General features: G+C 38.9%; 3 protein-coding genes across 7 annotated transcripts; 1 reads left to right on the forward strand and 2 right to left on the reverse strand.

Annotated features, from left to right (window-relative positions):
- Positions 1 to 27,042: 27,042 nt before the first annotated feature.
- Positions 27,043 to 32,366, reverse strand: suds3 (SDS3 homolog, SIN3A corepressor complex component). Of its 2 annotated transcripts, none has more exons than XM_033973121.2 (12): positions 32,171 to 32,366; positions 30,710 to 30,779; positions 30,571 to 30,626; positions 30,243 to 30,314; positions 30,137 to 30,156; positions 29,897 to 30,053; positions 29,612 to 29,707; positions 28,802 to 28,863; positions 28,696 to 28,717; positions 28,514 to 28,619; positions 27,755 to 27,839; positions 27,043 to 27,642 (listed from the first exon to the last, which is right to left on the reverse strand). In XM_033973121.2, the coding sequence occupies exons 1-12, from the start codon at positions 32,280 to 32,282 to the stop codon at positions 27,544 to 27,546; spliced, it is 957 nt and encodes a 318-aa protein (XP_033829012.1). In that variant the 5' UTR covers positions 32,283 to 32,366; the 3' UTR covers positions 27,043 to 27,543. The 2 variants fall into 2 exon arrangements, with proteins under 2 accessions (XP_033829012.1, XP_033829013.1); XM_033973122.2 differs by lacking the exon at positions 32,171 to 32,366 and adding an exon at positions 31,424 to 31,569.
- taok3a (TAO kinase 3a) lies at positions 27,728 to 117,028 on the forward strand. Of its 4 annotated transcripts, XM_033972040.2 has the most exons (21): positions 33,071 to 33,258; positions 61,157 to 61,250; positions 73,425 to 73,655; positions 77,782 to 77,853; positions 78,477 to 78,578; positions 79,489 to 79,534; positions 79,706 to 79,802; positions 80,257 to 80,370; positions 81,437 to 81,528; positions 81,614 to 81,707; positions 86,229 to 86,310; positions 91,007 to 91,174; positions 93,162 to 93,353; positions 96,681 to 96,815; positions 104,478 to 104,714; positions 106,864 to 106,992; positions 109,144 to 109,347; positions 110,472 to 110,711; positions 112,231 to 112,443; positions 114,163 to 114,345; positions 115,932 to 117,028. In XM_033972040.2, the coding sequence occupies exons 3-21, from the start codon at positions 73,524 to 73,526 to the stop codon at positions 116,091 to 116,093; spliced, it is 2,694 nt and encodes an 897-aa protein (XP_033827931.1). In that variant the 5' UTR covers positions 33,071 to 33,258; positions 61,157 to 61,250; positions 73,425 to 73,523; the 3' UTR covers positions 116,094 to 117,028. The 4 variants fall into 4 exon arrangements, with proteins under 4 accessions (XP_055079940.1, XP_033827931.1, XP_033827932.1 ...); XM_033972041.2 differs by lacking the exon at positions 61,157 to 61,250 and having other exon boundaries at positions 33,093 to 33,258; XM_055223963.1 differs by lacking the exons at positions 33,071 to 33,258; positions 61,157 to 61,250 and adding an exon at positions 62,618 to 62,628 and having other exon boundaries at positions 73,422 to 73,655.
- Positions 117,029 to 117,651: 623 nt separating this feature from the next.
- pebp1 (phosphatidylethanolamine binding protein 1) lies at positions 117,652 to 119,387 on the reverse strand. Its single transcript, XM_033972407.2, has 4 exons — positions 119,170 to 119,387; positions 118,761 to 118,870; positions 118,572 to 118,672; positions 117,652 to 118,131 (listed from the first exon to the last, which is right to left on the reverse strand). Exons 1-4 carry the CDS (start codon positions 119,302 to 119,304, stop codon positions 117,914 to 117,916), a joined length of 564 nt encoding a protein of 187 aa, XP_033828298.1. The 5' UTR covers positions 119,305 to 119,387; the 3' UTR covers positions 117,652 to 117,913.
- Between the last annotated feature and the right edge of the window lie 1,024 nt (positions 119,388 to 120,411).

Consider the following 120,411-nt stretch of genomic DNA (forward strand, 5'->3'; position numbering starts at 1 on the left):
AAACAAGTGGCGCATTTGTCCATAAATCTGAAGGTTGGTGGTTCAAATCCCACTCTCTACATAAACATCATTGAGCAGTCAGAACCACTGACCCACAGGTTGATGGTGTGATTCCAGCTCCCACAGATAAATGCTAATGTGTCCTTGGGCAAGACACTTAACCCACCTGTATGAATGAGTAAGTGGTTTCTTCATGTATAGTGCTTTGAGTGTCTTGAAGATGGAAAAGCGCTATATAAAAAGTTATTTTCAGTTTTGTCTGTAGTTACTAGTTTTAATTTTAGGTCTTGTTTCATACAGCAGTAAGTAGTGGTTAGTACTCAGTTAAATCTACTTGAGTAACTTTGTGGTACTTTTTATTCCCGCTTAACTTGAGCAATTGTCGTAACAACTGACAGAGGGATCAAAGATTCAGAACTCAGGTGAAAAGTTTATTTACAGAGAATATAATGAAAATAAGGTAGATGGATCAGACAGTTGAGAGCGGGGTCGTTTTCAGTAGTCTTTGAGCGGGTCGCGGGCAGCAGGGTCAGAAATGAGGTAGCCTGTATCTGTCGAGGTGAACAGGGTCGGAAGGTGTGAGGTTTGTTCCGGTCGTGTAGAGCTGGGTCGGAGGCGGAGGAGCTGAGCGGGTCCAGGCAGTGGGATTTGGCGAGAAACAAAAAACATCTAACTGAGCGTAGAGTAAAAAATTCAAAACGTGAGACCAAGCCAAGCAGAGTTGTACCACTGTGGATGCGTGGACGATCTGGCGCTGAGTCTCAGGTCCACGGTTCCTTTGTCCTCCACAGGTGCAGCTTGATTATGAAATGAGTTGCAGGTGCGTGTGGGAGGAGCCAGGATCTCCGCCCAGCTCCAGGCTCTGACACAGAAGGGAGGGGGAAAACAGCACAACAAAGACAGAACAGACCAGGATCTTGACAGTAATATATATATTAACAGTATTCTTACTTGCATTTCCCTAAATACTTTTACCCCTATTTACTCGTAATTTCTTGAATCACTACTCGTTCTTCTACTTGAGTAACATTATTTTAACTTGAGCTACTCTACTAACCCCACATAGCAGTGACCACATTATGTCCATGATGTTTTGTTCTGATCTGGCGCCCCAACATAAGTGACACAGACCGAAGAACAGATTTTTATTCATGCATAAATCAGCGAAATGGAATTCATCTCAGTCCCAATTTACACCGGCGTGCTCTGTCATCTCACTGTTTAAGGTGATTTGATTGGGCTGTTGCACCTCTCCCTGCTTCGTCGCTGAAGTAGCTAGCGGCATAATGCGATCTTCTTGTATTGGCCACACATCCCCTAGACAAGGTCCTTCCTCATTTGTTCCTCCATTCGAATTTCAAATGCGGCATCTATATTTGCTTTGATCCTCGTCTTATCTCCTCACAGAATGTGCAAAGGCTTCTGGTTGTGATTATAAACCTGCTCTTATACAGACAATGCATGAAGTGTGAAGTATCTAAGTGTACACAGGCAGACTGCAGGATACCAACGTGTGTCTGACTACATTTTTATATAGAGCTTTTCCACTTTCAAGGCACTCAAAGAGGACCCACTCACCCATTCACACACACATTCACACACATTCACACAAATATTCATACTGCTGCCGTCGCCCCAACATAAAGTGCATATGACAGGTTTTCATGTGTTATTTGGTCTGGTGGGATAGTGCCTTTTGTGTATCATAGCTGTGTTTTTTGGCAGTTTAAGTGGCAGTTTGTAGGGGAAAAAAAGTTGTAAAGTAAAAAACTAAAACACAGGAAGTAGCAGTGAGCTCTAAAGCAGAATAACTCTACCCATGCCACGCCAAAATTCCATGCAGGGTCAATTTGGAAGACATTTTTCAAGGAAGACATTTTTCAAGACTCTTGTTAACAACATATGAATACAAGAGCCAAAACATGTCACATTATCCAACTGAAAATCTGCAAAAATGTCTAGCACGGCTGCCTGTCCTTTGTTGGTTTACTCTTCTTGCGGCTACTGGTCTTCTTGGCCCCAACAGTTTCATCTCAGTATTTATTATTTATGTAAGAAGTGAATTGTCTATATTGAAGCCCAAGGGACATTGAAGTGGCCAACGCCCCCTGAAGGCCCCCTGAAGGTCTGGACCGACACTGAGAATGCTCACAACTCTATAGCTTTCCCGAGCACAGATCCAACAATTTGGCAACTCAATCAGAGTCTTTTATCCGCTGTACCATTCACGTGGAGCGTATATATTACTCTGAAACTCAGCATAGATAGATAGATAGATAGATAGATAGATAGATAGATAGATAGATAGATAGATAGATAGATAGATAGATAGATAGATAGATAGATAGATAGATAGATAGATAGATAGATAGATAGATATTGGACTTTTGGACTTTACGTTTGTTGCTGCTATTGCCTTATTGTCTTATTACCAGTGGAAATAATTAAGTACATGTACAAAAAAGACTTATTTGACTTTTTCATTTGGTGATATTCAGAACACAGTTACTTTACTAAATTAAAAGGAATATTTGACAGTGCTTTATCATGTTATTTCTTTTGTATTTGAACTGTGCAGTATAAGTGAGAAAAATAGAAAACACAGCTCTTGCAATGTGTGTGTGCAGTTTTTCTTCTTCTCTTATTAGATATAAATGAATGCGCAACAAACACTGCAATAAAAATACAGCATTGTGTCATACTATGTAGTGTTTTTCTCACTAAAATATAATATAATATGTAAAAGTATTCCAAGTATTCAGAATCTAGTACTCTGATCGGTCCATGTAACAGAATACCTTACAAAAGACCTCAAAATGGAGACGCGACAGAGGGCTTTCAGCTGTTTTCCTTCACAAAAATGAAATACACTCTAAGTAAAAGCAAAACTGGATACTTTGGTGACACAACTGCAATTTAATAAACTGGTAACGAACTTGTATTCTCAATCCTGCTCCTGTTTTTAATGTTTTATAAGGACTTGTATATCTATTTTGTATGTTTTTCTGCTTGCATTGTATTTTAAAATAATAAAAGAGACTCCAAGTGCTCTCATTAGGTTCTCCTGTATAAATAAAGAGAAAGAAAGAAGTATTCAGTATTGTGTAACTTAATACATTTTCAAAGTATTCTTCCCATCACTGCTTATTACTGATGACTTGGAGAGCTCTAGATGTAATATTTCATTAGTATAACAGCATGCAGCACTTTGGAAATGGTTTTGTTTATAAAATGTTCAATGCAAATAAAAATAGATTGGATAAAAACGTATTGGATTGTCAGTCAAGTCACAAAGCACGACGGCGTTAAAAAATCACAATATTGATAGTTTCTAAGGAAAGAAGAAACCTTTCCCTGTCCACACGATCACAGAACAGACACCGGCTTTCAAAATGGCGGCACTTAAACGATTCCCAAATATAATAACAGCTTTTAACTTGTCAAATGGAAAAACACGCATGGATTCATATAGGCTAAGAGGTCGACAGAGTGCAATCGCTGGCAATGGCTTTGCCGCAAAACAGTGACACAGAAAGTGAGTTATTTTCCCACATTAGAGCCCTATTTGCACCTACTCTGCTGTCGACCTCTTCACACCTGTTTTGACATGATGCAACGATTAGACGGCAGAGTCAAAGGAAAACACATTCAGAGGTGTTGTCAATGTCCACTGTAGGGAATGTGGTTAAAGTGCACGTACATGATATACAAACCAGAGATGAATAAAATAGCATGTTATTGTCAAGGTCTGGACCAACAAAGTACTGTACTATTCTGTATATGGGAAGATAAAATAATAGGTGACCTAATAGACTGTATAAAGAAGTGGATTAAGGGAGTGTGATGTCGCCCATTGCGGCTCCAGTCAATTGAATCTCATCGAGGCTAGCAGTTATGGGCGAATTTGGAGAAAAGTGCCAAATTTGGAATTCCGACAGCGAGTATCATAGCAACCAAAGAGCCAATCCAGAGTGAGGTTGTTGAAGGTAACGCCCCTTCCTGCCTACGTAGCTGATTTAGCTGGGAACAGCGCTTTAGCAACACTGTCAATCAAACCTGTCGCTAACGTTAGCAGGAGCGACCTCAGGGAAAGAAGATTCCTGATTTGTCTGTTATTAATGTTCATATCTTTTTTACTTTATAATAGCAAAATAAAAACACTAGCATCATGTAGTGTGGGTTAATACAAACATTTTAAGACCAAAATAACGAGCCTGACAGCAGCACTTACAGAGAGTGGGGTGACAATTTTTCAATAGAATGTAAATTAGAGCCAGAATTGCGGGTCCATGCTCACTTCCTGTTTGAAACACAGCGTCTAGCAGGTTACCTATGTCCGTTTATATATACAGTCTATGGGTGACCCACAACATTTGGGAACGCAACATTGGAAACTGTTGAGAATAAATATATAAGCACTGACATACAATGTAAAAATAATAATAAAAAGGCATGTGCGTCTACACAAATCTACACATTCTAGATCACTTGGTGTAATTTGGTCATTCACCTTTTAAAGGTGGGTCAACTGATTTGCTCAAGGACACAAGAATAACTTGTACAGTCTTCAGTAAAACCCCAACAATGTACGTTAATGAAGAGATTGAATTAATATTTTTAAAAAGCCAAATTTCTGTCCAGTTTGCTTTTGGTCTGTACTTGTAACTTGCCATTGCACAACCTTTGCTCTTAAAATGTCCTTCGTTTATGATGTAGGCTTATTTAAAGTTGAAATAAAGTCATTTATCGTTTATATAAAATGTGAAATGATGTCAGATTATGATTCTAACCATCTCCTAGAAACAACAACGATAAACAAGATCACAGTTAATTCTAAAAAGCCTTGAAAATGCGAGCGTGGCTAAGCACAGATGTATAGCCACTGATAGCTTCAGTAAACAACAGCTTTAGGCCATTGTTTTAAGCTTAAAGGTAAACTACATTGTTTCATTGTGTCTGTGACTTTTGTCTCTCAATAACATTTAGCAGACAAACAACAACACGTAATCCCTGCTCAATTTTTCCACTTATTTTAACAGCTTAGAGTTATAAGAGTTGAAGCCAGGGCACACAAGACACTGTCAAGGTATATATGAGCAAGACTAGTACTTATTTATATATATAAGTAAATCAACTTTCTTTACAATTGCAAAAACATAGACATTGTCGGTACAACTTCATAATAACTCCACTTAGCAGCTATAATAAGACTTAATTCCTGCCTCAAGTGAAGGAGTTCAAGTATCTCGGGGTCTTGTACATGAGTGAGGGGAGGATGGAGCGTGAGATTGACAGGTGGATCAGTGCAGCGTCTGAAGTAATGGCCGCTGAATCAGACTGTTGTGATAAAGAAGGAGCTGAGTCAAAAGGTAAACCCAGTAGGAGCAGACGCCAGGGAAGAAGTGTCTGGGGTGAGGGAAGTCTAGGAGACTCTACTTCAACTGCTGCACCCACAACACAGGCTGGATAAGCAGAAGAAAATGGATGGAGACTTAATTCATAATGTACAGGTCATTAAAGGCTCCGTACGTGATTTTTACCTTTTTAAAAACGTGAACAACAGAAGTAGTCTATTTTTAAATGTTTTGCAGTGTCCAAAGTTATTCCTTACTTACCTTATGCATTCTGAACATCCTAATTATTCCACAATGAATTTTATAGCTCTGTTCACAGCTTTGAGAGACCAGTGTGGAGTTTTGCTGTGGCAGTAAAGCTAACAACAACTATCATGCTAATGCACACTATTTTTGGACAATAAAATGTTGTATTATTACATGCAGACACCAGATCACAGCAGATTTATTCTGATCTTGAGAGCTGCTTATACAATATACAGTATCTGTACTGGGGCAAGATAAAATTGGCTCAAATACATGGGACTTGGCCTTTAATAATGATTCAGGCTTGGTGACTGCTTCATTAATGTCCTAACTCTTAACCTCAACCCCTTAATAAAACTAAGAGACATTACTGAGCGAAGAGACATTCTTAATAAACAATTTGTTCTTTATGCATTGTGTTATTGTTCATCTTTATTAAGACTAATTATCCAGGCATTGTTATTGTAAAGATGTACTCTATTCTCCCATACCCTTGTGCAAAGACAGTCTATTGTGTTTGCATATAAAGGATGAAAGCCCCCGGTGCAGTGCCAGCATAAGCAGATGAGAAGTGATGAGTCCTGCTGATCCCAGGTCAGCATCGGCCTGCTGCGTGGGCAAATCGATGCTCCGTGTGGTCTAAGGGAACTTCACATAAGCCGTGTAAGTGCAGGCTACAAATCTGGCCTGGTCTGTCTTACGCTGCATTTGGGGAATCTGTCACTTTACACTGATGTTAAGTTGATGCAATAATGAATCAGACTTACAAATACCTCACTGGGCAGTCAGCACATTCAAACAGGTAAAGTGGGAGTCCAAGGACACAGCAACAGCAGTTTCATTAATGCTACACTGTTGTTTTTGCTGACTTAAAAATTATAATATACTTTTTAATATCAAACTTTTTTTTCCACTCTAAACTTGGCTGATTTGAGTATAGGGAACACTGAATGGGCACTATGTAACTGTTCTGGTGTAGTTCGAGTCTGCGAGTCTCCATGGAAATGTTATTGCTTTACCAGGCTAGAATGTTCAGACAGTACAGCATTTAACTTAACTATGTTTACAGAGGCAGCAGGTGACAGAACCAGGCTAAGTTACAGGTTGGATCTGTGGACTGGCAATCCCACTCCATAGACTGTATAAAAAAACTGGACTAAGTGAGTGTGACATAACCCATGGCGTTCGGCTCCAGTCAAATGAAGTTCATCGAGACGAGCAGTACTCAGCTCGTTATTTCTCATTCTTGGCCAGATCCCGCTCCTTGGAACCACTCTGCACCTCCGCCTCCGACCCAGCTGTCCACGACCGGTACGAACACCCCAGTCTCTGACCCTGCAACCCACGACCTCCTCCAAGATACGACACCGCTCTCAACTGTCTGCTCTGTCTACCTTCATTCACATTTACGTGCCTGTAAATAAACTTTGTTCAAACTTACCCTAGTCTGAATCTTTGGTCCCCCCGTCAGTCGTCACAACAGGTTAGCTATGTCCATTTATATATAAAGTGTATGCCCCACTCACAGTAAGAATGTATGTTTGTGAGGTATTTCTTTAGCAATGAAACACGTAATTAAATAATTCCAGATAGATGCATTTGGAGTTCCAGACATTTCAGACAAGATGATTTAACACCTACCAAAAAAGTTACATTGTGCACCTTTAACACCTTTTACACTGCGAGTAGACAAAGTGCGATGTTGCATATTTATGTCCTCAGATGTTTTATGTGACTACAGAAACAACGATTACATTTACAGCAGCAAACGTGTTAACTAGAATATATATATGAGCGTTTTAAAAGAGCTGTTCGTGCTCCCATTACAGTGGTGCATGCAGTAATAATAAGTACATGTGTTAATTTACTGTGAACATGCTCAGAATACAAATGAATGACCCCAGGCTAATGAAGAGAACAGCTTGGGAAATAAGTAAACGCCAAGGCTGCCCATGGGGTTATGTGAGATATAGTGACACCAGCAGGGTACTGGAACAAACCGTGCCAGTATATGGGAATTAGGATTTAAATTAATTGTAATGTATTTTTGAGTGGACCATTTTCAATCAGACATAATACATGTCTAACATCAGAAAAGATTTAGGAAACAGCATAACAGCAAAACACGAAAAACAAGCCCTAATTTAAGGATCAGATCTATGGTTCTATGACAACAGTAGCAGAGGGTTTGATCACCATTGTACTATATTTACGTTCTTGGACAATGCTTTCCATGTACTATACAAAGGTGTTGGGCCCCGGTCTGATCTCCCAGAGTTCAATTGGGTATGGTTGACAAATGGATTAGCCAATCAGAGAAAGGTATTGTCCGTTCATAGCAAGTAAAAATATAAAAAATAATAATACCATGGAGGATTAAGAAACTCCAGCAGAATCAAAAAGCAAAGCAAAAACAGTTCATTTAAAGTAAGAGAAGGTCTTTGTTTTGACTCAACTAGGAAGGAGGGAACAATACACCAGATCTTCAGGTTAACTAAAACTTGTAATTCATTAATTGACAAAAATATAGTTAATAAAGATAATAACACAAACAAAAATGCCCCAAATATGGTCAAAGATTTTGACGTCACACTCATTTATGTAAACAATGGTGTGTTAGTTTCAGTGTAGTTATCTCCTCCCTTCAGACAGATATAAGGAAGTGTCCAGCAGTAATCTGACCAGAACTGAAGAAGCAGCTTGCTTCAGTTGACAGATTTGAATTTTTTTTTACTATGGATCATACCTGGACAACTGAGGAAATTTGGTAAACATTTTAAGCTTAACTAAAATCGACTTTAAACTATACAAAGTGTGTAATAATAACATTAATCAAGTGTCTCAATGAGAAATATTACACAAGTCACTGCAGCAAGCAACATAACAATTAAAGAGTAAAAAGGGAGACAATCAAAGGGTGGCAGGCTGGCAACAGAATGCTCCAGCTGCCCCGAGCCAGTGGCAGGCAGGCTGTTTTAATAGACGTGCCACATCACATGGAACTCCCAGGACTGGTGGAGCGGTAAGGTGCCTGTCCAACCCAGAACAGGGGATAGCTACAATCACAGATTGTATATATAAATGGACATAGCTAACTTGCTAGTCGCCACATTCGGAATAGGAAGTGATCATGGGCACACTTCCCGCTTTCTGTAACTGCTGCTTGTCATTAAACTGTTCATATTAACCTGCTCTACATGATCCTGGTATTTTTATTTTACTATTGTGTCTGTAACTCAAGATGTGAACATTAATAAAAGACAAATCAGGCGCCTTCTTTCACCAAGGTCGCACCCGCTAGAGTTAGCAACAGGTTTGATTGACAGCGTTGCTAAGGACCCGCTCCCTGCTAAACCAGGGGTGCAGGCAGGAATGGGCATTGCCTTCAACACCCTCGCTCCAGATTGGCTGTTTTGATTGGCTGGGATGCACCAACAGAATTTTGCATGCACTGAGACAAAGACAAAGAGAACACGGGAGCGGCAGGTTTACGTCGCAAAAGGTTCGTGGTCCGTAACATTCTAAACGGTACATGACCAATGAGCTTGTTTGCTACTCATGTGTCACTGAAATGATTACAATACGCTCAGATAATGAAGAGAATGAACAGGTAAGACATAACATTTTTCTGACTGGTCTGTTCACGCTTGTTAATCTCACCGTGAAATTACAAATAAAACCAACTGACCAACAAACAGAGATAACAAAACATTTGGCATCTGGTTTGGAGGTTTAGGAAATGAGCAGATTATTAGAAATAGTGATGGGACTTTCGGCTCTTTTATGGGATCTGAATCTTTTGGATTTGTTCACTTCAAAGAGCGTTCAAAAGACTGACTCTTTTACAATTTATATGACGGAAGGCAACGTGAGAACTCATTTTATCAATAAACTAATCACAGAGAGAAGTGACTTAGGCTCAGATCTGTTTAAAATGGTTCAAACTGAGAGTGGGAATGAGTTTACTCTTTCAAATGATGCCAAATCTATCTAAAACCTTGCACTACTCCTTTTCTGATTCTTGTGTTGGTTCAGCATTAATCAGGATAAAAAGGCATACAGATTAGAAAGAAAAAGTCCGGTTCCAATCGTTCACATTACGAAACCGTTCAAAAGAGCTGACTTGTCACATCACTAATTAGGAAAAGACCTGTCTAATTTCAAAGTGGGTGGCAGCGTTATTCACAATCGATTTTATGTTCCTCGACCGCTGAATACATTACAGGCTACACTTGTTTAACACGGTTTCATAATCGTACACGTTTAGTCTGTTATGTGATGAAACTATAAACGCAAATTACAATGCAATTAAAATGTAATGCCTTGTTATTTTACAAGCTATTTTCACTCAAAAGCTCAAGTCAGTTGAAATGAGATTTGCCGTTATCTCACTACTATCTGATTTGGCGCAGCAGCTGTCTCTCTAATTACTGTCTAGTTACCAGCAGAAGTGAGAGCCTTTGGAAACCTGTGTTCAACTCCCTTGTAACAGTTTTGGGAAGTAAGTGAATACAGTACATGTGCTGAAAATACATTCAGAACACACGTTTTGAGTAACTATTCCTGTACAGTTGCGTTTTCATTTGGCGGTATCAGAATACAGTTATACTTTTTCAAATCAAAGGATACATGTTGGTACATTTTGGCTTCAAATTGCACATAATCGGTCAGAAAAATATAAAACACTGCTCGTGTGGTGAGTGCATGTGCGAGTTTTACTTCTCCAATTAGTGATAGGAAATACATGAACAAACAGTGAAACAATAAAGCAGTTTTTAATCCTATGTCACGTTTTTTACTCTATATCTTAAGTGCGACTCAATGTAAAAATATTCTAAGTATTCAGAAGACAACATTCTGATTGGACTACGTATCGGAATATGTTACAAAATACATTTCAATTCAGGTATTCAGTATCTGTACGTACTGTAGATTGTACATAGTGAGCATCGACTGAAAAACTGTGGACACTCTCTGTGTAATTGCTGTGGTCAGGCTCATCATTTTGGTGTTAAAATGTTCATATTAACCCAATCTACATGATCCTGGTGTTTTTATTTTGCTATTGTGTCCATAAATCAAGATATGAACATTAATAGCAGACTAATGAGGTGCCAGATTGGCTCTTTAGTTGCTATGATACTTGCAGCAAGAATTCCTAATGTGGAACTCGGCACCAAATCCGCCCCTATAACTGCTCTAGCCTCGATGAGCTTCATTTGACTGGAGCCGAACGCTACGGGAGACGTCACACTCCCTTCATCCACTTCTTTATACAGTCTATGGTAACTACATACATTTTCAGCGTATTCTTCCCATCAGCCATCCTATGTGTATGTACTGGCTCCATGTGAAGTACTTTAAGAGGAAATGTTCAGTATGTTTGAATAAAAGCAGGCCATGACCCCTTCGACCCACATCATTAACCTGACGCACCAGCCTGTTACTTGAACATCTCTGGAGAGGACGTCTCAAGGCAGTTTCTATATCTTATTCAAAAATGCTGGTATATTGACTGTCCTTTCAGTGTTTGTTACATTAAGTGCTCTATTTAAACGTGGCTTAATTAAAGCGCAATTTCTGACGGATGTGGTGTCCTCATATACGCTCGTTTTATCTTGATGTTATGTCTATAATTATATAAATCCAAGTAAGTCCTGTCTAATTTTGCCTGTATTCCAACTCCATTGTTTACCGTTAGATAATCTTTTTATTGAGGATGGACTGGTGTATTTCAGTTTTCAAATAGACCCAAAGGGACAGTGGTTGGCCGAATAACATACTTGGCTGAGGGAGTAGCAGTGGGTGCAGGTTTTCCAGTTTTTCAAAACCTGCTCAGTAGGCCAATTCTCGTAAGTAATCCTGATTCCTAACCCAATCCTGGCTCAAAATCTGGAGATGGTCCATACGGTAGTCGACTGCTCCAGACAGTTTGGCTCAAGGCTGATTGGATGGGCTAAAGACAGAGGACTGGGTGGTAAAGCCCTTGTAAACTCAACCTAGAAACTATACAGTTGCATTGAAGTACATGGATAAAGATTGATATTTATGAATATGATGTTTTGCTGTATTCACTTATCTATCAGAAACAAGTAGAAGTTCTTGCTAATAAGCTGAAGCAGAAAAATGCTCTTGTTTTCACTGCAGTCAGTTATAAAATACAGCTATTTGATATAGGAAGGACAAAATGTCATAAAAACTGTAGTTTATGTGTTGTTTTTCTGTTGTTTATGTGTAGTTTGTGTTGTTTATGCATAGTTTATGTGTTGTTTTTGTGTAATTTATGTGTTGTTTATGTGATGTTTATGTGTTTATGTTTATAAGATGTTTATATGTAGGGTATGTATTGTTTAAATGTTGTTTATGTGTTGTTTACATGTAGTTTATGTGTAGTTTATATGTTGTTTATATGCTGTTTATGTGTTGTTTATATGCTGTTTATGTGTTGTTTATATGTTTTTTATGTGTTGTTTATATGTTGTTTATGTGTTGTTTATATGTTTTTATATGCTGTTTATGTGTTGTTTATATGTTTTTTATATGCTGTTTATGTGTTGTTTATATGTTTTTTATGTGTTGTTTATGTGTTGTTTATATGTTGTTTATGTGTTTTTTATGTGTTGTTTATATGTTGTTTATATGCTGTTTATGTGCTGTTTGTGTGTAGTGTATGTGTTGTTTATTTTCTGGTTGCTGCATATTGGAGCACACAGTCCCCCTCAGTGCAGCATTGTAAATGTGGTGATTAGTTACTAGGCAGTAGGAGTGGAGGCAGCTCAGCAGGTGAATGTCAACGAGAATCACAAGTCCTCACTGTGGTACACAAACACTCAAACAGGTCGAAATGAATCCAAAAAATACACAAAATGTGACTGTGTTGTACTTTGCCCATCCCAAAACTCAAATACAGTAGTGGAAGGGTGTTTAACCTGTGTTATCCATCCCCAGCAATTGTTAAGTTTCATGGGGGCATTACAACAATTTATATACTTGGCTTTTTAAAGGGCCCATTTTACACTGTTTCTTGATCTATGTTATAATATTGTTTTCTCACTACAAACATACCAGGAGTTTTTGTTTCATTCACACATGTTTAACACACAAACCCTGCATCTTTAGGCTGATTTCTTCTCTCAAGCAGAAAATACTTTGTTCCACCTTGTGATGTCATTTTTTAATACAAGAAATACTCCACTGTGTTTTGAAACTTCATACACCTTCACTAGAATCATTTGGATAATTTCAGCTCGGGAACGGCCCATCTCTACTGAACAAAAGGTAAAAAGTAGCTGTTAACTTGAATATTACCCCTTCATGACATCACAAGGTGGAACAGAGCATTTTGAGCTTTGGAGATGTAGACAGACTAATAATTAAGGGTTAATCAAACATGCCTGAATGACACAAAACACAACTCCAGGTATGTTTTCGAAGAGGTAGCAGCATTATAACATGGCTTAAACCTCACAAGAGTCAGTTTTGTGTAATATAGGACCTTTAAATTGATACTGTACACAATATTATATACACATATGTCCTGTATATTAACAATGGAACCGTTGAGCTCATGGAGATCTTTTATAGGATTTTGGTTAGCGGTACTTTACTGGCGAATTAGCTGAAGCCAAAGGACTTGGCAAAGGCTGAACCACAAAGTATATAATGATCCATGATTTGAAATACTTTTGGGACCGCTGCTATGGCATCCAGCTGAACTCAAATGTCGTCCTATCACGCAGTCGATATTTTAGGTCTACACATCCAATATAGCTCCTGTCCTCAGCAGATGAGATTTCCCATCCACACGCACACACACACACAGACACACAAGGTAAGTGCCTCACTGCATATAAACAGCATCATTTCTTTCCATCACATTAAACAGCAGTATCATTAAACGCGGCCCAGACACATCCCAGAGCTAGGACTCCCATGATGCACTGGGCTATTCTGCTGGGCTATGGCTGACCTTGAGTGGCTGGGATTTGAATCGTCCCCATTGACGGCCTACATACAAAGGCCTAGTTTAAACTTGCATTTTTACAGGAAAAAACATGGCCCATCTCATCAGACTTAGGTTAATAGAATGTGCATCTTTTTTGTGTTTATGTGTTAAGTTTTCCTTCTTTCTAAGTTGCTCTAGGTGGATTGTAATTTCGACTATAAATAAAAACAGTATCATTTCGTATACTTTTAAAACTATATCTTCATTCTGTATTAGAGTTTTTTGGACATGCATTTGGAGTCAAGAATGGGGACATATATATTGTCTGGCGTACGCTAAAGCCTATCCAGGGGTTTAGCATTTATAACTTTCAATGCGCAAAAGTCGTAATTATATCATATAGTAGACTGAAGTACTTTCAACTTTCCAACTTTTCAACTTTCAACTTTTATTATTGTCCAAAAGGGAAAGTGATTTGCAGCAGCGTCAGACATACAGTAACCATACAATACGATGCAGTAATAGACTTAAGCTCAAGTTCAACGCTGAGAAGTACATTCCCTTTAAAACTGGTTAAAAAAAAAAGACACCAGAAAATGTAACTGCATTTCACCACCACTGACTCTATATAAGGCTATAAGAGAGCGTTCATCCTGGTTATGGCTTCAGAGATAAACGGTGTCCTACTTCGCTGTCCTGATGCGGGGCAAGAGTTAGATCCACTCTTTCACTCAGCCCTTCGTTTCATAACAGGTGATGAATATAAAACCCATCACTGTTCACTCTATGAAAAAGTAGGTTGGCCGTCGCTATCTGTCAGAAGAGAACAACACTGTATGAAATTAATTTATAAAGGACTACTTGACAGACTACCGGAGTATCTCAGTTGCTTGTTGAACATTGATATGAGAGGTTTTAGTACGAGATCTCATGATTGTATAAGTGAGAGAGCTTTGGGCTGTTTTGCTTGCCAAAAGTGGAATAGATTTCAAAAACATGCAAAATTGGATACATTGGTGCTACAAATGAACTTTTATAATCACACCTGCACCTGTTTTTAATGTTTTAAATGGACGTACATACCGTATCTTTCTCTTTTTTGTATAGTTTCTGCATTTTGAACAGGGTGGCCTTTGGGTCTCCTCAAAGAGTGGGTGGTCAGGGCCTTGCAAGTCACCCTTCTGCTGTAGGTGTCACGCAGCTGGGACTAATGTAAGTCTATAAGTTAAACTGCCATTTTCACCATTTGAGCCAGATGACTTCTACTGTACGCAGAGAATGCACCAAACCAATAGACAATACAAAATGCACGACCTGATTCTGTAACACTCTGATAAAATAGGGTCATAAGAACATTACTAACATCAGAAGAATTAATTTTCCTTCGTCTTTTCTACACTTCTTCTCATTCTTGCAGATGGCATCAGTGTTCGGTTCAAAACGTAGCGCATTGCCAATAACTGTCCCCAAGTAAGTAAGAAGCAGGCCCAAAACTAAAACTGTCTTCACATTTGGCATGGTATTGGTCCAGATTTGAGCCCGATATAGTCTATGAATTCTACAAAGACTTGGTTGGTCCCAGTCTGGTTTAGTCCTGGTCTAGCTCCAGTTTAGTCCTATTTTTTATCTGTTGTGTGCATAGACTGTATATATAAATGGACATAGCGAACCTGCTAGCCACCACGTTCCAAATAGGAAGTGATAATGTGGGCTCTTCTGGCTCCAATTCACTTTGCATTAGAAAATTGTTGCCCATCTCTCTGTAACTGCTGCTGTCAGGCTCGTCTTAAAATGTTCGTATTAACCCACTCTACATGATCCTGGGGTCTGCCTTTCGTTATTGTATCCGTAAATCATATAAACATTAATAACAGACAAATCAGCTGCCTTCTTTCCCCGAGGTCGATCCCGCTAGTGTTAGCAACTGGTTTGATTGTTATCGCTAAGCCAAACCAGCAGGAAGCGCCATTAACTTCAACAGCTTCACCCCAGATTGGCTCTTTGGTTGCTATGATACTCGCAGTCGGAATTCCAAATATGGAGCTATAACTGCTAGCCTCGATGAGCTTCATTTGACTGCAGCTGAACGCTATGGGTGACATTACACTCATTTATTCTACTTCTTTATACAGTCTATGGTTGTGTGAACAGTAGCTGCCACATAATATCAGCTCATTATATTAATTTAAGCGCTCATTACTTTCCCACAGCCCTAATGTTGAAGCCTTGAAATGAAACCGTAAGTGTCACTGAACTTAAACAGAAACAAAGTTGAAAATGATAGAGAAATGGGCTATTGCAATGTTTGGAGGCGCTGCATTCTGGTGTGCTCCCCTGTATGGCTTTATGAGATTGGATTTCACTCTTGGATGACTTGGACGTTTTCTCTTTGCCATTACTCAAGCCGGGGCGGCAGATGGGAAGTGAAGTCATCAGCCTGCGACGCCTCTCACAGCTGAACTCTTCTGATGTATTCTGGGGGGGGGCTGCAGCTCATCAGCCCAGAGAGGACCAGATGCCGTAATGGGGGGGGGGGGGGACATGGCGTGTCTTCCTCAGCATGACTTCCTCTGGCACTTAGCTACGAAAGATCTCCTCCTGCTTCTTCTAAACATAGCCTCGTGTTCTCCCAAGTTAATTTATAAATGATGAGAGGAGCCTTTTTGTTTTGGGTGTTGGGTGCACTTTACAGAACAGCGATAGCACGGTATTAGGGTTGAAATTGTATGCTAAGACAAAGTGTATCGCGGTTAGCAGTATGATTCTGTCAATGCTCAGGCCACAAACCAACAGTATGTCAATTATGCATCTCATATGGCAATTTTTCATAAAGATACAGTAGGATATAAAACAATGTACTACAACTTCACAAACCTGACATGATGTGCAGTAGTTTCATTAGCAGAATGCATGTAGATTGTGTTGTGATGTAGCACTCTGAAGAGGGGGTGACTTAGCACTGAGAGTAAAGGAAGTGGGGACTCAGAGCACCAAAAATGTTAATACGTTGTTTTCGGCGAATATATAATTTTCAAAACAATAAAAGGTAACATGGTGATCTAAATACAATACCTGGCCAAAAAAAAAGTCGCCAGCAAAAAAAAAAAAGGTCACACACTCTAATATTTTACTGGACCGCCTTTAGCTTTGATTACGTCACACATTCGCTGTTTCCTTATTTCGATTTCGCTTCTGCAATGTCAAAAGATTTATTTCCATCCAGTGTTGCATTATTTTTTCACCAAGATGTTGCATTGATGATGGTCGAGTCTGACGCTGCACAAAGCTTCTCCAGCTCATCCCAAAGATTCTCAATGGGGTTAAGGTCTGGACTCTGTGGTGGACAATCCATGTGTGAAAATGATGTCTCATGCTCCTGAACCACTCTGTCACAATTTAAGCCTGATGAATCCTGGCATTGTCATCTTGGAATATGCCCGTGCCATCAGGGAAGAAAAAAATCCATTGATGGAATAACCTGGTCATTCAGTATATTCAGGTGTCAGCTGACCTCATTCATTGAGCGCAGACTGTTACTGAACTTAGACCGGACCAACTGCAGCAGCCCCAACATATTTGCTTAGTTAAATCCAAGTGGCGACTTTTTTTTTTGGCCTGGCACTGTATGTTATGTATTAGGAATTAAAAGCCCATAAAAGTGTAGTACCTCATCTTTAAACAAAGTATAAAAAGAAATCAAAAATCTAAGAAAGGCTATGAACAGTACCTCAAGTGTTTGTCCAATGATCTGAAGATTGCCGGTTCAAATCCTGCTTTCAGCGTAAACAGCATCGGTTAAGTGGTCAGATTTACTGACCCACAGGTTGGCGATTCTAGCTGCCACAGATGAATGCTGTCGTTGTGTCCTAGGGCAGGACACTTAACCCACCTTGCCCCCAGTGTCTGCGTACACTGGTGTCTGAGTGACTGGTTCCTTTCAGTGCCTTGGAGGTGGAAAAGCACTATATAAAAATAAGACCATTTAGGATTTACTAAATAGTACTTTGTGAAACAGGAATAGCATTAAATCAAACGTTTTACAATATGTCTTAATGTCATGAAGTGATATTACTAATAGTCCAGGATCTCAAAAGTAAAGTGTTCATGATAATACAATACCATTACAATAATATGTTTCAACTCCTTCTGTTTTCCACATTTTTTTGCTAAAACATATCCATTGATTTTACTATTCTCTCGCTTAAGCCTATACACAATGGAAAACAAACAAACCACACTTCTCATTAGTCCAAACATAAAATTACCTCTGAAAGGCCGAGGGAGAAGCAAAACAATTTTCTGACAAGCGCAGAAATAGTGTGCAAGTGTAGAGTCGGGGTTGTGGGAATACTGTTATGCATAGACGGCATGTTGTCTAGGAAACTCTAATTGTAAGTAATTTCACACTCTCTTCTAATAATGTCAGTTGGAGCAGAGGTATTGTATGGAGGTGTGGAGTAATTCTGGTTTATTCTTGGCTTGGTGCGTTGAAGCTTTTTTGCTATGAGTGAATGTGTATTACAGTGAAAGGGCCGGGGCAGCTGCAGCCTTGAACCGATGACTCTGAAGACCATAAAGACATAAGAGGAACAGCCAGATGACATCCATTATCCCTCCTCTCTACTCTAAATGAGCCACTGGCAAGCACTCGGAGCGCTCCTCAATGCTTTGTGAAGACATCTTACAATCAATGGGCTTTAATCATAGCTATTTCCCTGCTTTATTCCTCCTTCAAGAAGACACGAAAATGTCTTCAGATCAATCTGGGTATAAAACCATCATAAACAAGAGCAGGGTTCATGTCAGGGCAGTGTTTAGAAGCACGGCAAAATAAAACACTCAAAAAAGTAGAGAGTTTACCACATGGACCTTATAAGTGCAGTATGTAACTTTTCCAGGGGCCCTCTCTGCCGCCATTAAGATGTTAATCCTGTAGACTGTATAAAGAAGTGGACCAAGTGAGTGTGACGTTGCCCATAGCGCTCGGCTCCAGTCAAATGAAGCTCATCGAGGCTGGAGTTATGGGGAGAATTTGGAGCCAAGTTTCACATTTGGAATTCCGACCATGAGTATCATAGCAACCAAAGAGCCAATCAGGAGCGAGGCTGTTGAAAGTGAATGTTCTTTCCCGCCCACACCGCTGGTTTAGCAGGGAACGGGCACTTAGCAACGCTGTCAATCAAACCTGCTGCTAGTGTTAGCGGGAGAGACCTCGAAGAAAGAAGGCATCTGATTTGTCTGTTATTAATGTTCATATATTGATTTACGGACACAAGAGTGAAATAAAAATACCAGGATCATGTACGAACATTTTAAGACCAAAATGACGAGCCTGACAACAGCAGTTATGGAAATAGGGCTGATGGAGCCGAAAGCGCGCCAATGTTCGCTTCCTATTTGGAACGTGGTGGCTATCAGGTTTACTATGGGCTGTCCTTTACACAAATGTTCCACAGTATGACAGTATTGCATTTATTAAATTACAGGTGTTCTTATCACTCAAAAAATACCCTAAAAAACATGTATTCCTACTTTTAGCGAGCTTGCCTCTCCACAGATTTGACCCGTAACTTGACCTTTTGGTGTCACTTGCTCAACGAGATGGAAGCGTTTATTGACATACTGTGGAACATTCCAGGCAAAGGCATAAAGGTATAATATCCATAAGGACTAGCAGGTGGTGAGCCCTACCAGAAAAATTACATGGTGAAGCTTTAAAGGAGAATACGAAAAAGACAACGCGATTCAAATGTATTATATCATAGAACAAAGAAATATTTCAAGCCAGTTTTAAATTTCTCATGATTGTGATGTTTTCCCTTTCTTTCGACTTTTCCCACAGGGGCGCCAATGAAAATTAGCAGCAGTAATTTGCACATTAATTTGTTTAATCAACAACAAATCAGATGACAGAGCTCAAAGCAGAAGTTCAAACTGAGCCGTACCATGGAGAAGTTCAGTGATTCAGATGTTTTTCACATTCCTCCCTGTAATAGCCCGGATAGCAACCTCAGCGACGAGGAACAGAGCTGAGACGATTTGTTCAGTGCAGGCCCAAGTGTGTTTATTAGCAACAAAAAGGAATAATATTTACAAAAAAAAATAACAGGGGCAAATTTAAAACCAGCACGACAGTAACAGCCTATTCACACAGCACGTCCTCTGAGTAGACTGAGGTTGGCTCCTTTTATCCAGCACCTTCCTTAATTGGCTGCCCCCACACTCCAGCGCAGGTAAGTGCCGGCAAGTATAACTATATTTTTTAAAAGTTCGCCTTGGCAAAAACAGTGTTAACATTTATTCAATCAATCAGTTACAAAAGTAGAGCTCTATATACACTTTGAGGACTTCAGGGACCGGCCTCCTGCTGGTGCCCCGAGTCAGGACTAAACCAGGAGTAAACATGGAGAATCAGTGGTTCTGTTTAGTTGCGCATACGACTGAAAAGTTTTATTCTGCACTTTTCTCTTTTAATGTAAATTTTATGATTATTATTTATGTTTTTGATTTGTTTGTACTGTGATTTTAATTACTTTGTGCTAAAATATTTGGACACCCCTCCTCCTCAGAACAAAGTTGCCTGTCCCGGACCCTTCGTAAGGTGCTCCGGCTCCCTGGGGACTCTTTTGGCAGGAACACCTAAGATGGCAGACAAAACAGGTAAGTATCAGTTCAAAAACAAGTTGTTAGCCAATGCATTTATACTCATTTCTTTTACAGGTCACCTACTTCTTATGAGTTTGTCACACTCTGTAATGGACTCGCTACATTACTCTCCCTCCCTCAGTCTCAAGTTTTGCTAGACTTTTAATGGGATTGTCTGGTGTAGGGCCCATTATCCATTATCTTATTTCCATTGAGATGTTAGAGCTTTGGCTTAAATAAAACAAAAAAACAGTTAAGCACCGTAGCTTGTTCATTTACAGGTCTTAAAAAAAAATTCCTACTGTGAGCACGGCCTCCTCTCCACAGATCTGACCTTGCTTGTCTCAATGAAGACAGCTACGTTTAATAAAATACTGTAGAACATTCCAGAAAAGCAAAGAAATCTGGAATAAAATCTCCATGGGGACAAGCACGTGGTGAAAAGTTACACCCACTAAAACTTCATAAAACATTCATCTATCGTATTATGTATCATTTTCATCCATATTTCAATATTAAATCAGTATTAACTATTTTAGAACAGATTTACGCTGCATATTTGAAAATGTAAATGATAATTCCTCCTATTCATTTTTAATCACTGGTGTCATTGACTGCGTTTCACTCCTGAATGTAAAAATAAGGATGTGTCTGCCTGCGAGATAGCTGGCGGTTTGCATTGCACACATTCAAATTGGATTTTTTAACCTTAGGGCAGCGGAGCCTCTGCAGTTTCATCGTACTCTGCTCTTACATATTATACAGAGGAGGCTAACGCGTGCCGGTTCTCTCCTCGGGCAGAATGTGCTGGTGTAATGGAAGAACAACTAAGATCGCTTTATGAGAAGAAGCATAAATGCCATCTGAAATGTCGACTCTGATGTGAGAGCTGAGGAAACTTAGCTGTCCTCCATGAAAACACACTTTATCCTGTTGTTAAGAGCTGTTTTTTTTAGTTAATCGGAGGTCATCTTACAATATATCCAGAAATCACACAATGTTGCTTGTTGCTATGAATGTGAGAGTTGTTTTTTTCCAGACAAGGTCACATAGAGGAGTTTGTGTAATCGCTCAGTCGTCCAGGAATGATCCATAGTAAAAGAAAATTCAAATCTGTCAACTGGACGAAAAGTTGTTGGAGTGAAGACGTTTCGCCGCTCATCGGTTTTGGTCAGATCACCGGTGGACACTGCCTTACATCTATCTGAAGGAAGGGGCTAACAACACTGGAACTAACACATATTGTTTACATTTTCTGTTTGTAGGTTAGGTCATACTTAGCATAATCATTCAGGCTCCTAATGAGTGCTCTCGTGCCTATTAGCATACAACCTAGCCCTATTATTTTCCTTGAGGGAATAGTAAAAGAAAGAAGAAGGGCAATTGTTTTGGAACCAATGTGACAACTACCTAAGTGCATCTATAAACTGTCAGTAATATCATAGTGTGAGCCTCGCGTGGTTCGTTATAACTGACTTTATACGTAATGGTCTAGGTATAGATAGAGGAAGAAGATATATGAAGGTCTGCACGTCTCAAGCACACGTGTCGTTTAACCTCAATACCACTTTTAAGGTTAAGTCTTTATTGTCCCTGTAGGGAAAAATGTCATCTGCACTTGACCCATCCTTCAGGACCACAGACTGTATAAAGAAGTGGACTAAGTGAGTGTGACGTCACCCATAATGTTCGGCTCCTGTCAAATGAAGCTCATCGAGGCTAACGGTTACAACGGCGAATCTGGAGCCAAGTTGCGTATTAGGAATTCCAACCACGAGTATCATAGCAAACAAATAGTCAATCTGGAGCGAGGCTCTTGAAGGTTCCCGCCCCTCCTGCTGGTTTAGCTGTCAGCCAAACCTGTTGCTAATGCAAGTGGGAGCAACCTCAGGGAAAGAGACGCCTGATTTGTCTATTATTAAGTTTTATATCTTTATTTACTGACACAATAGCAAAATCAAAACACCAGGATCATGTGGAGCGGGTTAAACATTTGAAGACCAAAATGAAGATGCCCACTGCAGCAGTTATGGACAGAGGGGTGACAGTCTTTTAATGTAAACTGAATTGGGGCCGGAGTCAGTGGAGCCGGAAGCGCATCCGTGCTCGCTTCGTATTTGGAACGTGGTAGCTAGTAGGTTAGCTATGTCCATTTATATATACGGTCTATGTTCACAACTCATCTCCAGACATTCAGCTAGTCTTAGTCAGGAGTACCGTAGCTTGGGGATTTTTACGGATTGTGCATTTTTTGGGGTTGATGGTGGAAACGGAATGCCAGGAGGAAACCCATACAGACACAAGGAGAAATATATAGATAGGCTAAGGTGAACCGGGAGACGAACCTAGAACCTTTTTGCTATGAAATGAGTCTTAGCCACTCTGCCACCATGCAGTTTATGGGTTTGTTTTTGTCATGCTACATAGGACCATTGTGGAAAAAATGAACCCAAATCTAAATTGGTGGAAGCTCAAAGCCCAAGTATAGAGTCTAAACAAACTGACGCAAAAATCATTAAAGATTCATTTGAGGATGGTTTCATTTTCCATATGGCTGTTTGCGTCCCACCAGGTGAGACATCATCCATCTTTTCAAGGTGCGCCCAGAGATGATGGAGGAGTTTGGGGAGCACACTGGTTTTTGCTAATGCATCGAAACTTACAGTGAACAGCTTTTTATGTGTGACAGGTCCATCTTTCAATCTCTACCTCTTTACTCATAATATACTCCAAAAGTGACTAAACTGGGGAATAAACAAGATCAATGGCTTGGATTCCTCATTTCCTAGAATGACGTGTAAGATACCATATCATAGCCTCCAATCTTATCGCAGAGAGTGGGATTTACAATGAGGTCCCAAGGTTACGGTGAAGGACAATGGTTAGGTCCCGATGAAGAGAACATGAGCAACAATAGAATTCAAGTATCAAGATGTCTACATGGCTGTCTCTGAATAATTAAGCTTTACAACACAGTGATGGGAAGAATACTTTGAAAATGCATTTAGTTACAGAATTCTGAATACCTGTAGTAAAGGTGCTATATTGCTCAAAATTGGCTCTTGTGGGCTTTTAGTTACATTAGAATGATGTTATCTCCGCTAAAACATGCCCGGAGCTGTGTTTTGTTTCATTCACACATGTTTGAGTAACACTTTATTATTAGTCTGTCTACATCTATAAAGCTCAAAATGCTCTGTTCCACTTTGTGATGCTATGAAGCTGTAGTTTTCAAGATAACAGCTAAATTTTACATTTTGTTCAGTAGAGATTGGCAATTCCATGGCTGAAATCATCCAAATGATTCTAGTGAAGGTGTGTGGAGTCGAAAAACACAGTGGAGCACTTCCTGTATTACCACATGACATCACAAGGTGGAGGAGAGTGTTTTCAGTTTGAGAGAAGAACTCAGCCTAAATATGCATATGTTTGTGATGAGGAAACAACATAATAACAGATCAGAAAATAGCATAATATGGTCACTCGAAAAATATATTCTGTGTTGTATTCCGTTACATGGACCAATCAGCGTACTGTATTCTGAATATTTAGCATACTTTTATACAGAGTGGCATTACATTTTAGTGAGAAAAATACTATTACAATATGCTTTATTATTAATTTTACAAAAAAACAAAAACAAAACATGATAAAGTATTGTATTCCTTTTAATGTAGAAAAGTAACAAATGTAATGAAAGTAGGAATAAGAATTTTCGCTACAGGTTTTTAGTTACTTCCCAACATTGTTTACAACACAGTGCCAGGCAAATGATAGAAGTTCTGCCAATGTGCTATATCAGTCTTTCTTTTGTAGTCATTGTTAATTTATTCATTACGGTGAGTCCATAATAACAATTTCTTTCCACTTCTGAAGGTATGTATTGAAAACAAGAATCATTTGGGACATGAGGTAGACTGTTGTAACGCAGATGAAAGGATCGAGAAAGTGCTTTAAAATGAAGGTTTATTATGTTTGCTTTATAGAGTCAAAATGAATCAGGAACTGTGGCCCTTCATATGTGGGGATAGACTGCTGCCCTGGTCTGGGGTGAACAAGGGTAAGATGGAAAGTAATTATGCAGTTTTGTTTCATTTTAAGCGATTTGGACTCCCTATGAAAAACAAAGTAGTAGTATTTCTGCTCCCGGACTCCAGGGTTTTAAGGGCCCAGAATCCTGTTAATTTATATTAGAGGGGGGCCCAGGTCAGGACTTCTTGCCCTGAGCATGAAATTTCTGTCTTTTTAGGCTATATTCAATTTCTGTTACTTCAATCATGATTTAATCCTCCTTGGTCTACTTGCTTTACACTAGGCATATTGTTCTTGAGTCTTGGATAAACTGTGCCATTCATTTTCCATTGAGACCGCGCTCCAGCCCAGCCATATTTGATAAAGTGGGATCAAATATCAGAAGCCAAATGAGGAGCTGCTTCTTTAAATTAATTCCTCTCACAGCGCGGACCTGTCGGAGTGCGATAACGCGCAGAGAGAGACGCACATTACGCACACACATTACGCACACACGCCCGCACCCACACAGAGATGCAAAGGTCCACCGGACTGTCAAGGACCACGCTCGCATCTTCCTCCCTCCAGACCACCACAATCTAACCCCCCACTCCGCACGGGCTGGATGGGGCCGAGTGGAAGAGTGCGCAGCGCGGTGCCATGGGCCATGTACCGAGCACAAAACGCGCACCGAAGCCAATTTAGACGCACAAGATGAAAGTGGGGATCCAGCGGCTGTAACTGTAACTGTGACTGGTTTATTGATGCTCTGGGTGACGTTTTATGCACGCAAGCAATAACCAGCAGAAAGTATAAAAGCTTTGGGGAGAGATATGCTACGAAAAAGCAGAGTGACAGAGCGCGGGAGGACATGAGTGCGCGCGAAAGGCTGTGTGTCGTTGGAAATGTGTCTGCTTGATGATAGATTTATTCATGAGGAATAAGTGCTCTTTCTCATGTAGCTGCTAAGTCAGCGAGATCTTGATTTAACGCTGTATGACAATGACAGTGCTGCTGGTTCACCCTCCGAAAGGCAATTAGTGTGAGAGTCAAATTCAAGGACAATTTGGGAACTGCAATATTTATGCGTAATAAAGGAGACACTGTTTCAGCACATGGACTCTAAAGTCTATGAGGACTGCTCACGAAACAAGAAATGTAGCTTTTAATTTAAAGGTGCACTGTGCAGCTTGTCTCCATGACCACGCGCTTGTCTCCTTGACCACAAAGATGTTATTGCTTTGCCTGGAATGTTCCACAGTGGCAGAACTAAAGAAGCTTTAAGTGGCAAAACATATTCACTCTTAAAAACCTATGTCCACTTGACTGGATGTCATTTTCTTTAGATATAGTATGTGATTTTCTTTAGGCTATATCCATGGAGACAAGCAAGTTACAGGTCAGATCTACGGAGAGGCTGAAGCGACCCCAATCACAGTAAGAATGTTTGGCTTTCAAAGTATTCTGGAGCCACAAAAACACCTGTATGAACAAATTCAAGCAAGATAAGTTTAATGCTATATTTTGTAACATTAGGAGCAAAGTAATAACATCTCCATGGAGACATGCAGGTGGCCCATTCCCCACTGGAAAAGTCACATAGCACACCTTCCTAGTTCTGTCATGGCTTTTGACATGGGCCTGTACAGACCACATGCAAGTTTCAGTCCTTCTCATATTGATAGTCTATAAGAAACAGGCTGCAAATCCTGTTTAAAAAAGCAAAACAAAACATTACACATTAAACAAGGTGAACTGCTTTATCCTTCCTACTTCATACAAAGCAGAAGATGGATAAGACTAACCATTGCATAACAATCTGTTTGTGTCATAATATGCTTCATATTATTACCATATTCATGTGTTCATGTTGGGCAGATCGGACACTAAATGATCCCAATGACTGAACTCAAACTGAGAGGTTAAATGGACATTAACACACACAAGTGACCTCTAACTCAGCAGCTACTGGCTATGGCAAAATAAGTCTTTGGATAAACTGGTGGAAACTGCTTTGTCAGAAAGCTATTAGCACGTCTGAGATCTAAATCACTTTTTGTGGAGATACAAAATAGCTTAAAATGACTAAATTGCTGCAGTAGACTAATGGGGCATAAGCATAATGCATTTTGATATTACCAGACATGATGGGACTTTGGGGGAGTCAGAACAGAGGCACACTATGATTTACAGCATCTCCAAGACTGCAGCTAACTCTCTCCTATCCACAAGTAATTGTATTTTAGCTGTAAGGTAGCTGTATAATGAACACCACCAGCAGTCAAAATGTAGCTTACCATTGTTATATTCAGTCTTAGTTTATAGTGGTTGTTGTTACATTCTTAATATTTAAAACCCGCTGAGGTGAATGCACAGGTGAATTGTGCTGTTTATGTATTTTAGGTTAAAATAATGCATTCTGAACACCTTACTGTACTGAAGGTCTAAAAGCCCTATTTAATTGTGATATATAGTAGGAAATGCCTTATAATGAGCTATTGATCACAAATCAATTAAAGCCGCCAGCAAGACGCAGTGGGCAAGTTGAGCTAAAAACACAAAATCAGCTACAGAGAGTAATATACTGGCTCAATTCCCATGTCAAATCTGTGAAGACCACTATTTTTTTTAGTATTTGGCCTCATTAGATCAAGCAAAGGAAAATGCAGTTAAAACAGACACACAGGGGGTGTAACTGAGGACTGAAGAGGATTGCACTGAATTCTAAACAATAGCATTTACAAAACAGAAGCCGAGTGAACTGTGCTACGGCCTGTTCTAGTCCCCGACACATCACTGTCATGTAAAAATACTGACAACAGAAAACAAACAGGACCAGGATCATTTTAGATTCTGTTCTTTTTGGTGCACAGGATAAAAAACAAAACAATGTACATGGTCAGACTCATAAAAACAGTATTCTTGTTTATCAAAGACAGAAGTATTTTAATATATGCAACACTATACAAACCAGGGTCCATTTATCCTCCTCACCGTTTCAGTTAAGCTACTTTGTCCTGCACAAATCATATAAAAAGCAACTTAAAATACTTTTCTTCCAAAAAGTCAAATGTACAAATGGACAGAATAGTATGGACTATTTGGGAGAAATGAAACTGTAACAGTGGACCACTGCAAGATTTTTGAAAAATAAGCACGAAAAATACAGTCAACTGAGTCAATGAGCTCCAGTGAACTCACTTCTGCCACACAGTGACAAATACTTTAGATTGTTGTAAGTGCGCTGTAAGAATATAGAGACCGCAGCTGAAACTGCATGATAAGTTTAACAAAGTGACAGGAGGTGGAGCTGATGGACAGAGGAGCAGACGGGATGGTGTTTCACGCAGCAGACCGCCGGCGGATGACAAATGCCCCTCTCTGCAGCTGTCCCAGGTAGATCCTCATCTTTGTGCTGTCACTCGTCTTCCTCACCCAGATCTACAGAGTGAAGACAGAGAGTCACTCATAATAATGATTCAAAAGTAAAGATAGGAATCTGCTGCTGATCACTGCTCCTGGACCATCAGTACAAACTGTCAGACACACTCACCTCATTGGTCCCCACGGAGCTGATGACACAGCTGATCTTTGTGTTGTCCTTCGACTCCAGGTAGATGGCCTGGCTCTTGTGGTACCTAAAAAGGGCAGAAAACATTAAAATGCAACAACTTAAGGTTCTCTTCAACGTTATAACAGATGTTCCAGACAGTGTAGACTTGCATTAAAAAAAATCTCAAAGTTATTTTAAAAAAGGAACCCTCTGTAAGAGTTAGGTCAAGTTTATGAAATTTAAAATCTATCTGTGTCTCCAAATATAGAGGTATAGACATGTTCAAATCAAATATAGAGGTATAGACATGTTCAAATCAAATATAGCCTTTATTGATAACAGTTCTAATGCTGATTAATTCTTAATTACAAAAACATTGGACATGATGTCCCAAATATTTATGTTATAATTAAATGTTTTGGTTCTCAAGGCGATTATCCAGTCAATAAGCAGAATAAGCCTCACATGAGTCTCTCATTTGGGTTGCCAGTTTCAATGTTGAAATCCAGTTGGTTTAAACTAACTAAAATTGCTCTCTGATCTGAATCTTCACTACCTAAGCCCCAGCACCCACAGCCAATCAATAACCAGTGCTAATGCAGCCTCTGCAGTTCAGTAACTTATTGTTGTAGTGACTGCTATAAATATTTGAGACTAGAAAATTATTACACAGCCAAAGAAGCAACATGTCTTTTGAATAACGTGGCAATGCTGTCCTCTAGTGATAGATCATTGCACTACACATGTCTTTGAACTCACCATCTTTTGTCGTAGTAGAGTTTGCCTTCTTCAATACGGGCTTCATACCGCTGGGAAGGATTGTCCATGGGGGCTGAGGGGATGTGCTCTGGAGATGATGGGGAAACTGAAAACAGGAAAGCCAAACGTTAAACACAGAATAGACTTTATGCATGAAAGTTTAAATAGGAGAGAAGACATACTTGGACGCTTTGGTGACTTTAACTGTTAAGAGAAGAAAAGAAAAAAATATGAAAAAAAATCTGGTAAAGTATATAAACGTTATTATGACATTGCATTGAAATCTACCTTATTCAGTGTTCTTAGATCCTCCATTATCTGGTCATCTGTTAATAAATAATTTAACTGCGGTAAGAAGAATTAAGGAAAACATGCTTATAACCAATACATAGGCAAGACACAGAATAGGCAGATTAGCCATCATAGAACCTATGTGTATAGTTAAGGGTTGGCTTTGATTCAACTGCGAGACTCTAGAAAGAGATGACATCATACTCAGATGAGGGGAATAATAAATATACAAAAAGTAAATTTACAAATATTGAACCTGACCATTTTTATTAGGAAGTTGATCCTAGAATTTGCTATATTTCAACCAAAAATTTGGATTGTAACAATATTCAAATCCCTCTGTCGACATAAACATCATTGATAGCATACTCAGATTGACAGGTTTGTGGTGCGATTTCAGCTCCCACAGATGAATGCTGTCATTGTGTCCTTGAGCAAAACACTTCGCTCACCTTGCACCCAGTGTCTGAGCACACTGGTGCATCAACGTGTGTGTGAATTGGTGAGTGGTTCCTTGATGTAAAGCGCTTTGATTCCATGGAGGTGGGAGAGCTAACATTTACCATTGCCTTGCCTAGAATATGCCACAGTATGGCATTAAATGTATTCATCTCCATGGAGGGTAGCTGGTGACACCATAAGGCAAAGTTACAGATCAGGTCTGTGGAGAGGAATACCCTGTATTTGAATAAATGATTGACAAGTGTTGGCCTACAGAATGTTGTGATGTCGTCTGAAACCCAGCAGCTCCACTTGATGTTAGGTTCATAGGAGTAAGGTTAGTTGAAGCATTTATGATAAGGATATCAGGTGCTGGTTTCCTCCGTTTGTCTGGTATTGGTACCGGATCATTGGGTCGTCTCCGCAATTTACGTGTCATGATCGGCTTTACCTCCATGGAGTCTGCTCATGGAAAAAACAAGGATTAAGTTGTAACATTAAAACATTCAAAATATTTTGATCTTAAATAGGTCTTAATCTAAATCCCAAGTATCAGTGCCATTCATAGTCCCATCAAACAGAGCAGTAATCCCCCCCCTTTAGTGAACTAGCCCTTGAAAGTGGCTCATTATTATTAATGCCAGTTCTTACCGCCTGTCAGCTCCATTGTTAATTTCTCATTCTCGATCATTTTTTTCTTCTCCTCCAGCTCAGCGATTAAATTTTCCTTCAGTTCAACCTTTTTATCATCAAACTCCTTCACAGCCGCCTTTTTTTCCTTTATGTAATTCCTCTCCACCTGCTCTGTCTACAAAAGCCAAAAACATTGATTGAACTGAAGGCACTGTGCACAAAAAACAGCAATATTTGTGAACAGATCAAAGAATATACCTCAAGTTGAAGAAATAGGTCTGAAAAGAAGTTAGGGGAATGTTCAAATTTAATTAAAATGAAATGAATACAGAATAATAGTGGGATAGTAGTACAAATCACTTGCCTGCATTTCTGAGTCGTTCCTTGTACTGCTGATCTAACTTCTTCATTCTCTTCTGATATTCCTGAAGTGTACCTGTCAAGTGTTGTCCTTTATTTCAGTATTCAACATTTCAGTACATCATGCACTTATATCTGGATAGAAATGCAATTCTAATATCCTAATATTTCAGAAATGTTAATTGATTTGGAAAATTATATACATACCTATACACACACACACACACACACACACACACACCCCTACATATATCCATACATACTACTCGCTATCCATCACAAAAACATGCTGCCTGCCAATGATACTGTCTGGCAGGTAAATTAAACTTTACCTTCTTGTAATTGTTGCAACTGTCTTTTCAGGGAGGTTAGTTTGTCCTGGTACATTCTACAAAAAGAAACCAAAGAAAACATTACATAAATGTTTTCAAGGCGCCCAACAATAAAAGACAATTTTGAGTCAGCACGTACTGCTCTTTAATTTCGACAAAGTCATCCTCATCGTGCTTCGCGAGGTCTGTTTCACTGGCATCTTCTGTGTCTACAAAACCAGATACAATGCCATATGTTAGTGCCATATGTTGACTTGACACCTACCTCCGTTACATTACCTAGGATTATGTAAAGTGATTACACATGAAACAAAAGTATTCCCCCCAGCATTAAAATGCCCTCACCAGCACACGCCCAAACTGATCCAGGACGTGCGTGGCACCGGACAAACAATGGTGCACAAAGCGTTTATCAGGGGTTTAAACAGACGAAGGAGAGTTTATCATGGCACTTTTTAAGGTAATACGACACAAGCAGCAGCACTGACATTGTGACCAAACGAGTAAAAAGCACCGGTACCAGCGGTATCCTGTGGCTAACTTGAGCTGTGCGGGGGGAGGACAGGTCTGCGCACAGATACAGAGGTGTTAAACATTACGGATCACTTCTAAACAAGCTCCAGTCCAATGCAATGTAACCTTAAATGCCCGGCACCAGAGAATGGGCCCAGCAAGTTGAGCTGACACAGCAGCTTTCATTTTCAGTTAGCATTGGTGAGCTAGCCTTATTTAGCTCAGCCACAGTTTACAAAGTAACTCCGAATTATCTCGCATGATTAGCCAAAACACGCCAAAATACAACGAAAACCGAGCCATTCGCCGAGAGGAAAGCGTCGTCACGGATAAAGCTAACCTTGAATAGCTGTCATGCTTTAGCTGTCCTCTTATCTGTGTGTCTCCTCCGTCCTCCTGTAACCCGTCCCGTCTCACCCACAGTGTGAAAAGGGCAGTGCAGTGGACAGAGCTCCTGCTATCGCTCACACAGAGCTGTCAGGGCTCGCATTGAGCTGATAGCCGCGTTAGCTTGACGGCTAAATAAAGGCTCACTAGCATAGCACTCACAAAGTAATTCTCGTTCACTTAAATTGCGCTATATCGTGTTAGATTAAACGTGAATTCATTCGCGAAATACGTGAACGGTCACTGTTAACATAAACTACAACGTGTTTACTTTGATTGTGTGCTATTTAACACATGGGTCAGTCAACTACACAGGTTAACGAAAAAAACGCACATTTCTAAAAACAGCGCGGTCTTCACGTGAGTTTTGTGCTATATTTACACGTCTGCACGCGCGTAAACTGCAAATACGGGCAATTATTTAGTGTTATTTCGCAATCCGCTAGCTAGCTTCCAATGTGGTGATTGTTGACGACGGTGTGCGCTTTAACAGCACGAAAACAACAGAGAAACATTCAGTTTGTGATCACAATGAAAACTGGCACATGTTTTTTATTAAAGCACGAGATAAATGTTACAAATTATAAGCGTTACTTTGCTAATTGAGACATTGGTGATGCATTGTTTTTTTCGACGCAAATTAAAGAAAAAAAAAACATGTAACGCGCGGGCTGGACGCTTTTGGACACTTCGTACGCACCTTCTTCTGAATCGCGTCCTCTGAAACTGCGATCGTCGTCTTCGTCCACACTGTCCAGGTCCTCTTCGTCGTTGTAATAGTCAACCATTGGTGATAATAAAGTTGAAGCCATTTCCACTTTGAAAACGTAAACACACACAAAATAAACAATCGATTTGTGTTTTGCTCCTTGGAACAGCGCCTACAACTGCGAGGACCCCGCGCAGGACTTAGTCGGTCGTCAATATGCCTGTATAACAAATGACACTCAAAATAATAATAACAATAATAATACTTTTAAAAATCCAGGTCGTATTATGCACTTTATATTATGCATTAAATAATAAGTATAGTTGCGTAAGAATTATATGATTAAAACGTTCTCTTTGGTGTGTTTCTCAGTTGGGATTGAAAATAACAGACCTTACAGCCAGTTGTTGTCAGTGTAACAGTATTTATTCTTTAGATTTTTGCATTAAATGAACCTAAAGGGCTTGGAATATTTTTATTTAATTGATAAATGAGGGTAGTTAAACAAAAACAATACCGCATGATAGTTGAATCTCTTAAATGTCCGGCAGGTGGCAGCAAACGCCAACTGCGGCTCTGCGCGTCCTGTGTGTCCTGAGAGAGTGCGCGCCTTTACCGAAGTTGGTTAAAAAAAAAAAAAAAAAAGAAACATAAAAAAGGCATACGTACGCATGCACTTAATAAACTAAAAAAAAGGCAAAAAAAAAAAAAAAATTACAACTGACACAGAATTGTCATAGTATGGAAATAGGCTTATAGTTGTGTAATCCTAGACAATGTGCTGATAAGGCTTAAGCATCTTGTAGATACAATAGCTTGTTCGTTGTAATTTGAGCGTGCATAGTAGTTCTGCTACTGTAAACCTCTGCGGGGGCCATATTAAGTCAATCCAGAGCAGTTGTAAACTTTATTTCCGCTGTGTGCTGCGCGCCCGGGGAGCTGTCAAACACGGGCTACTCTGTCATTCAGGAAGTCCACACACCGTCTGACAGCACTTACCAAAGTCACACCGGCCTCGCACTACGGCTAAATGATCACCAAGTGCGCGTGGTTTACAACAAGGAGTTTTTATCCACAAGGTAAGCGTCTCCTCTGCGCTCTTCTCCTGCTCTGGGTTTATATTAGCGCGTAGCTCAGTGTTAGCTCTGCAATGATGACACTTCCTCATGGATTCAAGACTGTGATACGAGCGAAACGTAGAGAATAACTAAAATGCTCCAGTTAAAGTAGGCAAAGCGTACTGCCGCATGTTTTTGACATTGTTTGCGGCTCCTGCTCGGACTCGGAGGTAGTGAGCACAGAGCGCGGCGTCTGCTCCAGGTTTATGTGCGTAGGTCTGTTTGCACCGTTCTGACCCGAGTGTACGCTTCTTGATTGATGTCTTGTGCACCTGCTTTAATTTCACGCTTTAATTGGGATATTCTGACACTGAATCGACGCAACCATCGCTTTGCCGTAGTGCTCAATGGGTGAGTATGACAATGAAAGGGTGACAGGTAGTTTAAAAGGGCGATTAGTGGTTTAACGCGCCAAAGTAAACACTTGTATTGTGATGTTTCAGCCGTGTCACTCGTTATGGGTCTCTGTGCGTAACTGCCTGTCGCTGTATTCACTATGGTTTCTCCCATCGTTGTCGTACATTGTTTTGATAGGATTTTACTATCATTCAGCCCCAGCAGCTCTGACGATGCAACATCCTTTACGCACGGAGCAGCCTGTACTACACACTATTTACTACGTCCTCTAGCACCTATAGACAGGTATAACACTGCCTCTACCTTGGATACTTGTGTTCCGTGGCTCATTCTGAATACTACTGCTTGGAAAATACACGTTGCGCAGTTATTGTTGAAGAAAACCATGCATTTGGGGTTTGGACAAAGTGGAAATAATTCGCGCAAGCTGCTCTGTGACCCGTTTAACAACCAGCGTTCAAAGTAAATGTGGGCTAACGTGACGCACACGACATGGCAGATGTAGATAGCAAGCTGAGCACTAAAACCCAAGCTGACCTAACATGATGTCATCTCTTGTGACTAGAGCGCATGAGTGAGAGGCTGCACGCTGTTGTCCCCTTCACAGACTCAGAAGTGGACTAGTAAAAACAGATTTAGAACATATATAACCTGTTTTAAAGAAGATTGCATTTGCCAGAACAAACTAGTAGCCTCTCTGTATGAGCTTATTCCATTAAAGGTTCTTAGTGTTAATGCTGGATGAGTGAGGGCTAGGTAAACCAAGTCACTGAGAACATAGTCTTACCTCTAACTGATGCATTACAGAAGTTGCAGGATCTTGTTGAAGTAAAACACTTGTCTCTGTCCTTCTCATTTTCTTGATGCCACGTGTACCTGCATATTTAAAGGCGCACTATCACTTTTCTGGTGTAATGGGCTGCCACTGCCACCTTTGTCACCATGGAAATGCTGTTTATTTACCTACAATGTTCCCCAGTGTGCCACAGGCGTATCCGTGGAGACGAGAAGGTGACGTCATTACAGGTTACAGGTCAGATCTCTGGAGAGGCCACCCACTCATGCTAATGCCTGGTTTTAGTTATTTTTCAACAGTAAAACACCTTAAATTGAATAAATGCAAGTTAGATAAGTAAGCCTGTCATGATAACACATTTTGAAGCATGACATATTGCTAAAATGAAGTATCATAATAAACAATAATAGTGAAACTGCTTTATGTCATTGACACCATAACAACAAAGCAGGGTAATCCCAGTAAACCATATTTTTTAATAGACAGTATGAGCTGCAGTGAATACAGAGCAGAACGGAGGCATAAAAGTGACTCATTCATCCCTCTACAGCTCAAGTCTTATCATCTTACAACTAAAATAACACAAATTTCCTCATTATTGCAAAGAAATTGTACACATGATAAATATTTAGCCCCAAAATATATCATTCCAGCTTTCAGTTCAGATACTTTTCAATGATAAGTGGATATGGTAATTACAATGACAGGTCTATAGATAAGTGTAACACCATAATGTGAAACTGTCCAGGCAAAGCTCCTCAGGGTAAGCAGAAAAGTTCGTACTGCACCTTTAATTGTTGTGTATAAAGATATTTCCCCATCTTAATGACAGGAGCTTTGTAGTTGCATAACATTGTCTAACAGAGCGTGTAATCAATAATGTAATCTCATATTGCACTACTGACCCATTGTGTTCTGCACAGAGCTGCTGCAGTGCTGTGCTCAACCCATTGACTATAGTCTGACTGACTCAGACATCCCATTGTCCCTGTACAGACAGCACTGACAGTGAAAACCCGCCGCGTAGTTCAAAGTGTTTAGCTGTAACGTTGTAAACACTCTTTTGAAACGCACTGGCATTATGGTTGACTTTTGAATGTTTTGCCTTGAATTTTCTGAACACGATTGAAAAGAAATTTATCACAGTTGAAGCAGCTAGACCTGTTATGATGATAAACTGTATCAGCTTATGAGACATGTTTTGGGTTAGTGTTTTTTGTGGAGACATTTTCTTTGTAATAGTGGAAAAAATGTGTTTATTTTTCTCTTCTACAATTTGAACTGACCAAGGTTGAATTATGAACTTCTTTGTAGGAATGAATCCAAGCAATTAAAAATGTACAGGTTTTTTTTTTGTTTTTGTTTTTTTTAAGTACAGAAATACCAGAATGAAACCCTGTAGTAGTTTGTATCTAGAATGAGTCATAGATGTTAATTATTCAACCTTCTACAGCTCAAATTACACCTTAGTACAGCAAAATAGCAAAAAGTTCCCTGTTGGTACAAAGAAAAAGTACTCATGATAAATATTGGCCTCCAAAATTAATTGTTCCATTTGTCGTATATTAAACTATAAGTCAATATAGTAATTGTCGTGACAGGCCTACTTCTGTCGCTCACTATAGACACCAACTAACAACAGAATGGAACACTTAAGTAATGTATTTATTGCAGCTCATATTTTTAACAATCTTGTACATTTAGAATAACTTTTGGTGGATAACTCCTCTTTATGTTTTGGTTTCAGTATTAATGTTTATCATCGATATTTACTCGTATATCGCTCTTGAAAATGTGTTAACGTGACAGGCAGAGAACCAGCCTTTCTGCGATTACACTGCAAACAGCCTACACCACGAGCCCCTACGGACCCGTCTGTTTGGCATTTAGTGAGGTTTTTTAAGGTTTCATGACTTTGCACTAATGCCTTTTGAACCCTGCAATTTGGGCTGTGCTGATAAGTGCACACTAACTGAACACATCAGCTGGTCCTGACAATGCTGCGATGTGACTGCGACAGCTCGACGGGGGGGGATATGTGCATTTGGGCCCAGACACACTGACTCCACTGAGGGACTGGTGCTGTCCGCCTCAGGGATAGGACAATATCAGCCATATTGAGTTATTGCAATATTAAAGGTCTCACAATACCATTATGGTTGTGGATGGTGTACAGTTGATCTAATGGCGTAGCTCAAGGGTCTAAAGCACGTTGTGTTTCTGTGGCATGGAACAGCAGAGGAAACTAGATCACGATTCTTTGATTTGCTTTGTTGCGGCTAACATGGCCTGGCTAACCTGGTTTAACTTTAAAAAGACTTATTAAAGATGCACTGTCTAACATTTCTGGTGGAGGGTCTGGCACCTGTTGGTCTCAGAGATGTTTTTCTTTATGTATTCCATTTTAGGCCTGTCACGATAACGCGTTTTGAAGTTCAGTTGTCTTTTAAATGTTCCGCCTTTTGCCTCTTTTTTCTTTAGTTTTCTTTCTTCTGTTTTATTACTTGCATGCACGCACACACACGCGCACACACACACTCCCATATACAAAGATAAGAAGAACAGATGCCCTTCTTATTGTCTTATCATCCCCGTCAAACCTGGACGTATGCATCCTCTCTTCCCTCACGTCAAAAGGTTTTATTGTTTGCATTGTCTTTATTAACACAATAAAAAAAATGACGTGTGATATAGTCCTTAAGTAAATATAGTTATACTTTGCATCTGTAATGAGTCATAGAAGTTATTAATTCAACTTTTTACGGCTTAAATCTTGTCAAATAGCTAGAAAATAACCACAAATTTCCCTGTAGTGCAAAAAAAAAAAATACACATGATAAATATTGACCCCAAAAAATATGATTCCAGCTTTCATATACTGAACGATAAGTCAATATAGTAATTATCGTGACAGGTCTATTCCATACGAAACTATTAAGTGATGATGTGATAACTGTACTTTGTCCACTTCCGGGTCCAAAGTGAAATTCAGGTCCCATTCATCATAATAGCATTTTAGCAGATCTTAACCAAAGCTTTGCAAAAAAAACAACAACAAACAAACTGTATGAAACCAGTTAGTGCACTCTGGATATTCTCGTTGGATAATATCAGACATTAATTATCAAATTATTTTTAACCATTTTACTGCCAAGAGATGAGCGTGATGAGGCCCTGTAACATTTGATAACGTTACGTCCTTATTACTCATTCCATTATCTGTTTAACCGTCACATGGCCTATGGCGTTTGTCCCAGCTCAAAGGGTCAGTTTCATGGTGGTGCGTCCACTTGTAATGAGGTACTTTTGACCTGTTCTGAACTGATAAGGGTCCCTTGTGGTTTATAGCTTCTCTCACACTGGAAGCGACTGCAAGTTACACCCAGGAAGAAACTGCGCTCCTTGTTTGCACAGACGGCATAGTAAAAAAAAAAAAAAAAAAACACCTCCCACATCTGCTCACTGTATGTAATCAATCAGTTCCGTGACTTTATAGCTTCATATCTTCCTCATGTTAAATTTCCTTCTTTAATCTCACTTTTATAGATGCTCCCTCGTCTATCAGCAGCACACGCCCCATTAACCGCAGGATGTAAAAGTTGTGGTAGTTGCAGAGAAGTTGTTTTTCGTTTTTTTTTTCTGCAGAGGTAATGGAGCTGTCGGCTTACCACAGATTGTCACACCTTCTGTTGATTCACGAGTTTACTTTCATAGATGCTTGTTATGTTGCTGTAAAGGGCCATGCTGTAAATACACTTAGATTTATTGCTTATATCGTATTGATGGAGCACATTTAGAAGCATGTTGTGCTTTGCCATGAAATATCCGAAAAATAAATTTACAAATGTTGAACCTGGTCATTCCTGTTGGTGACTAGAATCAAGAACTCACTATCACTATGCAACAAAAAACCTACTTTTTAATATTTATTTTAGTTGCCTCCATCTGTATTAAAGTCTGACTATTCACCATTTTACCATAAAAAAAAAATATATATATATATTGCGTCAATATAAATACTTTTTTTTTTTTTTTTTGCTTTGAGCTTCTACATAACTCCATTTCACAAAGAACCCACACATTTAATGATTTTGCCAGGTAAGGTTTGCAGTATTGTATTATTTGAACATTGATTTTGTATGAGCCACACATATATGATCCCAGCTGTCAGTCCGTCACCTTGCAAAACCTTACCGTTGAGTTCCACCGGCCCATGCCCTCCTCCTGAGAACGTGGCATCATCGTGTGAATGCTCAGTACCTAAATCCTTAATCCACCTGTTGAAATGTCCTTAAATTGTTGAGTGTTCTGCTGACTAACCCCCGTGAGCAGGAGTCACACTTCACCGCACGTACTCTCCTCCACTCGCACGTGATGGAGAGAGACTTTTGAAAAATACATTACAGATTCGTGGGTTTAGCCGGCGCTGCGCGGTGTGGTGGTTTAGGCCACAGTAGCAAAGCACATCAAATATTAAAGCACTTCTGTCAGGCTCAATGTTCTGCAGTGATCTGGTTTAGCATGTCTAATATAGGAATGCTGTCTCAGATGACAAGGAGAATCATGGCTCCCCTGCTCCCCCTCTTCTCTTTTGCACGAGCAGATGTGTTCATGCGTACTGTTTTTAATGATGATTTCAAAGGACAGCTAAATTCTGCACCGATAAGAGATCTTGCCCACAGCTAGCACTGTAGCCACACAGTACAGATACTTGCTTATGTTGCTAATGGGATTAATTTGTATTAATCAGTTGCAACAGCACTTTATTTAATGACTTTGTGGGAGGACTTTCTGTTTGGCCTAGTGTTCACAGTGGGTGCCTCCCCAAAGCTTTCGTGTGGGCATAATTAAACCCCATTCAATTTATACAGTTCAATTCAATCCATTTCAAGGTTGAGTGTAATATCAGCTCACATGCCACATACATCATGGTGTCTGTGTTAGGCCTGTCACGATAACAAAGTTTGAAGCTCGATATGTTGCTGAAGTAAATATAGATGATAAATGATAATATTGAAACTAATCAATGCCAGTGACATAAAAACACAAGAGCAGATTTAAACCAAAAAACTATTCTAAATCTACCACATCATCAAAAAATCATGACCTGCTATAAATAAACAGCAGAATGAAAGACTTTAGTACTTTGCATCTCTAATCAGTCATAGAAGTGATTCAACCTTCTATGGCTTAAATCTTATCATATTGCCAAAAAATAACAAAACATTTCCCAGTAGTGCAAAGAAAATGCAAACACGATAAATACGGACCCCAGAAAATATTGTATAAAATATTGTTCCAACTTTCATATTCTGAACGATGGGCGACAGTAGCTCAGTTTGTCCACTGAGCTGAAGGTTGACGGTTTGAATTCCGCTCTCGACATAAACCTCATTGGTTGAGTGGTCAGATCCACTGACACAACGGTTGGCGGTGCAATTTCAGCTCCCACAAATGAATGCAGTTGTTGTGTCCTTGGGCAAGACACTTAATCCACCTCACCCCCAGCGTCTGCGTACACTGATATGTGAATGTGTGTGTGAATGGGTGAGTGGTTCCTTAATGTGAAGCGCTATATAAAAATGTGACCATTTACCATTTGGCCAAGTCGATATAGTAATTATCGTGACAGGCCTAGTTTGTGTTTTGCAAAAGAATTTGGGGGAAGTCTAATCTAGTGCTTAGTGCTTACTCTGCATCTGCATGTTGTAATCCTTTGACACATTTGCATTAGTATTTTACGTTTTTTGACTTAAAATCAGACCAATCTGACTTAACTTTTTGCACAAGGTTCTAAACCATCATTGCAATGCCAACATGAAGGAAAAAAGAAAGATACCTCTCTGCAATTTACAAAACAAGGCATTTTAAACCGACATTATCAGAAGGAATCTATGGAAGTTCCCTGGACTTTCAAAAGACAGAGGAGCAGCCATATGATGTCAGTGTTTGAGCCCTACATAAAGAGACGCTGTAACTGAAGGAAAATGATAAAACAACATGAAAAATATTTAAGGTAGACCTGTGAAATAACAAATTTTGAGACACATGGAGATATACCACAATAAACTATAACATTGAAACTTATTATACCACTGACACAATTAAAACAAAACAAGATAATCCCAATAAAAACATTTTTAAATAAACAGGATCCTTAAGACATGAGCTGCAATGAATTACAACATTACAACAAAAATAACAAAAATCTCTCCAAAAAGATTAATATTGCACTCCAAAATATTATGTTCCAGGTTTGTTTAGTGTGCCAGGTCTAGTTTAAGGTTCAACAATGGCTCAATAGCTGAGAAAATGTTGAAATAGTTTTTGCCTGAAGTTGGGCCACTCCATCTTTTTATCAAACTGTACATGACATCACTGGTTCATTTGATACTTCCACTATGACTTAAGTCATTTCCTGTACAACATCGAGACATTACAAAATATAAAACAGACTCCGTTGCGTGCACCATTCCTCGTGCATTACATACAGTTTCCCCACTTCCATTGTTTTCCTTTGCCCTTTGTCATAAGAGAAGCATTTTGGCCTGTCAGAGCCACTGGGTGTGGGAGGCAGTGGCTTGTACAAGTTGATTACAGCCCTTCATTAGACGCCTTCAATCCTCTGGCCTTGGTTCAGCTGTGGTCATGAGTTGGCTCTGGTCTCCATCCCCCACTATGTTGTCCGTATGCATCTGTCTGCAGTTCTGCTTTAGTTGGTTGTAGTCGTGGGCGATCACCAAAAAAATGGCAACTTTTATATTAGTTTTTTAAGCCGACAGTGATAATAATATTCAGACGATATTTTAACAATGGATCAGGAGTGTGCAGCTGACCTAATTGTGATTTTATTTATTTATTTATTTTCAAGTACTGGGGTTAGATTTGCATTTTTGAAGATTCTGTTCAAGTCAGTTTTTTGCAGAATAAACCAGGATATTTTGTTTGAAGGGAGAATTATGATACTTCAATCATTGCACTCTTTGCAGTTTGCTAATTTTGTCCATTTAAATTGTGATTTTGATTCAATTGCAATTTATCTTGCAGCTCAAATGTCTTGGTTGAGGTCATAGACTGATCTAAATGGACATAGCTAACATGCTAGCAGCCCCATTCCAAATAGGAAGTGAGCTTGGGTGCACTTCCAGCTCTATTGACTCTGGCTCCAATTCACTTTCTATTGTAAAACCGTTGCTCCTCTCGCCGTACCTGCTGCTGTCAGGCTCGTCATTTCGATCTTATAATGTGCGCTTTATTCCGCGCTACATGATCTTGGTGTTTTTATTTCACTTTTTTTTCCCATAAAATCAATATATGACCATTAATAACAGACAAATCAACCTTTTTAAGCCTGAAAGTACCCCTGTTATACCCCTGTTTGAGAGATGACTAGATGTTGTGCCATTTTTTTAGTTTTAATTATAGACAGTGTACAATCGCCTATACAAATTTTGCATATCCTAAACATCAGTTGCAATATAATCAATTTTTCGACATCCCTCCCACCTCAAGTCAGCCACGTCTCCTCCACTGACGGGGTTAAAGGAGAAGAGTGAAGAAGAGTCATCATCATCACCACATGAGCAGGCTTGATGGGTAACTTGTCATATCTCATCCCACCACTACTCCAAGGCCCTGGGCTTAATTTAGCTCCGCAGGAAGCAGGAAAAGGCTTAGACGGGGTTATTTTTAGAACACCATGTAGGGCTGTAATAGAATTGTTTAAAAATTTAACAGGTCGTGCCATACGGCTTTGGTGCGTTTGGGGCACGTGGGGAAACTCCGGCTCTCGTCTCAGCTGTGTGGATTATGGGGACGGTGATGACGGTGCTGGATGTGGGGTGAGGTAATGCTCGAAATGTACTGGTTACACAAGCTTTTCAAATTACACCATTTTTTCCCATTTAAAATCGGTCTATATTAAACCAATGACTCCTCTTTTGTTTCCTGGCAGTGTGTGCGGAGAAGTATGTCACAATAATACAGTTTGAAGTGTGATTATTGCTACAGAAAATATGATGAATATAGCCCCTCAAACTATTGTGTTAATATTATGTTGAGAGTTAACCTAAAGGGCCCATATTATGCTATTTTCTCATCTGTGTTATAATGTTGTTTCCTCATCAAAAACAACCTGGAGCTTTGTTTTGTTTAATTCACACATGCTTAACATGCTTAGGTTGAGCTCTTTTCTCAGACAGAAAACACTCTGCTCCACCTTGTGATGTCATGTAGTAATACAGGAAGTGCTCCACTGTGTTTTTAAACTCCATACACCTTCACTAGAATCATTTGGATCATTTCAGCCCTGGAATTGCCGGTCTATACTGAACAAAAGGTAAAATGTAGTTGTTAACTTGAAAACTACCACTTCATGACATCACAAAGTGGAACAGAGCATTTTGACCTTTCTAGATATAGACAGGCTAACAATAAAGGATTACTCAAACATGTGTGAATGAAACAAAACACAACTCCAGGTCTGTTTCTGATATGGTAACAGTATAATAACATATCTTAAAGCTCACAAGAGTCGATTTTCTGTAATATATGACCTTTAATGTAGTTTTTCTACAAATATTTTGGATGATCAAAATGCACAGTTTGTGAAGAGTTAGCACCAGATCCTGTCCCATCCCCCCGTCCCAAGAGCAGTCGGCCTGTTCCCAAGCGTCTGAGCCCTAATGCTGTGACTGGATGTGCTCCATGGGGTCAAGTGCAGATTTTCCTCTCGTGAATCTGGGGAGAGGTTTTCTGTCCAAAAGTCGAGCTTGACCTGACCTTTTGTACGAGTAGACATATCACAATACAACATTTAATTGTGATTATTGTGTTTTTGATAATTCATGATTATTGACAACATGACCAAAAACAATTCTATCTAATCATATTATATCCGCTAATCACAATAAGCGATTTCCCGATTTAATGTTGACGTCCCTACCCAGGAGGACAGTCCAAAGAGTTGGGTTGTAGCATAGACTGTGTATATATAAATGGATATGGCTAACCTGCTAGGCGCTCATGGGCACACTTCTGGCTCCATCGGCTCTGGCTCCAATTCACTTTACATTGAAAAATTGTAACCCCACTCTCTGTAAATGTTGCTCTGAGCCTCATCCAAAATACCATAATCATGTAGAGCAGGTTAATACATTTTATTTTGCTATTGTGTCAATAAATCAAGATGTGAACATTAATAACAGACAAATCGGGTACCTTTCTTTTCCTGAGCTTACGTTAGCAACAGTTTTGATTGGTACGGTGGAAAAAGCGGTGTTACCTTCCACAGCCTCGCTCCAGATTGGCTTTTTCGTTGCTATGATACTTGCAGTCGGAATCCCAAATATGGAAGTTGGCTCCAAATTCGCGCTAATAACCGATATCCTGGATGAGCTTCATTTGACTGAAGCCAAACACAGTGGTGTTGACGCTCACTTAGTCTGTTTATTTATACTTAAGAAATTCTCGGTCAACGAAAGACATTTTTTTCTGATTGATCAGTTGACTAAAAAGGGGGCGTGGAAAAAGCTCTCAAAACTATTCTGTATCTCTATGTATCTGACCAAAACTACACCTGCAGAGGAAGTTCAACCAAAACCACCTTTAATACAGAAAAAAGTACATGGAAACAATATATTTTTATAAAGACACGTTAAACTTGTGAATCATGAGTTTAATCTGCCTGTTTACATAAAAATACCAAATTTTCCACCTACTCACTCACCAACTTCTCCTTTTTTCTGTTGTCCCATATAAATCCTTCTACATCAAGACTCCATCAACCGATTAACCGACTACAGCCCTACCAACGAGGGGCATTGTGTGCTTTTGTGAATCTTCGTTTTTATTGTCCATTACACTGTGGCTTGGATATCAACTTGGGAGACAACACCCCACTACCTCATTACATACTTTCACATAAACTTTCACACGCACGCCGGAGAACATATGTACCACAATCTACAGATATCTGAGGGATGACTGTGTCCCAAAAGATTAAGGAGGAAACGCGATTCAAAGCCGAGCGCGGCCTGCATGACCCGTGTTCAGTGATTGTTTCCTGGTTTGACACGGCGCCGCAGCAGATATGGACTTCCATTGTAGTGCTGTCCAAGTCCCATTTGAGAAGCTGGAACAGGGCCAGGTCTGAAGCTTCATGTGCACTGCCCTAATGCTCTCAGACACACGGGCCTTTGTGATGGTCGTAATCATGAACTATGAACTATAGAACAATCACACGTTATTATGCACTCTCGCTCCAGATGGGCGACACACGCTCGGTCCAATCGCTCTATCCCTCTGAATCTAAAGCAGACCGTATTATTTGGCATTTAAAGAGCCCATATTACACTATTTTCTGATCTGTTATAATGTTTTTTCCTCATCACAAACATACCCGGAGGTGTGTTTTGTTTCATTCATGCATGTTTAACGCCCTGTTTATTTGAGTTCTTCTCTCAAACAAAAAATCACTCTGCTCCACCTCCACAGGATTACTCAAAACTGTGTGAATGAAACACAACACCACTGTGGGTATGTTTTTGACGATGTAACAACTTTATAATATGACTTAAAGCTCACAAGAGTCGGTTTTGTGTAATGTAGGACCTTTAAGAGTGACTACAAGATCAAGTTAAAGCTGCGTTGGCTGACTCAAACCATGAAGGAGGTTGGTATTTTTAACAAGTTCCAAGAGTTCACAAACCTTTGGCACATTCTTCATTTACAAGAATAAAGTTGACCTGCCCGTCTTTTAAAACTCGCAACATAATGCAACAAGTTGGATTGGAGATAAACAACACAACAATAGGGGTTAAATTCTATACTAGTCTCACGATGAACTGTGTAATGTAAGTCTGTTATACATTATTCAGACATCTTGCTTCTCTTTGGATATAAATATTTGCAATATAAAGAATCTTCCTAGTTAATTATTTATTGACATCACATATGGCTGCATGTGTGTACCATATTCTTCTGGCCAGGGACTTCTCACATGAGGAGAGATGTACGAGATTATCAATATTCAATTGTGAACAAATAGCATCTCTTCGGACTTCTGTTCCTGCCTGGAAATGCTTTATGTACAAGCCCCGCCTGACCAACGCCGCGCACTTTTAACCAACACTAGCAGCAGCGGATTAGTTGATTTAGTTTGCACATAGCTAAATGTTTTGCTCACTCTTGTGTAAAGAGGCTTGTATGAAACAATTTAGATATTAAAAAGTAAGATGGACTTCTGACCCTGGGTTAATTCCCAAACTAATTGCAGGCAGATTTTAGAGAGGATAAAAGCTGAAATCCTCTGGCTTGTCCCACTAGAGTCGACCTGCTGCTGTCAGGTCTGCAAGAGGACGGACCAGGAGTGAACCTGTCACGATGGCACATTTGAAGCAGGATGTATATCGCTACTGGGAAATACTGCGATAAACGAGAATTTTGAAATTACGTTATCTCACTGATAAAGATTTAAATAATGCAAGATAATCCCAGAGTGGGTTAATGTGAACATTTTAACAGTCAGGACTAAACATGGGGAATCAGCGTTTAAATTTTATGCAGCTAAAACTTGGAACAGTCTTCCTGAAAATGTGAGACAGGCCTCTACTTTGACAATGTTTAAATCCAGACTCAAAACAGTTCTGTTTAGCTGTGCATATGACTGACAGGTTTTTATTCTGCACTCTTCTCTTTTAATGTAAATTTTATGATGATTATTTGTGATTATTTATGTTTGATTTGTGTGATTTTAATGTCTTTCTTATTCTGTAAAGCACTTTGAATTACCTTGTGTACGAATTGTGCTATACAAATAAACTTGCCTTGCCTTGCCTTAACAACTGATGGTGCCGGAAGCGCGCCCATGATGGCTTCCTATTTGGAACGTGGCAGCTACCGCGTTCCAAATAAGAAGTGATAACACAAGCGCATTAGCTATGTCCATTTATATATACAGTCTATGGCTGCAACAAATAGCAGAATGTACCAATAATTTGGCATAAAAGCAACTTATTCACCCCTCCACAGCTCAAACCTTATGGTATTACAACAAAAATCCCAACTCTCCCAACTTTTACAAAGAAAAAGTACCCACGATAAATATTGAGCCCCAAAATATATTGTTCCACCTTTCATATATTAAATGATAAGTCGATCTAGTGATTATCTTGACAGGTCTAGCTGCCAGGTCTGTATGTATGTAACGAATGTGGAGGGACCAGGAGGCAGGGGAAGTGTTGCAGATATGTTTCCTTTTTGGGGTTTCCTTTACCGACATCCTCTGCCTTTTTCTGTTTCACTTTGCTGTTAAGTTGTTAAGAAACAAAAAGGAAACCAACTGTCAGTTTACTGGCTGTGTCAGCTCCAGTTTGACTGTGGCAGTAGTCTTTAAAGGTCCTATATTAAGCAGAATAGACTCTTGTGAACTTTTAAGCAATGTTAGAATGTAGTTATCTCATCAAAAACATACTCAGACTTGTGTTTTGTTTCATTCACACATTGAGTGGGTTACTGGGCTGTCTACATCCCCAAAGCTCAAAATGCTCTGTTCTGCCTGTGATGTGATTTTGTGGTAGTTTTCAACTTAACAGCTACCTTCTACCTTTCGTTCAGTAGAGATTGGCTACTCCAGAGCTGAAAACATCAAAATGATTCTAATGAAGGTGTATGGAGTTGAAAAACACAGTGGAGCACTTCCTGTATCACCACATGACATCACAAGGTGGAACCACAAGGTGGAGTGTTTTCTGTTAGAGAGAGGAACTCAGCCTAAATATGTAGGTTTAAGTATTAAACATCTGTGAATGAAACAAAACACAACTCCAGGTATGTTTTTTTTGTTTTTTTTTGAGATGAGGGAACTATTATCACACAAATCAGAAATGGTGCAACAGAGGCCCTTTTAAAAGTTGCCCTATGAGTCCAAACACGTTACCGTCCCTTTACGTACATATGACAGGTTACACATTTTACTCAACGTTAACATAATTATATTTAAGATACAGTATTTCTAAAAAAAAAAAAAAGTTGCCTAGTTTGATTATTTTACTTCCTGGTTGGACAGCACAGGCAGCAGATTTGACATACATAGAGGTAACCTAGCAACCACACTGTAAACAAGGGCTTATTGATCTCATCTAATTTACACAATTGTTATTACATGACAAATAAGTAAATATTTTAACTGTGAGAAAGTGTTCCTTGTGCATATTGTCCCTGCCTTTTGGATAAAATCTTGTGTATTGAGAGAGTTTGCTTTAAAACTCCGCATTATTCCTATAGTCTAAACATTTGAAACATGAAAACTTACATGTACTTTAGGACCTTGGGAAAACACTGTGACATGCTGGAGATTCTTATGCCGGACTAACCCAACGCATCAGATTTGTGACAATAACGTACCCTTTATAGTATTATTTTTGCTCTGTTCCGCTCGGGCCTATATCAGTCGGCTCATCTTGTTCGAGTTAATGTATGGATGACTCTCTTTTCACTTCAGCTCAAACTTCATATGTGTTACATGTTAGAGCCTATGGCAGTTCCTCTGTCGGGCAGATGGGAATGTGGATATGGTGTAACCGCAGAATGACTCCCTCCGCCACAGCGCTCTCAGCAGGGGTCCTGTACATGCAGAGAGAAGCCCCTATGTGAAGTTTAAACCATCTATTTAACTTCTGTGGAATCTTAAACAGTGAATTCCCGTGCTTCCGGAAAACTGCTGTCTCTGGTGGACTGTCATATTCTGCCAGATATATATTTCTTTTGACTTGTAAATTGAGTTGACATGTATTTTTGTTTTAATTTACCGTCGCTTTATCAGTTCTTCTGGTCAAAATATTACATAGTTTTCTCTTTAATCTATAGAACTGCTGTTATTACTGTATAACCTAGGGATGGACTGATCTGATACTGATACTGATGCTGATACTGAAAGATTTGCTGGATCGGTTCAGCTGATATTCTGGTACATTTAAATTGATGTAATAAGAAAATATACTAGCTGTGGTTAGCCCCAAAAGTCTCAGAATGTTTGAACTTTTATTTACACAAAGCTGCTTAGTGCATAAATAACAAGACAAAACGGATCTAAACGTCATATGTATTTTATTTTTGCATCAAGAAAATAAATGCTGTCGTCAGTTTCTGCACTGGTATCGGCACATTTAAAGCTATAGTATCAAAATCGGTATCGCAACTGGAAAAGATGGATCGGTGCGTCCCCAATCTGAGCCGAGGACCATTTCAGTTCCGATCTGTTTTGGCTGCACTTTCAGAGCCGTCGTGCGTGCGCCTGTGTAACTGAAACCAGCAGAAATCAATGCAGTTGGGGATTGATAGTGTCATAAACGAGGGGGTTATTGTCTCGTCGATGCGGTCTACCCCGCTCCTAAACCCCAGCTGGGTTGTCTGCATACAGCCAGTGGCAATGGCCTTTACACTGATAGAAACAGCTTTTATTGATCCCTCCGTCTGCTCTCACACGCAGCAAGAGCCACGTGTCAGGAGGTCAACTGCAGCCTATTGGCCAGAGGTCGTGACCTTTGTGACTGGATCTGATTGACTTTTGCCTTTTAATGGTTTTCTGCCTTCTGACCGATTTAAGTTGTTAATGTGTATTTGATTGTCATTTTTAATCTGCTATTCTTGGGTGTCTCAGGATCAGTGTTGGGCATCTTACTTCAAAAATGTAATTAGTTATAGTTACAAGTTACTAATCCCAAAAAGTAACTGAGTTAGTAACTCAGTTACTTTTTGGGAGAAGTAACTAGTTACTAGGCTACTCCGCGTTACTTTACTCCACGTTACTTATTATGTTAAAACAATAAAAACACAACAGATGTGAACCTTTAACATTTATTTTACTTTAACAGATTGCAATTATTTTGCATTTGTTTCCAAGTAAATTATAGAATTTATCAAAAATTAAAAAAAAAAATAAAACATTTCATTTGAAGTGCAAATAAATCAACATGTCACACAATTTCAGTCAACTGTACTTCAAGTATTTTGTTCATTAAAATAAACAGTAACAATAAAGTGCTTTCAGTATAATACTGAAAAGATTCATTACCATGTTTTGCAAAACTAAGGCATTCAAATGTAAACCTGTAATAAAATAATACAAAACCTTTAAGCTTCTCTGGCCACACACTGTAATTCTCTGTCCAGTATTCAAATATTAATCACCTCTGATCTGAGCCTGTTCCTCTTTGGAGAGAACACATAGTAATACTACTATGAACTCGGACCCAATCCGCTGTGAACGCACCTGTGGACAGGACATCATTTCCCATCATGCATTACGCGTTTGTAGTCCATGCAGGCGGCCGCAGTCAGTGGAGAGCTGCTGCGCTCAAAAAATGTCCCGTTACCGGCGCACAAGTTACGTCAGAGCAAGTCGGTGACATCTTGGACACAAAACTAACCAGCATACACCGCGCACCAATCGACGGCGTCGTATCTGCGCCCGCCTCATCTCAAACAAACCTTTTATCTCTGAGACTCTGACGAAGAGCAGAGTGAACTCAATTAAAAGTAACGCACCACTTTTTATTGTCAGTAACGGTAACAGCGTTACGACGCTGGGAAAAGTAATTAGTTAGATTACTCCATTACTGAAAAAGTAACGCAGTTAGTAACGCCGTTATAGTTTAACGCCGTTACTCCCAACACTGCTCAGGATCGGGTTGTTATGTGATTTTGTAAATTCACTGGTGACTAAATAGGTTGGGTTTAAACTACATCACAATATCTAGAAATGTATTATTATTATTATTTATTATATTGTAATGTGTAAGCTACTGTGTCCAAGTCATTAAAGTTAGTCTAGAATGCATAGTATACACAGTGATGGGAAGAGTACTTTTAAAATGTATTTAGTTACAGAATACTAAATACCTGCATTAAAAAGTATTTTGTAGCTTATTCTGTTACACAGTTCAATCAGAGTACTGCATTCTGAATACTTAGAACTGAATACTTCACACAGAGTTGTATTTAAATTATAGGCAAGGCAAGTTTATTTGTATAGCACAATTTGTACACAAAGTAATTCAGTGTAGTACTTTACAGAATAAGAAAACATTCAAATCACAATACAAATAAATCAAAACATAAATAATCATAAAATAAACATTAAAAGAGAAGAGTGCAGAATAAATCCTTTCAGTCATCTGCACAGCTAAACAGAACCGTTTTGAGCCTGAATTTAAACATTGTCAAAGTAGAGGCCTGTCTCACATCTTCAGGAAGACTGTTGTAGGTTTCAGTACAAAAAGCGTGACATAGGATTAAAAAACATCTTTATATTTGTTCGACTCTTACTTATTGCTGATCAGACAAGGAAAAATCACACCTGCACTCACCACGAGAGCTGAGTTTTATATTTTCTCATTAATTCTGTGCAGTTCAAAGCCTAAATTGTGCGCTCAAGTACCACCACGTTTACCTTTGATTTTAGGAAAGTAACTGTCTTCTGAATACCACCAAACAAAAAAGTAACTCCACCTGAACATAGTTACTCAAAATGAGTATTCTGAATATGTGTACTCGATGCATGTATTCAGTTACTTCCCCAACACTGAGTATACATTAGATTTCACTGAGTATACATTAGATTTCACTGAGTATACATTAGATTTCACTGAGTATACATTAGATTTCACTGAGCATACATCAGATTTCACTGAGTATACATCAGATTTCACTGAGTATACATTAGATTTCTAACAGTCAGACTGTCAGCATAAATGAACACAAGTTATATTGTGTTTTTCAAATAGCTTCAGAAAGTGGTGTCATTATTCAATGCCAAAGATGTGATTGTTGTGAGTTTAAAAGACTCAAAGTCACAAGATTTATGAGACAAGTTTGTGGAGTCAATCCCAAACAAATGATGATGAATTTAAACATTTGCAGATCTTACGTTTGACTTTTTTGAAAGAAATGTCCAATCTCCCATAGAGATATAGGTCCATCTGAATTGATTCAAATAATTTTATGGGTGAATCATAGACTGTATATATAAATGGACATAGCTAACCTGCTAGCCACCACGTTCCAAATAGGAAGTGATCATGGGCGCGCTTCTGGCTCAATCAACTCTGGCTTCAGTTCACTTTACATTGAAACTGTTGCACTTTTGTCCCTATCTATGTAACTGCTGTTGTCACACTTGTCATTCTGGTCTTAAAATGTTTGTATTCATCTGCTCTACATGATCCTAGTATTTTTATTTTGCAATTGTGTCCGTAACTGAAGATATGAACATTAATAACAGTCAAATCAGGCACCTTCTTTCCCTGAGATTGCTCCTGCTAGTGTTAGCAACAGCTTTGATTGACAGCATTGCTAAGTGCCTGCCCCGTGCTAGACCAGGAAGGGACATTACTTTCAACACCCTTGCTCCGGATTGACTCTTTGGTTTCGATGATACTCGCAGTCAGAATTTCAAATGTGGAACTTGATTCGAATGTGCCGCTGTAACTGCTAACGTCAGTGAGCTTCATTTGATTGGAGCCGAACTTGAACATTGACTTGTTCCACTTCTTTATACAGTCTATGATGTGAACACAACCTATTGTACATCCAGCTAGTAGACCTCTAAACAAATACATTCTTTGACTTCTGCACTAGCATCTAATTTATCTGCTCTTCCTCAAAAATAATAATGAAAAGGCCATTCATTTTTACACAGTGATGTGCCTAAAACAACCCAATACCACTAAAGTTTCGAAGTTGGAAAGATCTGGTGTTAGCCCGAGACCAGAGACTGCCTCGTTGTTTTTACACTTTCAAACGTGCCTCAAAGGAACGCCATGTCCGTGGTCACACTGCTCCGTCTGAATGAGGGATCAAGGGAAGGGCCTCGTGCTTTATTTCCACAGTGTCCGGCTCGCGCACAGGTCGTGAGTCAGCTCGGAGGAGGTGCAGACGAGCTTTTAAAATAATGAAACGCCCCATCAGCCCACAGGGTTATTTTAAAAACCAAACCTCAACCGAGACAGTTCAAATTGGAATGGTAAACAACTACATGTCAGATGATAAACTGATAAAAGAATCCCATGATGTAGACTGGTACAGCAGGATTTTTTGTTCTTTGCAGAGGACATTCTGTTATAATTGCAGCCTGTTTGACTTGATACACAGATAGTGCCTCTTAAACTTTGCTTTTGCCGCTGCTCATGTTTCATTGTGCGGCTTTATCTGGAGTTTTAACATTTGTGTCTCTGTCTGGACCATAGACTGTATTTATAAATGAACATGGCCAACCTGCGACTCCAATCAGCTCCAGTTTACATTAGACAACTGTCACCCCTCTGATATTTGATTGTTTTTTCTTAATATGATCCCTCTTTCCAGGGTGCTTTCTGTACATCTGGTAAAGGACTACAGATGATACTAGCCTCTTGCACTGACATAAATACATAAAAATGAATTGTGCCAACTCAAATTGTGATCTCGATTAAGTTGCGACACTGCAGCCCTGGGATAATCTTGCAGTTTTAGTTAATCGTGACTTTTTTTAATCCTCTGTGGCTCAAGATCTAGAGATGGGTCCAATGGGTGACCCTCTGAAAATAGGTTAAATGCCACCAAAGACAAATTTCTCCCTTGGGACTATGAAGAAATTTGCGTACACATCAATGGTTAAATAGTAAATGGTCACACACATTCACGCAGACACAGGTGGGTTAAGTGACTTGCCCAAGGACAGGACAACAGTATTCATCTGTGGGAGCTGGAATCACACCGCCAACCTTTGGATCAGAAAACTTACACTCCATACCAACTGAGCTACTGTCACCTACTTTTCTTCCTTGTGGTGAGAAACATAGTCTAAAATGATATGATGATATTATACAGGGATACAGTCGACTATAGAAAATCTTGTAAAATCGACTAAGGACTTGCCATGTGCATAGATTATTAATTGACTAACGGGGGTCAGTGGTGCAACGCTGGCAAAAACTTCTCTGCATAATTGTTTTTGTGCAAAATTCGAATCATTTTGAGAAGTATGAGCAAGTGGAAAAGCAGATTAAACTGTCCAGTTACCCCCAAAACTCCACCAAACTGGCTCTACGCTTTCACCTTTCTGTGGTTGTGCATATTATCTTACCTATTCACCTTATTCCGGAAGTTGCCGTGGGCGCCGCCATCATCATTCAGGTTCATAGCAAAAGCCGTTAAGTTAAATCTGTGAACTCGACAAAACGTTGTAGGAGTGAAGACGTTTAACTTCGGCTTTTGCTATGGATCAGACCTAGACGACTGAGGGATTACACAGACACAGATGTCATTCAGGTTGTATTATTTTGCACGGGGCTGCCAATCTTGACAGCAAATAAGTTCTATACGGACTATAGAGCCGTTTTAAAGCCTCTTGGAGAAACGGTGCAGTGTCGAGTTGTTGGTCTCATGAACATAGAACTATTTAAGACAAACCAACCAACTTTCTATCAGATTTTAGCGGCAAAACTTTCTCAAATTCTCCATTGAAATGAACGGGATTCTTGCTTAACCAGAAGTGCCACCACAAAGAAAGTGTGGTGTAGTCGCATTTAGAGACAAAAGTGGGCGGGGCTGAATAACATCAATAAAATAACCATAACCGGATAAACCCAATAGACTATAGCCTTAATATGAAAAGAATGAACGTCTCCTCATATTACATTTCTTAACTACTTTGTGAATGCTACTATCATACGTGTTAGAAGTAGTAGTATTGATTTGCTTTGCACCTCTCTGAAACGAGAGACTGTTGTGGCTTTAGGAAACCCTAGACCATAGACCACACACTATTGACCGGACTAAAAACTGCTCTGAGCTCAAAAGGCCCCTGGTGCTGAGAGCTGCCAACCACGATGAAAGGCTTTAAGAGAAGAAACTGTGGGATACTGAGACACAGGCAGGGCCCAGGCAACAGTAAATAAGGCCCTGGTTTGTATGGGAGTCTTAATGCATGCATTTGTGCGTATAGAAGCACTGAATGTCTCTTTAAAGCCTTGTTAAAGCAGGACAAATGGAGCCAATGCAGACAGCAAACTGCTAATACTCTTGAGTGATGACTGCTGCAGATACGCTAGCCTTGAGTGTATCGGGCTATTTTTGGGAAGGTTTAAGTCTGCGGAAAACTTCGGACTTCACCTCCAAATTGGGAAATTCGAATCTGCGCACGCTCATGGTTTTATAGGTTGTTCCACTTGGGTCCATTTACAGGAAAACGGGTTGAATTGGTATTACGGAGAAGCAGGTTTAGCAGATTATAAACAATAAACAGGTTAGCATTAGACTTCAGAAATCAAACGTTAGCAATAGGGATAGTACCACATGGATTTTTATTTTATTTTATTTGACCAATTTCTATTTTGCTTGAGTTGTGGCTGATCTCGATTTTAATAGCGAAGTGCCACAAAATGAAGTAAAGTTTATTTTGATTGATATTTCAGCCTAATGGTTTTTAAAATGTGCTCTGTTTTTCCTACATGAGCATAGGGCGTAGCCAAAGCTAACGATTAAAAAATGTTTTTTTAAGACAACAGACTGGTTTTGAGCTGAGAAAAAGCTTATGGTCTGAAAAGAGGTAAAAATCACCACAAAATTCAACCTTTGTGAAAGCTGTAGGTGCCCTGTCAGTCCCTGTCAGCCGAAAAGAGAAAAATCCTTTCCGGGCTGGAGGGATTTTTTCATTGTTGTGGCCACTAAGCCAACTCGAGGCAGCGCTAAGATACCAATACCCTATCCAGTTAGTTTAATAGATCCATGTTTTTTCCTATGTTACCAATGGCTTTTCCAACACCTCCTAGTCTCTACCCTGAAGGGCCTTAATGTTACATGGGGCTACTTCCCATATGGCGCCCCCTACTCGCATGCGTGTTATTGCTGCCATTTGTCCTGGCTGTGCGTGCCACTTTTCTCAGTATGGAGATTAGCTTGGTCCTGCTTCAAGGCAAAGTAATAGATCTGAAAGAAGCTGAAATTGGCAGTGATTGTATAGATAGTATTGGATCGCTTGGTAGTCCTCGTCAGTTCAGATTCTGCGTTTATTGTTTAATTAGCCTATGCAATAATATGACTTTTACCAGGGTCTTCTAATCAACATTTTTGTGATGCTCTGTGTAAAAAAATATGTGGTAATGTAATACTTCTCCATAGGTTTGCAGATTCTTTGTAGAATCTACAAACATAGAATGTAAACTGAAATAAAGCCTGTTGTTTTGTGATGTAAACTGTGAAAGTGAGACTCGTACATACACGCACACACACACACACACACAAAAAAAAACTTCCAAGGAAATGTGTCATATTTGTAGACATTTGTGCTGCCATTCTACTATTATATTGTTGTGAATATGAATACTACTACTTTCTCAATGCTTCTTGGTTAAAGGGCCCATATTACGCTGTTTTCTGATCTATGTTTTTATGCTGTTTCCTCATCAAAAACATACCCGGAGTTTAGTTTCATTCACACATTTAACACACAAACCCTGCATCTTTAGTCTGAGTTCTTCTCTCAAACAACAAAAACAAACTCTGTTCCACCTTGTGATGTCATGTGGTAAAACAGGAAATGCTCCACTGTGTTTTTAAACTCCATACACCTTCACTATAATCGTTTGGAGGATTCATGCCTGGAATTGCCAATCTCTACTGAACTAAAGGTAAAACGTAGCTGTTAACTTGAAAACTACCACTACATGACATCACAAGGTGGAACAGAGCATGTTGAGCTTTGAGTGATCCTTTATTATTAGTCCGTCTACATCTCCAAACATGTGTGAATGAAACAAAACACAACTACGGGTATGTTTTTGAGGAGGTAACAATATTCTGACATGGCATAAAGCTCACAAGAGTCAATTTTGTGTAATATAAGACCTTTTAAAAGTAGTATATCAAACAGTCAGTACTTGTTTAATATTCCTACTTGCTTGGGAGATCTTGTAGCTTTTTAACAAGTTGAGCAAAGTGTATTGATGAGCTATGCCAAATGTGGAAACGCACAAAAATCACTCAAACAACATACGTTTTTGGCATAGGTTTGGACAAACCTTTTAAGATACTCAACTCCTCCGTCTGTCACCCTTCTGTAAGTAACCAGGAAGTGCTTTACTGACTCCAGTCCTGCGTCCCGGACAGACACTAGCCAGACCTGTAAGTGTATTTATTTTCCCACGAATCCTCCAGTAACCACATTTACGCTAACATTAGTTTCAGCGCTGATCTGAAAAGCTAACAGTCTTGAGTGTGTATGTATATTTACGCATGTCTCAACAGTGTCACTGTATAAGCTGCATAGATGAGAGCTGCCCCCAAGTTTCCAAATCCCCCTTAGTGTAAAGTGTGTTTATCGCAGTGGAAATGAGTCAGAGCTATAAAAATCCACACATTGGCTCTGGCTGGATAATCGGGACACACTGCAGAGTTCCTGTTCTATCTTCGCGGATTAGGGTATTTTCATCCATGTGTTTTGTGGAAATACTGTCTTCAATGAGGTGTTTTTTTCCATAATGGGATTTTTTAAAGAGCGTGATTGATACTGGGATGACTCATGAAAACTAAAGTAAGAAAATAGCTCTTAAAAATGTAAGTTTAAGCTGAGTTAAGGAGTACTTTTTGTTGAGGTAGAAGTATTTCATTGTAGTAGGCCTGATAATTACTATATTGACTTATCGTTCAATATATGAAAGCTGGAACAATATTTTTTTGCGGTCAGTATTTATCGTGTGTACTTTTTCTTTACACTACTGGGAGATTTTTGGTAAATTTTTGGCTAAATAACAAGATTTAAGTCATAAAAGTTTGAATGAATAACTTCTATGACTCATTACAGACGCAAACTAAGTACTTAAGAGGTTCATTCTGCTGTTTATTTATTGCAGCTCATGATTTTTAACAATAGTGTAGATTTAAAATAGTTTTTATGGTTTAAATCTGCTCTTGGGTTAATGTGTCAGTGGCAATTTGTTTCAATATTATCGTTTATCGTTTATTTACTTCAGCAATAAATGGAACTTCAAAATTTGTTATCGTCACAGGCCTAAATTGTAACACAATATAATGAAATCCAGAGGTCTACAGCCAACCCCCTTTCAGTAAAAGCATGTGGTCTAGAGCAGACTTCAGACCATAGACTATATATGCCGCCACATTCCAAATACGAAGTGATCATGGGCGCACTTCTGGCTCCATTAACTCTGGCTCCGATTCACTTTACATTGAAACGTCGTCACCCCTCTGTCTGTAACCGCTGCAGTGAGCATCATCCTTTTGGTCTTAAAATCTTTGTATTAACCAGCTCTACATGATCCTGGCTTTTATTTCGCTATTTTGTCTGTAAATCAAGATATGAACATTAATAACAAACAAATCAGGTGCCTGACGTTAGCAACAGGTTTGATCGACAGTGTTGCTAAGCGCCCGCTCCCTGTTAAACCAGCGGTGCGGGCAGGAAGGGGCTTTACCTTCAACAGCCTGGCTCCAGATTGGCTCTTTGGTTGCTATGATACTCACAGTGGAAACGCTGCTCTAAATTCGCCCCTTTAACCGTTAGCCTCAATGAGCTTCATGTCACTGGAGCGAACGCTATGGGTGATGTCACACTCACTTAGTCCACTTCTTTATGCAGTCTATGCTTCAGACTTTAGAGGGAGAATTGTTGATGTTAAATGGCATTGGTTTAATAGTATATATGGATTTATATTCAAGAAGTTGAAATAAATGTAATTGAAAATCGTGATCAATCAATAAGAGTCGACAAACCCTAATCTCAAGTCTTTTGGGGGTTTTTTTTGCACTCATTCAACTAAGCCAATCTGAAAAAACCCTAAATAAAACCATTTATTTCGTTTGGCAATTGCCTTTTTCTGGTAAGCCAATTGTTTCTTCAGTATTCGAGTGAAATAATAGTCATATTGTTGGCACAGGTCCCAGATTCTGTCCAGTATGTGGGCTCCGGTTCATTGTTTGAAGGATCCAAGGTTAAATCTGACTTGTCCAAATCTTACTTTGGGTTGGACAGCTCGTGAGTCAGGATTTATGACTCACCGTGTGTCGTGTCCCACACAGAACATGGAACACCAACTGGAGATCTCCATTCTGATCTGGAGCCAACCTACCAACTGCGTTCAGTGACGTACATAGTTTATTTTTAAAACTTAGCAATCTCGCCATTTTGCCAACATAATGTGCCCCAAGATAGTGAACTCGGCAGCCATTAGCACTGGTTAATATTACAGTGATTATTATGAGGGATCTGCGCTGAAGTGTAGACCTTCTCCGTGCTCATATAGTCCCCTAGAGCTGCACACAATTACTGCAGAAGCTTCAACAATGGACTGTCTCAACTGAAGGAGTAAGTGAAAAAATATGTGACTCTTTCTGTCAGGGGCACATTATTGTTTTATGCCATTATACTGTGGAATATTGTAGCCAAAGGAACAACATTTGAATGGAAACAAGAAGGTGTTGGCCAAGTAAGATCAGAGTTGTGGAGATGCAAGTCCGCTCACAGTAAGGATGCATGTTTTTGCTAATTTGCTATGTTATTCTGTCTATTTTTTTGTATATTTAGTATTTATAAGTTGCGCTGTGAGGTTTTAATGTAAAGTACAGAGCTGGAGGGCATGTGGTGAGAGCATAGACTGTATATATAAATGGAAAATGTATATCTAAATAGAAGTAAGTGAGCATGGGCACGCTTCCGGCGCCATCGATTCTGGCTCCAATTCACTTTCTATTGAAAAACTGTCGCCCCTCTCTCTGTAACTGCTGCTCACAGGCTCATCATCTTTGGTCTTAAAATGTTCGTATTAACCCGCTCTACATGATCCTGGTATTTTTATTACGCTATTGTGTCCGTAAATCAAGATATGAACATTAATAACAGAGAAATCAGCCGCCTTCTTTCCCCGAGGTTGCTCGTAATAGCGTTACTGGCAGTTAGAAATCCAAATATGGATCTTGTGTCCAAATACACTCTGACTGGAGCCGGACACTATGCTTAACGTCACACTCCCTTAGTCCACTTCTTTATACAGTCTATGTGTTAGAGCTCTACATACATAAACATTCTGAAGGTCAACTCGTTCTCATCACTGACATTTTAAATTTCTGTTTGCCTGCGTATGATTTGATTCCAGATTGGTTCAATTGCTGATCACACAAAACATTATTTCCACTTTCCAAATAGAAAAGTAGTTTATTTCCTTCACGCTAACATGTTGTTCAAATGTTGTTCTGTCTTGTCACAAAGACCAGTCAGTTCAACAGCAGCCAGCGGGAGGAGCCGTGCAGCCTGCTCTTTCCCACATGCTCTGCAGACGTCACTTTGGGTTATAAATCATTCAGAGACGACCAGAAGGGACACAATACACTTTTATACATCCTTTTATTCTCCCTCTGTTCACTTTTATTATTAGAACAGTTTTTTTTTTAGTTTTTTTTAAAGAAACCGCTGTAGCTTACAAACACTGGAACAAAGGAGCACAGAAATATAGATATGTCCAGTGAAATGATTGCATGAAGTGAGCATGTACTTCCTTGTAGAATCAAAGGTCACTGTCTGAGCGTGTACTTTATTTGGAGATGCTGATAATGGCTTTTACTGTGAAAGTCATAATGCGTTGTGTTAAAGGTTATACTGTGATGCACGAGCGGCTGTGACTGTGTTCATGTTAGAGAAGTATGTTGATCTACCAGGGGTTTATATAGTGATGAACAAAATGATCCACAGTTGGATGTTTTTGCATTTGAAAATTTTTGATCAAAATAAAAAAACATCTAATTGTGATTATCTGATAAGTATTGTGATAAGATTTATATCAAAAGCAGGATTCTGTTCAGACTGCACATTGTAAAAAAACTAAGATATATGAACCGATAAACTAGACAAGACTAAACAAGAATCCCATGCATTTCAGAACATGTTTGTAGAGATCTAAACTACAGGTACAAAAGGATTTTTCTATAAAACAGACTTGATATTTTGTTTTTTCTTCGTGTGTTCTTCAGATCATGAAATGTACTCTTTAGCTAATTATGTCACCGTATTGAGTGTTGTAGATTAAGGAAGCAGTTTTTCTCGCTCTCAGTGAGACTGGGGTGGGTTTAAATGACTTTTACTTCCTCCCGCTCTATTTTGGGCACTACTCGGGGTATGTTTGATTTATGCGGCTTATGTGGACTTTTTCTTCTTGATAAAGTCACATTTACAGTACAGCTCAAACATTCCATTAGCTTGAATATAACAATATAATCCATTACAATCTGTGTCCAAAAGCTGACTAATAGTACTATTCTGATGATGTTGTTGTTGACATTAAAGGAAGGATTTTTTTTTTTTTCTCTTGAGTCATTTCACCATCTGGCCTCATGAGGACACAGACTTTACAGGTTGTGGGGTGTAATGTGTTTGTATTTTGAATGTGAACTAGGGCTGGGTAATGCGGTGATAAGATCTAATCACATTCCTACGTGGATATGTTTTTGCTTCTTCTGATCACACGTCATTGCAGATATTAGTTACTTCTTGAAAACAATATAAATATATGAGGCTTACGTGAATTGGGATGAAATCAAAATCATGAGAATTGTCCAAGAATATTGTGATATTGTTTTTGGCCTATCCGTAACCACTGATTGGAATTTATTTATTTTGGTGAGCACTTTGACAATTTCCCGTTTTCTTCTCGTCCACAGGAACAGTGCTATTCAAGTCAGGATGAGAGTATTCAGGAGAGCGGTCCTGGACTAGACTGGGGCTCAAGAGTCACTCAGCCGACGTTACCAACAGGTTTGTACACGACACCTGCACAAATGCACGACATAATAGCATCAGTGAAAGTGAAATGATTTTCATGTGTCCACTTCCTGTTAACAAGTTGCATCATGGTTACAATTAAATACATAAAATAACAGTTCTTTGCCCATGTTAATCCTGCACAGAACATTGTCTTGTGTACTTTGCTCTGTCTGTTATTCACGGGTTTCATCTTCCTCTTTTTAGGCGATATTTTGAGGATTTGCCCGTTCAAAAGAAATATTTTGTTTTGCTAATTGCTATGACAACCCTACAACCAATGAAAAGCCTCTGTTGAAGGTGAAATATAACAATACCGGATGCATTGGAAATACAGTTGAGCCAGATGTCTTTATTTCATCATCAAATCCTCCTACTTATACAGAGATTTCAGATTATTGCCGTCAAAAATGAATGCAATTTTATAAACATTTGATTAATTGGCTTAGTTGCTGTTGTGCGTGTTTGAAAATGTCCTTCACCTAGAAGTCGGTCAGAGAGGAGACATCAGGTGTGTGTAAACTAGCTCTTGTTTTCCTCATAATTAAAGCCTGCTGTCTCCCAAGCTCCTGATGCAACTAACAACTCACCAAGCCTCTGTCACACCACATCAAGACCAGAATGCTCTTCATTAGCTGAAAAATACCATAGCGATTTCAAACTGAAAAAAGAATGGCATTTTTGTTCCTCAGATTGATTGATTGATCTCGATTTTCAATTTTATTCAATTTTTTTTTTTTTCTTTTCAAAAACAAAATCAAAATGGCTTTAACGCTACCGTCTCTAACTCTATTCTCACATATCACCACTAGATGCTTCTGTCAGTGTGCCAGCTTTGGTCTGACATAAGAAGGCGGAGAGCACAGGTGAGCGTGAACAAACGCCAGGTGAGGAGGGAAGGTGGAAAAGGTTTCACATCTGTCATCTACTGGTGGAAAAAAAAAATCAAATAAAGCTACCACCTGCAAGTTTAAGTATCGATTTTATCAACATAAACACGTTTTTTTATATTCATTGCCAAAAATACAACATTTACTCTTCCAAACCACATGCTTTTACTGACAGAGGACTGGCTGTAGACCCTCATATCATTGATGATTAGACATGACTGAATCTCAGTTAAAGTCCTATGGTAGTACAGGAAGTGCTTCACTATGTTTTTAAACTCCATACACCTTCACTAGAATCATTTGGATCATTTTAGCCCTGGAATTCCCAATCTCTACTGCACTAAAGGTAAAAGGAGCTGTTAACTTGAAAACAACCACTACATGACATCACAAAGTGGAACCGAACATTTCGAGCTCAAACATGTCTGAATGAAACAAAACACAACTATGAGGATGTTTTTGCGGAGGTAACGACATTACAAGATGACTTAAAACTCATAACTGTCACGTTTACTTAATATAGGACCTTTAAATTTGATGAATTGCCCAGTCCTATAGCAACACATTCAAATGAAATGCTTGGTCTGGTTGTAGCACGCAGTAATTGTGAAATCCCACTGCTCTTGCTGTCAGCTCTTGTGGGCAAATCTGCAGCTGACTCATGCCCTAAATGGGAACAACACAAAAGTAGACTTACCCTAAAGGCCGGGATGAATGGTGGACTTCCTGTCACTGCCCTCCATGCTGCGCTCATGGAGAATTTATAACGTGAAATTGCTATTATCATTTTATGGCACTATTATGCAGTCAAGGGTACGACTGGCTCTCCTTGACTGGGGGCGGTGGAGGCAGGTGGAGAGCGGTGACCGAGGTGTGAGTAAAGATCCCAGTGTTTACCACATGTTCATTCACATTACACATCTGGTGGAGCATCTCGTCATCACTGCCAAGTTTGAGATTTACGACGTTGTTTGAACTACACAGACCAGACGTTCTTGTACTGGGGTCCACAATTGAATTAACTACAAATAGAAGTCAGGACACACTAAGTAAAATGAAATGTTGACTTTAAAAACATTTATTAGATTTTATTTAAGCTTTTAAGCAACCAGACCAAGTTACTGGTTAGATCTGTGGAGTGGTGACCAGCGCTCAATGAATATATGCAAGATGGGTGCGTTTAATGCCAGACTGTGGGACATGAAGTCAAGGCAGTCAGACCCAACCCCCATCAGAAAGTGTACTTTTTAAATATTTGAGTAAAAAATAATGTCCATCCAAAGCATTATGTTGGATTTTTGGTTCATATACTCAAAATATACTTCTAATGAACATAATTTAGGTGAGAAAGATGACGTTATCCTGTACGTTTCGAGTCACCGTTTCATTTTTGCAGTGCAGACGCTCTTGGATGCATGTGTTACTGGAGTGGAGTGGATTACATGGATCAGGGTCATATGTATGGCATTGAGAAGTGCATTAAATTCTCCTGATGTCTGTACATGGCATTAAGAGGAAACGGCACAGGGACACAGCCTGCATCGTTAAGTGTGTTGGGTGTGGTCCTAAACATGGCCGACTATTGGGTTTCTTGTCATGTTTCCATTTGATTTGGGGTCATTGTGATGAGTCCTGGTTCTCCTTCAAAGCAAAATGGTATTTTTTAAATTGTTCAGGCGTGGCTAAAGAATTATGTTTCAAGTTTAAAGGATGATGGCCATGCTTGTTGCTACTGTCTTCTACCTTTACTGAAATAGTTAGTTCAGAGCAGAGACTGTATAATAGAAGTGGGCCATATTTGGAAATTGGAAACTCGGAACCAAACGGTCAATCAGGAGCAAAGCTGCTGAAGACCCTTCCCGCCCATACTCTCAGTCAAATCTGTTGCTAATTCTACCGAGAGCATCGTCGAGAAAAGCAAGCACCGGATTGGTCTGTTATTGGTCTGCTCATATCTATCTAAGAACAAAATAGTGAAATAAAAACAGCAGGATCATGAAGAGTAGATTAAAACAAACATTTTAAGGCCACGGAAAGTTAATACCTGATCAGTTCTAAATCTAAATGATCAAAACTGGATTTGAACAAGTATCGATACTGAAAAAACAAGTGAAACATAAATAGAATATTGACTACTTCCTGAGTGAATATAAATGAATATATTTGAGTATCATAATATAAGACCACTGTATAATATTAACGCAAGTGCTATTATTTTGTGTTGAAAATGACATTCTGTTGTCTAAGTTGTTTGTGTTTTTACCATCATTATCTTATCTTTGCTTAGTATTGAAATAGTTTTTGTATCGTGACTACACTAGTTCAGGTGTGTGTGTGTATGTGTGTGTATGGATGGATGGCAATACTGAAGATAAAATGTTCTTTGCGTATACAGAAATAGTTTATTGGCACCAGCTCACAGTCAGTAACGATTCTCTCCCAAATGTCTGATGATAAAACAACATTTTCATTTTAATTGGTTCACGATCGGCGGCCAGACCAGATTTGTGCATCTAAATTGGCCTTGTATTATTCATAATGAGGCTGACCCATATAATGCCGAGCAGCCTGTCACGTCACACAGGGGGGTCCCGGGGGTCTTGGCGCAGTGGGAGACATGGCTGTTCACTGCCTTTAACTTTTCATTACACTGGGTTATCCGGGCCCACTGACTCAGATATACTACTACAGACACACATTGGTACAAGCACATGGTAAAAATGTATTAGCTTTATTTAAAACTATATAAATGGCGTTGTGGACTAAATGGTATTTCTGTCAGCTGTATTTTTCAGTACATTTCTGTGTCTAGATAAACAAAAAAAATTATCTAATTTCTCTAAGCAAAGTCATAAATGGTGCAATGTCTTGTAAAATGCATTTTTGTACCTGCCTCCAATAGTAAAATAGAAGATATTCAAAGAGTTTCAACTTTAGATGGTCAATATTGTGCTAATATATTCGTGATATCAGATTTTTTAAATATTAGTTTTGGAAACATTCCCTAATATACAAGAGTCTTATTTTTTGTTTATTCAACGCAGATTTTTTAAATTTATTATTATTTTTTTAATGTGCCTGAAATGTTGCGTGGAATGATTTAAAACCCCAGCTATCACTAGAGACACAAGTAACCAGGTGTTATGGACTACATATTTCAGCTTTCGGTGTATTTTTCAGTACATTTTTGTTTCAAGATAAAAGCACTTAGATAGATTAGATAAGGTTTTTTATTGTCAATAAATGGTACAATTGTCCAGTACCTGCCTCCAATAGTAAAGTACACTGCCTGGCCAAAAAGGTCTCACACTCTAATATTTTGCTGGACCACCTTTAGCTTTGATTACAGCACACATTTGCTGGTTTATTGTTTTGATTTCACTTCTGCAATGTCAAAAGATTTATTTCCATCCAGTGTTGCATTGATTTTTCACCAAGATGTTGCATTGATGATGGTTAAGTCTGACGCTGCACAAAGTCTTCTCCAGCTCATCCCAAAGATTCTCAATGGGGTTAAGGTCTGGACTCTGTGGTGGACAATCCATGTGTGAAAATGATGTCTCATGCTCCTGAACCACTCTTTCACAATTTGAGCCCGATGTATCAAGAGCATTGTCATCTTGGAATATGCCCGTGGTATCAGGGAAGAAAAAAATCCACTGATGGAATAACCTGGTCATTCAGTATATTCAGGTGTCAGCTGACCTCATTCTCTGAGCACAGACTGTTGCTGAACCTAGACCTGACCAACTGCAGCAGCCCCAACATATTTACTTAGTTAAATCTAGGTGGCAACTTTTTTTTTTTTGGCTGGGCAGTGTATTTGTGATATCAGGATTTAAAAACAAAATATTAGTTGTGGAAACATTCTCTAATATACAGGGGTACTTTTCATGCATCAAAAAGTACAACAAAACTGTATTGCATCAGAGAAAGATGAACTTTGTAATAACTTAAATGTTGAACTTCACTACAACTTTGCTTCAAGTAATTGTCAGAGCTACTCAAATCAAGGTAAATATTTGGAAGTCAAGTCTTGTTAGCGTGCGTAGTAGATACTCCTTTGTGCAGCGCTGTATTAGCTCGCGCGCTAAGCCTGCTCACTGTAATGTCAGAGAGAGTTAAGAACCTCATCATTACGTAATTCTGATTTAGGCCGCACTCACGCACATGCCGCTGCACTGTGTCTCAACTCACATTTTGGCGGATTTACATTTTTTTTTTTTTTTTTTTTCATTGGTGATTAGAGCTGGTGATTTGGATCCAAGTTAAAATTCCCACAGTCAGCCTAATTCCTGCTGCCTAAAGCCGAGAGGGGGGTAGTAAGCCGCTCAAGCCTGAACACACTCACTGACACACATACGCAGCTACTATATGAACCACGGTACATGCAGATTGAATGAGAACACTGTACTTTGTCTTTAGTGCACACCACCTCAGAGGACATGAACTTCTCTGGTGCTTAAAAAGAGCGGCTTTAGGAAAAACGGTTAAGGAAAATACCTAAAACATTGGGAATGATTTTTAGTTTGACAAATCGCAATTATCATAATATGCTTAAAGTCAGGAAAAAAGACCAACTAGAATGTGTTTAGGTGTGAACAATAGACTGTATAAAGAAGTGGACTAAGTGAGTGTGACGTCACCCATAGCGTTCGGCTACAGTCAAATGAAGCTCATCGATGCTAACGGTTATAGCGGCGAATTTGGAGTGGTTTTGAATTCCAACCGCAAGTATCATAGCAACCAGAGAGTCAATCTGGAGCAAAGCTGTTGAAGGTAACGCCCTGTCCCACCCGCACCACTGGTTTAGCACAGAGCGAACGCGTACCAACGCTGTCAATCAAACCTGTTGCTAACGCTACCTCGCTGAAAGAAGGCACCTGATTTGTCTGTTATTAATGTGCATATCTTGAATCACGGACAAAATAGTGAAGTAGAAGCACCAGGATCATGTAGAGCAGGTTAATACGAACATATGAGTCAGTGGTCATCCCATTTCGGAACGCGGCGGCTAGCAGGTTAGCTATGTCCATTTATATATACAGTCTATGGTGTGAACATAGCATAATAATGAATGAAACAAAACACAACTCCAGATATATTTTTGAGGAGGTAACAACATTTTAATACGCCTAAACGCTCACAAGAGTCAATTTTTTAAAATGTAAACTCCATATGGATTCATTTGGATCTCTGCAGTGAAGTTTAGTCCAGTTTTTGGTGTCACATATCCGATGAGCCAAGAGTGGGCTGGCCTGTTTCCTCTCACAACACATGGCATCTCCACAGCTTCATGGACTTGGGCCGGCAACATGTTTGTGCATCAATTAGTCATAGTGGCACCAGCGGGGGGCTCGGGGGCGGGAGGGGGACTCGGGGGTGGGATGGACGCGTTTGTTTGCCGGTTTCATTTCGCGTGACACTTGTATGCATATTAAACTGTGACCCACTATGGGGTATAGAATTGAGTGCATTTTTTATAACTGTGCATCGTGCTAGTGTCAGGACAGAAGAGGGCTGTGTGGGGTTGGCTGCAAGTTTCATGGTGTAAAAGTAGACGAAATACTTTTAATTACGCTTCTGTTAAAGGGCCCATATTGCGTTGTTCTCTGATTAATGTGATAAAGTTGTTTCTTCATCAAAAACATAGCTGGAGTTGTGTTTTGTTTCATTTTGAGCTTTGGAGATGTAGACAGACTAATAATAAAGAAACAAAACACAACTCCAGGTATTTTTTTCAGGAGGTAACACTGCTTAAAGCTCAAAAGATTGTGTAATATAAGACATTTAATTATTTTGTTCCTAAGGGCAAAATGAAGTTAAAACCCGACTTGTGTTCTGATCCCTGTCCCTCCTTTTTCGGTGCTATGGTCATGATGATTCACTGCTTCACTTCTGTTTAATGCAGCAGCTTAAATACATTTCCCTATTCAATCCTCCTATTGGTCAGCTTTTGTCTTTTTATTTTATTTTATTTTATTTATTTATTTATTTATTTTAAGTAGGACAGTGCTTTTGTCATGCTCTGATGAACTCTCTCGCCTCCTGTAACTAATGGGACATGGACTTTTTCACTGTTTGCTATAATTTAAAATATATTCTAATAAGTCAGGTACTAATTATCGTCACAGGCCCAAAAATGCCTGTTTAATTCTCAAATATGGAGGTTTCATAGATTTAGGGATCTATTCTCTGGTCTATTCTCTCTATGGTTAGGGGTCAAATGTTAGCCAAACCAAAGGGCTTAAGTGGATTAGACCTATAGGCCAGGATCAGGGTGAAAGTGAGATCTGCTTCTGAATGACCACACCCATCAGTCACCAGGGCCAGACTCTAACGGCTGAAAGTGTAAAACATGAAATGACTGAGCTAAAATATATAATAAAAGAAGCATTCAAACAGTTGGAGTTAAAGTTGCTGTTTCAGGTGGGGATTTGTCTTCATAAAGTTATTATTACTTTGCCTGGAATTGCCTGCAGTTTTAAACTGGCATTAAACTTATCATGCATTTATTCAGTTTCACGTGTTTTTTTTTTTACCGTAAAACATTTTTTTCCGTGAGCTAGTTAGCCTCTCCATAGATCTGACCTTCAGCTTTGCCTGGTTATGCCACTTGCTTGTATCCTTGGAGATGGTTGTTTAAAGTAGACCTGTTATGCAAAATTTTCTTTTCAGAGCTTTTTACCATGTTATAGTTGTTCTATTTTCGAGCAGTCTTTAATCGTTTATTTTCAAGACACTGTGCTGCCAATCAATGCCCGTTTTCACCACCACCGGCATACGCCCACTGCCCTGTACTTACTTTATTCTTCGATGTAATTTTCTTAATCGATGATATGCGTAATATTCTACAGCGCCATGTAGTAATTTTGTTACCAATGAAAAAAAATCTGCTAGCGTGATCGAATCCATCGGAGAAGTTAACAGCTACACGACTCTTTGTTGTGATTATGTTTACGCCGACATCCCATTGGGCACCACAGTTTCCTAATGCAGAAGTCACCAGAATTGTTTCTTTTATTAAATTATTTTAGATGAATATTGCAATTTAAAATGTACAAATTATGGCATAATGATCCATGGGTGTCAAAGATTATAACTATAGAGCAGACACAAATACAGTCTTCTTGAATGCCACGTTATGAAACATTCAAAGCAGTGGGAAGGTCTTCACTAAAAAAGTTACACAATGCACCTTTAAGGAACAGCAACTGCGATATAGATGTAAAGTTCAAAAGCAGCAACAACAACATCTGGTCAGACAGTCTTTACCTGGGGTGTTTGTGCTAAGACAGCTGACCCGGATTCCCCGATGAAAGGTAGATTAAGTTCATCTTATTCCTAACAAAAAATATATACATTTTTAATCAGCAACACAAGCTAGAAATAATTTATTGACCATACAGTAATGATGATTGGTGTCTAAGGTCATGTAATGTGTGAAATGTGCAGCGTGAATATGAAATCACTCCCTCACTGCTCCTAATCGGTCTGATCCATTTGCCTAAGCAGCTCTCCCTCTCGGCTCAGCCCCATTCACAGATCCCCAGGAGCATGCATGTATTCTAGTGTCCTCGATCACATTTGTGTCACTAGTAACAGCTTCCTTGTGCCCTTTAAAAGCTCGATGTTGCCACGTCCCATCATTTCACACGTCTTAGAAGAGCAGTGAGAAAGAGCAGGGTGAAAAGTGTGAGAATCTGCTGTGAAGCCTCCCACTTCAACTTCTCCTTCTTCCTTTTTTCTAAATATTTTATGATAAGTGATCTTCACGCAAGCTGCAAGATGAATCAAAATTTATATCACAGTTGTGACTTAGCGATTGCAGTAACTTTAATGATTAAATATAAAGACGTGGACTAAGTGAGTGTGACGTCACCCACAGCGTTCAACTCCAGTCAAATGAAGCTTCTCGAGGCTAGCGGTTATAGGGACAAATTTGGAGCAGAGTTACATATTTGGTTGCTATGATACGCCTGGTCAGAATGCCAAAGAGCCAATCCGGAGCGAGGCTGTTGAAGGTGATGCCTCATTCCGCCCAGACTGCTGGTTTAGCATGGAGCGGGCGCTTAGCAACAGGTTTGATTGACAGAGTTGCTAACGCTAGCGGGATAGACCTCTGGGACAAAAGACGCCTGATTTGTCTGTTATTAATGTTCATATCTTGTTTTCCGGACAAAATCGCGAAGTACAAACCCCAGGATCATATAGAGTTGGTTAATGCGAACATTTTAAGACCAAAGTGACGACCCTAACAGCATTCAACAGTTCTCACTTCCTATTTATAACATAGCGTCTGGCAGGTTAGTTTCCATTTATACATACACCCTATGTGCATAAGCTCTATAAGAATCACATTTAAGAACCCTTAGCGTCTTCGTCTTCCAAACTTTGTCATTATAAAAACCAGAAAACAGATTTGTCTTAATATCTGTAGAGAACCAATACTGTGTCTCTATTAAGCTCAAACTGCAGCATATCTATGACCGTGTTGAGAGCCGGCAGCATGCGGCTTGTTTTTGTAGGCAATTTACTCCACGCTCTTCTCTCCATTCATCATTTGTCACAGCTCAGTCACAGTCTGGAGGTCTAAGCCCGACGCCGCATGCTTTTCTGACACAGCTCGAGTAACTGCCATATCCAGACGAGCAGCGCCCCACAAATGTGATTATGTTAACATGTGTAAACAGGTAAACAAGGCATTGGCGTCAGGCTGGCAAGACATGCTTGTTAGCAAGAGTGTTGTTTAGGCTTTTTTAAACCAATATCAAATCTACATAAGATGGAGGTGTGCAACAGTGTGAATGTAACAACGATATTAAAATAACATCCATCTATCCATCTATTTTCTTCTGCTTATCCAAGGCCGGTTCACAGGGCGACAGTCTTAAGCTTCCTCCACTTCCTTGTTTCAATAACAGCAAAGTACAAATTTACCTTTATGTATGTGTAAAAGGATGTTACTCGAGTACTGACTGCTACACACGGTCATTATGAAATACAGTATTTCAATTGGGAAAGGTCATTTAGAAGCTCAGACCAGTATACGATCATTGTGTCAGTGGGCAAGACACTTTACCCTCCTTATATGTCTACAGTATGAGTGTGTCAGAGTGGTAGTAGTCGGAGGGCCCAATGGCACAAAATGGCTGCCTCACCACTGTCAGTGTACCCCTGGGCAGCTATGACTACAAAAGTAAATCAGTAATTCATTCTAGGTACTTTTGGATCATGTTGCAGGGTTTGGAATCAGAACTAGTTAGTACAGTATCTTTTGTTAAAGGACCCATATTACTCTATTTTCTGATCTATGTTGCGTTTTGGAGATGTAGACCGGCTAATAATAAAGGATTAGTCGAACATAATCATTTATGGGTAGATGATATGTTCAGAAATGTCAAGATTAACAGTTTTTTCCATTAATAGAGGGGACTAAGTGGCGTCTGTAGCCCAAAATTCTCAACTGTAGCCTATAATCTGGACTTTGTGTTGCACATTGTGTTGTATTGTAAATAGGTATTTTCCTTTTTACAAAACTGTCATTAAAGGATTCTATAAAAGTAACTAATCTAATATGACTGCTTAAAAAAACATGGAATTAAAAGCAATATATGGCATGTATACTGCACAAGATATAATTATTCAAATTCTGACTCTGTTGTGCTTTAACGGTACATGGAATCTAAGAGAAATTGATTCTGTTGTCACTTCATACTGTTTAGCTAAAAGAAAAGTTCCATATGTTTTGAGCTACACGCACAGGATACATCTGGCTTCAGTCGTGGGCACAGTAGTGAGGGTCTGTATGTGTGTCAGTGCAGTGTGCAGTGGAGCTAACTGGAGCAGAGACATGGGGATGATGCTGCACGCTCCACCTCCCTGCTCCTCTGCTCCTCTGCTCCCCTGCTCCCCTGCTCCCCTGCTCCCCTCTCCGAGCCCGTGGAAGTGAGGCATCAGTGACTCAGCTTCATCTGTCTACTGGATACATGTGTTTACGTGCACAATGTGACTGTGACTGAGGCGAGCAGCAGGACGAGACAGCCTCTTCATTGTGTGAGCGCTGACCATTTCACCAGAGTTCAGTGACCAATCGTGAGACACAAGACAAAGACCAAATATAGAGTCAGTGCGATGGAATGATTTCAGGCAGAAATTAGACTGCAATAGTAAGCCTAAGTAAATATAGACAATAAACGATAATATTGAAACCAAACTCTAAAGCAGAATTATCCCCAAAAACTATAACTATAAAAATAATATTGTTAGAATGCACCACTGTAGTAAATTCTTTGTTTTATAATGAGTCATAGAAGTTAATGTGTGACAGTAGCTCCCTTAGTGGAGTGTTTGACCAATGATCTGAAGGTTGGTGGTTTGAATCCCACTCTTGACGTAAACATCATTGGTTGAGTCACTTAACCGATTGAATGTGTGTGTGAATGGGTGAGTGGTTCCTTGATGTAAAGCGCTTTGAGTGCCTTGACGGTGGAAAAGCACTGTATAAAAATGTATCCAAATGTGACCATAATTCAACTTTCTACAGCTCAAATCTTACCATAGTACAGAAAAGTAACCAAAACTTTCCCTTTAGTGCAAAGAAAAGTCTTCATGATAAATACTGACCTCCCAAAATGATTGTTCCATCTGTCATGTATTGAACAATGAGTAGATATCGTAATTATTGTAACAGGCCCACGCACTACAGTAGAATAGACTTTATAGTTTTTCACATTTGACCCATTTAGGAATGCGAGAGGGTAACTTGTCTGATGGGTGATTGTAGTGCAGCACCAAAGGGCCCTTCTCCAGGTCTCTGGCTCTTGATTAGGAGATTGAGCTAGAATTCAAACCTAAACATTCTTGCTGTGGCGTGAGAGTGCTTCATCACCTTGCTGCTAAAGAACATCAAGAAATTTCCATCTCCATCCAAGCTGCAAAACATCTTCACTCTAAAACTTTTGTCACTAGACAGAATTGAAGTTTTCCTTTAGCTTTGGATCATATCTGGACGACAGACACATTGAACATCTCCATTTTTTACATTTTGTTCATTCATTGTAAACACAGTGACTTAATAATAGAAACGGGCCAATGGCATTCTTGTTCAAAACTGCAGAACGGTTCTCTGATAACTATTTTTGAAGGAAATTTGAATGTTTCTTCCTATGTCCCTATGTGTTGTTAGGATTTCGATGAATAAAACCACAGGCTTGAATATAAACACATACTGAATATAAACACATACTGACTATTGCATATCTTTTTTGTCGTGCAGGTCTATCTGGCCAATGCCGAGGCCGACATGGAGAGCTGTTGGCGGTAGCAGCTGCAGCAGTCGCGTGTGTGTGAGCGCCCGGCCCATGCCCCGCCCATAATGCCGTCCTCCACCAGGAAAATACCGCCGAAGGACCCCGAGCTGGCTGAGCTGTTCTTCAAAGATGATCCCGAGGACGTCTTCTGCGACTTGCACGAGATCGGCCATGGCAGCTTCGGGGCGGTGTATTTTGTAAGTCCTGCAACTACAGGTTAAAACATAAGGGGTTAATGGGTATTCAAATGTAGGCTGACCGAAATGTTTAGTGAATTGGAGAATCCTTACTAGAGGTAGGCAATATTCACAAAAAAAGTCATATCTTATCATAACAACAGTCTTATGTATATTTTGCAATCAGTAATGTGTCAGTATGTACGGTGATAACTACATGACACAAATAACCACGTAGTGACAGTAGCTCAGTAAGTAGTGTGTCAGATCCACTGATCCGAAGGTTAACTTAACTCACCTCTCCCCCAGTGTCTGCATATGTGTCTCCGCGTGTGTGTGTGTGAATGGGTGAGTGGTTCCTTGATTCCTTGATGTAAAGTGCTTTAAGTGCCTTGAAGGTGGAAAAGTGCTATAGAAAAGGGTGACCATTTACCGTGCGCAAGTATGCAAATTTAGCAGCTAATTAGATGTCAGTGTAGCATGAAATACAGTCTTTTTGTAGCTTTTAGACAGTTTTCCTTTGATGTACTTTTTATTTAACTTTGCATATCTTCAGTAATTCAAACAACAATTCTGACATGATCTTATCTCGCACCTTTCACCTTTACTACTTGTTATTGCTAAATATCTGTCAGGGTATGTTTCTATGTGTACCCTGCCTAAGACCAAGAGTAGGAGTGGACTGAATAATGGCAATGGGGCGACAGTAGTGACAGTAGTTTAATTAGAGTGTTTGTCCACTGATCGTAGGTTGGCAATTCAAATCTCCCTCTCGCCATAAAGATCTTTGGGAGAGCGGTCACATCCACTGACACACAGGTTGGCGGTGCAATTCTAGCTCCCAGAGATGAATGCTGTCATTTTGTCTTTGGGCAAGACACTTACCCATTCACACACACATTCATACACCAGTATGCACAGACACTGGGGGTGAGGGGGGTTGAGTGGTTCCTTGATGTAAAGTGCTTTGAGTTCCTTGAAGGTGGAAAAGCGCTATATAAAAATGTGACCGTTTACCATTTAATTAGCACTTTAATAGATTCCATGCTTTTTATTATAGGCCTATTCATATTTTTCAACTGCCCAACTTTTTTCCATGCTCTAAATCCTTTAGTAAACCCAGACAGCATCTACTTATGCCACTGTGCATTTTTTATTTTGTGTCACTGTTGGCCATCATTCAATACTACTATATATTATTATTGGCAACAGTAATAACAGAATTACAGAATTAAATGTGGTATTCCAGTATTATTGTAAAAAATACTTAGTAATAGCTTTCAAATTAGCTACAAAGGCATTTTTGCATTGACCTCCAACCAAATTCTGCTGTTGACCCACTTCATTCAATAGGCTACAAGTAAATTTAATGAGCGATTTAGCCCTCGTGACTTATATACTTAATTGCTTTGTTTCCTTTTTATTTGTATTTTTCTGTATTTTGAACAGAAAAGGAGAGTCTAAGTGCTCTCATTGGGCATCTCTGTATAAAGATAAATTTAAAAAAAAAGTCTGATCTAACACCTGAACCAGGGGCTGACTGCTTAAGACTCTCATCACAGGTTCAGTCAGTATTATCATTATTATCTCATGGCGTTGGATTATGTATCACTGCTAGTTTTGATTCAGTGATTTCTCCAGACGTGCTCTTTCTCTTCAGACTGTCCGATCATTGTAAAGTCAAAGCACATTTCTGAAGGCGCTTTCTCTGCACGCTGTCATAGTAATCTCATCATCACTAATTACTCTGCTGCCTTTGATTCTATGTGAAGCAAAGACTTGTACTCTACGTGTCCCTCTTTATCTGCCCCTCTGAACCCAGCGCCCCTCCCCTCCAGATGCACGGCTGAACTGGGGGGTGTTAAGCCAGCTGCTCGCACTTGTGAAAACGGTCACTATAAGGCAGGATTTTCAGGGCAGACGGAGCTTCAGTCTTTCCCTGCTCTATATTTACAGACACACTGAAGTATTACGTGTGTTTCCCTCAAATATAAGTGGGCCGATATCAAAATATTGGCTATATTGTTAATGTTGTTTTGACAATATGCAAATTTTGTATTGATTGAAAATAAAAATTAAGACAAGGCAAGTTTATTTGTATATATAAAACCAACTTATACTGAAGAGCACCAAAAGGATAATTTTACACAATCTATACACATTCAAGTTGCACTCCTGCCCCTAAATTTTTGTAAGAAAAAACTTAAATCAGTAAGCTCCAAATATAAACTGTAAAATTACCCACAAAACTGCAGAAATATCAGTCATTTCACATGTGTCTGATGTCCTCTAATACATTTAAAGACATGTTGTAGCACATTTCTGTTGGATTGACATAATATCGTTTGAATATTATTATTGGAAGACCCCCAAAAATCTCATGTTCATTTTTGTCAATATCGTCTTTACCATCAAATATCATTAATGGCCCCAATGCCCTGTCTGTCTGGTTGAGTGTCTGCTGTTAAATCCTACAGCAGTGCCAGTGCTGGGTGACATACTTGTATTATCTCATGAAGCTAAACCGCTCTCTCTAACGGCTAACCACAAAGATCTGACCACGTGTCCAGTTCAACTTGTCTGCTCCACAAAAACTGGTGACTTTGGTAAATCTGGCTATAATAATAGATATTTTGTGTATGGAATGTGTATGGAATTTTGTTTTAGAGTCTTTGTGCTCATGCTAATGCTAACATCACCTCCCTCAGGCTAATAGCTCTATATTTATCAAGTCTTTGATTTATTATCATCATCTGTAAATGTCTGTAGTGCTAATTTTCTGCATTCTAGCTGCAGGTTAATTGCATGTTTGGAGGGAAGAGCCTGGTTGTATGGGCTGTTTATTACTTTGTAACAATAATCACATTCAAAGACATGCAGATGTATGCACTTTCATGCTTTGGTTAATTCATGTGGGGACTTGGTCTTGGTCCATTATAAAATAGTTCAGGGGGAAATCCTGCTGAGCACATGGGCCCATTACCTGAGGCTTTGAAAACAAGTCTCCATAGTGAATACAGAACAGACGAGGTTTTGTAATTATTGGTCCAACTTTGTGAAAAGAGTAAGCCTTTTAAGATTTTAGTGAATCCGAATATTGATTCTCCATTGCAGCCCTACAGTAAACCAGAGGGAGCTACATCTCTGCTTGTACTGACAGGCAATCACTGGGATCAAATGAAACGAAAAGAGACGACTGGGAATGCTGTGTAGCGTGCAGTGAGTGTAATTCCATCTGAACCTCCACATGAATCGCCATTCATTTGTAAGTGGGATGAGGCTGGGTTAAGGGCTTAGGCTGAGCTGCAGTGTAGCTGTCCCAAAGGCCAGATACCCCTGAGGTTAAACCCAGGCTTTAACACGGGCCTGCGGATATGTAGAGAAGATGATGATTCAAAATGCTCACAGAAGCTGCAGACTAACCACACCACTGCTGCACCAGCAGTAAATAACGGAGCGCTTTGATCATGCAGAAATGAGTTCAAATTCAAATAAGAGAATCTGTTAGTGTTGTGTCATGCTAATGCTCGCTGTTGTGAACATGCAGTGAATTATACATCAGCTCCATGTGCAAAAGTGAAACATGTTTTACTTTATATTCTAATTTTGCACGTCTTCAATAATTCAAGCAACAATTTTGATATGATCTTATTGCCCGTCTCTCATCTTTACTTCTGTGTGTACCCTGCCTAAGACCAATACTGGGAATGGATGAAATAATGGGAATGGGGCGACAGTAGCTCAGGTGGTACAGTTTTTGTCGACTGATCTGAAGGTTGGCGGTTTGAATCTGTTCTCCACATAAATATCATTGGTAGAGCAGTCAGACCCACTCACCTACAGGTTGGTGGTGTGATTCCAGCCCCCATAGATGAGTGCTGTCATGTCCTTGGGCAAGACACTTAACCCCCCTCACCACCATTGTCTGCGTACACTGGTGTTTGAATGTGTGTGTGAACGAGTGAGTGGTTCCTTCATGTAAAGCGCTTTGAGGTCCTTGATGGTCGAAAAGTGCTATATAAAAACGTGACCAGGTAACTTTGATAGATTTTATTTGCAAAAGTGAAATATATTTTAAAACAAGTATAGAATCACAGCATTTTTGTGACTGTTATTAATTCAAACTTGTTTTGTGTTTTCTTTTTAGGCCCGTAACTCGTACTCCAATGAGGTGGTGGCCATCAAGAAGATGTCCTATAATGGCAAGCAGACAACCGAAGTAAGAAACTGGCAAAATAAGAGTTCTGTAGTGAATGACAAGCCTTGTGTGCTTTATATAGGCCAGACAGAAAACAATGTCTATTTATAAAGCTTTAAAGCAGTACTGTTCTAGTGAGTGGCAATGAGAAGGAGACAAAAATGCACATGTTGGTTTTTATCTTCTATTCGGACCATTTTGTATTTATGTATTTTATTTACAAGATTAGTTTGAGTTTGTTTATAATACCAATTGTGTGCATAGCTTTAATATTTATTTTTTTTTTACTATTTTTACTCTGTTTTATGTTGCGCCAAATCGCCAAAGTACAGTCCAAGTTTGTGAATTTTGGCAATGACAGTTAAGCATTTCTGATTCTCAAATACAACTTTATATGACTCAAAGCGATAAGGCAGAACGTTAACAAAATGGTCGTCCTTTTGGTCAGTGTTGGTCTAATACAGTCTCTTTCCTGCTCTTTCACTGTTTGACTGTGTTTCAATGGGTCAAACATAGAATTGTCGGAAACGAGACTGTGTAATCCATCATTCGTTCCCTACTGTAGCAGAATGTTATTGTTGGTTTAATACAGTCTCTTCACTGCTGTTTGACTGTGTTTGTATGTGTGCTGTGTGTATCTGCAGAAGTGGCAGGACATCATTAAGGAGGTCAAGTTTTTGGGACAGCTGCGACACCCAAACACCATCGAGTACAAAGGCTGCTACTTAAAAGACAACACTGCCTGGGTACTAATCATTTTCACTATGAATAATATCTTTGTTATGTGAATTAGGCTTTAAAGGTTCTATATTATGCAAAAATTCACTCTTGTAATCTTTAAGCCATATTACAATGTTGTTATCTCATCAAAAACATATTCGGAGTTGTGTTTGTTACATCCACACTTATTTGAGTAACCGTTTATTGCTCATTCAGTCATTTGCTGATTTTCTATCGCTAAAGAATTACATGGATTTTTATTGTGAATGGGCTCGCCTCTCCACATTTATATCCTGTAACGTGACCTGGTGATGTCACCTACTTGTCTCCCTGGAGATCAATAAGTTAGAGGCCATACTGTGGAACATTTCAGAAGAAACAATAACATGTCCATGGAAATGCGCTTGTGGTGTGCCTTTAATCAGGAAAATTACATAGTGGCCTTTAATAATAATAATAATAATACATTTTATTTATAACGCACTTTACATTTGAACAACAAATCTCAAAGTGCTACAGTGCAAAAAAAGACATTAAAAACAGAAGACAATTAACATTAAAAACAGAAGACAATTAACATTAAAAACAGAAGACAATTAGTGTAAAAGCAATAAAACAATTTATTTATTTGTTGTTTATCCTTTAACATAGGCTGTTGCTGGGTTTCAGATGACATCACGCTACTCTATAGGCCAATATCTTTTAATATAGATGGGGGACAGCTAAAAAAAATAAAAGTTTTTGTTTTTATACAGTGAGTTCTTTGGTCTAGTCGGGAATAGAAATGATCAGATTCAAGATTTGTGAGTTTACCTTTTGGATATTTCATAGCAAAGTACAGTGTAATCAGTAGGGAAATCTGGTTCTTGACATCATCACATCATAGAATCTGAAAACTACCCATTTCTATTTTTCTTTCTATTTCTTTTCTTCCAGCTGGTGATGGAGTATTGTTTGGGCTCTGCATCAGACTTATTAGAAGGTAAGTCTGTTGTGTACTCGAAGGCAAAATGGTAGTGACAAGGAACTGTACTAAAAGGATTATTTCAGCTGACTGGTCCAACACAATACCACATTTGTAACGGCACTTGACCCTTTCAATATGCTCGAGAGCACTATAAAACTTGTACTAATTTTTGTTTTTCTCTATAAGTTCACAAGAAACCACTGCAAGAGGTGGAAATTGCTGCCATTACACACGGTGCCTTGCTTGGACTGGCTTATCTACATTCCCATAACATGATTCACAGGTGAGATATTCCTCCATGTTTCTATATGAGGCATTCAGAACATATAGAAACTGTTCAGATATGAGGCCTCTGAGTTGTAGCGTTAGTTGTATGTTTTAATGTTATAATGTTTTTGTACCTTCTGATAAATGTTTTACACATGTTGACACCAGCTTTAAAATGGCAGCCTTTATATATTCAGTGTTTCCCATAGTTTGTAAAGACTATGGTAGCATATTTTTTTTCTCTTATAGTGACTTTTGTAGGTTTTCTAACAATACAATGAGCAACAAATTGGGATTTTGCTATGCCAAAGTATAAGCCAAGCTGCTTTAGACTATTAGGCGATCATTTTAAACCACCGTCGTCTCCTCTATAAATGGGTAACACTGATATATTTATTGAAGTTAACATGATACCTACAGTGTCTAAGTACGTCTGTTTGTTGATGTAATATTTGATCTGCTTCCTCCAGAGACATTAAAGCCGGGAACATCCTGCTAACTGAGCTGGGTCAGGTCAAATTGGCTGACTTTGGCTCCGCCTCCATTGCCTCACCTGCCAACTCCTTTGTGGGAACACCTTACTGGTCAGTGCATTAAACATAGGAAATGATGGTTTAGACACATCATGGACATATTATTTTGCTGCTTCACTGTTTTACTTGTAGTACGCTAAATAAGTATTACATAAATGAATAAAGTGTACAACTATATACAGCTATACATTGCGTACATTGCATATATCTTAAAGGTGCACTGTGTAAGTTTTCTGTTGGGGCGAGTGGTCTGTTACCGTCTCCATGGTGACATTGTTTCTTTGCTTTGAAATTTTCATAGTTTGGGAATACACTTTTTCATTATGGATGTTTTCATGCCTTTAATTCTATATTCTTGAATTATTCTGGGCAAAGTGCTAAAACAAAAAGGTGGCCCCTCATCAGAAAAGTGACGCAGTGCACCTTTAGAATATGTGTTGCTCATATGTGAGGTAGGCCTATCGCAATAACATATTTTGAAGTTTGATATATTGCTGAAGTAAACATAAATGATAATATTAAAACTAAGAGCAGATTTAAAACATAAAAACTATTCTAAATGTACAATATTGCACAAAAAAAATAAGAATAAAATTATGAGCTGCAATCAATAAACAGCAGACTGAACACTTTAGTACTTAGTTTGCATGAGTAATGAGGCATAGAAGTCATTCATTCAACATTTTACATCTTAAATCTTATTTTATAGCCAAAAAATAACCATAAATGTTCCAGTAGTGCAAAGAAAAATTCCACAGGATACATACTGACCCCAAAAATATTGTTCGAGCTTTCATATGCTGCACGATAAGTTGATATAGTAATTATAGCGACAGGCCTTCTTTTAGGACAGATATTCTTTCATACTGCATTACCAAGGCTTTGTTTCTACATTCCCCAAATATAAGGGTTATTAATGGAAATAATCCCACAGTTTGTCTCCATCATGTCATATCCAGCCACAAACAAACCAGCGTTCACATTTACAGAATCCACAAAACATTACGTTCCAGGCGTTATCACCAAGTAGCAGAACCATTAGAAGCTCCCAGAGGCTTAGCAGATTATAACATGTTTTTTCCATAGTTAATAAAGTGTGTGCATTTTCATATTCCAGGATGGCCCCAGAAGTAATCCTAGCCATGGATGAGGGACAGTATGAAGGGAAGGTTGATATCTGGTCTCTGGGGATCACTTGTATTGAGTTGGGTGAGTATTAGACAAACTAAGAAACCATTTATTCCCACTGTCAGTAAACCAGTCTCTAATAGTGTCTGTTTGTGTGTTGATTCAGCGGAGAGGAAGCCACCCTTGTTCAACATGAATGCCATGAGTGCCTTATATCACATTGCGCAGAATGACTCTCCAACTCTGCAGTCCAATGAGTGGTGAGTTGTTCCCAAATCTGAAACCAAACAAATCAGTTGAAATCAAATAATACACATGTGCATTGAAAGGGTCAACTTCCTATTTGGAACGTAACGGCTAGCAGGTTAGCTATGTCCATTTATATATACAGTCTATGATTTTAATGTAACTTCTGATTTGAAAGTAGGGTTCAATAAACAAATCATTAGATGGTAAATGTAAAGCTTTTGTCATTATAGACATCCAGTGAAAAAGTACACTTAATCAAATGTACTCCTGAAAAAGCTATTAAAAGTACAAGTTGAAGTACGTCTTGGGGTGCATTCCCACTCAACACTGCATCAAAACCTAGAACGAAACCGGGACTAGAATAGGGCTAAACTAAGTCTATGTCAGGACTGAGCCAGGAGCAAACGATAAAATGAGAAAACAAGAAAACGAAGAAACAAGGAAGTGTAAATGCGCCTTTAGATTGAGTAACTTTCACTTGGTTGACTAAATCTCTGAGATGCATTACTCAGGGGTCGGAAGCACTCTAGTAACTGGGTAAAAGGAAAGAACAATAGACAAAGCCCTGTGTCCTGTTAGCAGAGCTCTGTTCCCCCCGGGCCACAAACAGGTTAAGACTTTGTTGTGATAATCTGCAAAGTGTGACTGTAACACCCGCCTGCACAAGGTCACACGTCTAAGCCCATTACGTAATTACATGGGAAACCTCCTTCTATCTATCTACTATTGTGTAGACATGGGGCGATGTTGAAATTTGGAGTCACAATTATCATGGCTAAAAAATTGCAATTAACGATTATATCATGAAAGTTATTAAAGTTGCTGATAGTTTTAAAATGTTCTGGATATGAATACTTGTGATTTTAATACTATGAATATTTAAACTTTTATATTCAATTTAATTCAAGTTTATTTAAAACAACTTCAGCTGACCAAAGTGCTTCACATAAGTCATACAAAAACAAATATACAGATAATACAAAACATAGGGAAAGAACAATAAAACACCATGATATCCTGTCTAGTTAGTATTAAATGCCAGGGAGAAGAGGTGGGTTTTCAGTCTAGTCTTAAACTGTTAAAAACTGAGAGGATCCATAGAATTGTACTTTAGTGAAAACAACATTGATCTAGAAGAGATTGTCATGGATAAGTAGGTTTTTTTGCACATTCTGGTGATAAAATGTCGATTGTCTTTGTTGGCGATTATCATGTTCATATAAAACAATTCTTGTGTACCGTTTTTATCACGATAAACAATATCAATGTTTTTCATCCCATCTCTACTACTTTGTGCACTCGCAGTGTCTCTGTGGGCCCTTGGTTCTGGGGTTTACATGACTGGCCTGATTGGTTCTGATTTTTAATAACCACAATGTTGCAGCACTTTTTTGATGTTCCTCAAAGTTTTCAGACGACATCCTCCAGAGGCCGTCCTAATTTATTCAGCCTCATTAACAGACTGCTGCAGAATTATAACTATTTTGTGTAGGCAATATAGGTTAAAGGTGCACTGTGTAACTTAACTAACCTTGTTGTCTTGGTGGAGATTTTCCACAGTATGGTATTAAAGTTGTCCATCTCCAAAGAGACAGACATGCAGTTCAAGCTCCGAGGCCTATTTAAAGGTCAGATCTATTAAGAGTTGACCTCCCACTCATTACAAGTTATTTTGAGCAATGAAAACACCTACGGTAAGTGAATAAATGTATTTATACATAAGTTTAATGCCATACTGTGGAACATTACAGACCAAGCAATAACATCTCCGTAGAAAAAAGCAGGTTGCAGACCCCCACCAGGAAACTGACCTTTTAAGGCTTTAAATTTAGTTGCTATGAAGATCATCTTTGCTGACAACCTGAAATATTGAATTCATTGGATTTAATTATGTAATATTAGGTGAACATGTGCATTTCATAACATAACGTCAACATAAAATTATTAAATTGGGGGAAAGCTATGTTATAATGTTGTTTCCTCATCACAAACAGACCTGGAGTTGTGTTTTGTTTCATTCACACATGTTTAACACACAAATCCTGCATATTTAGGCTGAGTTCTTCTCTCAAACAGAAAACGTCTGTTCCACCTTGTGATGTCATGTAGTAATACAGGAAGTGCTTCACTGTGATTTTAAACTCCATACACCTTCACTTGAATCATTTGGATCATTTTAGCCTTGGAATTGCCAATCTCTACTAAACAAAAATGTAAAATGTAGCTATTAACTGGAAAACTACTATTTCAAGACATCACAAGGTGGAACAGAGCATTTTGAGCTTTGGAGATGTAGACAGACTAATAATAAAGTGTTACTCAAACATGTGTGAATGAAACAAAACACAACTCCAGATATGTTTTTGAAGAGGTAACAACGTTATAACATGACTTGGAGCTCACAAGAGTCAATTTTGCGTAACATGGGACCTTTAATTAACACATACTGTATATACAAATGTGTGTTGTAGCGCCACATTGTAAATATTCTGCGATGCAATGGGTTAAACAGGATTTATACACACACCAAAGACAAGTAGCAGCATGTGGCCCCTCTCCTGCTGCAGTTTTACCTGGAGGCATTGACGACCTTTCTTTGCTGTCTTCCTAACACTCGTTTAAATGACATATTCAGCACCTCTGCACCTGAGTGGAACAAACCCAGAGACTGGAATAAGGGCGCTGTAAAATTAGCTTTTGTTTTGTAGCACTGTGCGCGAGGCGGTGATTGCATTTAGAGTTATTTTTGGTTTTCCTGCAGCTCGGGGCATCAGTCATATTCTGCCACATGAGACTAAGTGTGGAGACTAGGTGTAGTAACATCCTGCAACTGTTCTGGCAAAAAAAATGCAAGATCGTCTTCAAATATTGACCTTCTATTGACCCTGTAGATTTAAATATATATACAGATGTAGATATGTATGCCTCATTTGTAAACTTTACCTTTGTGGCACTACGAAAAGCATATTTTTATCTTCACAGTAGCACAGTGTTCCATAGCTCCAGTGGCCTATATTCTTATTGCAGAAACAGAACAGAAAACACTCTGCTCCACCTTGTGATGTCATCATGTGTTAATACAGGAAGTGCTCCACTGTGTTTTTACTCATTTTAACCCTGGAATTGCAAATCTCTACTGAATTAAAGGTAAAAAAACAAAACAAAAAAAAAAGTAGTTGTTAACTTGAAAACTGCCACTTCATGACATCACAAGGTGGAACAGAGCATTTTGAGCTTTGGAGATGTGGACAGACAAATAATAAAAGATTACTGAAACATGTGTGAATGAAACAAAACACAACTCCAGTTATGTGTTTGAGTTATTTCTTTGTGTAATATAGGATGTTTTATGCATACAGTTGCAGGATGCGTCATTTGTAAACCTTACATTTATGACGCTATGAAAAGCATATTTTTATCTTTACAGTCTGTAGCACAGTGGTCCACAGCTCCACTGACCTATATTCTTATTGCTCTACATGTTTACATAATCTATGTGCACTATACATTAATCCACATTATAAGATTACATACAAATCCTGCTGTTTAATGTACTGATATATAAACAAAGATGTGATTAGTTATGTAGGATTAAAGTGATCCATCTGTTTTACTGTCTGCTGTCAAAGCTATAGTTGTGTATAGTTGGTGTCAGGGGAAAAATACTTTAAAGGTCCTCTATTACACAAAGCAGACTCTTGCGTGAGGGTTAAGACATGTTATAACTTTGTTGGGTCCTCAAAAACATACCTGGAGTTGTTTCATTTAGACATGTTTGAGTAACACTTTATTATTAGTGTGTTTACATCTCCAAAGCTTAAAACACTCTGTTCCACCTTGTGATGTCATTAAGCGGTAGTTTTCAAGTTAACCTCTACGTTTTAGCTCATTAAATTAGGCAATTCCTGGCTGAAATTATCCAAATGATTCTAGTGAAAGTGTATGCAGTTTTAAAAGGCAGTGGAGCACTTCCTGTATCACCACATGACATCACAAGGTGGAACAGAGTGTTTTTTGTGGGTCAAACATGTGTGAATGAATCAAAACATGACTCCAGGCATGTTTGTGATGAGGAAACACATCAGAATATAGTGTAATATGGGCTCTTTAAATATGTATTTAGTTACAAAATACAAAATGTGGGTATTTGTGATTCTGTAACATATTCAATAGTACTGTGTTCTGAATACAGTACTTGGAATATACTTTCACACTAAGTTGCATGCTATTACAATAGTTTTATGTTTATTGTTCCATTCATTCTAAATTTAATTCATCACTTATTAGAGAAGGCGTTTTCTCAGGAATACTGTTCAGTTTGAAACATAATCTGCGATCAAGTACACTACCACAATGTATTCCTTTGTTTTAGTAAAGTTACTATATACTCAATGCCATCAAACAGTACATGACTTGGCTTAGCTCATGTTCTAGCCCTGGTTTTGCCCTAGTTTAGTTTTTGTCTAATCCAGATTTAGTTCTGGGTTTAGTCCCAGTTTAGTGCTAAGTATTATTTCTAATTCTCTTTACAGGTCTGACCATTTCCGAAGCTTTGTGGACTACTGCCTACTGAAAATTCCTCAGGACAGACCCTCATCGGGGGAGCTGCTACGAGTGAGTGGCCTTCCCTGTCTAATCTTGTCTCATGTGACCTCACTTCCCTCCACACTGGATGAGTCAACGCCCACCCACATTAATCCCAATACAGCACCCACTCACGAAGGGCCCCTCAAGGCACACGAATCAAGCGCTCCTCTCAAAACAAATCATTCAATAGAACTTTGGTGTTAATCCCAGCACTTTTCTGTAATTGAGCAGTTGATCTTTTTGTTTGTGTGACCAACAGGTAATCCTATTATGTTTGCTTAGAGGTTTACTTTACCACTTAGCATGCTCGGGTACAGCGCATAGTAACTCAGAATAAAGCTAGGAATGATTTGGGAAAAATATGTAATTGTAATTTTTCTGACAAGTTTTGCAATTAGATTTGTCATATATCAAGTTCATATTTCAGTCTTTTTATCAATTCTCCTGGAAACGATTACAGGAATATGTATTTAAGAACATGTTTGTACAGATTAGAGATCAACTGATGGACGATGCCAATACCCTTTTTTTAAAATACAAGGCAAACAATGGCTGATTTTTTGGACCAATATATAGGGTCGATTTAGATTATTTTCCTCAAATTATGTAGTTTAAAGTTCCACCAAACCCCTTTTTAACCACAAACCTATAAGAGAGCTGTGTAGTCACGTTTTGTGCAGCGATCTTTTCATATTAAAGTGTGAATATAAAGTTTTGTTTGTATTTTCTAGGTGGCAGATTGACCCAAGAGAGATTTAAGGTTGAAAGCTGATATGAAAAGTCCAAATATCGGGCTTAACCGATGTGTCTATCTCTAGTACAGATGGAAACTATAGGACAGGATATTTTGTTGTTTGTTGAGAAAATTATGGTACTTAAAAGTTCTGAGTTGCCAATTGCGATTTCGATTTGATTGTGACTTATTTTACAGCCCTACCGTAGAATGAGCAATAGTTTCATCCCCTGATAGAGTGATTAGCCGGTGGATCTCTGGCCAGGATGGACATTTTGACTGGAACACCTTTGACCCAAATCCCGTCCGAAAAACCATTTAACAAGGATAAGTCCCAAACAGACTCTGGATCAGTGAAAGGTCCGCCTGATCGTAAATGGATAAAAGGGAGGGGTCGAAAGCTTATGATTAATTCCCCAGTTTCCCTTCTCACTGACAGAATCCCTCTTCTGTCAGTCCACATGCAGCCCAAGCTCTTTACAGGGGAAATCAGGTCACTAATCTGGGGGACTTCAGCTATCACAGCATTGACTACAGGTTCAACACTCGCTTCCAGGCACATCCTCAGATTAATGAGACTGAGGCATATCTGTAGATAATATTATTGGAATTAAAGTTTTATACACACAAATCAACTTCTACCATACGTTTTTCTGTACTCTAGTAATAATATAATAATAATAATGATTTATAGTCATTTTTTTAAAGGTCCCATATTACACAAAATTGATTCTTTTGAGGTTTAAGCCATGTTATAATGTTGTTACCTCCTCCAAAAAATACCCAGACTTCTCCATCTTCTCCATCTCCAAAGCTCAAACTGCTCTTTTCCACCTTGTGATGTCATGAAGGTGGTAGTTTCAAGTTGACATCTACCTTTAACTTTAGTTCAATAGAGATGGGCAATTCTAGGGCTTAAAACATTTAAATGATTCTAGTGAAGGTGTGTGGAGTTTAAAAACAGAAGTAACAGGTAAAAACCGTGCAATAGAGAATAAAAGTAACTGTAACTGTTCAAATACAAGCATATAGAAGTGTGTTTTTAGATTTGGAAGTATTTCAGTTAGGTCAGATGAGGACATTTAGATGCAGAATCTAAATTATTATGTGTAACTTCTTAGGGAAAACGTCGACAAATAAAATTTAGATTCAAATGTACAAAAGTAAATGGTGTCTATAGCAAAATAAATCAGCCGGTTTGTAGGCTTTACATTACAGTGTGCGATATATTGTCGAAACAAGCCAAGCCAGTTTAGCGCATTTAAAAACCAGTGAGTTCCACCAAGCGTCCTATAAATCAACACATAAAAGACACTTAAATGAACATAAAGTGTCAGGATTTAACTTTATTTTTTATTTAACTGAAGTGTCTAGGCCTGTCACAACAACACAATGTTGAAGCATGATATATTGCTATAGAGATATAATGCGATAAACACGATTTTATGCAACTGATACAATCGCAATAATGCAGGATAATCCTAGTAAACCATTTTTAAATAGACAGTATCATTAAAAGCCCTGAGCTGCAACAAATAAATAACAGATTGCATCAATATTGAGCCATAGAAGTGACTTATTTAACCTTTTACAGGTCAGATGTTATTGGTTTACAACAAAAAATGACCCTAAATATAAGGAAGTGTAAGATAATTATGGTACGCTTATTATCAGGTCAGGCTTGAGAGTGTCTCCAAATGGCGTGCATATCATGTGCAACATAGGCTGACAGGTTTGGGGGCAAAGAGGATTTGAATTTAGTTGTGTAGAAAAAAAGACATCCAAAGGGTCAGAGCTAGTAGTCATCATTATTTTAGGTTTGAACAGCTTAGCGTTACTTTTTGCTCTCTTTCTGTCGACAGGTTGTCTACTCCCAAAATGACCTGCTTCACTGATTTAGTCCAGCCTTCTCTGAACAAAGTTTCTTCCATCATATTTTAATTCACATTTTGTGTGTTTGAACTAAAACCTTAATTCCAAATCCAGAATGATCGCTATCTGATTTTTATACAAATTGGTATCACTCTGGTCCCCACGCCCTCTATTGCATCTCAAACCCGGTCAGACGTGATCATCCAGTCAGATTTGAAACGTATTTTACCTCAGATTATCAGAGTTTAGCTCCCATTAATTCTACAGAAGTCCACCATGTTTTTCACCCCCTTGTGAGATTCACTTGTGACCAGACTCACATGTTCATAAAGTATTGAAGCAGTGTGTTTTCTGGATCCCAGGCAAGCATTTAGGTCACAAGAATCCCAAAAGGTCAAAATTAAAATATATTAACTTTTACCATTTTCACCAGTCGTCTAGGAAGTAAATGTTTCCATGGTAACAGGGGTTGTAGTATTTAGGGATGATGTCATTATTTTTAACTATATTACACAAAATTGATTCTTTTTGAGCGTTATGCCATGTTAGAATGGTGTTAACTCCTCAAAAACATACCTGGAGTTCACACATATTTTAGAAATCCTTTATTATTAGTCTGTGTACATCTCCAAAGCTTAAAATGCTCTGTTCCACCTTGTGATGTCATGAAGCGGTAGTTTTCAAGTTAACAGCTCCTTTTACCTTTGTTTAGTAGAGAGTGGAAATTCTTGGGAATGAAATTGTCCAAATGATTCTAGTGAAGGTGTGTGGAGTTTAAAAACACAGTGGAGCACTTCCTGTATTACTACATTACATCACAAGGTGGAACAGGGTCTTGTGTAACCATGTGTGACTGAAACAAAACACAACTCCATAAAATGACGTAATATGGGCCCTTTAATGAGCGCTGTAGTGCTGTAGACACAATGGAGTAACCTGGCATAGCTCTACTGTACTGGACCATCTGAAAACGGGACAAATGACTGTAACCTCTATTTCGAGCGTGTGATGTCATTCCCCTGTGTCCAGACTAACCCACTACACCACTATCTGTCACAAAAAGGAGCCAGAATTAGACCTCAAATCGTTTTTTTTTTCCTTTCAACTTGGTCTACATTTTACTTTTACCTTAGTTCACACAAGGACATACTGTGTAGCCTTCTAAACAAACTACTTTACACTAAACATAAACATCAGACGTAAGCATCGTTTTATATTTGTTGTGTAAAAATGCTGATTACAATAAAGTAGACACTAACTTGTCATGGAGATGTTACCGCTAGAATGTGCCTGGTGACGTCAGCAACTTGTCTGCATGGCACTGCACTGTGGAAAAGTTACAGGTCGGATCTGTGGAGAGGCTAAACCTGCCCATAGTTAGTATGTGTTTTGGTTTTCAAGGTATTTTAGGAACAACAAAAAGTGTAAATGAACAAATGCACTGTAGCTAAGTGTAATGCCGTACTGTAGAACATTCCAGGCAAAGCGCACAGGGAATGTTACAAGGGGAATCTATAAGTAAACACACTAGTATCATAGACTGTGTTACTTGTCGCTGTTTAGTCTCGATGTACAATTGGTTTGGACCTGTTCTAGTCCTGGTTTAGTTTTAGTTAAAGTTTAGTTCCAGGTTTAGTCCCAATTCTGATGAGAAGTATGGAAACATGAGCATACTTTTGTGGTTATAAAAGTTTTGCTTTGTTTTTTTAATATGTCCATATTTATGACTACATTTTGCTGCAGTAAAGTAATAATTTTGCTTTATGGTCCTGCGCTCTCAGTCCATACTTTTGAAGTCCAGAAATACATTTGCAGAACCGGTCTAAATATAGTCAAGGCGTCTTTGTTTAGTGTGTGATTCTTCATAATTCTACTACCATTATGTCAGCACCAAGGCAAAATGCATTTATGACATTATATATTGAAAAGGGATTATGCCCATTCCTGAAAATCAATTTCTATCTGCTCTGTGTTCAGCTGTGGCAGAGGATATGTGAGCAATGCAGGCGCTCTCTAGTGATAAATGGTGTTATAATGCTCAGGGGAAAGTACAGTGAGAATGAAAATAATGGTCAATAACTTGAACAAAATTATTTACTCAAATCTGTTTTTCCTCAGCATGATTTTGTGCGTCGAGAACGACCGCCGCGGATTCTCTTGGACCTCATCCAGAGGACCAAGGATGCAGTGCGGGAGCTGGACAATCTTCAGTATCGAAAGATGAAGAAGATCCTCTACCAAGAAAAACACAACGGACCAATGGGGGAAAGCCAGGAGGAGGAGGAGGTGGGTACAAGGGGGGACCATAGACTGTATGTGTAAATGGATGTAGCTTCTGGCTCCATTGACTCTGGCTTCAATTCACTTGACCTTTTTGTAACTGCTACTGTCAGGCTCGTCATTTTGGTCTTAAAATGTTTGTATGAACCCGCTCTACATAATCTTGCTTGTTTTTATGTTGCTAATGTGTCCATAACTCAAGATATGAACATTAATAACAGACAAATCAGAAGCCTTCTTTTCCCGAGCTCGATTTTGTTAGTGTTAGCAACCGGTTTGATTGACAGCGTTGCTAAGCGCCCACTTTCTGCTAAACGAGCGGTACGGGACTGTTACCTTCAACAGACTTGCTCCAGATTGGCTCTTTGGTTGCTATGATACTAGCAGTCAGAATTCCTAAGATGCAACTTTGCTCCATATTCTCCCTTATAACTGCTTGCCTTGAGCTTCATTTCACTAGTGTTGAACACTAACGGTGACGTCACACTCACTTCTTTATACAGTCTATGGGGAGGGACATGGTGCTAGCTTTCAACTGGTTTAATATAAAAAGAAAAAAATGTGATCAAAGAGACCCCAAAAATACTGCACCATCTATCATATATTGAACAATAGTTGGATACAGTAACTACCACACTATAGTCTCCCTCCTATACGCACACACATAGAGTTGATATGCCCCTTGTTTGACCTGAACTGCAGCAAAGTGAGCAGACATCAGCCAGCAGCCGCCATAGTGACATTTTACACCATGTGACGCAATGCTCCACAGCCGTCACCAGAGCTCAGTGCAACAGGACCCCATTATAACCTCCACACTGCACCAGAGCAGGCTGTAAGGGGCTGTAACTGCACCAGTGTTTTACTCTTTAATATTTCAAGGCTTTGCAGATGCTTTCATATAGAGGCTCGAACTGAATTTTTATTACAGCTGTTTTTGCATCGAACTCTACCTTATAGAGTTGCAATAACTGTTGAACAATAAAAAGATGATTGTGCTATACAAATAAAGTAATTCAAAGTGCTTTGCAGGATAAGAAATCAAAACATAAATAATCATTATGACATTAAAAGAGGTTAGTGCAAAATAAAAACCTTTCAGTCATATGCACAATGAAACAGAACCATTTATTTACTTGTTCTGAGCAATGAAAGAGCTTAGAACTACTTAAAATTTACTAATGTAACAATATACCAACCTGACATAATTGTTATTTTGGTGGATAGCAGAGCAGTTTTTTTTTTGTGTGTTGTTTTTTTTTTTTTTTTTAATTAAGTTACATGTACAGTTAAACTACAGTACACAAATAATAGGTAATTTATAAAAGAAAAAAAAAACCTGAAAAGAGATAGAAAACCGAGTGAAATAAAAGCAAAACAAATTACGCATAATTAGGACTTTTTATATAAGTATTTTGAATCAATAAATTAAAGTACTTAAGCAGCATTATATGGATAGCAGATCAGTTTCAAATACTACCTTAGTTTATAATAGATTCATTTACTGTAGTATAAAACTTTGTGAATTCCTTCCTGTCACAATAATCACTATTATTAATATATGAAATCTGAAACATTATATTTTGGGTGTTAATAGTTATTGTGAGTACTTACTTAGTAGTCGTTCTTTTTCTTTCTGGGGAGATTTTGGGTGTTTTTGTTATAATACAATAAGATTTGAGCTGTAAAGTGGTGAATAAGTTATAACTTATGGCTAATTATTGGTACATTCTGCCATTTATATGTTGCATGTCTTTTAATGAAACGGTTTACTGGGATTATCATGCATTATTTAAAACTTAATCTTAATAGTATCATAAATTAGTTTCAATATTATCACTTATCGCAATATTTCTCTGTAGTTTGTGGCATGGTGAAATAATAAAAGATAGAGTTGTTATTTTTGGTGGATTGCATAACAAATCATAACAGAACCAGATTATCTTGTCGTGTATCAGTACATAAATGTGTGTATATCTCTATTGTTTTACAGGACAGTGAGGCAGCTAGCTGTAAGATGAACAGCCTGGGCAGTAACCACTCCATCCCCAGCACCTCTGTGAGCACAGGCAGCCAGAGCAGCAGCGTCAACAGCATGCAGGAGGTACTGGACGACACCTGCTCCGAAATGACCCTGATGCACCCCCAGGACTACAATCTGGACTCCTCCCCCCACCACAAGAAGGTAACAGTTTGGACTTTGCCTGGTGCAACAAACAAATTCTCATGTTCCAAAATCTTTCCAAAAACATATGTAGAATTATAATTAAACCATCCATCGTCTTCCGCTTATCGGGGGCCGGGTCACGGGTACAGCAGTCTAAGCAGGGACTCCCAGACTTCCTTCACTTCCTCCAGCTCCTCCTGTGACTAAACTCCTCACCCTATCTCTAAGGGTATCTCTATGACCATCTGCGATCTTGTTCTTTCTCTCATTGCCCAAAGCTCATGACCATAAGTGAGGGTAAGAACATAGATTAAATTAATTATCCAACTTCTTCAGGACAGTATCCCAGGTGTGTGAGAGTAAAAAGGCCCCCTCGTCCCGGTTTAAAGTCTCATGCGCATGTTTCCGTATTTCCATTGCCTCCTTAATCCAGTGACGATGTTTGATGTCCTCTGTCCCAAAGATGTTTGCGCCGTCAAAGGAACAAAAACATATGACAGAATGTGAGAAGGAAACAGCAAAGGCATGCACACGACCAACAAAACACAAAGTAGAACAGGAGTGACTCAAATTAACCATTTCTGGCCTCTGCAAAAGAAGGAACCACATTATGGACTGGGACAGAGCAAGCATCATTGGGACAGAGGACAACAAACATCGTCGCAGGATTAAGGAGGCAATCAAAATACAGAAACGTGCCCATGGGACTTTAAACGGGGACGAGGGGGCCTTATTACTCTCACACACCTAGAATACTGTCCTGAAGAAGTCGGATTGCAGATGGCACTGTCGACCTGCCCCCACCGGTAGGAAGGCGGCGCCAAAACCTGTTTAAATCTGCGGGCAGAAATCATGTATAAAAACAAACTAAAGCTTGGTCTGAAAAAAAGAATTTATTAAAATAGTAGTTCGACAGTGTTTTGTTTGGGAAAGACTCTGGAAACTGTACTGCTGTCAAGGAAATTTTGAAAAGTAATTTGCTTAAACGATATGAGCCCAATCTTCACAGCCTCAACAAATCAACAAGACTTCAATTAGATACACTTTTCAACTCGCTAATCTAATATGGCAGACATCCCTGATACAATCTATGCTGTGAAGAGACAGTCCAATAATATTCACAATCAAGATGCAGTCAGTTAAATATGTTTGCAGTTTTAAATTTACACTTCCTTCCAACAGATATGTCAGAATTGTGCTATGAAGCTAATTTTGAAGTGTGATTATATTGTTGAAGTTGTTGATCTCATCATATTCCAAAAAAAAAAATCAAAAATATCCCACTACTGCAAAAAAAATGTACCCACGATAAATATTGACCCTAAAAAGTATTGTTCCATCCAGCATGTATTGAAGGACAAGTCAATTTCGTAATTATCATGACAGGATTAGTTATTGACACATTTTATTGATGGGTCTGATTCAGTGGTAGAACATAATGAAGTGGAAGAAGTAAAGTACTGCACTAAAGAAAATACATACAGTATATGTAAAATTTGTACTTAAGTATGGCTATCTGTGTTTAGTTAGCTGTACTTTCTGGTCCACTACATTTTTAAACAGGACTGAAAAGTAAAAGTATTTTTCATTATTATCTGAGACCTGTTGAAAAGCCTGAGGGGTTTGTTTTGAACAAATAAAAATATACAAATAAAAACAGCTAGGGGAAAAACGGTTCAGTTGTTGAGTTGAACAAGTCGGTTCAGTTGAACAAAATTTAGCACAAATCTTATCAAAATCACTACATTTGAAGCTTTATCAGATCTCAAAATATGTGTGAAATACTTTTATTTTTTACAATTTAAGTACATTTCTAAACAGGTACTTTAATAGAGATAAGCAGATTTGTTTATGTGATACTTTTACTTGCTCTTGTATCTCTACTTTTACTCAAGTAACAAAACTGAGTACTTCTCCCACCTCTGGTCTCATTTCAATCATGCATCTAGTGTTAAAGTCTTCATAGTCACCACTATTTTTGATGCGTTGCTTCCTTAACAGATATGAACCTAACTTACTATCAACGTATTATAGCCTCCAATTTGACCTCGTAAGATTTTCCAGGAAGTCGACATAAAACCCGCTCCTCACCCAAACTATCTCAAAAGATTACGAGCGCTAGCGGGGATGGCTGTCAGTGCTCTGTCAGCCCCTCTCTTCTTCTGCCTTTGTGTCTGACACTACGTGAATACACTTGTCACTCTCTGAACAGACAGATACTGCATTGTTTCAAGTCACTGAGCACAGAACAAGGGGAAGTGACACATTGTTTTTCTAATGCAATCAAGAGCCTCACAGGACTCTTTGTCGTCTTTTTAGGCGCCAGTGTTAGAACTCAACCTTCAACATGAAATGTTAACTAGATGAATTTATTTTGGAGTATCAGAAGTTATATTTATACTTACATTATTTGCACTTACTTTACATATACATATTTTCTTACGTGTACTTAAAACTGGGGTAAAAACATGAAATGTGTAGATTATTTTTTGTATTTTGTCTGTTTAATAAAATGTTCTTTGTTGAGTTTATGGTCACTCAAGCAGTATTTTACCAATTTCTTTTTTCACTTTTACTTTTCAATACTGTGTCACAACTTTTTAGTTCTATTTTAGTAATTTTTGATGGTAACAGAACACTAACTTGAGTACAGTGTTTGGCCACTTCACCCAATGCCACAATACTCAGTGTAATATTACACATTAAATATTGACATGTGTATCAATAGTTTATTTAAGTTACTTCACAGCAGTACTTCATCGTCACCCTTCATATTAGTATCATATTTACTACCAGTCACAAGTTTGGACACACAATCTAATTTAAATGTTTTTTTTCTTTATTTTTACAACTTTTTACATTTTATATAGATACAGAAGATTTCAAATATATGAAGTAAAATATATATGAAATTATGTAGTAAAGAAAAATAGTTGAATAACTCTACAAAATATATATTTTTATAATCAGAATCAGAAGACTTTTATTGCCATTGTCGGTGAACACAACTCACAAACTAGGAACTTTCTTCGGTGATAAAGTGCAACATAAAACATTGAATAATAATAATAATATACAAGTTAAAAAGATACTTTATATATTCAAATCCTCAAAGTAGCTACCCTTTGCTTTGAGTTTTTTAACGTTTTTTTCTTTGCTACATAGTTCCATATATCTTACTTCATATATTTGATGTCTTCCATATGTATCTAAAATGTAGAAAGTAGTCAAAATAAACCAAAAAAGAACATTGAATAAGATGGTGTGTCCAAACTTTTGTCTGGTAGTGTATATTTCTGCTTCTCTTCTTCCCACATGTTGACTGTATGTTTGTGTCTGCTCTAGGACCATCAGTACTGGGATGATGGGATTCACAGGGACCACAGACCGGAGTTAAGGCCCGTTTCCTCGGACAAGAGCAGCCAGGCCCAAAACTACAAGAACCAGGGACGCTTCGCAACCATCAAGTCTGCTTCACTGGTGAGAAAAACATATGTGCAAATTCTACATTTAAAGGCAAAGTAACGCTACATAGTTTAAGGAGAAATGATGGGGTAAAAATGTGCTATAAAACTTGGTAATACGGGATAAAATGTGGTGTTTTCATCATCAGCTATATAAAGAACCGGACTAAAGGAGTGTGACATCATTCATAGCGTTAGACTCCAGTTAAATGAAGTTGATTGAGTCTAGCTGTTATAGGCGTAAATTTGGAGCAAAGTTCCATATTAGGACTTCAAACTGTGAGTATCACAACCTAAGAGCCAATCTGGAGTGATGCTGTTAATGCCCGCACCACTGGTTTAGCTGTCAATCAAACCTGTTGCTAACGCTAGTGGGAGCGATCTCAGGGAAAGAAGTTGCCTGATTTTGTTATTAATGTTGATATCTTGAGCAACGGACAAAATAGCGAAATACGAACACCAAGAACACGAAGAGGGGATTAATATGAACATTTTAAGACCAAAATGACGAGCCTGACAGCAGCAGTTATAGAGATGTATATTCCAATGTAAAGTGAATTGGAGCCAGAGTCGATGGAGCTGGAAGCATGCCCATGTTCACTCCCTATCTGAGGCTAGCAGGTTAGCTATGTCCATTTATATATACAGTCTATGCATTGTACCTGTAAAAATGTCTTATTTAGTTAGTCATATAAGCTGTATGATCTCTGTAAGACATCCTTTCATTAAAAACTGAACATAGAATCAACTACAAGTGTCAGGAAACTGGCTAATGGGGTTTGCTAAAGGTATGGGTACTTTGGGCTTATTGTAAACTGGTTTTAGCTGCAAGAGCTGGCAACCCAACCAGGCCCTCACTGATTTGTTCTGTATATGACAGCTAGCATACCAGTTTTACAGTATGTGTTATCTACATAGACACAATGTACATGTAGTGCATTTGTGACATGTTTTGAAATGAACAAAAAGAACAGGAAATAAGATAGACTCTGCTCCTTGTGTGCAACGTTAAAGAGAGAAAAAAAAACAAACACTACTATTAGACTGAATGGGCCTCCATGACACTGGTTCAGTTCTTGTTCATTTCTTTGTTGGTGAACTGTATCATCCTCTCCTCCTCCGTACCACTCCCCTGCCTCCACCTACTCCTTTATTTGCACCTTCGCTCAAACATACCCCAGTCTCTCACATGACTCTGCTCCCTTTATTGAAAAGAGGCGGAGCTTCCTCTGCCTCTCCGTCTGTTGTCATGGAAACGTGCACCAGTAGTAACCATCAGAACCAGTGTGTGTGTTTACTCAACCGTGACCCACTGGTTTTAATTGTGATTGGGCTTTGTTCAGGTTTAATACATAAACTGTTGAACGATACAGCTCTTGTGTTCGTGTCCTTGTCATGTCCTCGACCGGATTGGGACCCGAGCGTTGAGAAGATGTGAAGTCTCCTGCGTGTGCTACGTTGCTTGTTTTGTTCACACCACTGCATCGCAAGTGTTGTTAGAATTCCAATGAAGTAGGTCTGTGCGATTGATCAAATTTTGATCGAGATTCAGTTTGTTTTTATTGTCAATGATCAGCTTGGGTCTTTTTCATAGAGAGATCCAGACCAAGTGCTTTTACTCACAGAGAATTTGCCGTGGACCTAAGTTCAGCTGGAGAAGAATTTTTGTGTGTGTTAAATAGCAATTATCACAAACCTATATTTTTATGTTTAATCTGTCTATCAATGTTTTTATTGTTGTTCTTTTACTGTAGCACTGAGATTTGGTAGTAGTAGTAGGTGTAGAGGTAGTAGTGGTAGTAGTAGTGGTGGTGTCAGTGGTAGTGGTAGTAGTAGGGGTAGTAATAGTAGTTGTAGTTGTAGTCGTGGTAGTAGTAGTGGTAGTAGTAGTGCTAGTAGTAGTAGTAGTAGTAGTGGTAGTAATAGTAGTCGTAGTTGTAGTTGTGGTAGTAGTAGTGCTAGTAGTAGGGGTAGTAGTAATAGTAGTCGTGGTAGTAGTAGTGCTAGTAGTGGTGGTATTGGTAGTGCTAGTAGTAGGGATGGTAGTAGTGGTAGCAGTAGTGCTAGTAGTAGTAGTGGTAGTAGTAGTTATAGTAGTGGCAGATGTAGTGAGTGGTAGTAGGGGTAGTAGGGGTAGCACTAATAGTAGTAGTAGGTTCAGGAAATTACAATGTAAAGCTCTTGTTTGAGTTTTTGATAAGACTAAAATGTAACCAAACAAGATGCGATAATGACTGCTACGATTTTTTATTTATTTTTCATTTTATATTGCCCAGGGCTGCAATAAAATCTTAAATAAAATGCCAAGATTATTTGGTTAATTGATAAACCTGATAATTCAGTGAACGATATAATTAAAATTGTGAGTGTTATAGAAAATGTACTTGGCTGTTGAAAAAACTGTTATTCACAGGTTTGACATGGGACAATATTAAAATTATCATGGCCAAAATAATTGAGATTAACGATTATACAACAATAATGAATAAAGTTGCTATGGATATGAATAATTATCATTTTAATATTATGTATAGGTTCTATATTGAAAACAACTTTTATATAATTATGTACTTTGTTATTAGTGAAAACAACTACAGTCTAGCTTTTTTCCAGCACACTCTAGAGATATGTCAATTCTCTTTGTAGCCGAGTCTCACGATTACATAAAATGGCCGACGAACGATTATATGAAAATAGTTTGTGATTGTTGCATCAAAATCAGTATCAAGCTTTTTCTTTAGTAACAAAATAGAGTTCAAATGTTAGTACGCTGGTAGTCACTTGTCTTATTGTCTTACCAGTTTACTCCATTCAATTTTAAAGGAATTTGGAGATATATGCGGCGAGTGTTACTATTCCCATGTTGCCGTGTTATAAAACGCACCAGCAGTAGCAGTGTGGTGGCTGATTCTGCCCGCCGGCGCTGAAGAAGATGACATCATGTCTTTGTGCCGAGTGCAGTCGTCCTCGGATTGGCCTCAGATAAAAGATAGAGGGATGAGCAGGTAGATAAAATGAGAGGAAAGAGGAGGATGAAGGCTTCAGATGGTTCGAACAGACGACAAAAGATTACGTATAGATTTTGTGTCCACTCGTGTACAGTCGTAATAAGTGCAGGCAGAGTGGTGACAAAAGAATAAGTCGTCATGGTAAATAAAGATGAATGTTTTTAGCGTTGTGTTGTGTCGTCGTGTAGAAAGAGAGATACGCAGGTCTTTTTGTTGATTATGTATTTGTTGGTTCATTGGTTTGTTCCTTTTGGTAGGTTTTTACAGTTTGTTTGATATTCTAGTCAAAGCGTGTATTAAAGGTGAACTGTGCAACTTTTCTGGTGGAGGAGCCACCATCTGCTCGTCTCCACAGATGTTATTGCTTTCCCAGAAATGTTCCACAGCATGGGATTAAACTACCGGTAATCTGCGTATTGTTCTGAAGACAAGCGGGCTACACCAGGCCCAAGGTACAGGTCAGATCTGTGGAGAGGACACTCAAAGGAGGAATATATGATTTTCAAGGTGTTTTGCATGTAATAAAAACACCTATAGATGAATACATGCAAGCTATATAATTCACTGATCTGAAGGTTGGAAGTTCGAATCCCGCCCGCAACATAAACATGGTTGAGCTGGTTGAGAGGTCAGATCCATTGACCCACAGGTTGGCAGTGCGATACCAGCTCCCACAGATGAATGCTGTCGCTGTGTCCTTGGGCAAGACAGTTAACCCACGTCACTCCCAGTGTCTGTGTACACTGGTGTATGAGTGTGTGTGTGAATAGATAATTACAGGCGCTTTGAGTGCTTTAAAGGTGGAAAATCGCTATATATAAATATCTGACCGTTTACTATTTACCAACGTCTCCATGGAAACAAGCAGGTGGCATACTCCTCACCCAGAAATGTTAAATAGTACACCAGTAAAAAGTACATACATAAAAAACATGAACTGATGTTGGTTGGTCACACTGTTGAAGAATCTGAAGAGAAAAGGGGGTTACTAAAGGTCATCTGGAGCTTATAGCGACACTGAGTGAGACGGTATGTGACAGTGTGCGCTCTGATGCCCTCAGACCGGACCTGTGCTTGTAGCTGTGGTGGAAGAAGAATTTTTTTTACTTATGTAAAATTACAGATACTGGAGCAAAAAAATACTTGAGTAAAAGTATTAAAGTATCTGTTTTAAAAATTTACTCAAAGAGTAAAAAGTAAGTATTTTGTGCGTATTTTGAAGTCTTATAAGGTTTCAAATGGATTGGCTTTGATAAAGATTTGTGCTGAATTTTGTTCAACAGAAACTATTGAAACAATCTTTTTTTAGGCTTTTTTTTATTTGTATACTTTTGTTTGTTCAAACTATGAACCTGATAAAAAATAACCCCTCAGCCTTATCAGCAGGTCTCAATAATAAAAAATAAAAAAAACTTTTACTTTTCAAAATGTAGTGGAGTAGAAAGTACAGGTACCTGCTCTCAAATGTAGTGAAGTGAAAGTAAAGATTATCCACATTAAAATGTTCTTAAGTAAAGTACAGATACCTAAAATGTGTATAGTACTTTACTACTTTTACTTTGTTGTGTTCTACCACTAATGAGATGCAGAGAAGATAATATTAAATACTATTTATAGTCACACTAAATAAAAACCCAGAGATGTCGACTGCCCGCGTCCAAAGTGACAAACGAGCATCTTAACTGTTTGTCTTAAGGAAACAGGAGACGCTTTTTCAGCAAAATTTGTTTTCCATATGTCACATCTTACATAAGTGTTTTTGTGAGTAAAAGCACAGATGTAACAAATAGTGTCGTCAAAAATGTCAATTTCAATTTTGCAACAAAAAAGCAAATACAGTGTATTCGTAATACTGATTTTGATACCAGAATGTTAATAGAAAAAAACACATTTCGTCCCAAAATAGAACTTTATAAATACCTTTTGGTCTGATGCTAGTTCTGATATTCATGGGTTTCAGTTTCATGTTTGTAGATGCTTTTTTGATAATTATTGAAAATATTCAAAAATATTATACTTCATTTTGAATTGTTAATTGCCATGGCAATGGTGATAATTTTCCATCATGCTAATAAAACATGAATATACATTTCTCCAAATATTCACGTCCACATTTCCCATTTTTTGACAATAGTAACAAGCTGGTGTAATGGTAAATGGTCACATTTTATATAACTCTTTTGCATCTTTAAGGCACCACTCACCCATTCACACACATTCATACACCAGTGTAGGCAGACACTGGGGGCGAGGGGGGCATTAAATGTCTTGCCCAAGGACACAACAACATCATTGAACTGTGGGAGCTGGAATTGCACTGCTAACCTGTGGTTCAGTGGATCGGACTGCTCTGCATGTTTATGTCTAAAGCAGGATTCAAACTGCCAACCTTTGGTGGACAAACACTCTCGACTGTCCCTCATTCATCTGGGAGTGGGCCATGGTAGAAAATGCAGTCGTCTGAACACTGTTTTGAAAGCAGTCCAGAAGATTGAAAATGATTTCTGGTTGGCAATTGAGACATCTTGAGTTCAAGAAAATTGTCCCTATGTAACCTTTACTACCACGACCTTAGTAATCAGAATCAGATTTAGAAATCAGAAACTTGCTTCGGCTTACGGTGCAACAGAAAACAATGAATATTAATGGAAAGTATAAACTATGATTAAAAAGGCATGTCTCGAAATAAGGAGTTAAATAGAAATTGAATATCTGTAGGAATCGTAATAGTCCTGAAATATAAATTATGCCACCTAAAGGGCCCATATTACATCATTATTTTCTGATCTATATTATAAGGTTGTTTCCTCATCAAAAAACTAACAGAAGTGTTTTATTTCACATTTTTAACATGCTGATCTTGCATTTTTGGTTCTCTCAAACACTCTGTTCCACCTTGTGATGTCATGTGGCAATACAAGACGCATTCTCCTGTTTTTTTAAACTCACCTTCACTAGAATCATTTGGATAATTTCAGCCCTGGAATTGCCAATCTCAGTTGAACAAAAGGTAAAAGGTAGCTGTCAACCTGAAAACTACCACTACATGACATCACAAGGTGGAACAGAGGATCCTGAGCATTTGAGATGTAGATGGACTTATAATGCAGTCACTCAAACGTGTGAATGAAACGAAACACAACTCTAGGTATGTTTTTGATGAGGAAACTACATTATAACATGGCTAAAGCTCATAAAAGAGTCCATTTCGCGTAATATAGGACCTTTTAAAAGCTTTATAATTTTGTCCAGCCTCAGAAATGGAACATTCACCTTTGTCCCTCTGCTCAGACTGATCTGCTTTCTGCGTGTGCATGGAGTTGTCACATGCCGCGTCGTGTGCAGAGCTACGTTACAGAAACACTATTGATTCAATGCGGATTAAAAACTGGGACTTTGACCTCCTTCTCCTGCCATCTTAGAGCATTTCAGTTTTCCTCCTCCATCTGCATTTTCTCATGTGGACTCATTGCCCCCTTCCCACATGTTTCTGCCCGCTCCTTCGCTAACCCCGCGCCCCAACTTCTCCCACTCTCTGTCAATGAGGTATTCATGTGACCCACCTGCTGTCCGCCGCTTAGCGCTAGCCGCACTAAAGAGCGCCTCTGTACTCGTGCTGGCGCTCGGAGTCTGTGTGCCTCATTCAAAGTTCACACGCTCGCCTCTGCTCCTACCAGGCCCGTGGGAGGGAGGGAAGGACGGACGGGGGGGCTGGTCGGTCCCATAGGGGGGATGGTCTTTGGGGACCACTGGATCTCGGGCAGGTTTGGGTCAGACAGAGGATGCTGAGACATGTTTCTTGATGGTGCTGTTCTTGGATAAAATTGCCACCATGTTTGGCCTAAAGAGTTCAGGGGGGAGTTATGAGAAGATGGCGAGCGATTACTACCTGGACCTGGAGAACCCTTTCCTAGCTCAGGTTGGTGTCAGAGCTTGTTCTGAAGACTCTTGCTCTTGTATGTCTGTGTTGGGTTTTAATTGGTGTTTTATTATCTGTTGGTTGGACAATATCTTAACAAATTCGAGATGTACGTGCGTGATGTTCTTTTAAGTGGTGATCATTTAAGAAGTTTCGAATTTAGCCCTTCATCACAGCGTCTGGATCTCACTAATTATTGTATTTCGCCAGATGGACAACTGTGTTTTCAGTAGCATGGACCATAATCTCAAAATGGAGTCAAATATTAGTTTCATTTATAGATTTTTTTTAAAGAAGATGATGATTTTGGCAGACAAAGTGATGTTACAAGGTCATTCTTGGGTTTGTGAAGATGTGATGAGCTCGTGGGTTTTGCGTTTCCCTTCAGAGCTTCATGTCCAAGGAGATGAGCAGGTGGTGTGCGGACCTATTTATTGAGTGACATGTTGTGTAGTGGGGTTTTAAGATGACTAAACGTATTGCATTATTTTGTTATTCCTTATTTAGCAATCAACATGAGTATAGTGCCATTAGTCCCAGTTTTTGCAATTGTTTGTGTACAGTTTAAACAGTGTTTCCCAAGCAGGGATACAGGGATCTATCAGGGGGGACTTGGTGTATTTTCAGGTTTCCAAAGAAGGTTGACTTAAATAGTATCTGAATACAAAAATGTTAATGTTACGTATGTTTGTTTACGTCTATCATTACAACTTCCTTGGCGTAATCTGGCCTAATCGTTCTTCTTTCATAGGTGACCAAGCAGATCCACGAGCATGAGCAGGAGAACGAGCTTCGGGAGCAGATGTCCGGTTATAAGAGAATGCGTCGGCAGCACCAGAAGCAGCTGATCGCGCTGGAGAACAAACTCAAGGCGGAGATGGACGAGCACCGCCTCAAACTGCAGAAGGAGGTGGAGACTCAGGCCAACAACGCCTACATCGAACTGGAGAAGCTGGCCAAGAAACACGTCGTGCATTATGAGAAGGAGGTGGGGCTACGAGGCTGTGCATTATGTCGGATTTTTAGCGAGTTTACAATTATTTCTCGAGTATTCAAAAAAAAACCAAAAACGATTTGATTAAGTTTTGAATGGCAAGAAGACTTTGCTACCTCATAAAACATACAGCAAAACCACCTGTCTAATCCATAGTGCCTTATAAAACATAAAGCACAAATATTATAAATTTAAAAAAACAAAAAAAAAATTGTTCTCTAAATAAAATAAAATTAAATAAATATTGCAAATGATAATGATTTTAGTTTTTCCCCAAATAATCGTGATTCTGATTTTTTTTTTTTTTTTTTTTCCCCCATAATCCAGCAGCTACAGTGGGACCAAAGGGGTGAGCGGAAGGACCCAAGTACATTATCCACTGAGTTGTTTCACAGATGATAGGAATATTTTAGTCCAACATTCAAAGGAAACGGTCCTACGGAAAAAGAAAAAAAAAAAAAAAGATGACCGAGAACAAATTGATAGTATAAATAAACACAATGAATGGAAAAAGTTATATAATTTTAATGACAGAAGACTTGAGTTTACACAGTAGAAGAAGGTCACGCCTGGAAAAACAATGTTCACTTGTGTTTAGTTAGTAAGCCTCAGGGACCAGTGGAAGAGCGTACACATACACAGATGACATCCCCTTATACATAACTACACATGCGTTTTAGAAATTACTCCCAGGCCTGAGAGAATAACAAATTACGAAGTGCGATTTACTGCTACAGAAAATATCATAAACCGTAATATTGAACACATTATGCCCCCTAACCAGCGGTGGGAGGTAGCAAAGTACAAGTAGTAAAGTATCATTTTTAGGTATCTGTGCTTAAGTCAATTTTACAGTGGATACTTTTTACCACTATATTTGAGAGCAGGTATCTGTACTTTCTACTAGTTGTACTTTGACGGGTTATTTTTTCCATGTTTGTAGTAACATCCTCATTGAAGTTTTCAAGTTCAAGGTTCGGCTTTGAGCAAACAAAAATAAATACACAAAATTCATAAGAAAAAGTAAAAAAATGACTCGTATTGCAGCTGCTGACCAAAAATTGTATAATTTTTAATCACTGTCACTACATTTAACACTTAAACAAATTAACAACACTTGTGTGAAATACTTTTACTCTTTTTAAGTACATTTTAAAATGCTTAAACTTAAATACTTTTACTTAAGTAGATTTTTTGCATGTGATACTTTTACTTTTACCTCTGTATCTGCACTTTTACTTAAGTAACAACATTGAGTACTTCATCCACCACTGCCCCTGACACAATCTCCCTAAAGCAGGACACCAGTAAACTTTTTTCTAAGTGATCCATATCATAAATGAAAACCTAAGTAGTTGGCTCCTATCATTAATACTTAATCATTTTATATATTAATAATAGTAATGGGTATAGGACTCTCACCTTCTCAAATGTTAATTTACTACCAAAGGAAAAAAGCTTAACAACAACACTCAATAATGTTTAGTGAAAGTAGAAACACTAGGGATGCACCAATACCACATTTTCCCAAATCAATATGAGTACGAGTCCTTCATTTTGAGTCGACAGAAATTTGGAGGCCTAGGGCGAGAAACCCCTGTAATGTAAATTAATAGGAAGAGAGTCCAATTCTGAGTAGGACTGTCACAATAATGCACTTTGAAGTATGATATATTGCTGTAAAGTAAACATAGACAATAAACGATAATATTGTTAAACAATATTGTTAAAAAAAATCATGATCTGCAATAAATAAATAGCCGAATGAAACACTTTAGTGATTAGTTTGCATCTGTAATGAGTCATAGAATTTATTAATTCACACTTTTATTATGTCTTAAATCTTATCATATAACCAAAAAAAATTCCTCGATAGTACATAGAAAATATACACGCGATAAATATTGACCTGAAAAAATATTGTTCCAACTTTTATAGCAAACGATAAGTCGATATAGTGATTATTGTGACCTGTCTAACTCTGGGCCCCTAAGACCCTGGGGTCTGGGACAACAGATCCTTTGTCCCCCCCTCGCTCATCAATACCATGTAACAATACCGATACCAGGCATTATTTTAAACAGGGGTTTTAACTAATACTAAAATATAAAAAGTAAACCACCTGCTGTTGTGTATGTGACAGGTAAAGACAACAGTAGCAGATGAGAAGAAGTTCCAGCAGCAGATCATCACTCAGCAGAAGAAAGAGCTGGCCACTTTTCTGGATAATCAGAAGAAACATTATAAACTCTGCAAGGAGAAGATCAAAGAGGTGAGCCGTGTTTGCGAGACCTCCTCTTCTTTGTTTCTGTTGGAGCCTTTCACTTCTGGCTATTATCACGGGACTTAAAGTGTAAACCTTAATTTTGACCATTTAGAAGTTCTTTGCTGAGCTCTTACTGGATCACAGATGTGGAGAACTCAGGAGGTTTTTGTAGGATCCAGATCAGGGCTGACATAAGAAAAGACTTATCCGAGGCACTCCGATTAGTATGCAGAAAATGTATTAAAACACCTTCTTTTTGATACTAAGGAAAGTGTTTGATACAAGACAGCTATTTTGATCGTAATTTTCAACTCAGAATGACAGTAGTTCAGTTATATTACCATTCGGCCTTATGCTCATTCTTAAGTACATCATGGTCCCAGTTTCTCCCATTTATGTCATTTATTTTCCAGCACCTGCTTAATCCAGTGTCTAGTTTTAGCATCGGTCCAGTGAGATTCATCTGGTCTTCCACTAATTTATTTTAATAGATTCTTCCAAGGTTTAGTTTGTTTTCATACCTATTGCTGTGACATATCCGGTCAGCTGATTTAAAGGGGTTTTGACGAGGGGGCCTTTTTATTCTCACCCACCTGGGATACTGTCCTGAAGAAGTCGGACTGCAAATGGCGCTGGCAAACTAAACCTTGGTCTGAAAAACAAAAATGACTTTATTATCAATTCGTATCAGGGTATCAATTTATTTTGACAAGTCTACCACTAACACATTGTAGTATCTTCTATTTTGGGGTGGACAATATGCAAAAAATAAATAAATAAATAATAATAATTTTCTTGGAACCAGGTTTGTCATTCTTCTTACAAACTTGGTAGCTTTATATTGCTGTCAGGAGATTAATAAAGTCACCTGCTTCTTCCGAAAGTTCCTTCTTAACTATGATTGGTTAAATCCACCTGTCACTCACTCAGAGCGTGACAGAGGCTGACCAATAGGAGGAGTCATTGAGGAAAAGAGCCTGTGTTTGAGCTGAAAATTCGTGAATCACATCAATACAAGTCCACCAAAGTCACGACTTACACATCACGATTCCACTTTTATCACCGTATCGCCCAGCCCAACTTCTATTTATTGTTGGTTCTGCCTTCCTCCACACATATTTCCTTCACGCATTTATTTTCCCAGTAGCTGAATTTTGTGTTGGAAGTTGTGCTGAGTCATTCGTCCCACTCCTTTTGTACCTACACACTGGAACGAGCTAAAGCCGTACTTAGTTAGCGTACATCACAGCCTCCAAAGCACCGCAAAGGGCTTTACAATACTCATGTGGGCTGGGTGTTTGGTGCGTAGTGTTTTCAGTTACAAGCAAAGTAAACTAATTTGGGATATAGTTTTCAGAAAATTGTTAGTGTCAGGGGGGGATATTTTCAAATGAAGGCTGCAAAGGAGCTGGTATCAGGCTCATGTATTCAGTGTATCAGTTTGAGTTAGATTATCTTAAAGCCCATAAAAGAAATGGAAACTGGCGAGGGGCAGCTAAAATAGGAAAGGAGTTTTTTTGTTCTGCGTAATACCTTCTGGCAGCGAAAGTGATCTGTTTAGGGAGAGGGTTAACCACAGTGCGTGATGTATTTTTAGTCGAGAGCTTAGATTTGTAGGCCTCTATACGTCTTTTGTTGATATGTTAAGCAAATACTGAGAAATCTCAAAGGTGCACCGTGGAACATTCCTGGTGAGGGTCTACTATAGATGTTTAATGTTAATCTGGTCTGCCACCAGCTTGTCTCCATGGAGATTTTATAACCGTGCCTGGCATATTCCACAAAATAGCATTAAATGTATCTGTGTTGCATGTACAGTATTCAATTGCAGATATTTCTCATTGCAAAACCAAAAAAAACTACTTGAAAGTCATGCTCTCTTAAGGTGAAGTTGCTTATTGCCATGGAGATAAATTTAATGCTTTGCCCAGAATGTTCCACAGAATAACAACAACATCTCCATAGAGACAAGCAGATGGCAAACCACATTAACATCAAAAGTCTATGGTGGACCCTCACCAAGAAAGCTCCATCGTGCACCTTTAAAGATTCCTCAGTATTCTTTGTTTAAATCTGTTTCAGGTCCAAAGTAGCAACCTTACAATTCTATACATCATCACTCCTTTTACATTTTTGCTTGAACTGACTTCATTCCAGGAGATGAACGAGGATCATAGCACACCCAAAAAGGAGAAGCAGGAGCGAATGTCCAAGCACAAGGAAAATCTGCAGCATTCCCAGGCCGAGGAGGAGGCCCACCTTTTGGCCCAGCAGAGGGTCTTCTACGAAAGGAACTGCAGGGCGTTTAAGAGGAAAGTCATGATCAAGAGACACGAGTCCGAGCAGGAGCAGATCAGAGAGGTACAGAATGACACTACTTTAAATGTTTATTAAAGGGGACATATGCTCAGTTTGGACCATGTTATATGCTTCCTTATAATGCTCACTCATCACTAGTTTACTCATAGTTCTCATCAGCAACTTTTTCCAAATTAAAACACTTCTGACAATCCACTTCTTGCAGCCGAGAATCATTTCTTGAGTTTTGAACAGGAATAGGCTTGTTCCTATTGAGTCGTTTCAATATTGCGGTTTACATTGAAAGGACTGTAAACTAGAGACGTGCTTATGTTATAGTTCGAATCCAAGTACCTTCTGTAAATGTACACATGTAGTAGCTATAAAATGTTGCCCATTTTCAGCAAGTATTTTTTCTCACCAAACTAAAGTAATCTAGGTTTTCTTGTCCTTTATTCCATAACAATTAACCTCATTGTTTGTGTAGATTTGGATGCGGTTTGCTTTTCGCTCTAAGAGGATTATTAGTGAGCAAAGTAATGCAAGTATGTTCTAAGCTCAAAAGCGGATCTTGTTCTGATAAACTTGAGTCGGCAGAAAAGTTTAGAAAAGTTTAGGATGTGAGTTAGAGCTGTCAAAAGTGATTATAACTTTGCTGACATACACGCAACTTGGTAATGCTACATAAATATTTTTATTTTACTATACTAATTAAATATATTTGATTTATGCCAACTTTTTTCTAACATAAATTAGTTCAGTTTTATCACAATCAATCAAGGGAACTTGTAATCAAAGAAAACCCAAATCAACATTACCAATATCCACTGTAACTTTAAAGATGCCCTATGTAACTTTTCTGTCACCATGGAAATTTTAAAGTTATTACTCGACCTAGAATGTTCAATAGTACAACTTTAAATTAATATATCTGCTATAATTCAAATTTCAGATGGTTGTATTGCTCAAAAACACCTTGAAAAACACACATTCTTACTGTGAGTGGGTTTGCCTTTCCACAGATCTGACCTTGTAACTTAGCCTGATGGTATCTTGGACATGTATACATTTAATGCCAGAATACAGAACATTCCCGCTTCCAGAAAAGTTACATAGTGCACCTTTTTAAAGTGAATAACAAACATTCTGATCCAGTTCCACTAACGAATTTCCTCTAACTCTGAAAGGAACTGAACAAGAAGAAGACTCAGAAGGAGATGGAGCACGCCATGTTGATCCGTCACGACGAGTCCACCCAGGAGCTGGAGCAGAGGCAGCTTCGGACGCTCCAGAAGCTTCGTATGGATCTGATCCGACTGCAGCACCAGACCGAGCTCGAGAACCAGATCGAGTACAACAATCGCAGAGAGAGAGAGCTGCACCGCAAACATGTGCTGGAGCTACGGCAGCAGCCCAAAAATCTCAAAGTGAGTCTCGTCAATACAGTGGCACATTTTAAATATGTCTGCAGAACTTTCAAAGCAGGGCCAGCTGATTTTCAAATTGGAAAAGGAGTAGGTCGAGATTTAAAACTACCATCGGTAATTAGCCAAACATCCTCTGTTGCATTCTCACATCCGACCACTAGAGGCTGTCTGTTACTTTTTTCCTATTAACGTTCCAACTTTGGCCTGACAGAAGAAGGAAACCAGAGCGCTCAGGTGAGTCTGAACAAATACCAGGTGAGGGGAGTGAGAACAGGTTTCACATCTGTCATCTACTGGTAAAAACTTCCAGGTGGTATCTTTAAATCTAATCTAACTGCTTCGTAGCGCTCACAAACACATTGGCACATCACTAGTACACACATGTATCTGCTTTTTGTCCACGAGCACAGCCATAAAAGTGAAGCAGGTGAAGTAAAGGAGAGTCAATCAGGCCTCATCCCAAAGTGTCCTATAGTGACACAATAGCTCTTTCATATAAGCCATAGTCAAACTGTTTTCTAATTAGTAAAAGACAGTATAGCGGTGAGATTAATAACAGGAATATTGACATTTCAGTTCCATACTTGTCTTGGTATTTATTTATTTATTTATTTAATTCCAGTTTAACATGTGTTGCATGTTGCATATGGCACCTCACCCATCTTCACGATTGCACTAGCTCAAAGCAACACCCTCTGTATTTTAGGAGTTATGGTAAAATCGTGATGCAACATGGATGTAATAAATAAATTATAACTTCACAGCAAAGAAAATCTCTCTTGGAATTTCTTTTTTTTTTTTTTTTTTTTTTTTTTTTTTTTGCCTTGAGATAATATTAGAAGACTTCATCAAAGCAGTGTGAGATTGTGCCTTTGGCTATTTAAGATCTTAAATCTTTGTTGGCGTTTAAAAAGAGCATGAGCGGTTCAATATTTTTATATTCCTTTTAAAGCTACCGAATCAAAGTTTATTTTTTTGTTTTTTACCAGTAGATAGCAGATGTGAAACCTATTCCTCCTCCCATCACCGGGCCTTTGTTGAGACTCATCTGTGCTTCTGTCAGACCAAAGCTGGGCATGCTATCAAACAGCAGTAACATAGAGGACATCTAGTGGTGATGTGTGAGAATGCAACAGGGGTGGGTTGGCTAATCTAATTATAAATGGCAACTTTAAGACTGGGCCATGTGACAAAAAATGTTATTACTATTTTTTTCTCATAGTGATCAGTGATCGTAATTCTTTTCTTATTGAAAACAAATATAACTGCTTTCTGTTAATTTTCCTGAACATAAACAATACGGACTTTTGATCTTTTAACAAAATTTTACAAAATAGATAAAATGGTCACAATTATTCCTCTAATGTCCACTAATGTCCACAAACTTTTACTTATTGTAAGTAGATCTCTCAATTAAAATAAAAAATAAATAAAAACAAACATATAATTGACAATTCGGAATTACAATAAAAATTTGAATTATTGCCTAAATTAATTTATCCTTTTTCTGATCTGTCAGGTCTTGGAGCTGCAGATTAAGAAGCAGTTCCAGGACACATGTAAAGTGCAGACAAAGCAGTACAAGGCTCTGAGGCACCACCAGATGGAGGTGACACCCAAGTCCGAGCACAAGACCGTCCTGAAGGCCCTGAAGGACGAGCAGACGCGCAAACTGGCCATACTCGCCGAGCAGTATGAACAGAGCATCAACGAGATGATGGCCTCCCAGGCGGTAAGCTCCGCCCCCACACTGCTCTACGGGATCACACTTAGGACAAAACTGTAGTGTTGTATATCCATAGGTTTCAGAATGATGATTGCCATAGCGATTCACAATTTTGAAACTAAATATTATATAATTTGCCTGTATAACTCTATGGAAGATTTTGTGTTTTTGAAAGAAATCTCCGAACTTTATAACTTTTTAGGAAGTAGTTTCACAGTGCCGTGTTAATCTTATGGTTTAAACTCCGATCAGCCGACAAAGGTTTTTGAGGTTGAAAAATGGAACCACTGTTTGAAGCTGTTGCGGTAAAAATATTTTCCTTATGTTTAATTAGACTGACTGTCATTTCTGGGCCTATCCACGCCTATGAAATGAAAAACTAACACAAAGATATTAACCAAAAACCAGGTCAACAAATCTACAATCTGACAGGGGAAGTTGCAACACAGAATTCTGACTTGTCCTCCATCCTGTCACTATGGAGACCAAAGTGGATTTTAAGATTTTTTTTTTTACTCTGACCAGATCCACGTTGCTTCCTGTCGTTCTCAGGTCAGCAGTTGAGTTGGTCATTTCTTAAACTAAATTCAAACTCCATGGTCATTACGTTTAACTGCCTGCAAGACTAGAAAAGTAACATTTACAGTTCACTTCTAAAGAAACATCCTCTCATTATTTCTTAACAATCTGAGATGTTTTATGAGATGTACTTTACACTATTTGACTTTACTAATGTTTAAGGTATTTTTATGGAGCTCAACAGTGTCCAGCACACTGTTATGGATGTAACTTTCCCATTAATTTTTCCAATTGACTTTCTGAAAAAAGTTTGAAAGTCTGCAGGTGCCTAAGCTATATGGTAACTAAGGACTTTAAGACCTATAATTTAATTTAAGTTTATACATTTTATTTCAGTTTTTGTTTCTATTTTTGGAGACTTTACATCACCATTAGTTACCAATTTGCTGCTTAGTCTCTGTCTTGACTTTTAAACTCTTAATATTAAAATGTTTTGGTAAAGTCTATGGGAAAAAATGAATGTAAAATGTACTTCGAGAACGAGGCCTGTCATGATAACACATTCTGAAGTGTGACATATTACTGAAATAAATGTAGACAATACCTGATAAGATTAAAACCAAACCATAAAGCAGAATTACCCTCCAAAAAAAACTATACTTTATGTACAATATTAAAAAAAACATGAGCTAAAGTGGCTAGTAGTAATAGTTTGTATCTATAATGAGTCATAGAAGTTGTTTATTCAACTTTCTACAGCTCAAATCTTGTCATATTGTCGTACTGCAAGGAAAACGTAGCCACAATAAATAAAAAAATATAAAAAAAATCTTGTTCCATCTATCGTATATTGAACGTTAAGTCGATATAGTGATTATCAGGAAAGGTCTATCTAGAGCCACAGTGGGTGGGACTGTTGAGCTCCATTGACATAATTGATAATACTCATTTACATATTTATTTACATTTCATGGTTCATATTTCTTTATTATATTCTTAAACTTGCTTTATAAAAATATGACATTTTCCTTCACATGTAACTTATGTTTATATCCGATCCCTCTCTTTTCCCTTGGTTTCCCGGTCTGTTTGTCCATAAACCGCCCGCTCTCCTGTGCATGTGTGTATGCGTTCTATTCATCCCGCCTGCCTGCGCTCCGCTCTGTATCGGCGCCCTTGTTGTGGGGGTCCATGGCGGTCCCTCAGCTGCGTCTGGATGAGGCCCAGGAAGCGGAGTGCCAGGCTCTGAGGCAGCAGCTGCAGCAGGAGATGGAGCTGCTCAACGCCTACCAGAGCAAGATCAAGATGCAGACCGAAGCCCAGCACGAGCGCGAGCAGCACAAGCACGAGCAGAAGGTGTCACTGCGGAGGGCTCACCTGGAACAAAAGGTCTGAAGCACTCACGGGACATGCGCTACTCTGATAGTGAAGGTGGCTTTGCTCAGTACATGTCCCTCTTGTTCTGATATGTAAATATTATTATTCAAACAAGGATCAATCATTTAAAGGTCCTTTATTACTCAAAATGGACTTGTGTGAGCTTAAAGCCGTATTATAATAATGTTACCTCATCAAAACACATACCTGGAGCTGTTTTTTGATGAGGTAACAACATTATAACATAGATCAGAAAATAGTGTAATATGCGTCTTTTAAAGTACTAGTAGTAGGTAGTATAGTAGTACATGGCTAGACCTGCATCTATGGTTTGATTCCCTGGAAATCAAAGGCACTGTGTGTAGCCTGTGCTCTGAATCTGGGTTTAGTTATGATTAGTGACTCATGTGAGGCTTATTCTGCGTTCTGACTGGATAATCATCTTGAACCAATAGACCACATTGTAACAACAAACTACATGGCAAATCGGGTCCAAATTTGTAATGAAGAGTAAATCATCATTACAGTTGTTATCAGTAAAAACGATTTGATTTGAACATGGCCATCTCATTTCTGGAGACACAGTTATGATATCTATGAAATTTGAAATCAAAACCTTCAGTGACAAATTCTGCCCAGGGTTTTACTTTTAAACAACAGCACCCACAGTTATGATATACATAATATAGTTTAAAATGTGTAGTTTTGTCAACAAATCATGCACAGCTCCTAATTTGTATTCCAATCTTTTAGATGATCTCTGTCTGTACACTTTGTTTTTGCCACTGCGTTTCAACAGGTTACGTCACTGTGGAGCCGTTATGTTAGCCTGGTTTGAGTTTAATAGAAATACCTGGTTCATGCAGGACATGATCTAGATGTATTTGCTTCTACCTGAAGATGAAAGGCACCACAGATGTATGGCAGCACCAGGTGCACCGCATTAGTTGAAAAGGAAACTATAAAGGTTTATGTATTATAGTTATATTGGTCATTTATGTTATTTTTAGGTTAAATTGTATTAGTGATAATATTTCCAGAGGTTTCATAATAATCCATAATATATAACACACGTTAGTTTCAGGCTTTACCTTATAGCAGAGTCCACGTAACAGTCTGAACAAAGACAGTTAAAGCGGCTGCTGTGGTTTACTGTAGTGGTGCGCCACCTTGTGGCTTTAATGAATTCTGCACTCCAGGGCTAGAATGATGTAATGGTTTCAAGAGGCCTATTGTCCTCTGGTTCGGTTCATGGTCACAGTCTGGAGTTTTGGTGCATGCTCAGTACCACCCTGTGCGGTACTGCACCATTTGGTCTGTAGACTCCACCTGTGGCTCAGTGTGAGTCTGCGGCAGTCCTCAGCACAAACACAATAAACACACTATGTACACGGTGAATTACATGGGTTCTACATGGACATCGACTGGGTTTTTTCATGGCCAGTGCCGATACTGATTGTTTAGGATCCAAAGAAACCAATAAATGATGTGTACCAGCAGAGCATAAGTTGTAAATAGCTGGACACAATTGCCCCACATTCAAATAGTTTTGCCTTTGCATGAAATAGTTAATAGTTTAAACTTGTTTGTGGCTGCAGATTGAAGAGGAGCTGGTTTCCCTTCAGAAGGAGCGGACCGATCGGATCAAACACTTGTTGGAGCGTGAGGAGCGTGAGACTGACAGCTTCGACATGGAGAGCATGCGGCTGGGCTTTGGAAACCTGGGGGCTCTGGACTTTCCTAAGGATGAGTACAGATGAGGGCTGACCTCCTCACGGCTCCTCCTCCTTTGACCTGAAGCACGGACATGATCTGTGCGGCCGACGTCCTCCTCAAACACAGACACTGGTGTTTCTGCGTCTGGGTCCAGGGTCCTGTGCACCCACCCAAGCCCCTCTCCATCCTTACCTCTAATAATGCTGGAGATCTTCCTATAGTTGTCATGTTTTGTACAATGATGACATAGTCAGTGTTTCATGTTTCTCGTGCAATGAGCACACATTAGTGTAACTAAAAAGGCGCAGGATTAGAGGAGGGACAGTCCAAGGCTGCACACACTCTCCAGTGCATTTAGGAGAGTTTCACTCTGTTTAAGCAAAGCAAAAAACTATCTCAAAATGATAACTCACAGCTGATTCTGTGGCTGTCAGTGCTGCTCCTTTGACACTTGGTATTTTTCAGGTTCAACAAAGATTTCAGTTTTTGGACAAATTTCACAATGCACTGTACATATAGGTACGCTTCCAATAAATGTGACTTCAATACTGGGTGATGATAAATTGTGATCGTGTGCATAGTACTGATTTCTCTGCACTGGCAGCCAATGTGAATACAAGTACAGTTTATGTGACATGAGAACTCCAGCAGCACAAAGGGCTTCAAGACGGTCGAAAGGTTTTGTTGATAGAAGGATTTATGAAGAGCATTTACTTATTTTCATATTTCTATTTTAAATGTCACAAATCAAAAGAATAATTTTAAGCGCTTTTCTTTTTCCTCCCCCCGTCACAGTATTTCCAATCTACTGATCAGCTTTTTATTTGCTTCAGAAATAATGCCCCAGCAGTAATTTGTTACAAACCAGAACAGTATAATGCTTTATCATCGCATGCACTTTAATTTCTCCAGGTTTAAAGAAAGCATGAATCTGTCAGAGCTTTTAATTATATTTGTAAATAAAGTGCTTATCACACAACCAATGACTTTTTATTTTTTATTTTAATAACAGCATTACAGTTGCTTACAGTGTTGAGCTAGATTCTCAATATCTTTGTGGGACTTTCCTGATTTAATTGTCTTATACTACACAAAATTGGCTTTTGTGAGATTGTAGCCATGTTATAATGCTGTTACCTCCTCAAAATTATACATGGGGTTGTATTTTATTTCATTCACTATCATCACTATCTATTCACTTTCATTATTAGTCTGTCTACAACTTCAAAGCTCAAAATGCTCTGTTCCATCTTGTGATGTCATGAAGTGGTAGTGTTCAAGTTTGGTTCAATAGAGATTGTCAAATCCAGAGCTGAAACCATTCAAATGATTCTAGTGAAGGAGTCTGGAGTTTAAAAACACAGTGGAGCACTTCCTGTATTACTACATGACATCAGAAGGTGATGTTTGCCCTGCCCAAAATATGCAGGGTTTGTATGTTAAACATGTGTGAATGAAACAAAACACAACTCTGGTTATGTTTTTTGAAGTGAAAATAACATAAATTAGAAAAAGGGACTTAAAGGGCTCATATTATGCCAAATAAAACCCCACAGCTTGCCTTGTAAAAAACCTATAGAACATTATAAAAAACATGAGAAATTTCTATTAACTGACATAGTTTATTGATTCAAATAATTGTACTCTAATGTTTACACTGAATGAATCAATAGGAACTGCCAACATAAATGCTCCCATGGTAACCAAATTATTGTACTAATGATTTGTTTTCAATGTTAAGTGAATGAAAAAGGCAGCAAAGGGAAGAACACTACCAGGTGCTACACGTGAGTGGTGTTAGGTGATTCTGATGTATTATGAAAGACCCTAAGTGCTTTTAAGTTCTCGGGACACTTGTAAACAGTTACTTTCCAGACAACTGCTCATACAATTTGGGCACATAGTCATCCCACTCGGCCTGGTAGCAGGTGCCGGCCACTGGGGCTCCGAGCTTGTACTTCTGCCTGAAACTTTGGATCTTGAACTTTCCGCGTCCATCTCCAGAGCGGTTTGTGAGGACAGGCTCAGAGCAGGACAGGGGGCCGGCCTGTTCATACACCAGCCAAACGTATCTGTGCAGACCTGGGAATCAAACATTAACAACTGTGTATTTAATATTACAGCTGGGAATGTGCAATACGTTGGAAAGATGTAACTTAGGCTGCACAATTTGCTATTAGATTTACAATATATGTCTGTGGGATTCTGTTCAACTTACACATTGTGACCAACTGCAGGAGCATTAACATTTGAGAGAAAATTTTGCAGTTTCAACTTAACTATATGGCAAGGCAAGTTTATCTGTATAGCACAATTCATACACAAAGTAATTCAAAGTGCTTTACAGAAGACGAGCCTGGATTTAAACATTGTCAAAGTAGAGGCCTGACTCACATCTTCAAGAAGACTGTTTTGGGTTTTAGCTTAAAACTGAAATGCTGATGTTTAGTCCTGACTCTGGGCACCAGCAGGAGGCCGATCCCTGAGCTATATCTAACCATGTGTATATTAACTTGTCTTACCTGTTCCTTGGGGAGGTCCTGAGCCCACATAATCAGACATGACAGAGCCAGAGGAAACGTCATTCCCTTTCATGTTGATGACAAGAAAATGATGCCACTCCCTGCAGCAACAATTAAACCAGGCTTAGTTTATACAATACATTACTGATGCAAAACAATAAGAGAAAACAAAAGAAAACTGGGCCTTACCTGAACTTGGGATTTTTTCTACTTGGGGCATCAGGGTCAGTCAGGATCAAAGTGTAGAGTTTACTGGGATCACATCCAGCCCATTCAATGCAGGTGGGTCTATTCTGCACCTGCAAAAAAAAAACAAAAAAACCAATAGTGATGTATGCAGTTCAAGTCCAGGAGAGGACGCCATTCACAACATTACACACAATAAGCGTGCCAATATATTTTGACTGGGCTAACGTGACCCATGAATGAGTTGCATAACTGAAATTATAGTCACATGCATTATATTTTATCACAGTTTCATATGCGCACGTGCAGATTGATAAGTGCAACGTGGGCTACATCAAGTACACTAGGTTTATTATACGAAATATAGAAACCACGCACTCTGAGTTAGCTCCATTAGCATTAGCAGACAGACCTGTGTTGGCGTGAGTACTTTGCCGAGTTCATCTACTTCCACGGAGTCGTATTTAACAGTCAGTGGTTCTCCGGGTTTCTCGTCGACCTCCTGCAGCTCCAGAGCTCCAGTCCACTGGCTCAGGTCCACGGGCATGCTGACTTCAGGTTTGTTGGGTTGTTGTGTTGCCTGTCCGCGCGGCGCTCATAGACACTGCCCACACGCTGCATTCAGGGACTATCGTATATATAACACTTCTATTACTGTCGATGGTTACATGGGACTTATTCATGTGAAAGTAAATAATATTTGTGCGCAGACAATGTTTATAATCGTATTTCGTAGCACTATTACTTTCATTTTTAGAATTTGTCTATTTAATGGTAAACAAGTATAGGGAGTCACTTGATTTTCCTACCTTTGAAGTGTCCCGTTAACTCCACGTTAAGGTCCCCGCGTGCCTGGCCTTAGAAACGTGGGTCTGCTTCACAACCATGACTAAACCACACTTTCACTCTTCTTTGGGAAAATCTCTGGCTTTGATATGTGATTTGCCATTGATTTGGTAAGACCTATGTCGAAGTTATTGAAGGTGTGCTGTGGTTTTGTGATGTAGCCCCCCCTTGTCACCATAAATAATACTACTTTTGTCTAGAATGCTCTATAGAATGGCATTAAGCATATCTATCTCCATTGGGAGGCACACCCCCAAATGAAGTTACAGGTCAGATCTGTGGATAGGTGATCTGCTCACAATAAGAATGCATGTTTTAAATGCCTTTTTGAGCGATTAAAACCACCTGCAAACACAAGGAAGATATAAGTTTATACCATGGAACAGACAATACATTCTACAGAGACAGGTAGTGTATATACCACTCCAGAAAAGTTACATAGTGCACCTTTAACTAGGCTACAGAAAAATCATAGACTCAGACGTATGACCTAAATGCATTAGGTAAGATAGTTCATAAACTATTAATTTCTTTCATGGGATTTCACCGGTGAAACTTAAGTCAAGGTCTATATGCACATGTCATTCAGCCAGTACTGCAACAGTCTAAAGGCATAGTCTATAAGCCTATAGGTGACTGTAAATGAAGTGTAAATGCCACAATACAATGTGTGAAACCTATCATTCTGTTCCTTTGAGCAGGTATAGTCAGGGTGTGGCCAGTTTTTACAACAGTATGCTAAACACAATCTGGCTGGCCTAAAGCTGTCCCTGTGACCCTGATCGATACTCGGACCTGTCCTGCTGGG

Source organism: Periophthalmus magnuspinnatus, chromosome 9, assembly GCF_009829125.3.
Source record: "Periophthalmus magnuspinnatus isolate fPerMag1 chromosome 9, fPerMag1.2.pri, whole genome shotgun sequence".
Classification (NCBI taxonomy): domain Eukaryota; kingdom Metazoa; phylum Chordata; class Actinopteri; order Gobiiformes; family Gobiidae; genus Periophthalmus; species Periophthalmus magnuspinnatus.

Bases quoted from the DNA above. Each gene is read 5' to 3' on its own strand.
- taok3a (XM_033972040.2), top strand. From the start codon at position 73,524: ATGCCGTCCTCCACCAGGAAAATACCGCCGAAGGACCCCGAGCTGGCT. The intron at 78,579-79,488 runs GTACTAATCATT...CTTTTCTTCCAG, and splicing joins TAAAAGACAACACTGCCTGG to CTGGTGATGGAGTATTGTTT. The intron at 93,354-96,680 runs GTAACAGTTTGG...TGTCTGCTCTAG, and splicing joins CCTCCCCCCACCACAAGAAG to GACCATCAGTACTGGGATGA.
- suds3 (XM_033973121.2), bottom strand. From the start codon at position 32,282: ATGGCTTCAACTTTATTATCACCAATGGTTGACTATTACAACGACGAA. The intron at 30,054-30,136 runs GTATATTCTTTG...TGGCTTTTGTAG, and splicing joins ACCTATTTCTTCAACTTGAG to ACAGAGCAGGTGGAGAGGAA. The intron at 29,708-29,896 runs GTAAGAACTGGC...TTCCATGAGCAG, and splicing joins AACAATGGAGCTGACAGGCG to ACTCCATGGAGGTAAAGCCG.
- pebp1 (XM_033972407.2), bottom strand. From the start codon at position 119,304: ATGCCCGTGGACCTGAGCCAGTGGACTGGAGCTCTGGAGCTGCAGGAG. The intron at 118,871-119,169 runs GTCTGTCTGCTA...TTTTTTTTGCAG, and splicing joins AAGTACTCACGCCAACACAG to GTGCAGAATAGACCCACCTG. The intron at 118,673-118,760 runs GTAAGGCCCAGT...TTGTTGCTGCAG, and splicing joins AGAAAAAATCCCAAGTTCAG to GGAGTGGCATCATTTTCTTG.